At 44.1% G+C, this 144,179-nt stretch overlaps 1 long non-coding RNA gene across 1 annotated transcript; it reads right to left on the reverse strand.

The window, feature by feature from the left end:
* Positions 1–62,365: 62,365 nt before the first annotated feature.
* On the reverse strand, positions 62,366–63,714 carry LOC308168751. The gene is made up of 3 exons (XR_013937741.1): positions 63,310–63,714; positions 62,685–62,745; positions 62,366–62,560 (listed from the first exon to the last, which is right to left on the reverse strand). It is a non-coding gene; the product is annotated as an uncharacterized lncRNA (long non-coding RNA).
* Positions 63,715–144,179: the final 80,465 nt, after the last annotated feature.

The raw sequence follows: 144,179 nt of genomic DNA on the forward strand, positions 1-144,179 counted from the left end.
GAAAAATGTAAATACATTTCAATGTTGTTGAAAAATCAATGACACACTCACTAGTCAAGGCAAAATATTGCAATGCAATGGATTCGGTGAGTAATCCCCACTACTTTCTAGTTAGTGTGGAGTAGTGGGGATTACTCACAGAATCCAATGCATTGCAATATGTTGGCTTCACTAGAGAGTGTGGCATTGATTGTCTTACACACGCACACAGTTGTCTGACATCTCCACCTAGGTTAGAGACACGTAGGACATAGTCTAGGTTATAGACACCTAGGACAGAGTCTAGGTTATAGACACCTAGGACAGAGTCTAGGTTATAGACACCTAGGACAGAGTCTAGGTTATAGACACCTAGGACAGAGTCTAGGTTATAGACACCTAGGACAGAGTCTAGGTTATAGACACCTAGGACAGAGTCTAGGTTATAGACACCTAGGACAGAGTCTAGGTTAGAGACACCTAGGACAGAGTCTAGGTTATAGACACCTAGGACAGAGTCTAGGTTATAGACACCTAGGACAGAGTCTAGGTTATAGACACCTAGGACAGAGTCTAGGTTATAGACACCTAGGACAGAGTCTAGGTTATAGACACCTAGGACAGAGTCTAGGTTAGAGACACCTAGGACAGAGTCTAGGTTATAGACACCTAGGACAGAGTCTAGGTTATAGACACCTAGGACAGAGTCTAGGTTATAGACACCTAGGACAGAGTCTAGGTTATAGACACCTAGGACAGAGTCTAGGTTATAGACACCTAGGACAGAGTCTAGGTTATAGACACCTAGGACAGAGTCTAGGTTATAGACACATAGGACAGAGTCTAGGTTATAGACACCCAGGACAGAGTCTAGGTTATAGACACCTAGGACAGAGTCTAGGTTATAGACACCTAGGACAGAGTCTAGGTTATAGACACCTAGGACAGAGTCTAGGTTATAGACACCTAGGACAGAGTCTAGGTTAGAGACACGTAGGACAGAGTCTAGGTTAGAGACACCTAGGACAGAGTCTAGGTTATAGACACCTAGGACAGAGTCTAGGTTATAGACACCTAGGACAGAGTCTAGGTTATAGACACCTAGGACAGAGTCTAGGTTATAGACACCTAGGACAGAGTCTAGGTTATAGACACCTAGGACAGAGTCTAGGTTATAGACACCTAGGACAGAGTCTAGGTTATAGACACCTGGGATCTCAACAATTCAAAAACACTACAGAGTTCGCTTTGGGAGGGAGGAGAAGCAGTTTAAAAATATAAAAATAAAATGTAATTATTACAATTATTCCTGAAATGTCCTAGTCCTGCACCGTCCCGTGCCCGATTACGGGAGCGAGTCAACGTTATACCTGGGCTCCGCCGGTCAATGTTGCCCCGCTGTTCCACGGTCCCCCCCGGCAATATATTCCACTGCAAACCAAGTCACACTACACAAAACAGTTTGAGAGCAAAGTCCAGCCTGTGACACATGCATACATGAGTGTGTGCATACAAGAGAGTGTGTGTGTGTGTGTGTGTGTGTGTGTGTGTGTGTGTGTGTGTGTGTGCCTGTTTTATTGTGCACCTGTGATCAGAGAAGTGTAAAGGACACTGGTAGATGACACCTCTGGGGTAGAGATGCCCGAGGCTAAGTTCTCTTTTTGATAAGATGCAACATCCTCTTTCCTCTTCCATAGTAACTCCTCTCTACCTCATGTTCCAGAGAGCCCCTCCAGTCGTCCTTTAGAGCTCTGTCTCCTCCCCTCTAGTCCCCAGCAGAGTACACCTGCAGCAGGTAAACAACAACACTTTGAGGGTATCATGATGATAGTTTGCAGTGAATCCCACTTGTTATTTCTCCTTGGATCCTGTAGTGGAGTAGATATACTTTTCTTTTGCCGGTATAAAGATTTCTTAAGAGTGTTGGGAATAAAGGAATGCTGAAATAAAGCCTTAAATCAGATTGGTCACAGAGCCTTGTTGCCAATCACTGTATAGTCGGTATGCAGGCTCACAACCAAGGTGAAACTGTCATTACATGTCTAGGCAGTCAGCATGTCATGCCGGAGGGGAAAGAAAAAATAGTTAATGTTAACACCAAAGCCTGGTTCACACCCAGAGCATTGAGTCAGGGATTTGTGGTGCTGAGGTACAACCAGTGGCGGCTGGCCGATAGAGGGCGCTGGGGCGCCGCCCCCACCTTCACTTCCTTGTTGCGATTTGTAAAAGTTATTTTTTTAAATAAACATTGTTTATTCACAAAATGTGGCTGATATTCTGTCGGCGCCTATCAGCATTCATTAAAAATCCTCCAATACAATAAACATTTTTATCTGTGTGTGTGTGTGTGTGTGTGTGTGTGTAAAACTCACTGTTAAAATACATAGGGGGGAGAACGCGGGGCGCCGGTCAATGAAAGTCTATGCCAGGACGAATACTTTTGGCTTACACGTGAGCTGTAGCAGCGCTCCAATTGGCTGTCTCTATTTCTTGGCCAGGGCGCACAAATGTGCGTCCCTGAATCTCCGGTTGTATTGCAGACAATGCATTATGCTGAGGACTTTCGACTTCCGGTTTTCCGGACTTCGGGCTTCCGGAGTATTTTAAATGAACATTCGTAATGTCTGTCTCTGATGTTCATGGTCAATTAAATCAGCCTATTTTGTGCAACTAATAATGTTCCCGCTAATGGGTTAACCAAGCAGCCTTGCACCTAACGTGCAAGCACCTATCTTCGAACTATTCATAGCAATATGCGCGGGGCAAGGCGGAGGTACGGGTAAACACGGCTCATGTTCTGTCATCAAAGGTAAGAGTTGATTTTCTTTAACTCAGCTGATGCATTGTTGTGTTTCTGACATGGTCTGGTTGTGTTTCTGACATGGTCTGGTTGTGTTTCTGACATGGTCTGGTTGTGTTTCTGACATGGTCTGGTTGTGATACATCATTGAATGTGTTGACCTGCTGTGATGTGTTGACCACCATCACTCTCCATCATCATCCATCATGTGTCTATGAAATAGATAGTTACTGTACTACTGACTGCAGCATTCATCTCTGCTCATTGATGTAGCCATGTCACACAGACACATAGTACACATATTCATCTGCTACCTTTATTAACCTGAGTGTAGCTGTGAGGCCTGTACTAGCCTTGTTGACTAGACTTCCTCCTTGTCTGACACTGGGTATTGGACCGTACCGACGTCCATAGACCGGTCACTCTTCCACCTCAGTGTCTGTAGTTGACAGGGTAACTTCTCCATGGCCCACACGGTCATTTTAAGGGTGAAAGTTGAAATTATACAGTGGTTGTAATGCCAGTGCGTGTTCTATGCGCGTGCACGCGGAAAAAAATCGCGCGCGAAAGAGGACCCCCCCGCCACACTGCTGTGCCCCACCCAAAATTTGGGGCACCAGCCGCCACTGGGTACAACTACAGTATACTTAACAAACACAATAGAGAGACTTTGCCACTCTTCAGACTGGGATTTGCTAAAAGAAAATGCCTTGCTAAGTTTACCCAAATGTGTCTCCTGATGGAAAGAAGACAATGGGGACACAATCCTCCCTGGGGCACAGATACTCAAAAGCCCACTGTTCTGCTTTAGTTCTTATTCTAAGAACATCCTCTCTCTCTCTCTCTCTCTCTCTCTCTCTCTCTCTCTCTCTCTCTCTCTCTCTCTCTCTCTGTCTCTCACCCTCTCTCTCTCTCTGTCTCTCACCCTCTCTCTCTCTCTCTCTCTGTCTCTCACCCTCTCTCTCTCTCTCTGTCTCTCACCCTCTCTCTGTGTCTCTCTCTCTCTCTCTCTCTCTCTCTGTCTCTCACCCTCTCTCTCTGTGTGTCTCTCTCTGTCTCTCTCTCTCTCTCTCTCTCTCTCTCTCTCTCTCTGTGTGTCTCTCTCTCTCTCTCCCTCTGTGGATTGAGATACTGCATAGGCCGGTGGTCCATAGGAGGGTTGGTACAAGAGTTGGCCAGATGGTTGCTTAGAGATTCCTTATACAAACTTATGCCTCATGAAGAAACTTTAAAGGTTCATATGAGACCTTAGGCCAAGAGAGTACATTTGGTTTGTAAGCATTTCTTCAGTGTGTTTGAACTTCTCTGTACATCTGATGGCAACGTGACTCACAGCCATTTAACTTAATCTTTGTCTACCAAATTAGTCAATATACTGCAAAGGTTTTGGTGCTTGGCTCTAGTTTATACCAAATCAGAAGGAGGATATGAAGCATGAATGAAGAATGGAAGATAAATAAATAATCTAAGTGTTGCTTAATATGAAACCTCCAAATATTCTCCACATTCTCTACTCAGTCCTAGAAGGAAGATGCTGTATTGTGTTGTGGAAATCCACTTGATTACCTCTGGTAAAGGTAAGACTAAGCATCAAAGGCCTTATCATCTCTTATAATTACAGTATCATAACAGAATACTTAGTACATTTCCATACTATTATATTGGCAATGCAGCAGTATCATAAGTTTCATAATGTCAAAAGCATTTCTAGCACTATGTAATATGTGACAGGGTCTGATGAAAAAGCACGGAAGCGCATTGCGTTCACCCCAAAAAATAAGAAAATGACGGGATACGTATCCTCCATGCACTTCGGCTCAGTGCGGTCAGTACACAGCCGCGGAAAGGTAAAGATGTCGTAAACGATCAGCTTGTTTAGCTACCAAAGTTATAAGTTAATGGCTTATGCTATAAATTAATGGACATTTCGTTTTGTACTGATCGTACAGAGCCGAAGTGCATGGAGGATACGTATCTCGTAATTAGGAGATACACCCTCAAAGTATTCACAGCCACTTTTCACAGGTAGGTAATGGGTGGGAACAATAGCTGGTTAACTCTACCCCAACCACTCCCTCAACACAACAACTCCCCCATTACACTACCTGTCATCTGTCAGTGGGATTGTCAGTTAACCCTCAGGAAGCAAACTTGCAGGGCTGACATGTTTAACATTAGAACAGCCATGGGGTCATTTGACCATGTGAGTGAATTTTCTTTTAATATCTTTGCACTCGATCAAATTCCAGGACCCTCCTTTCATGACTTTTCCTAGATATGTGTGTTCTACTGCCCAGTATCAAAATCACATCAGGATGAGCTAGTATAAAGCTATTTTGCAGTTTTTCTGTGTAGGAGGCAGGCTAATTTACAAGACGCGCCAATTAGTGGTGTTAGTGTGTCAGTAGCAGAATCCCGTTGTAAAGACTATGGTCATTTGACCCCCGAGGAGGCTCTAATAGTAGGGAAAATAGACGTGAGTGATTTGGTAAAGATAGTAGAGAGGGTACAGAGCTGGGTAAAGATAGTAGAGAGGGTACAGAGCTTGGTAAAGATAGTAGAGAGGTACAGAGCTTGGTAAAGATAGCAGAGAGGTACAGAGCTTGGTAAAGATAGTAGAGAGGGTACAGAGCTTGGTAAAGATAGCAGAGAGGGTACAGAGCTTGGTAAAGATAGTAGAGAGGGTACAGAGCTTGGTAAAGATAGTAGAGAGGGTACAGAGCTTGGTAAAGATAGTAGAGAGGGTACAGAGCTTGGTAAAGATAGCAGAGAGGTACAGAGCTTGGTAAAGATAGTAGAGAGGGTACAGAGCTTGGTAAAGATAGCAGAGAGGTACAGAGCTTGGTAAAGATAGTAGAGAGGGTACAGAGCTTGGTAAAGATAGTAGAGAGGGTACAGAGCTTGGTAAAGATAGCAGAGAGGGTACAGAGCTTGGTAAAGATAGCAGAGAGGTACAGAGCTTGGTAAAGATAGTAGAGAGGGTACAGAGCTTGGTAAAGATAGCAGAGAGGTACAGAGCTTGGTAAAGATAGCAGAGAGGGTACAGAGCTTGGTAAAGATAGCAGAGAGGGTACAGAGCTTGGTAAAGATAGTAGAGAGGGTACAGAGCTTGGTAAAGATAGCAGAGAGGGTACAGAGCTTGGTAAAGATAGCAGAGAGGGTACAGAGCTTGGTAAAGATAGCAGAGAGGGTACAGAGCTTGGTAAAGATAGTAGAGAGGGTACAGAGCTTGGTAAAGATAGTAGAGAGGGTACAGAGCTTGGTAAAGATAGCAGAGAGGGTACAGAGCTTGGTAAAGATAGTAGAGAGGGTACAGAGCTTGGTAAAGATAGCAGAGAGGTACAGAGCTTGGTAAAGATAGTAGAGAGGGTACAGAGCTTGGTAAAGATAGTAGAGAGGTACAGAGCTTGGTAAAGATAGTAGAGAGGGTACAGAGCTTGGTAAAGATAGTAGAGAGGGTACAGAGCTTGGTAAAGATAGCAGAGAGGTACAGAGCTTGGTAAAGATAGCAGAGAGGTACAGAGCTTGGTAAAGATAGCAGAGAGGGTACAGAGCTTGGTAAAGATAGTAGAGAGGTACAGAGCTTGGTAAAGATAGTAGAGAGGTACAGAGCTTGGTAAAGATAGCAGAGAGGGTACAGAGCTTGGTAAAGATAGCAGAGAGGTACAGAGCTTGGTAAAGATAGCAGAGAGGGTACAGAGCTTGGTAAAGATAGCAGAGAGGTACAGAGCTTGGTAAAGATAGCAGAGAGGTACAGAGCTTGGTAAAGATAGTAGAGAGGTACAGAGCTTGGTAAAGATAGTAGAGAGGTACAGAGCTTGGTAAAGATAGTAGAGAGGTACAGAGCTTGGTAAAGATAGTAGAGAGGTACAGAGCTTGGTAAAGATAGCAGAGAGGTACAGAGCTTGGTAAAGATAGTAGAGAGGGTACAGAGCTTGGTAAAGATAGTAGAGAGGGTACAGAGCTTGGTAAAGATAGCAGAGAGGGTACAGAGCTTGGTAAAGATAGTAGAGAGGGTACAGAGCTTGGTAAAGATAGTAGAGAGGTACAGAGCTTGGTAAAGATAGTAGAGAGGTACAGAGCTTGGTAAAGATAGTAGAGAGGGTACAGAGCTTGGTAAAGATAGCAGAGAGGTACAGAGCTTGGTAAAGATAGTAGAGAGGTACAGAGCTTGGTAAAGATAGTAGAGAGGGTACAGAGCTTGGTAAAGATAGTAGAGAGGTACAGACCTTGGTAAAGATAGCAGAGAGGTACAGAGCTTGGTAAAGATAGTAGAGAGGTACAGAGCTTGGTAAAGATAGCAGAGAGGGTACAGAGCTTGGTAAAGATAGTAGAGAGGTACAGAGCTTGGTAAAGATAGCAGAGAGGTACAGAGCTTGGTAAAGATAGCAGAGAGGGTACAGAGCTTGGTAAAGATAGCAGAGAGGTACAGAGCTTGGTAAAGATAGTAGAGAGGGTACAGAGCTTGGTAAAGATAGTAGAGAGGTACAGAGCTTGGTAAAGATAGCAGAGAGGTACAGAGCTTGGTAAAGATAGCAGAGAGGGTACAGAGCTTGGTAAAGATAGCAGAGAGGTACAGACCTTGGTAAAGATAGTAGAGAGGTACAGAGCTTGGTAAAGATAGTAGAGAGGGTACAGAGCTTGGTAAAGATAGCAGAGAGGGTACAGAGCTTGGTAAAGATAGCAGAGAGGGTACAGAGCTTGGTAAAGATAGTAGAGAGGGTACAGAGCTTGGTAAAGATAGTAGAGAGGGTACAGAGCTTGGTAAAGATAGCAGAGAGGGTACAGAGCTTGGTAAAGATAGCAGAGAGGTACAGAGCTTGGTAAAGATAGTAGAGAGGTACAGAGCTTGGTAAAGATAGTAGAGAGGGTACAGAGCTTGGTAAAGATAGTAGAGAGGTACAGAGCTTGGTAAAGATAGTAGAGAGGTACAGACCTTGGTAAAGATAGCAGAGAGGTACAGAGCTTGGTAAAGATAGCAGAGAGGGTACAGAGCTTGGTAAAGATAGCAGAGAGGTACAGAGCTTGGTAAAGATAGCAGAGAGGGTACAGAGCTTGGTAAAGATAGCAGAGAGGTACAGAGCTTGGTAAAGATAGTAGAGAGGGTACAGAGCTTGGTAAAGATAGCAGAGAGGGTACAGAGCTTGGTAAAGATAGCAGAGAGGTACAGAGCTTGGTAAAGATAGTAGAGAGGGTACAGAGCTTGGTAAAGATAGCAGAGAGGTACAGAGCTTGGTAAAGATAGCAGAGAGGGTACAGAGCTTGGTAAAGATAGTAGAGAGGTACAGAGCTTGGTAAAGATAGTAGAGAGGTACAGAGCTTGGTAAAGATAGCAGAGAGGTACAGAGCTTGGTAAAGATAGCAGAGAGGTACAGAGCTTGGTAAAGATAGTAGAGAGGGTACATAGCTTGGTAAAGATAGCAGAGAGGTACAGAGCTTGGTAAAGATAGTAGAGAGGGTACAGAGCTTGGTAAAGATAGTAGAGAGGGTACAGAGCTTGGTAAAGATAGCAGAGAGGGTACAGAGCTTGGTAAAGATAGCAGAGAGGGTACAGAGCTTGGTAAAGATAGTAGAGAGGTACAGAGCTTGGTAAAGATAGTAGAGAGGGTACAGAGCTTGGTAAAGATAGTAGAGAGGTACAGAGCTTGGTAAAGATAGTAGAGAGGGTACAGAGCTTGGTAAAGATAGTAGAGAGGGTACAGAGCTTGGTAAAGATAGCAGAGAGGTACAGAGCTTGGTAAAGATAGCAGAGAGGGTACAGAGCTTGGTAAAGATAGCAGAGAGGTACAGAGCTTGGTAAAGATAGCAGAGAGGTACAGAGCTTGGTAAAGATAGCAGAGAGGTACAGAGCTTGGTAAAGATAGCAGAGAGGTACAGAGCTTGGTAAAGATAGTAGAGAGGTACAGAGCTTGGTAAAGATAGTAGAGAGGGTACAGAGCTTGGTAAAGATAGCAGAGAGGGTACAGAGCTTGGTAAAGATAGCAGAGAGGTACAGAGCTTGGTAAAGATAGTAGAGAGGTACAGAGCTTGGTAAAGATAGTAGAGAGGTACAGAGCTTGGTAAAGATAGCAGAGAGGGTACAGAGCTTGGTAAAGACAGTAGAGAGGTACAGAGCTTGGTAAAGATAGCAGAGAGGTACAGAGCTTGGTAAAGATAGTAGAGAGGGTACAGAGCTTGGTAAAGATAGCAGAGAGGTACAGAGCTTGGTAAAGATAGTAGAGAGGTACAGAGCTTGGTAAAGATAGCAGAGAGGGTACAGAGCTTGGTAAAGATAGCAGAGAGGTACAGAGCTTGGTAAAGATAGTAGAGAGGGTACAGAGCTTGGTAAAGATAGTAGAGAGGGTACAGAGCTTGGTAAAGATAGCAGAGAGGTACAGAGCTTGGTAAAGATAGCAGAGAGGGTACAGAGCTTGGTAAAGATAGTAGAGAGGGTACAGAGCTTGGTAAAGATAGCAGAGAGGTACAGAGCTTGGTAAAGATAGTAGAGAGGTACAGAGCTTGGTAAAGATAGTAGAGAGGGTACAGAGCTTGGTAAAGATAGCAGAGAGGTACAGAGCTTGGTAAAGACAGTAGAGAGGGTACAGAGCTTGGTAAAGATAGTAGAGAGGGTACAGAGCTTGGCAAAGACAGTAGAGAGGGTACAGAGCTTGGTAAAGATAGCAGAGAGGGTACAGAGCTTGGTAAAGATAGCAGAGAGGGTACAGAGCTTGGTAAAGATAGCAGAGAGGGTACAGAGCTTGGTAAAGATAGCAGAGAGGGTACAGAGCTTGGTAAAGATAGTAGAGAGGGTACAGAGCTTGGTAAAGATAGTAGAGAGGTACAGAGCTTGGTAAAGATAGCAGAGAGGTACAGAGCTTGGTAAAGATAGCAGAGAGGTACAGAGCTTGGTAAAGATAGTAGAGAGGTACAGAGCTTGGTAAAGATAGCAGAGAGGTACAGAGCTTGGTAAAGATAGCAGAGAGGGTACAGAGCTTGGTAAAGATAGCAGAGAGGGTACAGAGCTTGGTAAAGATAGTAGAGAGGGTACAGACCTTGGTAAAGATAGTAGAGAGGGTACAGACCTTGGTAAAGATAGCAGAGAGGGTACAGAGCTTGGTAAAGATAGTAGAGAGGGTACAGAGCTTGGTAAAGATAGTAGAGAGGGTACAGAGCTTTTCTGAGGATTTATTTAGGAGAGAGGAAGTGGATGCAGAGAACTTGAGGTGTTAGGAACAGTTAGGATGAAGATAGAAAAGTAAGATAAGGAAATGTGTGATAGGGAAATAGGGATGGGAGAGATAGAGGAAGCAATAAAGGGATTTAAAATGAAGTCCGTGGTTAGATGGGTTGTTGGGTGAGTTTTATGAGGAGTTTAAGAGAGTTGCTGTGGCCAATATTATTGAAAATATACACATGGTTGGAGGAATGAGGAGAAATGCCAGCTACTATGGCAACGGGAGTGAAGAGCATGGTGTATAAGAATTAAGGGAGTAAGGGAAAGTTATAGAATTACAGACCTCTCACAATGCTGAACACAGATTATAAAATTTATATATATTTAGCAAGGGTGTTAGCTAATAGGATAAAGAGGGTAGGGAAAGTTGTAGGGTAGTTGTAGTAAGACACAGGCTTATAGTATATCACGCAGAGATATAGTGGACACAGTATGCAGTATTAGGGATGTGATAGAGCATATGAAAGTTAGTGGAGGGGGTGGATAGCGGTTAGTCTAGATTTGAATAAAGCATTTGACAGGGTGGATCACAGGTATTTATATAGAGCGCTAGAGAAGGTGAATGGTATTGTGGGGAACATGGCGCGTTCTGGCCTGCAGAGGGAGCTAGACTGCCATTGGAGGGGAATGATGGGCTGATTACGGACAGGTGTCAGTGATCAGACTCATTGTTCCACTGGTCTATTTAACCTGTGTGTGTTTGTTCCCTCGGGAGATGAGTAGGGCAGGAAGTACCTGCCACACGGAGACACGGGGAGACCGAGAGAGAGAGAGCCGCGGCGAGGACGCACGAGACCCCGAAAGGGGGTGAGGTGCAGGGAGCCGGGCGGACGGAGCGGGTCCCGAAAGGGAGGACTAGCGGGGCGAGAGCGAGGGCTCTGCCAAGAGCGGAATAGCGGGGCGAGAGCGAGGGCTCTGCCAGCAGCGGACGGAGCGGGTCCCGAAAGGGAGGACTAGCGGGGCGAGAGCAAGGGCTCTGCCAGGAGCGGAATAGCGGGGCGAGAGCGAGGGCTCTGCCAGCAGCGGACGGAGTGGGTCCCGAAAGGGAGGACTAGCGGGGCGGGAGCGAGGGCTCTGCCAGGAGCGGAATAGCGGGGCGAGAGCTAGGGCTCTGCCAGCAGCGGACGTAGCGGGTCCCGAAAGGGAGAACAGCGGGGGGGGAAAGACTCGCTCAGCACGTCAGTGACGGTGCTGAGCTGTGCAACTGTTAAATAAAAGCCTATTCTACAACTGTTCCTCTGTGTCGACCTCCCTCTGTGCCTAGAGACTGCTACAGGTATACTTACAGATAGTTTTAGGTCAGGGAGGTCTGTGAGGCAGGGGTGTCAGCAGAGCCGTTAGCATCATATATAGCACAGAACACAGGGATCAGAGGGATCAGTTTGCTGGGAGGTAGGGTGAGTGTGGTAAGCCAGTATGCAGATAACACAACAGTGACAGTGAGGGACAGAGAAAGTGTGAGGGAGGTGATGGAGAGTGTGAGAGTATATGGTAGGGCATCTTGGGTAAAGGTGAATGTAGAGAAGTCAGAGATAATTTATATAGGTTTGGAGAGGGCAGAGGGAGATGAGTTAGGTTTGAGGGAAAGGAAGGTTTACTTCAGAGTGTTGATATCTAGGTATAGATTCCACAGAAGGTAGGCACATGGAGTGGGAAGGGATATTAGGGAAGGTTAGGAAGACGTTAGGGTTATGGAGGTTGAGAGGACTGAAGCTTCGAGGGAAGGTGGTGGTAGTTAATGCACTCTTGATATCTAATTTGGTGTATGTAATGGGTGTGTTGGATATGCCGGAGATAGTGATTAGAGAGGTTGAGAGGATGGTGAATGAGTTTGTATGGGAGGGGAAAGGAGTAAGGATTGCACAGTAGTTATTAGAATGAATGTAAGGATGGAGGATTGGGGTTGATGAATCTGGAGGTGAAAAAGAAGGCAAAGAGAGAAAAAGGATGGTGAAGTATGTGTATGGGGGTGGAGATTATGCATGAGAAATATTCCTGGCTGAGGCTATCCGTAAGTGTGGAGGGTGTGGGGAGAGTGGGGTGTATATCAAGATGTAGAAGGAGATGTTGGAGGGAGTAGCACCTTTCTACAGTGACGTTTTGAAGGCGTGGGGAGAGTTTCTAGCATGGATGTCTTATGAATGTGAAAATGTGAGACAGGTGTGGGAGCAGCCAGTGTTTTTAAACCCAAGGACAAGGTATGAGGGGAAGGAGTTGTATGACAGGGTAATGATGAGGGCTGGGTTGGGAAAGGTGAGAGATTTGGTGTTTGATTTTGTACCGGGATTTATGCCTGCACTGGTGGTGGTGGATGCAGTAAGGGAAATGGGAGATGAGATGTGGGAGGGGGCAGCGAGGAATATGTTAAAAAGGATTAAAGAGGGGATGCCAGTGGAGTGGAGGACAATGGAGGATAGGGAGGGGATGTCAAAATTAAAATGTGAGGTGTGAAGACGAGGATGGCTTCAGAGATAGTATGGGGGATATTATTTTGAAAATGTGAAGGTGGAGTGGAACTCGTTGAATGTGAGGAGATGGATTTTTTACTGAGGCATAATAGGATATTTAACAATGTATTCAGTTAAATAAGTTTGATGCAAATGTTGATAGGATGTGTGATGTATGTGGGGAAGCAGCGGATATATTTATGCACCAATATGTGGAGTGTGGAAGACTGGGGTTATACACTGAACAAAAATATAAACACAACACTTTTATTTTTACTCCAATTTGTCATGAGTTGAAATCAAAGACCTAAGACTTTTTCTATGTACACAAAAGGCCTATTTCTATCAAATTGTGTTCACAAATGTGTGTTCTCCTTTGCTGAGATAATCCATCCACCTGACAAGTGTGGCATATCCAGATGCTGATTAGACAGCATAATTATTTCACAGATATGCCTTAGGCTGGTAACAATAAAAGGCCACTCTTAAATGTGCAGTTTTATCACACAGCACATTCAATGCCCCAGTTGTCGGAGGTTTTGAGGGAGTGTGTAATTGTGCTGTGTGATACAACTGCACATTTAAGAGTGAACTTGTATTGTAACCAGCCTGAGGCACATCTGTGCAATAATCAGCATCTGCATCAAAATAAAGATAGTAAAAACCCTATTTCAATCTAACTCCTAATAAGATCAGTGATATCTTAAATCAGCTGTCTTCATTCACTAAGAACTTTAAGAGAGCTGTCCATGGTTCTGAAGTCCACTGGCAACTATAATGACTAGCGTTAACTCACCTATTTCTGTATGTTAGGCCACTCTCTTTGATGGAAAGTCAGGGTCCATGATCACCATTTACATATTGGACAGGGTTGTGCAAAGACAGCCATGTGTGGACAGGCCCCCGGACAGCATGACACATGGCAGCCTTGAAATAGCTGAGGCCTCGTTTCCGCAGCCTAGTCTACCCCTTCCTCCTTCTCCCTACCTCCCCCATGGCCCCACTTCTGAATGGCCCAGTGATCTGGCTGGGACCATGGGACTGAGCATGATTAAGAGGCCTACTGACTCCTTACCTTATTAAAGCTTTATTATTAAAGGGAGAGAGAGGCATAGCTCATTGATACAGGGCCGCTACCCTTGGGAGTCTGTGTGCTTAGTTGAGAATAGGGGGTGAGGTAGAAGGAGGATTTATAGGCATACCATGACTGTATCTGTCCTGAGATTCAATATATAGAGAAGGAGAGAAAGTAACGTGGTGTATGTCTCTGACTGAATCAGACTACCATTGTCAAACCATATCCCTTTAATCTCCCTCTTTCTCTCCCACCCCCTTTCCTCTCTGAATCTAGGACATGTTCTTCCGTCACCAGAACGCTCTACAGTCTCAGTTGGCAGAATGACAGACAGGTGTGTACAGACAGACAGACAGACAGACAGACAGGTGTGTACAGACAGACAGACAGACAGACAGACAGGTGTGTACAGACAGACAGACAGACAGACAGACAGGTGTGTGTAGACAGACAGACAGACAGGTGTGTGTAGACAGACAGAATGCTCTACAGTCTCAGTCTAACCCTACACTGATATCTAATGCCAAACAGGCTCCATGATAGAAGTGGGGGAAGCACCGGCTGAATGCTCCTTTCCTTTGTCACACAATGCATCCATTGACTATAATCAGATATCAGTGGAGGAAGGATATATGAGGAGCCACAGTCACAAGACAACTCTGTCATTAAGAGAATAGTCAAGCTTGAGAGGAATAGGATTATAATAATATGTTGGAGCATCAACATATATACTACACACAAAGGAATATGTGTGCCAAGAAGATGGACAATCAGTTCCTCCTCAGCTTCTGCACTGATGATAGATCAACATATGTCTTCCACCTCAAGGCCCAGGCTCAGGTCCGACGCCCAACTCAGCCTGAGGGTCCCCCGCACCAACCTCAAGAGGAAGGGTGACCGTGCCTTCGCGGTGATAGCACCGACCCTGTGGTACGCGCTCCCTTCCGCCATCAAGTCTGCCCCCACTCTGGACTCCTTTAGAGCCAAGTTAAAAACCCACCTCTTCGTCAATGATGAAGTCTACTCCCAATGAAAAAAGTCTACTCCCTATTTGTTGTAAATTGTATCCCTTGAGATGTTCATTTAAGTAGTCTGTGTCTGTTTGCTTTCTGTGTTCCTTGTCCTTGTCCTTGTCTTTATCTGTTCCTTTACCCGGGCTGCGCCCCGGGCCGATGTAAAAGTTGGATGGGGGGCGCATTATAAATAAAATTAACATTAACATTAACATTAACATATGTGAATTGTTGTATTAGTTGTCTTTGTTCCCTTTGCAATAACATAAAACATTCTTGAAAGCAAGCATTATGAAATAAAAAACATGAACCATTCAGATCTGATTAAATTCCCTGGGGAAAGGTCATACAAATGAATGATTGAATGAATGAATGAATGAATGAATGGACTTTATTGTCATTGCTACAGTACAGGTACCAAACAACGAAATTTAGGAGGGGTGGCTCCCCTGGTGTTAGGAAAGGAAAAAAAAAAAAAAAAGTAAAAAAAAAAAAATCACAAGAAGGGAAGGAGCTGGTTTACATAAATAAAGGCTATGTACACTATCCACTGTACTATACTGTACAGATAGACGACTAGGGTTGTCATATTGCACAATAGTATTGTTTCACGTTATTTAAAGTGTCACAGTTTGCAGGCTTGAAATCCCTCAGCACTACACCTGATTTTTTCAGTCCAGCAGCTGCCATACAATCCGTCCAGACTGTCCAGGGCCCAGAACTTAGGTCTTTGCTGTGTTCAGGGCCTGGAAATGAAAAATACATTAATGTAGTAATACCTTCAATGCCATCTTACACATTCCTTGTAGTAATGACAATACTTACCAGCTTTAGAAGCAATACAATGTATTCTTAATGTGTCTGAAAGAGCCCAATAGTATGGAGGCACACATGTGTATTGCCGGTTCTATCAAGATTGCCTGTCGGATTTTCATCACAAAGAAAAACAAAACCTTGTGACCCTTGAAATGGTGTCACCACATCACACGTATACAAAGCTGACCTCTGAGTGAAGTGGATCTGCCAGGGGATTTGCAACAAGCTGTTTGTTTAGTGTCCATTGTGAGGAAATCTGTTTGGCAGAATTCTATTTACCAACACTAATCCTGTTTGACTATGAATCAAACACTAGGTGGTGCTCAAGTCCTGTCCCGCGTGTATTTGAATGGCTGGCTGGCTGGCTGGCTTAACAGGCTGTAGCAGGGAATAGAGGAGAGAGCCGTGGTCTCAAGTTTAATTTTGGTTCAAAGAAAATATACCTACTGTATTATACATATTGTAGGAAATTCAATAACGCTGTAATATACTCCAAGCTCAGAGTGTTAGAGCACAATCTCTTTTGTCTTTTGAACCAATAGAAATTGTAACATGGCCTTTAACCTCCAATTATTTCATTGCAACATGGATGCATACATCAACAACAATAAACCAGCCGTTGATAAAAGGTTCCAGTCAACAGGATGTACTGCGCTGTACATGTTGTGAACATTTCACAGTGAAATCACCTATAGAGGGTGAGTCAGAACCTGCAGACAAATCCCACCATCCAAAGGAAACTGATATTGGTAACCCTACATCCAAGCACCATCCACATTCAGTTCCAGGAGGTAAAGGACATGGAGATGGCACCATAGGAGATTACCTGGATTTTTCTCTCTGACCTGCCACTCTGGCATATGACTGCCTGAGGAAAATTAATTAGTGAATGGGACAAGGTTACAGACACATAATGAAAGTTATTGGCCATGTCACTTCATCACATCCCAGCCCCTCTATTACTTTCAATCAGGTTACTCGGCTGTGAAATGAAGTTTCATGTGATGCTAGGAATATGGCCGATATATTCCCTTTTCCCAAGTGGATTTGCACCTGGACGATCAAGGCATTTACTCTAATGTTTACCGGTTTATAGGTTGATCATTTAAAGTCCAACAGCAGCCAGGATTCTATCCCCAGGAACTGTCCTTAATGTGTTCACCCCTCATCACAGACAGGTAGGGCGGGATTGGGCTGACACGTTTAGCAATCATTACATTTACATTTTCGTCATTTAGCAGACACTCTTATCCAGAGTGACTTACAATAAGTGCATTCACCTAAGTAGTGGTTCTCAACCTTTTTTGGGCCAGCGCCCCCCTGTCCATTATCCAGGCCTCTTACCGCCCCCCCATCAAAAAAAGTAGGCTTATTTTCTTCCCTAAATATTAATGTTGACTAATATTCTGTGTTATATAATTTAAAAAGCATGTCACTGAATGCCAAATAATAGATTGGATTTAACTGGGCAGTAGGAATATCATTATCATTAGTTTACCAGAGAGCAGAAAAGCCATGTGAATGTGAATAAAAATGCTGTTTCTGAGTGTTAAACAAACTCAGACAACATCAGAGAATACAAACAGACTGCTACGGAACAGCAGCAATTTTACACATGTCCGATGCAGAACAAACAGTAGGCTGCAGAACTGTACATTACAACTAACATTGTTAGTTGTTTTAAGTGTGCTGGTGTTGCATTTCTCCAAATTGCTGTTTTATGATGCTAATATTTATTCATTTTTGATTGGACTTTGGGGGGGGGGGGGGTGTCACAATATGGCGGCAAACGCTAGGGGGCTATTATTTAAATATTTTATTTAGTATTCTATGGTATTATTTTCATAAACTGACAACTTCGAATTTCTCATATCAAAACATATAAAAACATAACAAAGTTCCAAAGTTCAGAGCTCTGCGCTCTGAAAACACGGTTTTGTCCGAGCGAACTGACCGTTCGTGCATTTACGAACGTACCCGTAATAACACTGATGACAGCTGATCAATACAAAAGACGCTGCAGCTGATGCGTTCGTTTCCAGGACATCACAAGAGCAGCAACATATCACAAAAAAGCGATCGTATAGTTTAGTTTGCAAACACATCGCAATGCTAACCTCAGAATGGCACTAGGGATAACATCCACAACAACACTTAACAGTAATACATTTATGTAATATACTGTGATAAACCTGCGAGGGGAGGGGACATTCGTAGCTGATTTCTCTAGGTTCGATTATTGGTAAGCGACAGAGAACTTTCAGGACTGGTTTATTACGATCGCTTTTTTGAGATAGGTTGTTCCTGCTGTGATGTTCTGGTATGGTGGTATGGTATTAGCACTCATTTTAACTAAATTAAATAAGCTGTATTGAAAGGAAGCGAACGACGCGAACGCAACAATTACAATGAGCCCACAAACTGAAACATATGTCACTCAAGCATAGCCTACAAGGAAAACACTCATAGAAGTTGGGCATTGGTCAACATGATTTTACAGATGGGATGAACCGGGGTTCTTTCTATCGTCGCATAGTATTGCAATTTCTGCACTGTACATGAACTGTCAAGATTCTTCTACAATGCAGCTTACCCAGACACATTGGAAACTATCAAAAGCTCTGCCTTTGCTAGCTGAGTTTTTAGCTTCTCCATCTTCTTGATGACACTCACTTTTATTTTTTTGGGCGCTGCGCTACGTGTGTCTGCGTCACAGAGCCCGGCCACGTTCAGAGCGCTCAGAGATGGGCGATCTGACTGAAAAGACGGTTTGTCCGAGCGAACTGACCGTTCGTGCATTTACGAATGTGCCCGTAATAACACAGCTGTTTTTCAGGAGAAAAATACTTTATGCGTGAACGCCCCCCAAGAACACCTCAACGCCCCCCCTTTAAAAAATATTTGCTCCAGCGCCCCCCGATGTTGTCTGAACGCCCCCTAGTCTCAATCAAAGACAGACAGTGACTCTCGGCCGTACTGATAGTGTTGGGAAGCTACATTTCACGGTGATCACTGGGGCTACAAGACAGATGTGACCAAGGTAAGAGACCACTAGGTCCTTGTAGAGATGGTGGTGTCATGCAACCAACAGAGGTGGAAGAATAAAGTATTTGTGCTGGGGTTTAGGGACTGACCATTGCTTGCAAATAGGGAGGGGCTGTTCCCTTTACTGCTCTTTAGGCTAGCATCAGGGTCTTGAATCGGATGCAAGCTGCTACTGGGAGCCGGTGAACGATGCAAAAGACAGAGGTGGCTGAGATAATTTGGGAGATTTTATACCATTCTGGTTGAGTTGCAGAGGTATGATGGCGGAGGCGGGAAGCCCAGACAGAAGTGAGTTGCAGTAGTCCAGGCTGGAGATGTCAAGTGATGTGGTCAACAATGCTGAGCCTAAGTACAGAGCTTGAGATGCCCAGCTCTGACAGGGTGGAGAGAAGGATCCGGTGGTTCACTGAGTCTTATACAGCAAACAGGTGCAGATGAATGAGAACCAAGGAGAGGGAGGAAGCAGTTTGGACAGCAAGGAGACAAGTTACTCACCAAACATGCCCACGGGATAATAACATTGATGATGTGTGGCTGGGGTTTCTCAGATGCATGCAATTGCTGGTCCTGTGAAATTACTTAAACAAATCTTCATCTTTCTCGTTAACACATGTGGCAAATATGGGCTTCAGCCAATCCACTGCTAATAATATTGATCTTTGATAATGACACCACAATAATAGACAATGAACATAACTCCTGTTCATCAATCTAGGGACTAAATGAAGGCCATGTGTAGAGATCTCTCAATGATGGAGAAACAGTATACAGAAAACTAGCAGACCTGGCACTATTTTTTCATGTGTGAAGACGAGCTAGCTCAGATCTAAGAGGCCAGTCAGTACTACCCACCCAACAAACACAACACATATAATAGTGCCGCAGATAGCAGATACCAACCAGATTATTTGATCATTCTTCAAAAGACATTGCAGCCCCAAAATAAACAAAAGGCCAAAAATAACGAGTTGGAGTGCTTCCGCTTAACCAGTGTTCGACTAACAAGCCAAAGCTTTGAGCTACTCTAGGGCCCTCCACCAATTGGCTTAATTGTGATTTCAGTCTTTGTTCAATTCCAATTCTGAGCTTGCACTCAAAAAAATTGATCCTTAACAACACATAGATATATATAGTGCCTATAGAAAGTCATCATACCCCTTCACTGTTTCCACATTTTGTTGGGTTATAGAATCATTTTAAAATTGATTAATTAAAATAAAATTGTCATCAATCCACACACAATACCCCATAATGATGAAGTGAAAACAGGTTTTTAGAAATGTCTGCAAATGTATTACAATTATAACACAGAAATACGTCATGTGCATAAGTATTCAGACCCTTTGCTATATCACTGCTTTTAAGCTAAAAAGCAAAAATGTCATCAACAAATCACTCAATAAGTTGAACTGAATGCATCGTAATGAAAGAATAATAGTTTGTAATAATAGTATGTCATTTTGGAATGAATATATTTGTTTTTATAGGGTCACTGATTTGCATAGGAATCAATTACATACTGTGTAGATTAGGATGTCACTACCAACTCAGCACATTTTATAATTTTCTCTTGATCCTGACAAACTCCTCAGTCCTGCCAGTGACAAATACAGCCATAACGTGATGCAGCACCACTGTTCTTCACACCAGAGATGGTGCAGAAACTGCATTGCATGTGCTCAATTTGCACTAAACTTAATACTTCTATTAAAACCAAATAAACACATTTCCAGCCACTTTCTTTGCTGTATCACTTGAATTCATTGTTGAAAACACAATTATGGATCTGAGATGGATTCTTTTTCCATTAAGGGATCATTTCTGGCCAATTTCTGTATTTTTGTGAATTTTAAGAGTGTCATTGTAAGGGTAAGAATACTTATACAAATGGGATATTTCTGTGTGTCAATGTTAATACATTTGCTGAAATTTCAAAAAAAAACTTGTTCTCACTTTGTCATTATGGGGTATTGTGTGTGAATTGATGATCTTTTTTCTTTTTATGTAATCAATTTTAAATGGAGTCTATAACACAACAAAATGTGGAAAAAGTGAAGGGGTATGATGACTTTTTATAGGCAGCTGTACATGTCTTGGTAACAGCCTCATGTTGTCAGCCAGAGACATAATTTGGAAACCAATTTCATTCCAGTTTTACTCTCAGTTTTATTTTGATATTCACTCCACATATCAGTCCAGGTAAATCCTATAAAGTGGTGGCCATTAAATAAGTGAAAATTAATTCATTTGTTTATTGGTGGCATTTCAATACATAGATGATAATGAAAGAGCATTATGACAGATCACTAGGTGGTTTGAGTTTGCTGTAAAGGCCAATGCACACAGCCCCGATTTTGTCGCACCGCCGAATTCGATTCCATTGTTTTGAATGAGACAATGCACACGGTGTGCGATGCGATTTTGTCGCACGACAACATTCGATTCTCCATTCACACCCACACACTTCGGTGGTGTGAATTGAGAATCGAATGTTGTCGGACGACAACATCGCACGCCGTGTGCATTGGCCTTAAGAGTCAGTGCAGTGGTGCATTCAATATACAATGAATGCCTTTGATGATCATTATTTACATCATACCTGTGAAACACATTTCTTACTATTCATATTTGCTTGTCATAAAAACGTTATCAATACTTTTTTGTGATGGAGAAAGATGAAAACCATCAAAGAAAAACAGGAAATATTAATACTTATGAAGTAACATCTCCATATCGTGGATTATGCAGAAGTAATAACGTTTCTGATCATGTGCCACTATTTGTATTCTTTAATTTGTTGTTCATTCTGCTCTTTTTTTAAATGAGACCCATCCATCACTTAGGCATCTCTGACCAAGGCACAGCTTTTTAAATCAATGGCTCATTGACTGGCCCTGCCTCAGACATGGACATATGTCTCTCCCCCTGACAGTTACAAAAACAGGAACACAAATTGGGCTTCACTGACTTAGGGGCCAGAGAACAGATCATTGACAATCATGACATAAATCCATCTCTGATTCTGAAGACCCCTGTATTGTTGCTCCTGGTCCCTCAAGTATTATTGCTTAGTGTAAGTCAATACAGACATGCCAAGAATAGTCATTTTATTAGACTGCCCTCTAGGAACTTGGGCTTTGAGCTTGGAGGACATTTTGACAATAGGACGTGGACGGAGGTAAAATCCAGCCAGTAGCTTTGCTGTTTATTGATTGCAAATGTGGTGAGAGCTTAACTGATTCACACTCTCAGATCCACACCATAATCTCTTGGCCTTGGGAGTACAGTGCACTTTACAGGTAAACTGCCAAAAAGATGTGGTAGACACAACACAACAAAAAACACAGCAGAACATTGCAATAAATGCTGTCAAAGAATGTACGCATACACACAGACACGTACGCATACACACAGACACGTACGCATACACACAGACACGTACGCATACACACAGACACGCACGCACACACACACACACACACACACACACACACACACACACACACACACACACACACACACACACACACACACTGTGATGGCATGTACATCCTAGTCTTTGGTTGTTGTGTTTTTTAATGTAATCTCAATCACAGTGGGGTTTGGTTTTTCTCAACTCCTCTACCCTGGAGGTTCTGCACCTATTCATGCACGCATCTATCATTCAATATGTCTGGTCCTTCCTTTTTCTACATTTCTCTGATGAGAAGGTGTCATGTGAGGACTGGCCAGCATCTCCCTGGGTCCCTACTGTTCTCATTAGAAACCCACCAATAGTCTGGCCCTCCTGTCATCAAACCCCCTGATCCTCCCCCACTCCCTCTATAGGACTGCCATGGGGGAAACTTTGAACCAGACTGGAGACAGAAGTCATGGCTGCCAGACCTGAGGCAGGCAAGCAGGCAGGCAGGCATACATGTAGGCATGCAAGCAAACAGGCAGGCAGGCATGAGGCAAGAGGATGGACAGCTAAAACAGGCACACAGAATGGAGCAGTTGTCTCAGTGGCATGCCAGACTTAGACTGGCCGCAGTCCCATGGTGGCCAGCCTCATCTTCCCGTTTACCTTTAAGTCTGGCAGCCACTGAGGCGACTGGTCCACATCCTCCAGCTAAAGGAGGGCCTGATCAAGAGAAAGGCAGGGGAAAAAGGCAGACACAGAGGCCATAGTCTTTCATGTGTGGGCACATATGTTACAGGGAGAAGCAATTATTTGTGAGGGTTTTCTGTCAGAAAGTATGCATAGCAGGGGGCCTCAGACCATCCTTGGGCATACTTTTCATGCCGCCCAATCTCAAGTGAATATAACAAGCCATGTGCTTCATAAATTACAGTGCAAGCCATCAAAAGTGGTTTCTACAGAAAACTTTTTGGGGATGTGGGCCTTGTAATGTGGACCTTGCTCAGACAAACACTGATCAATTTACTCCTAATAATTTACTAATAAAAGAATAAATGTTAGATCCACATTTGTAATGGCAGTAGCTTTATAACCTTGTAGAAAGGTATTGGGTATTGGTGTTATGCCTACCATTGGAAATGCCAATTGTCTTGGTCTTGTTTCTAAGCCGTTTGACCAGCAATTGTAATGCTAGTTCATGTCTACTCACCATGCCAAAGTCTCCTGGATACTGTAACAATTTGTTTTAGTTTACTAGCTAATAACAATTAAGTCACAGGTAATACAGGTGTTACTTAAGCAATATCACACGAGAGGGAGTGTGTTATACTGAATATGAGCACGGCTGGGATGTGGTCGTCGGTACGAGGCCGCAGGCTGAGTCAGTCTGTCTGTGACTATGAGTGTGCGTCTGTGTGTGTCTGTGGGACCACACCCCCAGCAACAAGGTGACTCATTGGTTGTGACTCATTGGTTGTGAATCATTGGTTGTGACTCATTGGTTGCCCCTCTGTCCCCTCTCCCTCCATGTCTGTTATTAAGGTTTTACCAGGGTGTGGTTGTTGCTGCTGCTGCTGTGGAGGGCCCTGGGAGGGAGTGGGGGGAGTGTATGCACACACTATGGGAGGGGGTGGGGGGAGTGTATGCACACACTATGAGAGGGGGTGGGGGGAGTGTACGCACACACTATGGGAGGGGGTGGGGGGAGTGTACGCACACACTATGAGAGGGGGTGGGGGGAGTGTACGCACACACTATGGGAGGAGGTGGGGGGAGTGTACGCACACACTATGGGAGGGGATGGGGGGAGTGTGGCCCAGGGAGGTGCCCCAAGGGCACAGCCACCCCCATAGTGTGTGCGTACACTCCCCCCACCCCCTCTCAATGGCCTTCCCTAGAGGCACCCCTATGTCATACTCCATTGTTAGCCCACAGTGGAGTATGGCATAGGGGTGCCTCTAGGGAAGAGTCAACATGTTGAGGGGTAAGGAGTGTTTCTTGTTTGGAACCGGGTCATGTTTATGACCTACTGAAATTAAAGTGTAAGTCCCCATATGTGGTTCGTTCCTTGATCTAACACGAGAACACCAGGAAACATGTCCTCTGCTCGGTGGTGGTGTAGAAGTCAGAAGTCATCCCACCTCTAGCACCAATTCCGGATACTCAGGTCCAAGGCCTGCAGGGTTCGAGAGAGAAGCATTCTCCCCTGCTCTCTGAACAGTGTGTGTGTGTGAGTGGTGTGTGCATGTGTGTGTGTGTGGTGTGGGCTGTGTGTGGTGTGGGCTGTGTGTGTGTGTGTGGTGTGGGCTGTGTGTGTGTGTGTGTGTGGGTGTAGAGAATGTGGGTCTGTATGTGTGGCGTGTATGTGTGGAGGCTGTCGGTGTGTGTGTGTGTGTGTGTGTGTGTGTGTGTGTGTGTGTGGCATGTGTGTGTATGTGTGGTGTGAGTGTGGAGGCTGTGTGTGTGTTTGTATAATTTTGTTTAGTTTCAGTCTTACAATAATTCTTAATCAATCATTATGTTATGCTCAGATATATTTGTGTGGCCTTTCAGAAAGGAGGCTGTAGATTTGTATCAAAAGGTCTTGCAACATGTTAGAAATCAGTCACTCCACTGTCTGGAACATTTCCTAATTTCCTCCAACCAACACGACAGCTGACATACCTTATCTGGCACGGTCAAAGGTCACAGCCATAGCCACAGGTTCAGATTTTTTTTTAAGACAGAGCAGTACACAGCGCACATAGCAAAGGTATGTTTTTAACAGATAATTGCAGAAAGGCATATTTGATATATTGTTTGAGATATTTTATCAACAGCTTCCAAAACACCAATTCGCCACAACAAGACCACTCAGGCTAAGACAAAGAATGGGATGGCTCTCAGCCCACTATGGTAGCGGCCCCATATACACATATACATATACACATACACATACACACATACACATATACACATATACACATATACACATATACACATACACATACACATATACACATACACATACACATACACACATACACATACACACATACACATACACATACACATATACACATATACACATACACATATACACATATACACATGTACACATATACACATACACACATACACATATACACATACACACATACACATATACACATACACATACACACATACACATATACACATACACACATACACATATACACATACACACATACACATATACACATACACATACACATACACATACACATACACATACACATACACATACACATATACACATATACACATACACATACACATACACATATACACATATACACATACACACACGTTCCGCGACAATTTTCATAATAATCATAATAATTTACACATTTTCAGAAAAATAATTTGTAAGAAATGTATAAATATAACAAAAATGATAGAGTAAACTACAAGCATTAATAGCCAATAATACGCTACTTTTGACAAAAAACTATTTACAAAATAAATTATTCCCATGATGCACAGTCTAACATGTTGTCCGAAAAAAACACACCTGTCTAGCAAGCTAGGTGTTGGGTAAAACTCTGCAGTTTGGTCTTCGTTGCAAATTAACATTAATCAATAACTACCATAATGTTACTAATTTAGTTAATAGTTTGGACATAAACTGGGCAAAGTGTGTCGTGGCCATGACTGGTCAAAAGAGTGGACTGATGGCGCTTGTCAAAAAAATTTACATGGTAGGACAACTGGAATTGGAAAGTAAGTCCATTACTTTAAAGCTGTAGGTGGTTGTCAACATGGAAGAAGAGGAAAGTCAGGTAACTTGTGGGATAATAGGGGTTGTAGGTGGAGCAGTAAATACCACTAGCTCAGTGATTGGCTAAGAATAAGATTGAGATACACATGCAAAGCATTCCTACATCTATGAAGCCTAAGGCATATGCTGTCAAACCTGACTCATTAGACTCTCCCCTCTTTCTGAATATACTGTAGGCGACTATATCTATATCAACATCTTCAAGAACATAACTGGAGGCACAACATAATTGACATACCAGATGGAAAACTATAACTTAGATATGAAATGTCATTGAATGAATGAATGAATGAATGAATGAATGGTCTTTATTGTCATTGCTATAGTACAGGTACCAAACAACGACATTTGGGATGGGGTGGCTCCCCTGGTGCTAGGAAAGAAAAAAAACAACTAAAAAAACAAGAAGGGAAAGGAGCTGGTTTACATAAATAAAGGCTATGTACACTATCCACTATACTATACTGTACAGATAAGACGACTAGGGTTGTCATATTGCACATAGTGTTATTGCACATTCATTTAAAGTGTCGCAGTTTGCAGGCTTGAAATGTACACATTTGTGCCTCAGCACTACACCTGATTTTTTCAATCCAGCAGCTGCCATCAATCCGTCCAGACTGTCCAGGGCCCAGAACCTAGGTCTTTGCTGTGTTCAGAGCCTGGATGGCCCTGGGGTAGAAGCTGAGCTTCAGTCTGTTTGTCCTTGCGGCCATGGTCCTGTACCGCCTTTTCGAGGGCAGCCGGGCAAAGTGTTCGTACCCAGGGTGGGTTGGGTCTCTAGAGATCTTGGAGGCCTTCCTGTGACAGCGTGTGTTGTACAGCTCTTCCAGAGAGGGGAGGGGGGCGCCGGTGATCTTCTGGGCTGTTCTCACGACTCTCTGTAGCGCATGTCTCTCCGCGGTTGTGCAGCTGGAGAACCAGTTGCAGATGCCGTAGGTGAGGATGCTCTCCACTGCGCCGCGGTAGAAGGCCACCAGTATCTCCTGCTTGTTGTGTTCCTTCCTGAGGACTCTCAGGAAGTAGAGCCGCTGTTGTGCCTTCTTGATGGTGGCTGCTGTGTTGTTCTTCCAGGACAGGTCATCCTGTATGTGCACCCCCAGGAATCGGAGGGTTGAGACTCTCTCCACGCTCTCTCCGTCGATGAGCAGGGGCTGGACCTCAGATTTTTTCCTCCTGAAGTCCACGATGATTTTCTGGGTCTTTGACTTGTTCAGCAGCAGGTTGTTAACCTTGCACAGCTTGCTCAGCTGCTCTACCTCATCCCTGTACGCCGCCTCGTCCCCCCCCCGAGATGCAGCCCACCACGGTGGTGTCGTCTGCAAACTTTACGATGGAGTTGCTGGGGTGGACGGGGGTGAAGTCGTAGGTGTAGAGGTTGTAGAGGATGGGGCTTAGCACGCAGCCCTGGGGGGACCCAGTGCTGAGTCTGAGGGCTGTGGAGGTGTGGGAGCCCACCCGCACCCTCTGGGGGCGGTCGGACAGGAAGTCCTTGATCCATGCACATATAGAGTGTGATAGTCCCAGGTCTAGTAGTTTGGTCACTAGCCTGTCTGGAAGGATGGTGTTGAAGGCAGAGCTGAAGTCCACAAAGAGCAGTCTCGCGTAGCTGTTTCCCATCTCCAGGTGGGATAGAGTGGCGTGGAGAGTCGTCGCGATGGCGTCCTCTGTGGACCTGTGGGCTCTGTAGGCGAACTGGTATGGATCCAGGTTGGGCGGGAGGCGTGTGAGTATGTGGGCCCGGACTAGTTTCTCGAAGCACTTCATGATGATTGGTGTGAGTGCCACCGGGCGGTAGTCGTTTAGGCGCTCGAATGAATTAATGAATTAATGAATTAATGATTTAACGAATTAATGAATTAATGATCTTTATTGTCATGGTAACAGGTACAGCGAAATTTAAATGCAAACCCTAGGGGCTAACAAACAAACACAGTCCTAAGATAATAAAAAAACAAGAATGAGACATAAATAGACATAAATAGACATACACAGACATAAATAGACATAAATAGGGGGGGATATGAATAAAAATAGGGGGATAAGTGATCGGTAGACATCTGAGAATGTATTTATTATGTGAACTTTTATACATATGGCCTATTCACAGGGGGGTATATAGACAGGGGGGAGTTAGCATATAACTGTGTACTTTTATAAACATATAAACATGTGGACTAGTAGACTTATATACAGTATAATATGACCCCTAAGACAAGAATTTAAACATATTGCACGGTTATAGAACATTGCACTATTCCCATGGTTATTGCACAGTAGTGTCTTGTATTGCACAGGATGGTTACAGGGAGGTTACAGAGGGGATGTTTTGTTCATCACCTCGCTATAGAAAGCACAGCCATTGTGCAGTAAGTTAAATAGAAAGTGAAACCTGTCAGTCTTCATTGGAGGGTCTCCTCCTTTTCACCAGGATGTTGATTATTCCTTTTCCTCTCTTCCTTTGGAAATAACATCCCTAAATACTTGAATTAGGCCTAGGTCTATACCCTTGTATATGTCTCATCCATCTGGCGCTATGCTGTCTGGTTTAGTACACACAGGGCAGGGGGGCTACTCTGTTCAGAGAAAACTAAATCACAAGGCCGACAAAATACACATTTCACAATATTAATAATTGAGCAATTATGGAACTGTGCTGAGAGGGTCCATTGGATTCTATGAAAAATCTATATTCACACAAACAATTCCACATAAAACTTCATCAACAAGTGCACAGAAAAGTTTCCAAAAAGTATTCATTAACAGAGCATTCATGGTGGCTTCCCACTCTCCTTTGTAGAACTGGATAAAGCAGGGGACTTAATTAAAAAACTCATTATACTCCAGTTTTCAAATGGAAGCATTCTCTCTCTCTCTCTCTCTCTCTCTCTCTCTCTCTCTCTCTCTCTCTCTCTCTCTCTCTCTCTCTCTCTCTCTCTCACACACGCACACACACACACACACACACACACACACACACACACACACTCACACACACACACACACACACACACACACAATAATGATGTATTTTCACAGCCAATGTTTTGTGTATGAAGAGAACAGGAGCTTGAGCTTTTGCGCTCATTGTCACAATTACATTTTATATTCACCCCTCTCTCTCTCTCTCCCTCTCTCTGTCTTGTTTTCCGAGGCTGAGAAATTAATTTCCGTTCTCCTCCAGTGCTGTCCTAGTGAGGCCGTGGTGATGGCGTGCCAATGACATACAGACACGGTCCTCATATTTCATGGAATATACTACAACAGCACAGGCAAATGAAAGACCCATTTATTAAACCTGTCCATTATTTCAGATCCTCACAGAGACTGTGTCCTCCATTTGAATATCAAGAGAGAGGCAGCACAAAGGCATAAGTACTACAGGTACAAAGGTGTCCAATGTGTACAATGTCTCCTCATTCTGTACAGCCACAGCAGATGAGACCTTATGGTCCTCCTCTACACAAAGGAGATATTGCCTCTACTAAACAGCGTAGCAATAAGATGAATAGAGAGAGGGGTGTTGGAGACCCCTGAAGGAGATTATGGAGGGGATTGGAGTGAACAAACAAACTCTATCAACCATAACAATGGGACAATGGGATGCGGGATTGAGGGCAGCTTGTACCCCGCCCCAACCTAAGCTCTTATGACTCCTCTCTGCTACCGGCTCTGCTACATTAAGAGAGCAGTGGAATTTCCCCCCCACATAGGACCTCATTCAGAGTCCAAAGCTCAGGTCAACTCTGCAGGACACATGATAATTGAGCACTGACAGCACCATCAAGACGTATTGCTAACCCCATCAATACTGTCAGTTAAGCCCTATACCCACAGAAATAACTGATCAAATGCCTGAAAACCTGGTATTGTTTGTTTGCCCCCATTTACACAGACTCTGATTTACTGTGATTGACCTGTTTCACCCCATTTACACACATTATTGTGTCCCGGGAAAGTGTGTGGTGGTAACCCTGGAGATGTCAGCATGACGCATGATTGGTTGCAAGCTAATTGAATGGTATCGAATGCATAAAGAAACAGTTTTGTTCATACCAAAAAGCAAGGTGTATTTAGTTTAGTGTTTAGACACGCATGGCCACGCACCAGCATGTAATAACATGATCGTTAAAATGATCACACCTAAGTTACACATACCCAAACAGACCAGGGGGCTATTCCACGAAGCTCGATAAAGTTCTAAGCCTCGATAATGTTAGCTTGCATTCAGTTCCATCAATGTGGCTCAAATAATTCGCTGCTTGGTTGAGCTCCTTCTGAGTCAGATATAATTAGCCTGCTCGCGACCAGGCTAAAACACAGGCTATAGTAAGACGCGCGTCAAAAAAGGCTCACAGGCGGAAACTAAACCCCGAACGACAGTTCCTCATGTGTCTTTTAGGAAATATTAGTTCCCACTTCACACGAGATAGATAGATTAGATAGTTTGACTGTGTGATAGATAGATAATTTGATAATTTGAAAGTGTGATCGATCGATAGATAGTTTGATTGTGTGATAGATAACTAGATATTTTGAAAGTGTGATAGATAGATAGATAGATGGATACATAAATTAAAAAGTGTAAAAAATAAAATAAAATGAATAGGTATGTCTATCAACTTGCATTGCTGTTATCACAGCTGTCTGGTTGGCGCAGTGGTTAAGGCAGCCGGCTGGAGTACCAAAGGTTGCGCGTTTGAGACTTGACTAAGTATTTTTTGTATTATTTTTTTTACATTTAACCGAAGCCTTCATGCAAAGGCTTCAAACACCATTGTAATCGTGTCAGTTCTTGTAAATTAGCCTGCACCATAATTTTATAGCCTACATACTTTTTTAGATGAGATTTTAGATTAGATTCAGACAACGAAATGCAGTAAAAAGTGTGTCCGAAGAGGGATTAGAACCACCGTCTAAAAATGATGAATAAATCCTGTGGCAGCGGTCGATACCACTAGGCCATTGTGGCGATATGATGGTTTGTAGCCTGCTGCTGATATCACCACAGTAGTAATATTCATTTATTAAAATATGAACATATAACAATAACTGGGGCTAGTATGACCTACGCATTTAATCGGTCAGCAATTTCTTGCCAAACCATTTCCCTCGCCTTGTTAATTGCGGCAGTATTGCACTATTTTACATCTTATTTTTCTGTCTTCATAAAGATCAATAATTCGGGAATGCTGCGCAAATGTAGTACCCCTGCAGAGTGGAGTATCTTCATTTCGACAGATCGACTCTTCTGGGCTCTTTATGTCTGCGTGCACGCGCCCATATCGAAGATTTGTAAGCCTGTCTTCTGTGAACACTGATGACACAAGCCTGATCCTCGTTCGAGGAATCACCTGAGGCTTGAATTCCAATCTCGAGTTGCCTGATCGCCGCATTTATTTCAATCGCCGCTATACTGATCCACCTTTAGTGGAATGGCCCCCAGATAGCTTGCTTCAGTGGACAAAATACATGATACACTGTTAAGGCCCTGTCCACACCTATACGTTTTTTTGATAAACGTGGATTTTTATATTCGTTTTGGGGGGTTCGTCCAGACGCAAACGAGTTTTTGCCCCCTGAAAACGAAGATGTTTAAAAACGCCTGCCAGAGTGAAGATGTTTAAAAACGCTGTATATTCGCCGTATATTTTTGACGTGTGGACGAGATAGACGGAGCTTTTTGTATTCGTCACGTCATCATGCGTGTAGATTTCTATGATCATGCGCACTGCAGCTGTTTGCTGTTCCCTCCTACGTCATATCCTAGCACCAGTAACTACTATGTTTACAACAGGCAACGGTGTTCGAGGCTACACAAGCGAGGAAAATGGATGTGAACAAAGTGCTTCTAGTTCTTTCACTGTTAACTGGACTTTTAACCTGTTCACAGATAAATGCACAGTTAATGATCGAGAACATTGAGAGACAGAGGCGTCTGATTGGCCAGCGGGGCTATGGGGATAATATTATATCGCCGACTACTGGTGTGGAATGCTCAATGACAGCGTTTATATTGCGTTCATGCGTATGCATGTGGATACAGACATTGTTTATAAACATGCTGGTGTGGACGGTAATATTTTTATATACGAAAAACGTTTATCAAAAAAACATATAGGTGTGGACAGGGCCTCAGACTCCTGAGTCATTTATTGTCACTTATGGCAAGAGTAGGCATGTTAATGCAAGTGTCCTGGATAAATTCCCAATCTTGACCCCAACTATCATGGCCATCTAATTATCCTCTGCTTTCAATTGGTTCATTTATCCCCTCTCCTTTCCCCTGCCACTCATCACCAGGGGCCTCATGTATAAACGTTGTGTACGCAAAACGCAACTTTGACACACATGTTGGGACCTATTGTTGTGGATCCCTCTTCGGCTCCACTCGTTCCCACCTCGGCACCGCTCGTTGAGCCTAATCAGGCCCAATCTGGGACAGCTGCGCCGGCTCCAGCAGGTGCTTACAATCTCAGGAGGAGAAACCAGCAGCATAAAAAGCCCCACAACCTGCCGTCTGATGCTTGATCATTCTGATCCCATGTGGTTAGTCGTCTCGCTCCCTCGTGTTATCGCTAGTGAATTCTATATCCGTATTTATACTTGTTGCTGTTCTCAGCCGTTTTATTATTTTTACCGTTGTTTGTTTTCTCTCTCTCACCATTCAAGGAACCTTCCTCCCCTGCATCCCAGTGTCACTCCCCGCTCCTCCACCATTCCATCCCATCATCCCTGGACAGCCTTCCCAACCTCCCTCCATTCTCACCCAACGTAACACCCCCTGGATTCTCCCCCTATCATCACGGACGGACTTCACCCGTTTGCTAATCCTCCCGGACCCCTCTCCCTGGATTACCCCCTCACAGTTCTGGACTGGTCAGTACACGCACATTGAACAACAGCCTCCACATTTACATATCTACACCACATTAGTTTTTGCACGCTAGACACTCGCGCCCAGACACATACAGTAGCAGTCTGTTACGCCCCCTGGTGACTCGGGGTAGAAGGGCGCAACATAGAGCAACAAGATGGATAAATGAGGGTGCAGTCACACAAAAACCAGGAAACTAAGGGTTGCAATTAACTTGATATTTATTAACACAGCAACACAGGGAACAGAGAGGACTAACAGTGGCACCAAATAAAAGTAATCAAAATAATAACCCCACCCCCCTTTTACAGGTGCTAGGCACCTCAAAAGTACAGTGGGTGGTGCTCACTCTAAACTGGGGTGCTAGACAGCAGGTATGTCCTACGTGTATGCAGCTGTAAACCCAGGGTATCTCAACTAGTCATCTGTCCCTGTGTGCACAAATAAACATAAATGATTAACAAACAAAATACATAAACAAGGGAATATAATAAATGGAAACTACTTGCATAAATCATCTAAATGAACAAAACAAATAACACAAACAAAGCCAAACAAGGCTCAACCCACCAGGGGGCCGTTCCACTAAAGGTGGCTTAGTATATCGGCGATTGAAATAAATGCGGCGATCAGGCAAGCCTCAGGTGATTCCTCGAACGAGGATCAGCCTTGTGTCATCAATGTTCACAGAAGACAGGCTTACAAATCCTTGATGGGCGCATGGCCGAAGATATAAAGAGCCCAGAAGAGCCGATAGTCGAAATGAAGATACAATGGCAAAAAAAAAAGGAAAAAAACCTCATGCCGACTCTTTCAGTAGGGCAGAGCAACTTTTAATGGTTGAGCTATATGAAGAGGAAAGGCCCGTCATCTCTCGCAAAGGCAGCACTGCCGTAGTGAATAAAGCCAGGGAGATGGCGTGGCAACGAATTGCGGACGGGTTAAATGCGTAAGTGATATAGCCTACCTATTGTTTTATTGTCATCTTGTAATAAATGAACATTCACTACTGTGATCTTATCAGTCTCAATAATATATAATATAATAATAATATCAGATGTCTGTTTAAAATGATGGTGTAGACGCACTTACCACAACTGACATAACTACAATGCATTTACTCTCAATTACTCTAAATGGGTGAGGTGTTTGAAGCCTTTCTCACCTAGTTATGATGTTCTTCTAGCATTGTAACTGCCAATGACCATAGACTGTCTTGGCATAGATTACTTCTTCTCATGATTACTGATGGATAGATGATTCACTTATGTATGTGTCACTTTGGATGAAGGCTTCTGCTAATGGCAAACATGTCATGTAAATGTGAAATGTAGTAACCCTTACTGCCCTCTACTGGCTTATATTAATTATTCTGTTACATCTCAACAGGAGCCATCCCAGTGGTGAGGTTCGCACCTGGCAGCAGGTCAAAATCAAATATAAAAATATTTTCCAGAGTGGTAAGTAGCCTATAATGAAATGTGAAATGTCCTTGGTCAAGTAGTTGTTGATCTGGAAATATGTCCCTTTTTAGCGACCAAAAAACTGGCTGACGCCGCTGCCACTGGTGGGGGACCTCCACCGCAGGACCTCACCTCTGCGGAGGAGCGAGTCCTCGGGCAGAACCGGGGCCGACCTACGGTTGAGGGAATAGAGGGGGGGACCTCATCAGACGTCCCTCCCCAAGGCAACATTTCTCAATATGTGCAAGGTATTATCTACTACTCTTCCTCAACAGATCAGTCTCTCAATGGCAAAAACTAATGAGTCTTTATCTTTCAGTGAAGAGAAACATCATGACACGTATTGATCCTCCTCAAGACCTAGACCCTGACCTATGTGTGAGTCGTCCTTGCTTAGCAAAAATACCATGCATCTTATGCAATTCTTTCTTTTGCTTTAACTGCAGTGTTTTGTATTTGCAGGGAGATGGCCCCAGCACATCTAGGGAGCTGGAGGAGGACACCATTTCCGCTTTCACTGAAGTGGCAGAGGTAAAACCATTTAATGTGGAAAGTTTTGGATGTGTCTGCATTCTTTAAATTATGTAAAACCAACAACTTTTTTGCAGGACCAACCAAGCACAAGCCGAACACCAAGTACTGAAGTAAGTAACTACTCATATTGCTATGCTATTACATCTAGAGGGTCTGCTACTCTGACACAATTTCCCTTTCAGTCCGTCCGTTCCCTGTATTCGAAATATCTTGATGGAGAGGTCAAAATACAGGGAATGCGCAGGAAGCAATTCAGACTGCGCAGGAAGCAATTCAGACTGCGCAGGAAGCAATTCAGACTGCGCAAACTGGAAATTGAGTTACTGGAAGGCCAGGTGGAGAAGCAAGTAAGTATACATTTAAACAGCAGAAGCAGAAGGTCATGGTCTGGACTGAAATTTAATGTTTCTTTTTTTTGTCTTCACAGAGAACAGAAGTTGTAAAAAAATAAAATAATTTCAAAAACAACTTTGACATGCTTTTTTGTCTTAAATGCTAAGCTTTTAAATACAAGGGTGAACTCAAACAAAGGTGACCATTAATACAATACATTAACTGAAATAGCTGTCTTTATAATGGTCCCGCATAGTTCTTCCATCCATGGGTTCCAAGCCTAGTACATCTTCCCATTGCTCCTCCGGCAACATTGGGGGAAGTCTCTCACGGCGTATGACTGCAATGTTGTGCAAGACTGCACAGGCTACAGTGATGTCACAGGCCCTGTCGGGGGTGACCCTGAGGCTTTTCAGGCACTGAAATCTAGACTTCAGTTGCCCAAAGCACATCTCAATTCGTGCCCTTGTTTTGTTGTGGGCATGGTTGAAGGCCATCTCTGCTTGGGTTGCTGGTTCTGGGTAGGGAGTCAGCAAGTGTGGCATGCAGGGATAGCCTCTGTCTCCAAGCAGAACTCCATTAAACTGCCCTATAGAATAGAAGTATTGGTTACATATGCATGACATTCTTCAGCTTCAAATACATTAAATGAAACTTGGAAAGTAATTCTCTTGCCTTGTGTAAACCTGTGTGCTAGTGATGCTCGAAAGATTCTGGAATCATGGACAGAGCCAGGCCATTTGGCTTCAATGCTAGAAATCACGCAATTTGCCTCGCAGGTCATCTGATGGCATAGGGGGAGACCTTCAATGATGTGGCACACTTTGCTTGGCAGATACATTGTTATGCATAACTGAGTGTTCACATCAAAACTAATTTCATCTATTAGCACAGATGTGCACATTTGATCCAAAAGCAGTTATTGCTATTCTGCCTGACAGTGTATGGACATACCTGTATATTTAGACTATGGAAAGATTTCCGATTGACAGTCTGCCTCCACAGATCCAGATGGGGCCTTGATGCGCACATGGGTGCAGTCTATTGCGCCTAGAACATTGGGGAAGCCTGGAGGAGAGGATCAAGTTAATACAGACGCTTGTCCTGTAGGTTACTTTACATCTATTTTAACACGCATCACATACCTGCAATAGAATAAAACTCCTGCTGGATTCTTCGTGTTTCCAGGTGACCAGGGAAAAGGATGAAGTCCGCGAGGCAATGCTTTAGGGCAAGGTACACCCTTCGTACTTCCCGGCATACCGTTGCCTTAGCGAGACCTTCTGCGTCTCCAACTGTGTACAAAAATGCCCCACATGCGAAACAACTCAAGCCTATGCAGACAGACTGAACTGTGGTCAATGCATGGCTGCGGTGTGTGTGCCGCCTCATTTGTGGCTCCAGCAAACTACATAAATAAACTATGGTTGGCCTGCTGAACCTCTACCTCTCCCACAGGTACTCATCAGGAAAGGCCAGTGGATTGGTTCTGTCCCTGAAGACTCTTGGAGCTCGTGGAAAGAATTCTCTTCTGATGATCTGCGCCTCTAAATGCACAGGGTTGATGAGAAATGGACATGCCATCGTTGTCTAGCCTATAGGTATATGAGCAGGCTCTGCTTATATAGCATAGGCCCATGTCAATTGATTAATGAACTAATTATGCTATTAACCTACATGCAGTGGTGTAGTCTAGTTTTTTCTAGTGGGTATACTGTGATTTTTCCCTCCCAGCCTCATATAATCGTTCATTTCGGAACGCCATAAAAATAAATCTGCGCTCCCTGTCTAGCGTGCCTATCTAACATGTTATACGGCTGATCTGTGCATGATAGCGCTACATTCTGACATGTTTCATGTCGCATTTCCCCCCCTTTGATGGTATATGACGCTAAAGTCAGTCCCAATGGTCCAAAAATCAAGTGCTTCATAACACAGACGGGGTGAATTTTATGAATGAAAGTGAAAGTTCTGTCACAAAACGCTGTTACGTATCCTCACACATTTTTAAGTGGGTATATGGAAATCCTTGGCCTTTCCTAGCGGGTATACGGCGTAGTCCTGCGTATCACCTAGACTACACCACTGCCTACATGACACTGGCAGAGCAAAGTCATTCCTTTAGCCAGAGATTAGTGGTTATGCTGCATATATGTTTCATGTCTTTTGTGTTTTGTGTCTTTTTTTCCTTATATTGTGACCTTCTTTTGTTGTTATCTATATCTATCTATCTGTCGCACAATCAAACTATCTATATCTATCTCGTGTGAAGTGGGAACTAATATTTCCTAAAAGCAACGATTAAATAAAATACAATTACAAACGTTCAATTAAATCAAGTCTCGAACACGCAACCTTTGGAACTCTAGCTGGCTGCCTTAACCACTGCGCCAGCCAGACCGCTGTGATGACAGCAATGCAAGTTGAAACAATGATTTTTTTTTTTTTTACACTCTTTTATTTATTGATCTATCGATCTATCTATCACACTTTCAAAATATCAAGTTATCTATCACACAATCAAACTATCTATCGATCGATCACACTTTCAAAATATCAAATTATCTATCTATCACACAGTCAACCTATCCATCTATCTATCTCGTGTGAAGTGGGAACTAATATTTCCTAAAAGAGGAACTGTCTTTCGGGATGTAGTTTCCGCCTGTGAGCCTTTTTTGACGCACGTCTTACTTTAGCCAGTGTTTTAGCCTGGTCGCGACCAGGCTAATTATATCTGACTCAGAAGGAGCTCAACCAAGCAGCGAATTATTTGAGCCACATTGATGGAACCGAACGCAAGCTAACATTATCGAGGCTTAGAACTTTATCGAGGCTTAGAAGATAATCTCGCTTAGTGGAATGGGGCCCAGAGCCCTGCCACAGCTCAAAACAGGAGAGAGAGAGAGAGAACACTGAGGACACAGAACATTTATAGTGGAAAGACCAGGTTGATTGATGAATCAGGAATAGGTGTGTGTGGAATGATGGGACTGGAACCAAGCAATTATCTGTGAACCTAGGAAAAATGACAACAGCAGGGGGAGACCAAAACACAACACAATACAAACAGCAGGCCTGCTACAACACAAACACAAACACAGAACACCAACACGGTACGTAACACAGTCCAATACACACCGCACTTACATTTAGTCTCAGGCACCCACACACTCCCCCCACGTAGGCCCTGTTAGTGTAGGTTTATTATTTTGTCTGTCTTTATTAATAAATCATTTATTATTGTACCCTTGTCTCTGTGTCCGTCTGTTCTGGGTTTCTGCCACATTTGACCGCTTGGTTCAGGCCTAACACCTATAAACCCATGCATACACACATAAACTGGAGAAATTAGCCACTGCTACTCCACTGGCAGAAGGATGAAACTCAATAATGGTTTTGAAGTGGATGAATGAATGAATGAATGAATGAATGAATGGACTTTACTGTCATTGCTACATTACAGGTACCAAACAACGAAATTTAGGAGGGGTGGCTCCCCTGGTGTTAGGAAAGGGAAAAAAAAACACTTTTAGAAAAAGAATAAAATCACAAGAAGGTAAGGAGCTGGTTTACATAAATAAAGGCTATGTACACAATCCACTGTACTATACTGCACAGATAGTCAACTAGGGTTGTCATATTGCACAAAAGTATTTTTTCACGTTATTTAAAGTGTCACAGTTTGCAGGCTTGAAATGTACATGTTTGTGCCTCAGCACTAGCTGCCATACAATCCGTCCAGACTGTCCTGGGCCCAGAACTTAGGCCTTTGCTGTGTTCAGGGCCTTGACGGCCCTGTGGTAGAAGCAGTTCTTCAGTCTGTTTGTCTTAGCGGCCGGGGTCCTGTACCTCCTTTTCGAGGGCAGCCTGATAAAGTGTACGTGCCCAGGGTGGGTCGGGTCCCTGGAGATCTTGGAGGCCTTCCTGAGACAGCGTGTGTTGTACAGCTCTTCCAGAGAGGGGCCTGGGACAGGGACTGGTTAAAGATGTTGGTGAAAACCCCGGCCAGCTGGTTGGCGCAGTCTCTCAGCACCCGTCCCAGGACGCCATCCGGCCCCGAGGCTTTCCTGGGGTCCACCGCCTTCAGTACGCGTCTCACCTCATGCTCTGTGAGGGTGAGGCTGCTGAGAGCTGGAGAGAGTGGTGTTTGTGTTGCGGTTACCTCCGTTCGCCCCTCGTCGAACCGGGCGTAGAAGGTGTTCAGCTTTCCCGCCAGCAGGGGGTCGTCCTCTGCGGCTGTGAGCCTGTTGGCTCTGAAGTTTGTCATCTGCTGAACCCCCTGCCACATCCGCCTGGAGTCGTTGCTCAGGAGGCATTCCTCAATCTTCTCTCTGTGCTCTGCCTTGGCCGCTTTGATGCCGCGCTTTAGGTTGGCCCTGGTGGAGCTGTACAGCGGTGTGCTCTTCCCTGCGAAGAAGGCGTTGTCCCTCTCGTTGATCAGTTTTTGGACCTTCCCAGTCATCCATGGCTTCGTGTTGGGGTAGACCCGGACCCGTTTGTCCACGGTGACTGAGTTGGTGCAGTTCACTATGTGGTTCAGAACCGACGACGTGTACTGTTCCAGGTCCTCATGCTCATATTCCTGCCATAGGGTGTCATTTAGGCAGATCTGCAGTGGAGCGGACCCTTCTGGCCAGGTTCTGACAGTCTTAGTGGTGATGGGAGCACTTTTCCCCATTGTAGTGTATGCAGGAATCAGGAGGATTGACACATGGTCAGACATGCCTAGATGAGCTAGCGGACTAGCCTTGTAAGCACGTTTGATGTTGGTGTATACCTTATCCAGTGTTTTTTCTCCTCTCGTTGCACATTTCACATGCTGATAGAACTTGGGTAGTACTGCCTTCAGGTCAACATGATTAAAGTCCCCCGCTATGATGTGAATAGCCTGTGGATCAGTGCTTTGTTGGCTACTGATGACTTCATATAGTCGCGCCAATGCTACTCTGCTGTCTGCGCTAGGCGCTATATACACACATGTAATTAGCACCGCGTTAAACTCCCTAGGGAGGTATGTGGGTCGGCATTTAACAGTCAAGTATTCCAGGTCTGGGGAGCAGTGGCTACTTACAGTTTTCGTGTTTAAGCACCAGCTGTCCTTCGTAGATATAATGAGGCCGCCTCCGCGGGTCTTCTCACTAAGCAGCGTTCGGTCAGCGCGGTGCAGCGTTCGCCCCTCCAAGCTAACAGTAGCGTCCACAATGTTGTCATTTAGCCAGGTTTCGGTCAGAATAATCACACAGCTATCCCCTACGATGTTGTTTTTGGCCACCTGTAGTCTCAGTTCATCCATCTTGTTCGTCAGGGATCTGACGTTAGAGAGGAAAATGCTTGGCAAAGCTGGTTTGTTTGGGCTTCTCCTCAGCCTTGCTAGCAGGCCTCCCCTTGCTCCTCGGCGTTGTTTACGGTCTCGCCTCCGTCGCTTACGCCTTAGTGTTGGGATAGCGTAGTACTGTTCACCCGGCGACCTCGCGATGTCGAAAGGGATCCTTTGTTGTTCTAAGAATTCCGCCGTTACAGTCCCCTCGTTTTTCGCACCAACTTCTAGTAAGTCTAGTCTGCTGTAGGTATTATTTACACAACCGTTCCCTATAAGTACTAAAATAAAAATGTACATACAAATATTCTTAAAAACACTAAAAAACACCAGCGTGGAAGCCACTCCGAGCCTCGCGTCTAAGCGCGCCGCCATCTTGGGAGACATGTCTTGGGAGACCATTGTGTACAATCAATCTACATATTACCTCTCACGTACACTCATCTGGGAGGAGAGGGCTGTTCCTGGTCACTACAGCCACCGGTAGTGAAGCCCTAATCCATGCATTCTGTCTCACTTAGCCCATTTTTAAACTAATGCCTTGTTCTGATCATTTGACACCATACATGCTACTGAAAACAGCTAGTTGATGTTGTAGGCATGTGATACGGGGATGATGCTGTCAAAACGTGTGTTCTGTTTGATCCTAATAACATGCTACACATGCACCCTCAGTCTGGCTATGGCCTGTGTCTCCCTGACCTGGTCATTCCATTCAAAGAGCGTCGGTACAGCACCTTTAACATGCCTTCTTCCACCATCAAGGGTTTTTGGCTCTGAGCTGATTAGTGGCGAAGTGTGGGCTGCAGACCTTAGTGAGAGAGGTGATAGTGAAATCATCCTGGCCTATTTTTACTAGCCATTTTCTTCTCAGGTCGGGATCGGTCGCACTCGAAAAGCCATGGAAACGTAGTATTACGTTAAACCTAGCTGACGTAGGACAAACTGGTACACGGCAATGCTCAGAGTATTTCTTCTTCGGCTTTTGAAAATGTCTTTAACTTTTAACTCACACTCATGATGAGCCTTGCTAAGTGGCTGACGAAGGTACCTGAAATGAACAACCCTTATTAATTTGATTTGGAAGTACGTCACAAAGCCAAGTGCTGACTGCATAGCTTGAGACATTTTTACTTTTACAAATTAAGAGATTCTAATCTTATTCAGAAATCATCAAAACTAAGACATAACATTTCTTTATTCCAACACCACACATGTTTTTGTTTTATCTCTCCCCCAAAATACAAGTACTAGTTGTGATTAATCATCATTAATCTGATTAATTTCAGAATATTATTGTGATTGTGTGATTGATAATAATCAATAATCAATCACAATATTATTGATTCCTATGCAAATCAGAGACCCTATAAAAAAAAGATATTGATTCCAAAATTACATTTTCCTTGCATTAAGATGGACTCTAAGAAGATATGACATGCACACATCTTCATGCCAAGTCTTTTTTTTTATGAATCCCAAAATGTTGCGTGAAAGTTGTGTATGCATGCTTTTATAATGTTTATAAATTAGGCCCCAGATGAGCCCAACCAAAGGCTGTCTCTGGAACAGGCTAGGAACAGGAGGGTCATTTTCTGCACTCACTGAGGCAGGGATTCCTCGGGAACTTGAAACATACATACTGTTGATCACAATGCAGAGCAATAGTGAAGGGTGTGAATGCTCTCCTCTCCCTCTGTCTCTCTCTCTCTCTCTCATTCCCTAAATCCAGCCCCGCCCCTCTAGCCCACGGCCGCCTGCTCTTCCATATTCGTCTCCATTCCCAAATTGCTTGTCAAAAGGACAAAATTAGAGAATAAAACACTGGGGTTGACAAACAAGATTACATGCTGTTTGCACCTGGCTGTGACAATTAATGCCCTGATGACAGGGGAGGATGGCCTCCTAATGTGGAGTCTCAAGGCATATCAGCGTTTTCACAGAGATTAGGCTCGGCATGCCTCTGTGAGAGCAGAGCCAGGCTCAGAGCCTGTCATTCTGAGGCCTCATATAATACAGTACTACAGTGTAGGTCTGAGAGGGATCCATTCACAACACTAAACACATACTCAAACAATATATAGCTACAAAACAATTCCAAAACTATAATGTGGATGAATTTCATGGACTGTCAGTCATTGCAGTTAGAGCACTGTCTATGAATGGAAGTGTGTTACATTTCAATTTTTTGCCCCAACCCAAGCCAGCTGTATACTGTACCCAAGCAAGTGACAGCCCGCTGTTTTCTTATCGATGCCATTTTTCAGGTTTTCTGCTCGAAATCACATATCCACAGTGAATATATAATATCTCCACAATCACAAGGGCCTTCATAATGATCTTGGTATCAAATGAAAGCTAACACCTGTGGGGTGACTGTAGAAGTGTCAGAATCAACATATATCTTACTGTGTCAGAGTAAATAGAGATAGAACATTGTGAAAAAGCTCAAATTCACTCTCCTTCTAAAAAAAACTGCTTTTAGAGTAAATATCAGTGGCGGCTGGTGCTAAACATTTTGGGTGGGGCACAGGTTATGGGGGCATGCTCCACGGGGAAGAATATCAACTTTAAAATCTGGATTTACAGTCGATTTTAGCATGAGAATATACTGTATATAGTACTATCCAGACAGTTGTCTTGTTTAGCCATTCAACTAGGCATTATTTATTCAATGGAGAAAGACATGGAACACAATGCAATTGTGAATTGCAAATTTAGAATTGCAATTGCAATTTAGAATTGTATAAATGTGTTCTTTGTTACTTCTTTAATTAAATTAAAGTGTACCTTTCTATTATCATACAATATTTCCTTGAACATGTAAACTCTATGACCCGAGGCACTGTTGAGCTGAGTGTTGATTAAACTGGTTGAGTTAAACGTGCGCAAGTTGTCCGAGTCCAATAATTATATTATAACTTCACAATTTGGAGACATTTTGGCACCATCAGTGTATCAGACTTTCTCATGTATCAAGACTGTAAAATGTATTATATTTCATTGACATATCACTATAGGTATAAATTGCATCCAAATCCAACTGTTTAGACTCTGTTTCCATCCAGCAGGGCTCTCCTGCGCTGTTTTCTGTGCGCTCCTATTGCGCAATGGCCTCGTTTTCACACCAGCTTTGTGACGAGTCGTTTACACCAGGGGTCTTCAACCTTTTTCAACCCAAGGACCCCTTGGACGAGAGACAAACAGAACAGGGACCCCAACATGTAATATATATTTTTAAATGTCTCACATTTTAAAGCCTATAATAACTTTTATATTTACTTCATTCACCTTTTCTTTCACCGTATTAACCTATTTATATACTGGGTTACTAGCCTATATGTGTTTATGATTGATAAAACGTTCATGCATAATTATGATTGGTTATTATTATTGTTGTTGTTGTTGTTGCTGTTGTTGATGAGGCTTATATTTTCTATTATTATTATTTTTCAACAATGAAACTTTTAGCTTCAGGAAGCCAGGTATGCCTACCTCAGTGAGATGACTGGCCCTGGTTGGTGGTACACAGCTTGTCTATTCTGGGGGAGATGGAGGTTGTCAGGCAGAGCATCATGTCATCCTCAGACTGCTGTCTGGAACGGTATTTGCTCTTCAGGTTGGTGAGGGAGGAGAATCCACTTTCACAAAGATAAGTTGTTGCAAAAGGCAAGAGGCTCATCGAGAACTGGGTGAGAGGCTGTGACTCGTACACATTCTTGTGTGTACTGTCTGTGGTTAGGTCGATCAGCTGATCTTCCTCAGCGGGTGTCAGGTTTGAGCCGTCGGATGCATTGTCTTTGAATGATAACCGTATCCATGTCTTGTGCTTTCTCCAAGACTCAGTCTCAGAAAAGTACTTCTCAAATTGACTTTCGAGTGCCTCGAAGTGATCAACAATTGCGCATTTCACGTCAGGCGAGGGCACCGCGGAATCCGCGGAAATGCATTGATATGCGCAGCCAGCTCCACACGGTAGCAGAATCTCGTGGATAGTTGTGCGTAATTCAAAGACGCGCGCCAATGCGGTGGTGTAGCGGTCTAAGCACTGGCCACTAGTGCAAGTTGCCCACCGGGGACTGGGATCGTATCCCAGCTCGCCAGATCCGGATATGGCTGGGGCACACACGGGGAGCGACATATTGGGCGGCCGCTCCCGAGGGCGGTATAGGAGTAGTTCCGGACAAGGATCCGTCGCGCAACACCGCCCCCGTCTGGTGCTGGAGTAACGGTACTGGGCTCGAGGAGCCAGTCAGCTAGTCTGCCTGGCGCCCTCCTCTGGGACTGCCGGCCACGGGGTCGTGCGGCGGATCCTACGCAATAGGCAGGGGATAATTGGATGCTAGGTTGGGTTCAATTGGCTACCAAATGTAACATGTCATGATTGACCACTCAGAGCGTCAGAGCCAATAGAATCGAGCAGAGGCGGAAAAAATTACTTTCGAGGACCAATGATATGGAAATTCGGGCGTTGAAACCAAGCATGGTCGTTTTTTTATGTGACGTGGCTGTAAACAAGGGCTTGGGACTCGCACTGTATTTACCGGGCACTGGAAAAACCGATGCGGTCGTTTAGAATGGAATCTAACGAATCGTTTGCGTTCATTATTGATAAAGGTAAGCTCTTTATATCTGTTATATTAAACATAGACCCGACTTTTCCCCCAAATATGGTGGCGTGGATAAGATGTGGTGGGTTCAGCTATTTCAGCTACAACCATTGCTAACAGGTGCATACAAGCAAGCATACGGCCATTCAATCTCCATAGACAAACATCGGCAGTAGAATGGGTCATACCGAATAGCTCAGCGACTTTCAATGTGGCACTGTCATAGGATGCTCAACAAGAGCTCAGTCACAAAGTGGTCAGTCACTTAAGCTCTCAGACCAGGAGGTGGACACAAAATTGCACAAGAATGCATTTGCCATGTTACAATGGCTACATGAGCAACTGATCTGACTCCCTTTACTTCAGACCATTATCATGAGGCAATCCACCAGTGTGTGGAGTTCCACCAAGCCACTGTGGAATTATCAGAGGAGAAGAGGTTGTCTATGTTGATCCCTCTCATAGCATTTTGCTATGTGTGGACCACATCACACTCGGTCTAATGACTGCCTTTCACTTCAAGTTCCTCGAGTTTGTACTGAGTCTGGAAGATCTGCCTTTTGTTGTTGTATCTTTATTATTGTAAAAGTCTCTAGGCACAGAGGGAGGTCGACACAGAGGAATAGTGTAAGCAACACGTTTATAACACGTTTATAACACGTTTATAACATCACAGCTTTAGCAACGCCACCGGCGTGCCTGAGAGAGTCTCTTAAAATAATAAATTCAGGCAACCAATAAGAATAGCCCGCTGCTTCCCCCTTTCGGGACTCGTTTTGCTGTCCGACTCTCCGCACCACACCCCCTTTCGGGATCTGTTCACTCCTCGGCTCGGCTCGGCACAGCTCTCTCTTTTTCGCTCTCTCGCTCTCGGTGTGACAGGTTCTCCCCGTCTCGTTTACTCTCCCGGGGGAACAAACACACCCAGGGTTAGGGTTAGGTTAAATAGACCAGTTGGATAACGAGTCTGATTACTGACACCTGTCTATAATCAGCCCGTCATCCACCCTCCACCACAGTCTGGCTCCCCCTGCAGGCCAGAACGTGCCATGCTCCCCACGATTAGCAACATACTTTTTAAATTGATTCGTTTTATACATGTATCTTCTATCTTTTATTAAGCTTGACAACCATACCTCCTCCACCCTGAACACTGTTGTCCCACAGGGCTGTGTGCTGTGCTCTCTCCTCTACTCCCTCTTCACCCATGATTGCGTGCCTACAGTATGCATGGCTCCAATACTTTGTTTAATTTAACCTTTATTTAACCAGATCCAATTCTCATTTGCAATGACGACCTGGCCAAGAGGCAAAACAGAGGCAAGTCTGTACAACACAAGTCAGTTTAAAAACATTGTAACAAATACAACATCACAAATATACAGTATATACATTAGCAGGGACCAGGGGGAGGTTATTTTAAAAGCAGGTGCTGTTATCAGAGACTATATTTAGTAATTAGTTTTTAAAAGAGGGTAACAAATTGAAGGTGTTGAGTTTTAGTGTCTTTTGCAACTCATACCAGTGGATCTGTCTGGTGTGGAGGGATGGCCAGTGAATCTGCCTGGTGTGGAGGGATGGCCAGTTGACTTGGGAATACAGGTGGCAGTGATGAGTGTTGAAAGGGGCACCGGTGATAAAGCGGATAGCAGTGTGATAGATGACCTCCAGTTTATTGAGAAGTGATGGGTCACTGTCACTCTTAATGACTTTATTTAAGTCATTTTCTAGTGGCTCCACTTTCCCTACTTGCACTTTTAAGAAACAACGGGGGAGGAAAACAGGGAGAGACACAATCACCCTGTTGCTCATTGGTTCCCTGTTTCCACTCTGGTCCAGAAGGACTTCTGCCACTTTTTGCCTAAAAAGACAACTGTTCCCACAGCTTCCTCTCCTGGGCCTCCAACACTTTGATGATTCCTTTTCCTGCAGAATCTGCTCTGTTCCTTTCCCCAGCACACTGCTGCCTTCTACACTTTGATAGCATATCTCTCATTGGAGTCTTCTGCCTAATTGCATAATTTGAATAGCCTTTTTATGATCACACTCTACAGTAAGTTGTGTGGCTTATTAATTAGAATGAGTGAGAACAAAAGGTTTGAGGGTAAAAATGCAGAGAGAAACTGCTGATCACAAGTCTGGATGAGACAATTGAGATTGGCTTGGTTCAGAGTATTGGAAGCTGTGTGAGATCAGAGATCTGTAGAAAGTGGTTCCCCAATCGTTAAGCTCCCTCTTAGAGACCACCTTTGCACTACAAATATCCATAAGCCCAAGAAAAAAACAAGTGTACAGTAAACATGTTGTCCTCCACGAATGATGTAGCACCCCTCCTTGTGTGAATTTGTGAGAATTCTTCAAACATATGAAAAGTTACCAGAACCTGCAGGGTTTATTTCATTAATTATCAGTCTTGCTTCTTACAGTGTTGCATTTATTGCAGTTCACGGATTTGAGGTAGGTTGAAAAGTTACTGGTGCTTAGTTGATACATTTTCAAGGATTTGACAGTATTATTTGAAAATAGCAAATGGGTCAAAGGCTGGTACTCTCCTATGTGCACTCTATTATGAGGTTTTTAATGATAGTGACCTATCACTTTAGCAGCACCGTCACAAAATGAATCGGCATCACCTCAAACCTCCTAACCGCACATCGCTAGGTTAAGATGTATCATTCACCCAAGTTTCACTAAAATGTAGCCACTCAGTGTAATTTTGTAAATGCCGCATCTGTCTGGCAAGACGCATCATTCACCCGAATCTCGTAAAATTGGCCCATTAGTATCGGAGGTCATGTGTGTGACATACGAAAGAACATAGTCGTGAGACATACAAACAGACAGAGACAGAGACTGATTTCATCATGGAGGACAACTATATCAGATGTAGTTTATCACAAAGGGGAGAGTAAGTCACACATGAGCAAGTCTCAAGTCTTAACCTTCAAGTCTCAAGCAAGTCCCAAGTTACTGTGGTGAGAATCGAACAAGTCATGTCAACTCCTTGATCAGGTCAAGCAAGTCACAAGTCAAGTCATACACAATTCTGATGATCTACCCCAGTTTCCACATTTAAATCAGTTAAGAGACAGCAGTCTTTGTATCAAGTTCAGTTTTATTTTGAACATTAACAAAAACATTAATGAAAAAATACATTGGCAATCAATAACAAGCCTCCTAAATGAACAACAAGAATAGATAAACTAAACTAAAAACAAGTATATATATATATATATATATATATATATTAAAAAAAGATATATATACATTTATATAGCCACGGAACTTTTAATAGTGCCAGAGGCTAGGACAAAGAGATTTGGAGGATCAGCTTTTAGCATATGCTCCTAGATTGTGGAACACCCTACCTGAGGGCCTGAGGTTGTCTAAAACTCAGGACATTTTTAAGCGTGACCTCAAAACCTACTTATTCAATGTCGCCTTTTGATACTAAGGGAGACATTGGACATTATAGAACTAGGATCACTAGGCCATTACACCATACTCGTGTTTTGAGATTTGTGTTGACAGGAAAATGGACCCGGGTGCTGATGAGGCACTGTCAGCTCCCAGTAGCACCAAGAGCAGTATTGGAACCGGTACAAGGGTGTACAAGGACCACCATCAGGTTGTATTGCTGTCATCTTTATTGTCTTTATTGTGTTGTTGCATCATAACTGTGCTTAAGATTCTCTGTTGGCAGGACCTGTGACCATGCTGGATGCAGAACGATGCAGATATAACACTAAATTTATGGACAGTGTGTACGCCGATAATATGCAAGGAACTTTTCCTGGATACATGGTGTACAGGTTTTTTGCCCTTGCTTGCTTGCTTTGTGCCGGTGGTCCTTGGCCTCCCCTTGGGGACCCCCGGCTGCCCCGTGTGCCTGGTCTGTTCCGCCGCCGGGGCACCTGCTTGGCCGTCCTTGTGCAGGGCCTCTTTGGTCTGTGCTTGCTTGGCTGGGCCGGGTGTGCTGGTGGTGGGGCAGGCTGGGTGCGTGGGGCGGCGGGGGCTCCCCGGGGGGGGGGGGTGTGGGGGCCCACGCTGGGTACTGGTAGGCAAACTGGCTAGTAGTCGCTCTATGTGTAGAGGGCTGCAAGGGAATTTTCTTGGCTACATAGTGTACAGGTTTTTACTTTTGCCTGCTCGCGGCTCTGTCAGTATTCATAGCTTTCATGTGACGTCACAGCATAGTGGAAACGCCCACCTGACGGGCAAAAGGCACTTTTTGCGGGCAAAACCCACGGGCAAAACCCACTTTTTAACTTTGATTTCCCGTGGGTTAGGAAAATAATTCCAACGTGTCCGGATAGAGGAGAAGACATGGAATCCAAAACTTTTTGAATGGAGTCGATCCTCCACTCCTATCACCGTGGACACAGCAAGGAGCGAATTCCCGGATAGAAATATTCCCTCGCCCCGCTGACAGCGGGAGTAGCGGTAGTTTCGTCCAGCAGCGGGTGAACGCCCGGTTGATCGAGTTTAAGGTTAAAAGTATATCGTCTCGGGGTGTCAGCGCGGTGGTTAAGGGCTCAAAATGACCGTATACCGATGGTGAATTTAGCAATAATAGTATTGTGTTTGTACCACCTCCATAACCGGTGTTATTCACGGGCAAAGGCGGTCAAGGAGGCACCCTTTGTGGGTCAATAACTTTGATTCTCCGGGGGTTAGGATAATAATTCCAACGTGTCCGGATAGAGGAGCCAGGGAATCCAAAACGTTTTGAATGGTGTCAATCCTACTCTCCTATCACCGTTGTGTATCTTGATAGTTCTTCATGGGTGAGGTGGTCTAAATAGTAGGCAGCCGGTAAATTGCGTCCACTCGCCATGTTGAGTGATGTTGCTATGATACTTTTTGCCCGTCAGGTTGGTGGTTGCTAGGGAAGAAATCACGTGACTGAAAGCTATGAATTGATTGATTGATTGACTGATTGACTGAAAATGTTCATTGTGTGAAGCGCATTGAGTTGCATCTTGTAAGAAATGCGCTATACAAATACATTTGGATTTGATTTGATTTGATTTGATTTGATAGCCTAAAATGTAAATATTACTGACATTACTAAACATTCAAATTATTCAAGAATAATGGTTTTAGTATTCCACTCAATACTGACATTAGGCCGATACATCAAACCATGGAAATGCATGTCATGTTAAACTATTCAAGTATAATGATTTGTCAATACATTTGATAGTACTTTGTCACTAAATTGTAAGTGATTGGTAATTGTTAACAATATGAGATTATAGATTATTAATTATGATATTATAATGCTGTCATAATGTACAAGCAAGTCTTACAATACGCTATGATCGCATCATGACGGTTTGCTTTAAGTAAAGTATTAACAATATGTCTTATCAATACAATTAATTATCGATTTGAAGTCAAGTCTAGCATAGCTCAAATATAACATTAGCTTTCTAGCTAACGTTTGACCAGCTAATAAGTGCACCAGCCGCATCCAGTAGGTTGCCAGGTAACAGGTTACGCACTTTGCACTAGAAATCACCCAATTGTGTTACCAAGACAAAATATAACTTCTCAATATGTAGAACAATACAAATATTTAATAAAACAATAATAAAAAGTCCTTTCAAGTCATCTGTTTCAGATTCAGATTTATGAAACACAGGATAAGATGTAAATTCCTTTGTGCAGGCACGTACGTAAGAGTGTGTGTGAGTGTGTGTGTCTCAAATCATGAATACCAAGTAAAAGTCGAGTATTCCATCAATGTTAGTCAAGCAAGTTTCAAGTCCTCAGATTTGCGACTTGAGTCCAACTCAAGTCAAGTCATGTGACTCGAGTCCCCCATCTCTGGTTTAGCATCAGTGTTTTAATGTCTATTGAGATTTTATCTGATATGGCTGTCACAATTATCTTGAGTAACCACACAGTAATCAAGGTTGGCCTGGTTTGGAGAGAGTAGGTGTCTCCATCTTCTCTCCTGGCAGACACACATCAGTGCAGTCTCCTCCTCCAGCTGGAGGGCTCAGTGCATCTCTCTCAGTCACTCCTAGATGCCACGTCAGTGCAATTTAAGAGCTCTTTGATCCATGTCCTGAAAGTGAATTGCAACAAATTAAGCAAATTATCTGCACCACCCACGGGCCAAGGGGGACCGTAATTGTGGAAACGAGTGTAGAGTGCTGGCTGCTGCAGAAAAATAAATAGATAAACACAGTGACCCGCATCAGGGAGTGTATTGCCTGCACACTTTCTAACTGTTCCCAAAAGCAAATTGGCCCAGTTGTCACCAGAGAGCCAGCTAAACCTCTTGCCTTGCTCTTGTAGCTAATGTTGTGTCTCTGTAAACAACAATATGTTAAAAGCACAACACCACCACAGTTCTTATCTACGGTTTGGAATCAGTTGAGTGAAATAGGATTTCTTCTCTTTCTCTTCAAACAATACTTAGTTTCCCTACCATTTTAGACAAACAAAGCATGACATATTTTGCAAAGATCTGTAAAAATAGCCAGATTGTATTGTATATTTTCAAGCAAGGCAACTGTTGTAGGTGGCCTGATGCTATGTAATTAACATTATATTATGTAATATGAAGCAATAATACAGTAGATAGACTATGATTGTACTAGGAACCTTTCAGCATATCGTGAAATAATGAAGCCAAGGTGAATTCCACTTCATCCCTTTAAGAAGAGTCTTGTCTTGCTGTAGCAGTCAGAATTCACTCTGCACCATGTCAGTGACGGGCTGCCATCATCACCTGCCCCATGTTCCTGTTGTCCACACCTGAAATCCCACTCAACAATTTCCATTATTCTGGAAAGAGGGAACCCTTTGACCATGTCTCACACACGTCTCACATCTTGAGGTAGTCATTAAGTTTAAAATATAATGTTATGTTAAATAAGTGGCTCTTGCCCTCCTTGTCCTTTACTCTGTTTCATTGCCGTACTCCACTGGCACTGAGGCCATCATAGCACAGTCTTTGCTTTATGCAATGTAATTTCACAGCTCATTAGGGTCCTAGACCCACTCTTCCCAGCTGATTATTGCCACTATGCGTATTACTCTATCCCTCTATTGCATTGGTCAGTCCAATATATCTTATTATAGTATTCACTAAGTCTGATGTGTAATACACTTGTACATTGAACTTGTACATTTACATCAATATACTGTATGTGTCAATACCAATGTACTGTGTGTGTAAGTATTTGTACTGTGTGTGTAAGTATTTGGATACTTATCTAATAGTTTCAAAGCACTTTGGTCTTCTTCCCCTTTGTTTCAAGGTATAGTAATGCACATGCTTGTCTAATAAACAAAGTATTAGATCATTATAATGAACATTAATTAGCCTAAGCCATTTCACAAACAGTTAAGATAAATATCATACTGAATTCAGCAATGCAGGTGTTTTATCCTCAAATGATTAGATCCTTAATACTAAATCTATAATAATATACCGGTACGTTCAGGCACTAATAATGCATAGATCAAAGCAAACAATTATTAGGATGGAAATGAGATAACATCATGTGTGTGTGTGTGTCTTTGTTTGTGCTTTTGAAAAATGCCATTTTAACACCTGCTGTTGCTTTATCGCAGATAATACACAGCAAGTTACAGGATAAATAACTACTTCAGGATACACTGAAGACATGTAACCTAGTCCCTGATGCTCTTGAGAGATTTGCTCTACCCCCACCCCCCATCTCACTTGGATATCTTGTAGACGTAGCCATAGCTGCTATTGGTCTCACCTCCATCAAGTCCAAAGATGCCTGTCCTCTGTAAGGTTCAATTGTTTGAATTCAAAATGGTCCCCACTTGATGACCCAGTGTCAACTCTCCTCTATCCTAGTGATGCCTCAGTGATTACCACCAAAGGTATCTCCATTATCTGCTCCTGAGATTTGTTCTGAGTGTTTATGTACAAGTGTCACGAGAGGGGGTGAGAGAGTAACCCGACCACACTCTGACTAGGTGCCGAACACCAGCTTCGTCTACGTCTCTCTCTCTCGCCCCTCAGATCTCCACGTTCACAAACAAGGCACAAGGCATAAGAAAAACACAACTTTCTTAAATATTCTAACTTGGTAAAAAACAGTTCATATATGGGCACACTGATAAGAACACAGGAGTGGAATAGAGCTTCTTCACCAACTAAGGCCCTGTCCACACCTATACGTTTTTTTGATAAACGTGGATTTTTATATTCGTTTTGGGGGGTTCGTCCAGATGCAAATGAGTTTTTGCCCTCTGAAAACGAAGATGTTTAAAAACGCCTGCCAGAGTGAAGATTTTTAAAAAACGCTGTATATTCGCTGTATATTTTTGACGTGTGGACGAGATAGACGGAGCTTTTTGTATTCGTCACGTCATCATGCGCGTAGATTTCTATGATCATGCGCACTGCAGCTGTTTGCTGTTCCCTCCAACGTCATATCCTGGCACCAGTAACTACTTTGTTTACAACAGGCAACGGTGGTTGAGGCTACACAAGCGAGGAAAATGGATGTGAACAAAGTGCTTCTAGTTCTTTCACTGTTAACTTGACTTTTAACCTGTTTACAGATAAATGCACAGTTAATGATCGAGAACATTGAGAGACAGAGGCGTCTGATTGGCCAGCGGGGCTATGGGGATAAAATTATATCGCCGACTACTGGTGTGGAATGCCCAATGACAGCGTTTACATTGCGTTTAAACATGCTGGTGTGGACGGTAATATTTTTATATACGAAAAACGTTTATCAAAAAAACGTATTGGTGTGGACGTAGCCTAAAAGGCATTCCCCCAGACTAACCACCCGCCACTGTCTGCCAACCCAGACCCCAATCCCTACAATTGTATAGATGCCACACTAAGGGTGTGTTCTCACTAGAACATTTTCTTCACTTGAAACGAAGTTTCGGATAAAATTCGCTTTGCTCTACGTCGTTTGGAGCTGTGAGAATGCGCATTCTAAGTAACTCCCGTAGCAAAGAACCAACGGATGATCCGCTTGAAAAGGGTGGTTTCGCTCCGGTTAGAAACGACGCATCGAGGCTGTCCATAGGAAAACAACAGCGCACGGTGTTGATCTGGATCAGAGCGGGACGAACGGGCAATTTTCACATTTTCTGACCAATCAACTACCACGTCTGTTGCTTCGATTGCGTATGTTACTTCGTTTACATGAAGAGTAAACATAGTAGTAGAGAGTAATCAGATAAATAATTTATGCAACAATGTTGCGAACTCATCCACTTGCTCCGGGTCCTGATTCGGACTTTCATGTGAGAACATGACCTAAGAAGCACTGCAGACATGACTAGGAAATCTAACTAAGAGCACACTCAACCTAGACCTCTAGACAGCAAAAGCACCCCTTTTACACTCAAGTTATTGCTGCTTAGTTGTGCCTCAAGGACCCCAATTGAAATAAGCCAGTGGCTTTCTTGGGTTTTTATCCTGTTAGTTGACCTTGTATGTAATATGTACTTTCATGTACCTACTTCTGCAAATCTTCTAATAAAGTTTTCAATCAATCAATCAATCAATCAAAAATTTCAATCAATCAATCCTCTATGTCTTTTACTGTAACCCTTTTTTGCTCCCTTTCTCTTGTTACGTTTTTGTTACTTTTGTTGTTGCTCTCGTAACACTCGGGTTAACTAAATGGAGGGGGGAGGGGGGGGGGGTCTGGGTACCTTTCAGAGAATATTCCAAAAATGATTTTGTTATTAAGAATTCAGCTTCATCCACTCAATTTGGTGAAATTGTGAAGCATTGTGGGAGTTGAGTATCAGTGGGATTTGGTGAGATTTTCTTCGCTAAGGATGGAGGTATGGAACTGATAAATGAAATGTGAAAACTAATGTAGTTGCATGATATGTTTTGTAGATTAACAGTACAGGACAAATTAAATGAATGGCATTTTGAAATGTAGAGTAAAGATTCACCAGATTAGACATTTTAACCATCCATTACAATGGTTAACATACCTAATCTACTCTCAATTCATACCAACGGACAAAACTATTGAGGCAGATTCATATATGTATGTAGACTCATGTAATACTTTTAATTATTCCACACATACTTATATGACGTGGATATTGAAGGCAAAGGGAATGGAAGTTGATGTTTGAACATGGAAATGTGACACTATACTATGAAAAAGGTGGCATTTGGAAGAGCCACAACCTGAATATAAAATCACTTAATTACATATCATTACATATCATTAGTGGAGATCTACTGAAGTCCTGTCCAGACTTCACATCCTGCCATGGTTTGAGTGACGTAAAATATGTTTTAGAGTGACAAAGTAGTGCCAGCAAAAGGAGTAAAATTCAAATCAGTGTTGTCTTAGTAACAGACATAATTGATGATACTGAAATCTAAAAGCAGTCATGTTCATCTCTATATCATTTAAATACTTGCATTAAAAGGTATTTTAAGACAATCTAACCTGACAAAAATAATCTACTGTAGCACACAATTAGAAACCGTAATATCATGACTAAGTACATCTCACCCACTCATGCTCATGCGTCCCTTGGTAAATGAACTTGATTAAATAGTATATATTTATCTTTTTTTTTTTTAAATGCCAAAAGGATTCCCTGACGTCAGCACTTTAGTTCTTCCAGCCCTCCAGCAGCATCATAACCACATCAGTGAGAGGGGAAAAGGCCTGCTGCAATTCCCATGACGAACGGGGAAGAAGTTTGGGAAACGATAAGCTCCACAAATTGATGACGAGCAAGATCACTGCCACAGAACTTCAAAGCAGGCTGGATTCAGGTCACCTGCATTAGCATTAATATGGCTTGATTAGGAAATCCACCCCTGATAGGCATCACTCTCAGTGAGTCTGGCATTCTAGCATCATCCATGACTGCAACTTCAAACATCTAAACATTACATTATTCATTGGGTGTTAATTGACAACTCATCAATTCAATACTGATGGAACTGATGTTTATGATTGTATTTCAGTCTTTGTTTCTATTGTATGGTGTTGTATATGCCATTAGGCTATTGTATGGTGTTGTATTGTGTGGTGTGATCATTCTAAACTGAGCCGATATATTGACAATCGATCTCCTCCTTAGTAATGTCTACCATCGTGGAACTCGTCAACGGTGCTGCTCAACACCTCAATCAAGCCTATTTATAGTCAAAGGTGCTCACCACCTCAATCAAGCCTATTTATAGCACTTAATTAGCTATAATTGAGCCGCTATCACACAGCGTAAATACAAAGCTCATTCACCTGCGTTCAATTTCAAGTATATTTGTTATTTATAGACAGAAGTACGTACGACAGACGTACGCAATTTCAAACAAGCACAGCCCGTTTGATAAATAATGCTTACGTCCATTTAGAAAAAATGTGCTTACGTGCAAGCTAAAGATGACGTTCAAGTACATTTTTTATAAATGAGGCCCCTGGAGGAGGTTTATGTTAGGTTTATTTCTGTTTTAATGACAATATGGCTGCATATCTTCGCTGGATGGGAATAAAGGAAAGAGTTTCTCGCAGGAAAATTCAAGACAGATTAAACCTAATTTAATTTTATAACATTTCCATTTTAAGAATAATTTTATTGTGATATAAAAAGTGAATAATTCAATAGTGAGTTTTCCCAACGGTATAGCTTTACAAAATACTGTTTACTGTCATATACCTCAATGGGAAGGTTGCACCAGCTGTCAAGCATGGAAGTAAGAGGAACTCTCAAACGCCCTCCCCGTTCTGGGGGGTTGCATGTCTACTATTTACATGGATTGTACAGTATTTACAACCATCTTCAAACCAATATGAATAATGAATATGAATACACCAACCAAAGAAGGGTACAGTTATATTTTGTGTACCCTTGTAAATGGAAAATTGTCAGTTGTGTGGAATAGCGCTAATGGTACAGAGGAGAGTGGTAACAACTCTACTCCCTGTTTTATTTTACACTCAATGCATGACATTGAGCCATGGTGACAGAATCAATCAAGTTTATTGTTACATCCCATTATACAAGTATATTTTTGGAGTTCACAAGTCCACAGTGTATAGAATTGTCAGCAGAGTGTATATACCATGCCATCTACCGCATTGTGCTGGCACCCGGCAATCACTCTTAAAAAGCTCCGGTAGCACCGTCGGTGTTGTGGATCCCTCTTCGGCTCCACTCGTTCCCACCTCGGTACCGCTCGTTGAGCCTAATCAGGCCCAATCTGGGACAGCTGCGCCGGCTCCAGCAGGTGCTTACAATCTCAGGATTGAACCAGCAACATAAAAAGCCCCACAACCTGCCGTCTGATGCTTGATCAATCTGATCCCATGTGTCCATTCCATCATCCCTGGACAGCCTGCCCTACCTGCCCTCCTGCCTGCCTGCCCTGCCTACCCTCCTGCCTGCCTAACGACTACTTCTCCTGCCTAAGCTCCTGCCTGCCTAACGACTACTCCTCCTGCCTAAGCCCCTGCCTGCCTGCCGACTACCCCTCCTGCCTAAGCCCCTGCCTGCCTGCCGACTACCCCTCCTGCCTAACCCCCTGCCTGCCTGCCGACTACTCCCCCTGCCTGACCCCCCGCTTGCCCTACGACCATTCTCTGCCTAACCCCTTTAATAAATATCCTTTGTTATTACCCTAGTCTCTGTGTCCGTCGGTTCTGGGGTGCTGCCACATTTGGCCGCTTGATTCAGGCCTAACAGATTGATCAAGCCAAAATGAGTCAAGGCGGTACCCCAGGACAGGCGGACGGGCAGACCCCCGCTATAGAGCCCAAGCCTATTCACCCCCCCTTAGTTAAATTAGTTTTAGACCACTCGTCCCAGCTCACCTCCCTTTAGGGCGAGTTAGCCAAAGCCTTCCCCTCGGTCCTAGGTAACATCACCGAGCTCCAGGGCTCATCCACCGCCACCACCACTGTTCTCACGTCCCTCGCTGCCCAGATGAACACCCTGGTGGCAGCAGTGGCCTCCATCCAACTGAGGCTGGACGCACTCCCCGGTGGGGCTGCAGCTTCCGTTCCCTCTGGTGCTCAACCCGAAGTTCCAGCTCCCCCTGAACTAGCTCCCTCCCTCCCCGAGCCCAGCCTCGTTACCCCTAGGGCCTTTGGAGGGGATTTTAACCTAGGGAGGGGGTCCTTGTCCCTCCTTTTAGATAAGGCACTCAGTTGGGCCATAGCTGTCGTTGGCCGAGACCCCCAACTAGCTCAGGACTATGAGGCTTTCCGCCGGTCTCGCCTGTCTCAGGAGGAGAGAGAGCAGAGGATGCGGGACCGCCTATGCTTGTACTGTGGGAAGCCCGGACATGTTCTCTGGACGTGCCCGGCTCGCCCAAAAGACCCGGCTCACTAATTGGGGGATTGTTAGTGAGCCGTGCCTCGTTCCGTCAACTCAACCGTCTGTTCCCAGCCACCCTTTCCTGGGGTAAGGAGTCCCTGTCCGTCAGCGCTCTTATAGATTCTGGGGCTGACGAGTGCTTGATGGACATCACTCTCGCTCGTCAGGCCGGAATTCCACTCGTTCCCCTTTACAGAGCCTTGTCTCCCCAGGCTATAGACGGTCGTTCCCTAGGTCAAATTACTCACAGTACTGAATCCCTCACCCTCACTCTGTCTGGTAATCACGTGGAGACAGCACGCTTCCTAGTTTTACACGCACCCACTGCCATGGGCGTCACCACCATATATTTGGGGGGGGACGTGTCCCCCCCACCTTTGAAACAAGGTCGTTTGGACCCCCCCACATTTGCCATCAAAAATATGTTGCATGACTGGTCAGCGTTATTTTCATTGCTTCACAATCAAATCCGTTCCACTTTATGAGTAGGGGATTGCCCATATCCAGAAATCCACTCCGCGTTTTACTTCTGTTTTTAACACGGCAGCAGCAGCAGCATCGGACACGCACGCAGATTCAAAACATTCAGACTGAGGCAAGACGATATTTAGATCATCCACCAAGATGGATATAAGGATTTTTTTTTTCTAAGAAGAGAAAAGTAAGTCAAAGTCATCCAAGTTTTCCCGTGAGTGGCCAAACAGCAACATTGCGTTCTCCCAAGGTCAAACACAGCCAGCTTTTCTGATAAGAATGTTAGCACCTTATGAGACATTCTCTGTATTAGCAATAGAATTAGAATAGCCTACTAGCAACCAAATACGAGCTAGATCAGCTATATGGCACTAGCAGTTTTGTTAGGCATTACTAGTGCGGTTAGACATGTTTAAATGCAGAACAGACACAGGCGAAATGTCATCAAAAGCACAGAATGGCGACAAACACCTCACAGTGCTTACCTGTCCTGTCATTATTGCATCTCCTGCCCGTGTTCATTGCCCTGAGCATTTGCACTATTTAATTTGGCCATTGCACCCACCCAAAGAATCAATTTTGCATCTGATTGCTTGAGCTAGGGTTAAAAAAGAAGAAGAAAACACCTGTTCCATTTATTTTTCTATTTCTAAAATGCTTGTGATTGTATTTTTTGTATTGATGATTGTATTTCTATGTCAAATGTTCTATTAGAGAAAAACAATATGAACAAGTGCTCAATGCTCAAAGGCGCTTGAACATGTGGCTGTTTGCCACATCCACCAAGAGCATCTTGACAAACTTGACTTAAAGGAGATTTGCCAGTCATTTGTGTCTGCAAATGACAAAAGAGGTCACACTTTTGGAGCCTTTGTATGATGTCTTATGTTCTAATTGTAGAAATCCTGCTGTATGCATAGTACAGATAATAGAGGAGAAATATGATTATAGGAGGAGATATGGAACATTTAATGAAAGGACAAAAAAGGGGAATCTTTGAAATTTTGGGGAAAGAATGGAGTAAAAGCAAGTCTTTAACAGGTTGTATTGAGTTACCTCATTCTTTTCTAATTCACTCTTTGATTCTTTTTGAATCTTCATATTTAATAAAGTACCTAAAAAGTGCCAAGTGTCAGTGTCAGGCCTCTGTGAGTTAAACCAAAACATAATAGTAGTCAGTAATTGCAGACCATGCCATGCTCCAAGGAAAAACAAAGAAAGAGGGAGATTATTTTGGGTGTAAAACGCACCAGAATGCAGGAAATTGAATCTACTATTTAAAAAATTTCGGGGGGAGGACCCCCAGACCCCCCGAAAAATAAGTGTCCCCCCCACATTCAAAAAGCTGCTGACGCCCATGCCCACTGCACCCCTAGTGTTAGGTAGGCCGTGGTTGGAGAGACACGATCCTCACATCTCCTGGACCACTGGGCGGCTTTTGGGTTGGAGCATTGCTTGTCATGCCAATTGTCTGCGCTCCGCCCACTCTCCGTCCAGCGGTCCCAGGCCCGTAGTCTCTCCCCCGGATCTCACCGGTGTCCCCTCCGTTTATCACGACGTTGCCCCGGTGTTTAGTAAGGACCGAGCCCTTTCACTTCCCCCTCACCGGCCATATGATTGTCCCATCGACCTCCTTCCCGGGGCAGCCCTCCCCACGGGTCGTCTCTACAACCTCTCGAGGGGCGGATGCGTGCGGACCCGGCCAAGATCAAGGCAGTGGTAGAGTGGCCGCGGCCCACCGACCGAACCCAACTCCGACGCTTCCTCGGGTTCGCCGGCAGTTCATCAAGGGGTTTAGCCAGGTGGCGGCCCCCCTCACCGCATGCACCTCCACGGCTCGCCCGTTCTCCTGGAGCCCTACGTCGGTGTTGGCCCACCCCGATCCAGCAAGGCAGTTCATTGTGGAGGTGGATGCATCCGACACAGGTGTCGGGGCCGTCCTCTCCCAGCGGTCAGAGGTGGACCAGAAGATCCACCCTTGCGCCTACTTCTCCCGGCGTTACGACCCAGCCGAGAGAAACTATGATGTGGGCAATAAAGAGCTTCTGGCGATCCACGCCGCCCTTGGAGAGTGGAGACACTGGCTGGAGGGAGCGAAGCTGCCGTTCCTCGTGTGGTCAGACCACAAAAATCTGACCTATATGAAGACGGCGAAGAGAATGAACTCCAGGCAGGCACGCTGGGCCCTCTTCTTTAGCCGGTTCGACTACACCCTCACCTACCGCCCGGGGTCCAAGAACGTCAGGGCTGACGCCCTCTCCCGGCTGTTCCTGGGGGAGCCCCCTGAGGTTCCAGGGACCCTGGACACCATCCTTCCCCCAGCCCGGGTGGTGGGTGTCGTCACCTGGGCCATCGAATCGGTGGTAAGGCAGGCCCAGCGTGCCCAGCCCGACCCTGGCAACGGACCTCGGCACCGGCTGTTCGTGCCCCCCGCTGTCCGGTCACAAGTGCTAGAGTGGGGTCACTCTAGCCATTTCGCCTGTCACCCCGGCGTCCACCGGAGTTCATCAGCCGGCGGTTCTGGTGGCCCACTCTCCTGGGGGACGTCAAGGAGTTTGTGGGTGCTTGCACTGTCTGCTCCCGGAGCAAGGCCTCCCATCGCCCGCCTGCGGGTCTCCTGTGCCCCCTTCCTATCCCCGGTCGGCCTTAGTCTCACATAGTCCTGGACTTTGTGACGGGCCTCCCCATGTCCAAGGGTAAGGACACCATCCTGACCATAGTCGACCGGTTCTCCAAGGCGGTCCACTTCGTTGATCTCCCCAAGCTCCCCTCCACGGCCGAAACGGCCGAGCTCCTCACGCTCCATTTGGTGCGACTCCATGGGATCCCTCATAACAACGTGTCCGACCGGGGGCCCCAGTTCATCTCCAAGGTGTGGCAGGCTAGGGGATTGGGGCCACGGTCAGCCTCACCTCCGGTTACCACCCCCAATCCAACGGGCAGGCTGAGCGAGCCAACCAGGCCATGGAGACGGCTCTGCGGTGCATCACCACCAGCAACCCCGTCTCCTGGGCCAAGTATCTTGGATTTCCAAGGTGGCCGCCATGTAAAATCTATAAGTGCAAATATCTCGGCTTCCAAGCCACATAGAAGGTCAATCGTGGTGTCAAAATATACATTTTCTGGGTCAAGGAATGCATTAAAGCTATTGAGAATATCACTAGATGATTATTTGTGCCGAGATCAAATAAATATGTTCATTCTGGCAATGTATCCATAATTTTCAACTCGGTTCCTAAGCAGCTGCTGGACATATATTAATATGTATGTTTGCAATGGCATGTATATTGAAAAATGGACAACATGCATTAATTGAATTGAACTTTATGTGCTTCACTTTTTAACATAACAAAGCATTTGTGACAGGGCATGGTTAAAAAGTCCTCAACTAGGGCAAAATATTTTTTCTGTTTTTTCCAGATTATGAAAGGGTAGATTGTAAGCTTTAAAATGATGTGTCATACATTGAAATCTGAAACAAGTTGAAGAAGTCATGGATAGTTTAATGGTGATACCCCCTGAACCACCGTACTGAGATATCTAGCCTCAAACTTCTTCAGAGACGTTTTTCACAGAGGTAATGAGTGGGAACAATAGCTGGTTAACTCCACCCTAATCACTCCCTCAAGACAACCACACCCTCAAGACAACCACTCCCTCATTACACTACCTGTCATTACCTACCTGTCATCTGTCAGTGGGGTTGTCAGCTAACCCTCAGGAAGCAAAATTGCAGGGCTGACATAGCTAAATAATAATAATAATAATAATAATAATAATAATAATTCAAAATTCATGATTCATCATCATTTTATTGCCATGTGTGCCAAAAGTTTATTACGTCCCATTACAAGTACAACAGTAAAATTCATGGCAATGGAAAATGTTTGGCAAGATACAATTGAGCAATACAATAATAGAATGGTAAAAAATTATAATGTTGTGTCTGTGTGTATGCATTTATCATTATAGTCCATAAAGCATCTAGTGGGACTTCGGTGTAGTTCCTTCCCATCCCATCTGGGCATCAACGCTGTAATAAAAAAAGAAGACAGTACATTTAAAATGATTGCCCACTGTGACCAACACCACTTTTACAAAATAGCCTACTACTATCTTCATAAAATAGAATTGCATACAATGACAATGACAAATACCTGAAGTGCTGGTGACTCTCATCAAGGTGTCATCTCTCAGAACCTCTCACCTCCTCATTCTCTGTAACACACATTTCAGGTCAGAGGTGTGGACTCTTCTCTAGTATAGGTTTTCCTTAGACTCAGTGTACTATTGTTGTACTGTAAGGAGTAGGCTAGTGAAATCATTTCAATTCACAGTATTATTCTACAGCAAATCTACATATCAATGAATGAATCATTATTTTTGATTCCACATAACATTAGCGTTCATTACAAAAGCATTTACTTTTTCTATAATCTATTACATCTCTAACAAAGCTAGCTAGCTAGCTAACAAGCTAACACTTGTTTGGCTAGCTGGTACACACACACAAACACACTAAAATGGTGCATGACACATATTACACTATGTTGCATGTTTAGTAGGTCTGCAACAGTTGTATTTATTCATTATGTTTTATCTTTGACAACGTATTTCTTCCTCCCACCATCTCATTAGTGATGGTGGGAGGTGGTCTGATAACTGATGCTAACAACGGGGCTGATGCTACCTTACTCACAAAACAACAAATAACTGTTTGGCTATCCTAAGTAAACAACACAAAATCCTAGTAAACAACACATGTAACTCACTAAAACTTACCCAAGAACACAGCAGAAGGTCTGTGCAGACAACTGTCCCAAGAATAGTGAACTGATGTGGAGATCAATGTCTGACATTCCGTTGTCATCTGTCATTGTCAGATTCGGAGTTCGGAGTTCCCATTATGTATAGTCCAATATGAGTTCATTAATTGCCCACTGTCGATATTTCTGCCTGCTTTTGAAATTCAGTTGATAGCGTTAGCGAGAGGTTCAGCATCCATCTTGTAAACTTGTAAACAAACGCAGGTGGATCCTTACATACAGCTGGGGTGGGCGTGGCTACACACACTGTCACACTGAAACGAATAATACACCCGACTTTGCTAACTAAATGTAGGTATTTAGTGAATGTAAAACTGTTGGATATGATATCGAGTGGGTTCTTCATCGCTTCGTTTGTCGTCCTATGCCAAAAACCGGAAAACACATGATGTTAATTATTGTTGGTTATGAATCAAAGAACAGTTATTGAGTTTAAGACGATTTAATCAAAGTTACAAACAGATACATACATACATGTGTGCTCTCCGCTGGTTGGGCTGGTCAAAGAGGCCGATCTCCCCCTAGCCTGCTCGTTTTGTTCCCCTTGTAAGAGGGGAGGGGCCAGAGTGTATGTGTGTGTGTGTGTGTGTGTGTGTGTGTGTGTGTGCTTTACAAGGGTCCCAACCCCCAGAGGTCTCTGTTGGTCATCTGGTTGCCATAGAACCCTCATTGTTAGAGGGCATCATGCCCTTGCATGCCCTGGTATGTGTGTGTGTTTAAAATATACTACATATTCATACATAGATCATACATACTACATAGATCTTTGGGTCTCACCCTGGTTCATCACAATATGTAAATACAGTCACAGGCCATAGCCTATCACCTTATCTAGATGGTCATGAGGGCCGTCCCCTGTGATGTCACTATGGCCTTAAGTCAGGGGGCTCTTGCACAACATTGCACAACACTCAGGGGGCTATTTGCACAACATTGCACAACATTCCCCTACAGCATATATAAAGGCCCCTATCATACTATCTATGCATGTGTGTGTGTTTAAGTAGAAATATACGACACACATTTTTTCACAACAAGACTTGTTTGGCTCGATTGCGAGGTTTCAAAATGGCCGAGATGGGGACCTATTAATCAGACGCTGTCACATTTTATATCATCAAATTATCGGTCACATTTACAACTGCAAAGCTCTGTGCATTTCCAGTGTGCTTTCTTGCATGAGCACCTTGCACCACAGCCACTTGTGCTTTTACAGCCACATTTGACCAGTTCTGGACTGGGTGTCGGCTGCTGAGCCAGTTCAGATGTTGCCCAGATACCAGACTGGTAGGCAACTCGCTTCAAGTGCTGCAGAAGGGAATCTTGTGTTGGTGGAATGTGTTCCATCGTTCTGTTCTTCTGGCAGAACAACTCTCTCCGTGCTTCATTAATAGATTCCACATCACTCGTCTTGTCGTAAAGGACGATTGTGTAGCGCTCCAGAAGTTGAAATTGCTGGGCATCTATGGTCAGATGTCTGCAGCTGGATACTCGGTGAGCAGGGCATGGAACTTGCCGATGAGGATAACGACAACATCCGTATCCACAGTGCGTACCAAGCAGGTAGAAGAGCGATGCTCCAGGGCATCAAGCAGATGAATCAGTATCCTGGTGTCGGCCTCTTCATGGTTACATGGCAGCATGAAGTGGCTGGTGTCTGTGCCGACCACTCTGGTGCCAGATGTAATGAAGACCTGCTTACAATCTGGCCAGGCAATGGATGCAATCTTCCTGGAGAGGAAGGTGAAGAGTTCCTGCTTGTTCATAGGGTCACGCAGGAAATCTGGCCAATTCCCTGGCAGCTTGTTCTGACTAGCCAACTTCCGTCATATCCCTTTGCCTCGCTTCTCCCTTGTTGACTCTTTTATGCTGCTGGTGATGTAAGTATCCCAGACCACGTCAACTCTTGCAGAGGTCTCCAAGTGCTTCATGATGTGGGGAACAAAGACACAACTGGCATATTCGTCGAATGTGGTAATGTTGGTGGTGGACAGGAAGTACACAACAGCAGCACCGTCGAGTACTTTGACATAAAAAATCTGTTCAATTTCAATAAATCACCAACTGCCACCAACTGCCAAATAGTACCGGAACATTCACCACTTAGAGTTCATACCATGTGGTATTTTACCTAGCAACAACACTCTGGCTACAAAAATAAAGTATAATCATTTAATTGGGTCCTAATTGAGGTGTCAATTGTGTAGATATGAAAAAGATAAATAAAAAATAAAGTGTAGATAAAAAAAAGAAAAGAAAAAAAGAAAAGAAAATCTTATAATGATATTCTCAATAGCTTTAATGCATTCCCTGGCCCAGAAAATGTATATTTTGACACCAAGATTGACCTTCTAAGTGGCTTGGAAGCCGAGATATTTGCACTTATAGATTTTACATGGCGGCCACCTTGGAATGATGAAGTGGCTCCCACCAAAAATTGAAAGCTATGGTGATGTAGAGCACATGGAAACAATTTGGAGCTTTTGTCCGGCGCGTACCCATCATTTTGCTAAGCTGCCTCACTAGTGACATGGTCTGGTCATTTGGGCGGGAAGTCGGCAACCAATCAAAATGTTGAGACATCAAAAATGTATTTTGAAATACTTTTCAACATTGTTGAAAATCACAACACAAACTCGCTAGTCAAGCCAAAATACTGCAACGTAATGGATTGGGTGAGTAATCCCCACTGCTACCTAGTTAACTATAACACTACTTTACATTGTGAGCAGGCTCACAAAACAAGCTGTGTTCGGTCATGTTCTCACATGAAAGTCCAAATCGAGACCCGGAGCAAGTGGATGAGTTCGCAACATTGTTGCATACGTTATTTCTCTGATTTGCGTTCTCACAGCCCTTCATGTAAACGAAGTAACATACGCAATCGAAGCAACAGACGTGGTAGTTGATTGGTCAGAAAAATGTAGAATTGCCCGTTGTCCCGCCCTTATACAGATCAACACACGTGCGCTGTTGTTTTCCTATGGACTGCCTCGAGCAGCGTTCTCATCAAAAGCGAAGCGAAGCAAAGTGATGGATGCGTCGTTTCTAACCGAAGCGAAACCACCCTTTTCAAGTGGAGCATCTGAGGGGTGTTTTCTGCGGGAGCGGCTTCAAATGTGCGTTCTCACAGCTCCAAACGACGCAGAGCAAAGTGAACGTTATCCTAAACTCAGTTTCAAGTGAAGCAAATGTTCTAGTGAGAACACACCCTTAGTTGACTAACGAGTGTGTCATTGATTCTTAACAACGCTGAAATGTATTTTAATTTTTTCGAAAGAAATGTGCGAACATTAAATCGACTGCCGACTTGCGGACCAATTGACCAGACCATGTCACATATGACAACTCCCTGTTTCGATCCAGATTATTATGCAAAAAATTCAGCATTGCTCTATAATGGGCTCTCATGCAGTTACAGAACCTAAAGAATCAAAATGTGTCTTGTGAGGAATCATGTCAAAAAACATAATAACATATTCAAATCAAATAATCAAACAATTGGACCCCTATTATAGCCACAATGATCAATTACATAGCCGTGTTGTTAGAAATAATGTCGGAACAGTTCCAGATTAAGTGTACAATTAAAGTGTGAAGTTGCAATAGGTTTCAAGGAAATGTATGTCTATTTCATAATACCTGTTTCCGCCCTTGATAAGGAAAACAACACAAGCAGTATTGCAAGCAAGCAGTAGAGTATTTATGCAATCTCATATGAAAATGTAATTGTGCCATAATCTTGTTTATGGGGGGGGGGGGGCAGTGGTACTTCCTTCTATGAAGCTCAGTTTTTATATGGGTGAAAATCAATTTGCTAAATATATTTCTCCCTGCAGCCTGAACCAAAACTCCTTCCATACACAGGCATCACTGTGGGACATGCACACACAGACACACACACACACACACACACACACACACACACACACGATTCAATTGAGCTGGGGAGAGGGACATTCAGAACAAAAGGCAGCTTCACATGGGACTTCACATTGTGGAAGGAGAGGCTAGTGTTTTGTTTCCCTCATTACCCAGAGGTCTTAATTAGTTTAGGTTAATCATGCACTGCAGTAATTGACTACTGTTCTCCTTTTCATCTATCATGTCACTGCCTGTAACCAACCTGCAGTGGGGGACCTCATTTCACATAATGGCGTTACAGCCCAATTCCCTGATTGTTTAACTTGCCTTTCTTTTCGCATTTCTTCCTCCTTCTCTTTTCCTCTGTATTCACTCTCTCACTATTGCTGCACGTTATTTCCAACACACATTTCATTCATTCATTTTCCTCAATTACAATCAAATCTCATTATTACATGTGTTTAGGAACGTGGAAGTTAACTGACACATTAAGGCATATTATGAATGATTAACTTACCCCGTACCGATACGATAAAAGGTTAAGGGGGAAACCTTAATCCCCCTAATCTTTGTTTGTTTATATAGTTCTATGTTCTATGTGTGGATGTGCTATGCTTAGTATTATTCTTTCTCATCCAAAACAACAGTAAACACCATGCTCAAGCTGGGAAATTCTAACCTAGTGATAAGACCCCATTTCATAACTATGGCCCTATAAATGTTTTTTAAACTTACAATTATACTTGGAATCATTAAAAGATGAGAATACTCTTTTATTTCAATTCTAGTCACCGCTGGACTGGCCATACAATCTTTCTGCCCGCTGGCAGATGGGCCGCGCTAGTTTTGGGCCGGTCGGGCCGCCTGACCCCCCCCCCCCCCCCCCCCCAGTCCAGCCCTGATTCTAGTCATTCTAGAAGAATGTCTGCAGCAAATGAATCATATACACATTTAGGCTACTGCAAATAAGTTGATAAAAAACAGTCCATGCTGTTGAACTAGGACACTGAAGTATTTTTCATGGCCTTGTTCTACCTGATGTAATCTTTGGGGGAATGGCACATGTGGCATGTTTACTGCATCTGCACACTCTGAATCTAGTGGCCTATTCAGTTGACACAATAAATAAAGGTAGGATTATGTCATGTGTTTTGAAGTTACTGTTCCAAAGTGTAAAAACACATTGTTTTACCTACATGAGACTAGCCTCTGCATTTGCCAACAGCTACACACATACAGCCGGCTCTGCAGTTGTTACACAATGCACACTCAGTACACACAAACATACAGGGGACATTTCTGTAAATGATTGAGGTGTTTCAGGCTAGAATAGCTTTGAAAATGTGTACATGACAAGAATCGTCCTCTGTGGCTCTGTTGGTAGAGCATGGTGCCATCAATGCTGAAAATGGGGGTTTGATTTGTTTTATTAGCATTTAAACCTTGTATGGTCCTTAGGGTTAGGGAAAATAGTCCCATTTTCAATGTTTACAAAAATAAAAATTATACAATTAATATGTTTTTCTTTGAGTACCCACTGTGCCCCCTCTACACATCTACATTACTGTGCACCCCCCCTACACATCTACATTACTGTGCACCCCCCCTACACATCTACATTACTGTGCACCCCCCCTACACATCTACATTACTGTGCACCCCCCCCTACACATCTACATTACTGTGCACCCCCCCTACACATCTACATTACTGTGCACCCCCCCTACACATCTACATTACTGTGCACCCCCCCTACACATGTACATTACTGTGCACCCCCCTACACATGTACATTACTGTGCACCCCCCCTACACATCTACATTACTGTGCACCCCCCCTACACATCTACATTACTGTGCACCCCCCCTACACATCTACATTACTGTGCACCCCCCCTACACATCTACATTACTGACAGGGTCCTCTGGCCCCCTGGAGCTGTGGGCATTGTGGTGAGACTCCGGTTCCTCGGGTCAGAGCCGGTCGGGGGCAGGTCAGTGACCTCCCGTCCACCCCCATAAGTATTTTTACATACAGTATATTGTTATGGCTGTATTGCTTTAAAAACCGAATACTAATATGGGTCCACCAGACCCACAAAGACTAGGAGAGTCACAAAAATATACTACATAGAGTGCAAGGATTAAATACAATGTTTCATATTGTATTATTGCCATGATTCTGTCAGCGTTTTCCACACGATGGTAATTATATAATTATAGGGCCCTACATAACTTTGCATGAGAAGAAACACATTCAACATGACATGTATTATGCCATACAACTTATTTATTACAACTTATTGTTGACTCATGTGTCATCTCAGCTGTGCAGCTATCAGTCAACGACTCAACCGATTGGCAAGTTTTTAGGACAGTTTGTACAATGGCGTTGGATCGGTAAAGAGCATTCCCCGATTCCTGACATTTTAGGCCAATATGGGCCAGATACTGATCCTCAATATTCGATACATCTCTAATTGTCAGCTAAATATGAAAGACAAAATGGTGTTCAGCAAAGATGTGGGTCTTAAAACACATTATATTATTACAAACTGGACTCACTAAACTTGTACAACTAATCAAAACTGCTCTGTGCAGAGGTTATTTCCATTTCATTTTGATGTTGTAGTGGAGCATCTGTATGAGATTGCATTTAAAGGGAAGAATTGATCACTAGCAAGACCCTTAGAGATTACTACCTTCAGTCAGTGTTGGTGAGAACTCACCTGGTGTTGACACAATAAAGGCATTTCACACCAACTGTGCAAAGCAAATTACCTTGTTTTTCTGTCACATTTTAATGGAGTCTGTCTCTCAGGGGGAATCTTGCTGGAGGTGCTTAATGTTTCTGATTAAAGTATATCCCCAGGCATGATCTTCAAAGTCTAGAACACACTGAATGTTTGCCAATTGAATCGTGCACAAACTTTGTGTCTAATTTCAATGTGCCACTTTTTAAATATTTTGTGCCATTGACTCTCTCTCCGTCCAATACTAAAGACAGCCATGGCCTAGGCAAGCTGCAGGCCGGGGGGAAATGGCCGACGCCGGGAGGTCTCAGTGATGCCAGGCCATCTGTTCCTCTGGAGATCCAGGAGAGAGATCCCATGGTGTGTTAGAACAGGAACTCCGTAGATATTTTGGGGACTTCTGCCTCTGTGCCAATAATGGAGTCAGTAAGATGTGACGGGACAGCCACTTGAAGAAATGTAAGGATAATGTCACAAATCCTTATTGTAATATTAGCCACATTTACTAGTGTTATTGGTTCATGTTTACATGAGTTGTCCTCATAGGCCAGTAGTAAGCGATTATCTGGTTCTTCATGTTCCACTACCGCAGCACAGTTAGCGGCACCCTCTCCAACAGACAGGATTCAAATTCTATTGAAAATCAACCAATGCCATTCTCTATAATCAATTTGCTTAGAACTGGATCAATTTACTATGTGTAGACTCACACACGTCCTCTTCATTTGTCACGAGAGCAGCTTTGTTTTGCAGTTTAAAAGTGAAATGACATGTTAACACACATACAACGGAAAGACGGAATGACAGAAGATGGATTGCAGTCAGGCATCACAGTGCAAACAAACAGATTTCTTTCCCATTGCAGCAGGTCTGAAAACAACACCTCATTAATTGGTAACACCTACTCTCCCCCTAATGTTGCAAAGAAACAAAGGTGCCTGTCTACATTGCAGGTAGACAAAAACACAGTGTGTTATGGCGGTGTGCTGTGCCATTCTTGTTGCTGATTAGTGGATGGAGCAAAGACACTTTCTTTTCCTCAATGTTCAGAAGTTCCCGGCTTGCAAAGTAGGGTATCAATTATCTCCATTGCACTCCTGCTGCTCACTCCTCTTCTCTTGGAGGGAACAACAGTGACTTTCACCTGACTAAAGTTCCAGTTCAATGACAACCAGGATGACAGGCAATAACATTTATAAAACAAATGTGCAAAAGCAAAACAATGTCATACTACTAACAGAGTGAGACTATGATTAGCAGCTTGCATTGAGGAACTTTTTCTATTGTTAAATATAATCATTGTCTGTTCAGCATGCTCACACTGGAATAATCCTGTTGGGAGTTAATTTACATGAAAATTGCTTGGCAAATTTAGGAACATCTATTTTCTTTACTGCCTTTCTCCTTATTCTTCCTTTTTAAATTTTATTCTAATTTAAACACCTCACCAAAAAAGTTCGGAAACATCATTTCAGTCGATTATTCCTCCCCTTTAATAATACCAATTGGTATTGTATTTTATATCGTTGGAAAGCCTGATTAGTCACCTTTACAACAAGGTACAACTTGTAAGGATAATGCATTTGTTGAATGAGCAACACAGCTATATTACTTACAGTTTATATCCCATCTCTTCACCAAAGCCTTTGGCCCCTAGTCACTGTTTCTGTTTTGTCTGTCTGACCATTCCCCTTTAGAATTGTAAAGCGCCCTTGGGTTTTTGAAAGGCGCTATAGAAATTGAAGTTATTATTATTATTATTATTATTATTATTATTATTATTATTATTATTATTATTATTATTATTATTATTATTATTATTATTATTATTATATAAAGGTGAAGCGATTTAAATAGACAAGACTGTACACCATTGCTGGCACCATGCTACCATTCACAACCTAATTTCCTGCAAAGAATGCATCTGAATCCAACGTGATTCTATCTTATCTGGCTTGACACAAAGGAGTTTATTCCTCCCTACTTCAACTGAGGAGAATGGAAATCAAAATGACAGAAACAGTGATCTTGGTATTCAGCTGGGAAAGAACTGATTTATGTTATTGCTGTCTTGCAATGTCAGATTGCTGTGGGCCATCCACATCTACACTTGTTACTTTGACTTCTTCATAAACATTAGGGAGGATGAGACACAGCCCACCAGAAAGCAGAGGGGATTGTGGGGACTCGGGACTGACAGAGGTCCCCTTTAATCCCCTTTCACTTTGTTTGTTATTGTGAATAAAACCAGACGTTCTAGAGTTCCTCGCTGGTGTAAGAGTGGAACGCTTGTTTGCCAAGAGGTGAAATGTCTAAATACAGAGCAGATTTTCCTGCTTATGTGAAAAACAGCAGAAAATCCCTGTTTGGAAACTGGGGGTTCTCATCTCCCTCTGATCATGCACAGTGGGGCCAATTCCTTCCTCTGTGTGCATGTGTCGGCTTGTTTTTGATTAGATACAGGGCATGCTACACCACACACACAAAAGGGAGGGGAAGGAAATCTTTCAATCTGTCGCAAAGGAATGATAATAAAACGGCATCCATCAGAAGCAATATTGGCAGGAACAAATTGGGTAGGTGAAACAAAAGCAGCCGGGGGTGTGTTGCTTTCCCATTTTTGAACAGAGTGAAAGAGGAAAAGCGGAAAACATTCCCTGTCAACACAGGAACTGCTGCATGGCACTCAGCTGAGGAGAGAGAATGAAAACGCCATGGTGGCTTAGGGTAGGCCCGAAGCATAAAGAGGAGGATGGACATATTTGTCTGCCATGTCTGTGGAAACTCAAATAAGGAGAGGCAAATGCAAGGCATAAACCCATCAAACACATCTCAAATCTGAAGTATTGTAAGAGCTGAGACAACTCACCTAGGTCCTGAATAATGGCATGAGGATGGTGACATATCAAAAGAAAGATATAACTGAAGCAGTTTTACAATATATAGACATGGGCTGGAGAAAAACAAGAATCTATCATCCCCCAGACATTACACCTTCGACTTGTGATTTTTCTTTAGGTTGTACACTCAAGGTGCATCTAATTTAATGATCAATGATCACACATCATTACAACACACAAAATCCCATCTATAGAGAAACACATTGTTTGAATAGATTCAAATCATTCAAAACTTGCTTGTGGAATCTATTGTCCACAGAATAGCAATGAAATGAGCAGCAGCACTTATGAAAAGTAGTATGCCCAAGCAATCTTTAGACAGACACTGAGGAAAGGGATTCACTTCCTAATCCTTTTTTCAAATGTTCATAAATGGTCTGGCTTTGCCCACAGTGGCCATGTATGTCTAATCTAAACGGTATTCATGAGTCTGGCCTAACCTCCATGGTCCATACAGCATTTTTATTCAGTCGGAATCCTACCAAATCTCACTCCTTGACCGAATGATCATTTTGCAGCCAAAGCCCTGCTACGGTTATCAGCCCCAGACACATTGCATTGGACCGCTGCCACCTAGCCGTGCCAACAACACCCCCTCCAACACAATAGACACCCTTGTTATTTACCAGTCCAGATAGCTATCTTCTAGATTGGCTTGGATCTCGGTTGTCCCAGCTTGGGGAGGAGACGCTATTCAGGAATATAGCTTTTTAAATTTCAGTCACTGTGTCAACTCAATGGAGAACAGAGGCCTCTCATTACCACAGCAATATGGGCTAATGCATCACTGTCTAGAAGAACATGGGGGGGGGGGAAAAGAACAGCGTAAGTTTAAAGAAATATGAGGGGGCTAATGCAATTATGGGAAGTTTAACCTGGATGGTATAGCAAAATTGTCATATTTGATGGGTTTCAATATGCCTGTAAATGGCAAGCGGGAGGGAAGCAAGGGGGCTATTCTTTGATAACGGGAGAGGGGCCATCAATGATTTCCATTTCACGGCCGGGTGAGCACATTCAGTGAGGTTCTGATAAGGACGGAGCGAGAAGGGTTCAGTGGTACCCTGGTTAACTGAGAGTGCTAGGGACGAGAAGGGGGATAGGGTCCGTCTGATCCTCCTCTTCAGCCTAACCAGCAGTATCGGCATCCACTTGCACCACTATGTTCTTCTATATCTTCTATATCTCATAAGTTATGAAGTCAACACCAGGGTAGATGTTACCCAAGTGTCATATCGTATGCACAGTGATGTGGGTGGTATTGACATTCATAGAGATGTTGTATCAAGGTAACACAATATTATGAATGTCTCCCCTTGAAAAACAAATGTATACATTCATAGTGTCATCATTTCCACATACACATCACATTCTATTCTAAATATGTTTAAATTAATGGGCCTATGGTAAATGTGCAGTAAGAATGCATGATAAGAAATATGTGTGCTATGCATGCATCCCTCCAATTATCTTTCTCCCCATTGAACACTAGCTGTCGTGGCTGATGTAGGGTCACTGTCTTGTTGCTCCAATCAGATGTGCCATCTCTGTGGCATGCATTATATTCTTCAACAAAGCAAGCTCCCACACCATTCCAAGTATGGAAGTTGTCATGGACAGCAGTAGACTTATGATGAGTCTCTATGGAATCCTTAACCTCTATAACAGAGATCTGTGAATTAAATTCCAATGATAATGTCAAAAGGAATAGATTGGCATATTCCTGAGACAGAATGTCGGAATCCCCATCAGCAATCCCCCTAGGAATGCAGCGACTTTTCCGCTGTTTACTCTGCTTAATTAGCCAAATTCCCCTGTCTGTGATTCGATGAGAGCCACCTGTACGACACACCTAAGAACAGACGTGGAGTATGGCATTATGTCCCGGGAGTCCCTCAAATCAACATAATCATCATCAGCTGGGACTGAGTGACATTTACTCATAGAAATGGCAAAAACAACAGCAAACAGGCATCATGACAAAGTATGCACATGCACGTACGCATGCACACACACACACACACACACACACACACACACACACACACACACAACCATCTATTGTCATCAACAATAAACAGTAACACTGTACATCACTGATTTTCATCATGATATGAAATGACCATGATCAGTTACAGTGGTTAAAACTGTAATAATGTTATTATAGTGTTTTTGCCTCAGACTATGCCTTTTAAGGGATTACAAAACCATATTACATGAAAGAACAGCTTGACTTTTAGGAAAAAAAGTGAGTAGAGTAAAGCATGTGATATAATTTGATACTTAATACTTGGAGGAGTTGCCCTAATTTTGTCAGATTACTATCTGTTTATTTGATTTTCCTTGCCCTATAAACCACAAGCGGCTGAAACAGATTAAAGCATGGCTAAGCGGCGTGGCTAACTTGCATGTCAAGGAGTCCATTACTGGGCAGGAACAGGGTTGGAGAGTTCTATGTGTTGCTCAGAATGGATCTATAACCAACAGACATGTTTACAACCCTATTCAACTGAGGTATGTTTCATATGTATGACAAATGAACAGTGCGACGTTTACTGTTTCTTCATACTAGGCCAAGACAACATTAAAGTGCATAGACAGATTCAAATGCCACATAACTTGCCAGTTTTCCAAGAAAACGAAAAGTGCGCCTAACACCCGTTCTCCTTTTTATATTCAAAGTATTTTCTTGTCTTCCTGGTGGCACTAGTATGTGTTATCACTTGACTTATGCCTTCAAGAATATTTATTATACATTTTAACCCAATCTCGGCTCATTCCCTCAAACAGAGATTTCTGTTTCACCATGGTGATTTCATGGTGATTTTCTGTCTGGTTTCATTGTGTGTAATGTGTCTGCTTTCTCATTGGGCCAAATGTGCTGTCCAATATGTACCTACCCCAAAACCTAACCTGCTACATCAGCACTAGTTCCATTGTTATTTGGCTGCAGTTACGAATCAATATGTCTCTTTGCATTGTCGTACAGTATGAAGAAATACACCAATGCTTGAATTTTCCATGTCTGATTTCAGCATGAAATGTAAAATATCTTTCATGACCAAGAGTTAGGATTGTACACTATGTGATCTGATTTCCTAACTTGAATGCATGCATTTGTGTGTGTGTGTGTGTGTGTGTGTGTGTGTTTCAAGTTACAGGCTTTGTTCCCTGACATTGCAGCACAAGAATAAGGCAATAGGCATAATTCAAGATCATTAAAAAAATGACAATACTACAGGACATAAGTGACAATTACGATTATTTACAATTAGCAGCATCTTCCAATCAATTTGTAGACAATAAGGCACTAGGCATAATTCAATAAAAACTGTCAGTAGCACAGGACATATGTAAGTGACAGTACTAAAGTGACTGTGAGCTTAAGCTTATGTAGTCTGTATGTATGGGATGTGCTTGTGTTGATAGTCAATTGTCTACAGTAGGCTTGTTCATGAGCCTGATGGCCTGGGGGAAGTAGCAGTAGAGTAGAGTAGTAGTAGTAGAGGCTGGTTAGCCTCTGAGTTTTGGCCTTGAGGCTCTGGAAGAGGCTACGCCTTTTGGACGGCATCAGTTCAAACAGACTGTGGTTGGGGGGGCTGGGGTCTAACAGACTGTGGTTAGGGGGGCTGGGGTCTGACAGGGTGTGGTTGGGGGGGCTGGGGTCTGACAGGGTGTGGTTGGGGGGGCTGGGGTCTGACAGGGTGTGGTTGGGGGGGCTGGGGTCTGACAGGGTGTGGTTGGGGTGGCTGGGGTCTGACAGGTTGTGGTTAGGGGGGCTGGGGTCTTACAGGCTGTGGTTGGGGTGGCTGGGGTCTGACAGGCTGTGGTTGGGGTGGCTGGGGTCTGACAGGGTGTGGTTGGGGGGGCTGGGGTCTGACAGGTTGTGGTTGGGGTGGCTGGGGTCTGACAGGCTGTGGTTGGGGTGGCTGGGGTCTGACAGGCTGTGGTTGGGGTGGCTGGGGTCTGACAGGGTGTGGTTGGGGTGGCTGGGGTCTGACAGGCTGTGGTTGGGGTGGCTGGGGTCTGACAGGTTGTGGTTGGGGTGGCTGGGGTCTGACAGGCTGTGGTTGGGGGGGCTGGGGTCTGACAGGCTGTGGTTGGGGTGGCTGGGGTCTAACAGACTGTGGTTGGGGGGGCTGGGGTCTAACAGGGTGTGGTTGGGGTGGCTGGGGTCTGACAGGCTGTGGTTGGGGGGGCTGGGGTCTGACAGTCTGTGGTTGGGGGGGCTGGGGTCTAACAGGGTGTGGTTGGGGTGGCTGGGGTCTGACAGGCTGTGGTTGGGGGGGCTGGGGTCTGACAGGGTGTGGTTGGGGTGGCTGGGGTCTGACAGGCTGTGGTTGGAGGGGCTGGGGTCTGACAGGGTGTGGTGGGGGGGCTGGGGTCTGACAGGGTGTGGTGGGGGGGCTGGGGTCTGACAGGGTGTGGTTGGGGTGGCTGGGGTCTGACAGGGTGTGGTTGGGGGGGCTGGGGTCTGACAGGGTGTGGTGGGGGGGCTGGGGTCTGACAGGTTGTGGTTGGGGGGGCTGGGGTCTGACAGGGTGTGGTTGGGGGGGCTGGGGTCTGACAGGGTGTGGTTGGGGTGGCTGGGGTCTGACAGGGTGTGGTTGGGGTGGCTGGGGTCTATTAGACTGTGGTTAGGGGGGCTGGGGTCTGACAGGGTGTGGTTAGGGGGGCTGGGGTCTGACAGGTTGTGGTTGGGGTGGCTGGGGTCTAACAGACTGTGGTTAGGGGGGCTGGGGTCTGACAGGTTGTGGTTGGGGTGGCTGGGGTCTGACAGGTTGTGGTTGGGGTGGCTGGGGTCTGACAGGCTGTGGTTGGGGGGGCTGGGGTCTGACAGGGTGTGGTTGGGGTGGCTGGGGTCTGACAGGCTGTGGTTGGGGGGTCTGGGGTCTGACAGGGTGTGGTTGGGGTGGCTGGGGTCTAACAGACTGTGGTTAGGGGGGCTGGGGTCTGACAGGCTGTGGTTGGGGTGGCTGGGGTCTGACAGGTTGTGGTTGGGGTGGCTGGGGTCTGACAGGTTGTGGTTGGGGGGGCTGGGGTCTGACAGGGTGTGGTTGGGGGGGCTGGGGTCTGACAGGCTGTGGTTGGGGGGGCTGGGGTCTGACAGGGTGTGGTTGGGGTGGCTGGGGTCTGACAGGGTGTGGTTGGGGTGGCTGGGGTCTGACAGGCTGTGGTTAGGGGGGCTGGGGTCTGACAGTCTGTGGTTGGGGGGGCTGGGGTCTAACAGGGTGTGGTTGGGGTGGCTGGGGTCTGACAGACTGTGGTTGGGGGGTCTGGGGTCTGACAGGGTGTGGTTGGGGGGGCTGGGGTCTGACAGGGTGTGGTTGGGGTGGCTGGGGTCTGACAGGCTGTGGTTGGAGGGGCTGGGGTCTGACAGGGTGTGGTTGGGGGGGCTGGGGTCTGACAGGCTGTGGTTGGGGTGGCTGGGGTCTGACAGGCTGTGGTTGGGGGGGCTGGGGTCTGACAGGGTGTGGTTGGGGGGGCTGGGGTCTGACAGGCTGTGGTTGGGGGGGCTGGGGTCTGACAGGGTGTGGTTGGGGGGGCTGGGGTCTAACAGACTGTGGTTAGGGGGGCTGGGGTCTGACAGGGTGTGGTTGGGGTGGCTGGGGTCTAACAGACTGTGGTTAGGGGGGCTGGGGTCTGACAGGGTGTGGTTGGGGGGGCTGGGGTCTGACAGGGTGTGGTTGGGGGGGCTGGGGTCTGACAGGCTGTGGTTGGGGGGGCTGGGGTCTGACAGGGTGTGGTTGGGGGGGCTGGGGTCTGACAGGCTGTGGTTGGGGTGGCTGGGATCTGTGATGATCCTCCAGGCTTTGAGCCACACCGTTTGTTGTATACATCCTGGATGGAGGGAAGCTCACATCCACTGATGCGCTCGGCTCTCCACCACCCTCTGTAGCACTCTGCAGTTGAGGGCAATGCAGTTGCCATGCCAGCCAGTGGTTTGTGTCTGTGTGTGTGTGTGTGTTTGAAGAAGATCTTTGTAGAAGAAAGAAAAGAAAGAAGAAAAAAGCCATGTCAAGTTGCTGTGGGAACCATTTTGACCATAGTGCTGTATCTGAATGTACGACTATGAAAACCGCTCGATCTGATCTTGTCTCATCTGGCCTTGTCTCATCTGGCCTTGTCTCATCAGGCTTATCTCATCTGGCCTCGTCTCATCTGGCCTCGTCTCATCTGGCCTCGTCTCATCTGACCTCGTCTCATCTGGCCTTGTCTCATCAGGCTTGTCTCATCTGGCCTCGTCTCATCTGGCCTTGTCTCATCAGGCTTGTCTCATCTGGCCTCGTCTCATCTGGCCTCGTCTCATCAGGCTTGTCTCATCTGGCCTCGCCTCATCTGGCCTTGTCTCATCAGGCTTGTCTCATCTGGCCTCGTCTCATCTGGCCTCGTCTCATCAGGCTCGTCTCATCTGGCCTCGTCTCATCTGGCCTTGTCTCATCAGGCTTTTCTCATCTGGCCTCGTCTCATCTGGCCTCGTCTCATCTGGCCAGACGAGAGAGGGTGACACGCGTACCATGAGTATAGTCAGAGGACTCAGTAAGACGGACAGGAAAGGGGGGGGAAGCGCCGAGAACAAATGGAATTGTATGAAACCGGACACTTACATGTCTCTTTCTCTCTCTCTTGAATTACAGCGAATAGGAGCGGACTACCCTGAGACCCAGGCCGAGAACGGCTCCCCCCACCCCGAACGACAGACGAGCGCCTGAGTCCCTCTGCTCCCCTTGCCCTGGCTCGGAGCGATAGCCAGCCTCGAATACCCGAAAAGGACCGTATCCTAAGTTACCCTCCAAAGAGGAAATATTTCAGTTAACCCCTTGTTGGATTATACCTGTTTTTTCCCTTTTGGATTTTGACCTTTGGAATAACCTTTTTTCACCCCCTCCAGGTGAGGGAAGGGTTCGAGGGAACCAACAGTAAAATCAAATAAAGAACATTTGAAGAACATTTTATGAATCAAACTGTGTTTGCTGAGATGTATACAGTATTTCAGAATAACAAAACATTCTATTATTGTATGTGTGTGTTTTATATTTGAGTATGAATACATAACAGTTTATAACAGGCTACAGTATGTATTTAGTGTAACACTGAAAATGAAAAAAGCCTACTGATAATCTCATCATGTTTCCCACACATCATAGTGTTCAATTGGTTCTTAGAAGTGTCTATTCATTTGATGGTGTGTGTGTGTGTCATTCGGGGACAATTTCATTTTGAGAAGACAACATTATTTGGAATGCAGTGTTTGCTTTTGAAAGAGATTTGTGAAGTTTAGGGTTTTGTGTGTGAGTTTTTGCATTTGTGTTTTGAGTTTTGAGAAAATTATTCATGCTTTCAGAAAATGTGTGGACACACTTGAGAAAATCTGCAATAAATGCCATTTGAATCTAGTGAGATAAGTATTCATCTCATACTTTCCTTGTGAGTATTTGATCCTTAAAGCTTTAAGTAATACCATAAAAGTTAAACTGAAAAAATTAAGGATGAAGGTGATCTCCAAAAACTCTCAGACAACACTGAGCTTTTCTGGCCATTTTCTGATGGTATAGGCTGGTATACAATGGATTTAAGTGTCAGGAGCTAATTTTCTTGTGACACACTGTAATAGATTATTTGCGCTCTGTGATGTCAGTCGGCTTGTGATGGAGTGTTATCATTCCTTCATGACCCATGATCAATCACCACATTCAATTTGAGGCTGATAGTCAAGGAATGGAGTGCAAGCTAACAATGAAACAAGCGATTTTATTACACCTCCTCATGCTCAGTGAATACAGATGACCTCTGGAAAGCAATGTTTAGATTAAATTGGAGATTACTTCAGCCACCATGGAGTAATGGCTAACTGAAATTCATATTGACTTAAAGGTATCATTTGATCATGACCTTCAAACAACAATACTATTTGAATCTCCAACTAATACTTTTTTGTCTGTGATTTTTCTTATGATCTCCACACAGTGTTTCCATCAAGTGTACAGTAGCATACTGTATGTCCACAATGTCCTGTGAAAATGCAGGACATTGTTTCCACAGCATTGATGCTCCACAAGTACCATTAGAGCAGAGTAAATGGTGATCAGACACAGCCCTCACAGTGCAATTAGGCCATAAGGTAATGAGTGGCGGGGTGTGGGACAGGAAGATGGAGCAGAAATCGAGGTCCCACAGGGGCCAGTCTGCAACATGAGGCCTGGCCCCACCCCACCTCTCTCTCTCTCTCTTGTTCCATCCTCTGTGGGCCTAGGGAGTAAATCAGCACAGCTGGATCAGGCATCAATCTCAGCCAACCCTCAGGATGGACCACTTGTAAGCCCCCAGGGAGTTATTTCCTCTTTCCTTCAAATGTGAGACAAATATAGGAGGAGGAGGAGGGAGGAGGCAGAGGTGGGAGTGGTAGAGGGAGGGAAAGAGAGACAGAGAGGGAAAGAGAGAGAGAGAGAGGGAAAGAGAGAGAGAGAGAGAAAGCGAGAGGGGTGTTACGTCTGTAGTTTTACGACAGTTTGGACTTTACTACAGTGCCGTATTACGTTATGTGTTACACACGTTGTTGAATAAATGGAGTTACCAGCTCCGACTAGAAGCTCTGAGTTCGGCTCCGTTATTGAACATAACATTGGCGACGAGGATGGCTGATTGTTCTCTACCTCCACCCTCTCCTTTCCTAGCAGTCCCGGCAGAACCACCGATTCCGTGGAACCGCTGGATTTCCCAGTTCGAGACATATATCCTAGCCGCCGGCTTAGAGGACGTATCTGACAAGAGGAAATGTGCGCTGTTGCGGCACTGCCTAGGAGCAGAGGGTCAGCGCGTGTATGGAACTCTCGGCACTGCGGCGAGATACACAGACGCTGTGGAACTACTGAAGCAACACTTCGCCCCTCCACAAAGGGCTCTTCTCCGCCGCGTCATATTCAGACGAAGACACCAACGTACAGGTGAGACAGTGACACAGTATGTGGCTGATCTGCGGGGTTTGGCGAGCTTATGCAAGTTCGGGACATTACAGAACGAAATGATAAGAGACCAACTCATCTTACACACGAACTGTGACAAGATTAGGGAAAAACTGTTACTGGAAAATGATGAACTTACATTATCAGCAGCTCTGAACATGGCGGTCCAGGTTGAAACAGCATTGGAATGTGCAGTTAGTTTTTCAGCCTCTCCCAGCTCACTGGCAGAGGGCGCGCACAGCCTACAGGTGCCCCTCCTCCACGTGAGTGCAGCCAGCGGCGGGGAGAGCGTTTTACTGGCCTCTCGGTCACGCGACCAGCCACACCAGCCGTGTGGGAATTGCGGCTCTTCTGCACACAATTCAAGAGCTCAGACATGCCCAGCCCGTGGTAAAACCTGCTCCAACTGCGGGAGACTAAACCACTTTCACAAGGTCTGCAGGTCTGCCCCAGCTAGAGCTTCCCAGTCACCTACCACAGTCATCCATAATGTCAGCTCAGGACGAGCGCCATTCAAAACATGCTCGTTGATGGTTGGTGATGTCACTCTGCCGCTCCTCCTAGACACTGGAGCCACAGTGTCCCTTGTGAACTTGACGACCTATACACAGTTCTTCTCCCATGTGCCCCTGGGGTTGCCCTCCACCACCCTGCGTGGCTATGCCAACTCTGAGATTGACATTGTGGGCTCTTTTCAGCTGCCTGTGAAGTATGGGGAGAGGACACTGCCGGCTTTCAGGTTCAACGTTGCACGCCACAGGACCAACCTGTTAGGCCTCGACCTGTTCAACGCCCTCGGTTTCACCCTGCTAGACACAGCTGGCTCAGAGATTCACACCGTTTCCATCCCCTGGCAGCAACAGTGGCCTGCGCTGTTCAGCGGTGTAGGCTGCCTCGACACTTTTGCCCACCAGCCTCTGTTAGATCCTACAGTGATGCCTGTTATACAGCCCCTCCGCCGCTCCCCCCTGGCTCTCCGCGATGACATCTCCTCTCAACTACAGAGCATGCTCGATTGCGACATCATTGAGCAGGTGAATGCATCGCCTTGGATCTCCAACCTGGTGCTGGCGAAGAAGAAGTCTGGGGGGCTGCGCATCTGCGTGGATCTGAGAGCGGTAAACAAGGCCATCATCCCTGACAAATACCCCCTGCCAACGATAGAGGAGCTCACCGCCCAGTTCTACGGTTCCAGCGTGTTCTCTAAACTGGACCTCCGTCAGGGTTACCTCCAAGTGCCACTACACCCCGAGAGCCGCAACCTCACAGCGTTCATCACTCACAGAGGGGTTTTCCGCTACAAACGCATGGCTTTCGGTTTAAGCTCCGCCCCCAGCTGCTTCCAAAAGATCATGGCCTCAATCTTCGCTGGGATCCCAGGTGTGGCCATCTATCTTGATGACATCGTGGTTCACGGGGCCACCGTCGAGAGCCACGACGAGCGTCTCCACAGTGTGTTCAGTGCATTGGCCAAGCATCACCTCACACTCAATGGTGAGAAGTGTGTATTCGCCGCCCCAGCCATTGACTTTGTGGGGTTCCGCCTCTCAGCTGATGGCACGTACCCGCTGCACTCGAACACCGAGGCCATCCATCATGTCCCGGAGCCCACCACAGCCGCTCAGGTGGCCTCCTTTCTAGGCATGACGGCGTACTACCTCCGTTTCCTGCCACAGTACTCGGCCACAACCACACCACTGCGGAAGCTGTTGAAGCATGACGAGCCCTGGCTCTGGACGTCTGCCTGCTCAGACGCCGTACGCCTCCTGAAGGCCCAACTCACCTCGCCACCGGTCCTGGCGCATTTCGACCTGGCCAGCCCCACTCTTGTCACGTGCGACGCCTCTGCCACAGCCATTGGTGCGGTGATGTCCCAGCTGCAAGGGGGGGTGGAGAGACCGATCGCCTTCGCCTCCCGTGTTCTCAGCCCCACGGAACAGAAGTACTCGGTGGGGGAGCGGGAGGCCCTAGCATGCCTCTGGGCATGTGAGCGCTGGCACATGTACCTCTATGGACGTCTATTCACACTGAGGACAGACCACCAGGCCCTCATCACCCTCCTGGCCACGTCTGGCACCGGTCACAAGCCACTCCGCCTCCACCGCTGGGCCGACCGCCTGCAGCAGTACAACTATCGGCTACAGTTCACGCCAGGACGAGACAACGTGGTAGCCGACTTGCTATCACGCTCAATCCCCAGCCCACCCACAGCCCCAACCTTGACCCCCGGACTGGACCAGGCTGAGCATGACCTCGTCCAGCTCCTCCACACACCCCTTCAGGAGACGGTGTCGCTGAAAGAGCTCTGGGATGCCTCAGCCGATGACCCCACCCTCTCTACACTCTCAACCTACATCACGCAGGGGTGGCCGGCAAGAGTACCTGACGAGCTACTCACTTACTCCAGGATCAGGGAGGAGTTGTCGGTTTGGAATGACACCTGTGTCGCTCGCGGGTTCTGCACTGTGGTCCCAGGTGTCCTTCGGGCGCGTATCCTTGCTATGGCGCACGAGGGTCACCTGGGCATAGTCAGGCTCAAACAGCGCTGTCGTGATGTTGTGTGGTGGCCAGGCATCGACAGGGAACTCGAAACCCTGGTCAAGGATTGCACTGCCTGTTTCCTTAGTGGTAAGACCAGGGCTCCAGCTCCACCCCCGCCCATGCAGCCGTTGGACTGGCCATCTCAACCCTGGGAGCACCTGCAACTGGATATCTGCGGCGAGCTGCATGGGGTACCACATCACCAGCGTTTTCTCGTCGTGACCTACGACCTCCACTCTAAGTGGCCAGAGGTGACACCTGTGGGCTCGGTCACAGCAAAGGTGTTGATCGACATTCTCGACGCTCTGTTTGCACGTTGGGGCCTGCCCAAGAGGATCACGACTGACAACGGTCCTCAAATGATTTCCCATGAACTGTCCTCCTATCTAGTGGGTAAAGGGATCCACCACATCCGCACAGCGTTCTACCACCCTGCTGCGAACGGGGGGGTGGAACGGCTGAACCAAACACTGAAAAATGGCATCAGGGCCCACCTGGCACAAGGGTGCACGCTCACCACCAGCCTCCTCCAGACGCTGTTGCATTATCGGGCCACGCGACACGCCACTACAGGAGTCTCCCCAGCCTCCCTCATGCTGGGGCGGGAGCTCCAGCTGCCTCTCGATAGGCTCCGCCCTACACTAGCTCAGCCCCCGGTCCATCCAGTTCAAGCCACAGTCACCAAACACCAGCGCTTGATGAAGGATCGTTTCGACAGGGCCAGACGTGCTAGGCCACCTGTCATTGCTGTGTCGGACTGGGTCAGGATTCGACGACCTCATCGGGACAACAAACTCCAGTCGTTTTGGTCTGACCCTGTCCAGGTCAGCAAACAGCTTGGCCCGGCCTCGTTTAGGCTCGCCGACGGCACTCGCTGGCATGCTACCCGCCTGCGTAAGGTGCAGCCTCCCCCTGGCCCAGCGCTGGGTGTGGCCTCTTCCACAGTCTTGCCAGCCGCACGGTTGGATGAAGCAGCAACCCCGGCCTACCAGGCTCAGCCCCAAGGCGTGGAGCCGCCACCAGTGGCTGTGGCTGCACCAGAGCCACGTCTGGTTCGAGCACGCAACAGGCCCGATTACTTGCGTGACTACATGACTGAATATCACACCTAGGTTGTGTGAGGGGGGGGGAAATGTTACGTCTGTAGTTTTACGACAGTTTGGACTTTACTACAGTGCCGTATTACGTTATGTGTTACACACGTTGTTGAATAAATGGAGTTACCAGCTCCGACTAGAAGCTCTGAGTTCGGCTCCGTTATTGAACATAACAAGGGGACTGAGCCTCTCTATTGTCTTAAAGGGCTAACTTTACTTCATTTGCACTGATTTGAAGTTAAAGTAGTATGTACAAAGCCCAAATGGAGATTTGCTTTTACTGTCCAGTTACTTAAAATCTTCACAATAATAAGGACAGGGAATCATTACAGAGATGCAATAGTGTGGGTAATAGATAAAACGCGGGAGTGAGAGGTTCACATGGTTTCATCTAAGGCTGGCAAGAAGTTTTAATGTGATTTGTTTTCCAATTAATGTATCCGTGAGTAATATAGTAGTGGGCCAAACATTTGGGTGTATCCTTATTATTACATTATGGTAGCTGCAGATTTATTTCCCAATTGACCATGCAAAACTAGTACATTTCCTTATTTCCTGTATGCCATATAGTGCATAATATGTGACAGGGTCTGGTTAAAAAGTCCTCAAGGTAATTTTTCTGTTTTTTTCTCCAGATTATGAAGGTGCAGATTGTAAACTTTCAAATGATGTCAAACATTGAAATCTGAAAATAGTTGAAGAAGAGATCCTTATTTGAATATTGGTACACCTCAAACCAAATAGCGGATAAACACGCTCCGAATCAAAACACAGGCAAAACAGCTGCTAATAGCTAGCGCTAAAAAGTAACTTTACTACGAACATCTACCTGCATGTTTAGCACATCACAACATGCTGATAGAACATCAACATGCTAAAAACACATAACTGCACATTAGATGATTACAAGGACAAAGTCCTTGCTTTTGAACACGTCGTAAAACATATGTTTATTTACAAGCCATGTATCACTTACTAGTAGCCTACGGCAGATGATGAAACAGTGAATCCAATTCACAAATGATTAGTAGTATTCAGTGATCCTAAAACTGTTGTTTGTTGTATTCAGTGGCGGACTGGCCACCGGGCATGCCTGGCAAATGCCAGGAGGGCCGCGAGACTCTGGGCCGCTCAGAATGTATTATCTTTTTTTTTTAAATACTGTATATATATATATTATTTGTAATTTTGTCTCTGGTGATTTTCATTGAAAATAACTTATTTCAGCAGACCGCGGCCCAAAACATATTATATCGGCCCGGGCCGCCCACGCTGTTCTGCGGGTGCCCGGGCCGCGGATTTGCGGAACCTAGGATGGTAGGGGATGGTAGAGCAATACCGCTACCTGATTGGTTGGCGAAGCACTCGTGAAGAGCCCCCTTATTGGCTGGCGAGTCTACCATCTAATTAGCCAGACTCCTTGCTATAAGCTAGCAATATTGGGCTAACGTAAACGTTATCCAATAATGCGTTGTCCATGTGTTGAATAGAAGTGATGATAGTTGAGTATGGTTGAAGTCTGCAGACTAGTTACTGCTCCTAAATAGTGTTATTTTATTAGATGACTCAGTGTTGCTTCTGAAGAGTCCGGAGGGAGCATGACTATGGGAAAGTGAAAGAGGGGAGCGGTGCACAGCAGAAAATGAACACACTCCCCTGAAGTTGCGTCAACACAGTAATATGGTTTGTGGGTATACAATGTGACAAATTGAATGTTAACAAGCTGGTTAATATCAGAATAAAACGTGCAGACTGCAGAATGAGTGTTTCTGGTTTATTTTATGAAGCTGGTTCACATGACCAAGGTCAGGCTAGTACTGTATTTACACTGTGTTGCCCAGTCAATAAACATGTTTCCTTATGACTTCTAACCTTTCTTGGTGTAGGTAGGGGCCCGAACAATGACTCAAGCCCAGGGGCCCCCACTAGGTAGGGGCTATGCTTGGGAAATGGAGTTCAATATAAGATCTAAAGAATTGGCCTACTTGTTGTGAGTTTGATTTCAGAATTTAGCAGTTGGCATTGTTTCTCATGTTTTGGTCTGGCCTATTTGTCCTGAATGTGCCTTATAGCATACTACTGGTTATACTATGCTCTCAATAACGTTGTGTGGATTGTTGTCGGCACTCTGAATTCATCAGCGATTGTAGTGTGTCAGTTGTGTGTGTGTTAGATTTGTGTTCCAAATGTCTACATTCGATTCTAGTCAGTCTGGTTATCTCAAGCTTTTTATGTTAACAATCCGTGTTGATGTTGCGTTTGGAAATAGGGCTGTTGTGTCACAAATGCCAGGGCTGTTTTTTGATCCCAGTCCGCCCCTGGTTGTATTGAGTGAGCTCTTCAACCCTTCAACTTTCGTAATACGCAAAAAACAGAAAGCATTTTTATTTAAGAAAACTAACTTTCATGACTCGAGAATTGCCGACAAGCGGCCCTTTTTACCAGACTGTGTCACATAATATCTTAAGTCCAAAGGTAATCAATCTGGTAGATATAGTTGTAGCAGATTCAGGCACAGAGGGAGGTCGACACAGAGGTTTGGGTCTGGGCACTGCCCGTTTATTCAATAATCGCCGACACGGGACAATAATAATAATAATAATAATAATAATAATAATAGTCAGTATGTGCAGTGATCCGGGACCACACGTCTTGGCGTTGCGGTGTCTCTGCTATAGCTTTTCAGCCGACCGTCTGTCCACGTCTCCCTTGCCAGTCACTGCCTCGAGGGAACAAACACACACAGGTTAAAAAGACCATCTGGGATGATGAGTCTGATTGAGGACACCTGCGTCAATCAGCTCCAGAATCCCCACTCCACCACAGTGTGGCTCCACCTGCAGGCCAGAACGCGCCATGCTCCCCACAATGGTTAGATACAAATTGTATATCAATGTCTTGTTCTGTATCTGGATCAAGTGTTTTTTGGTCTGAGCCTGCAGAAATATTTTTCCTAACTGCAGAAATAAAAATAAATAGGCTAAATTGGACCATACTCTTTTTTTCAATGAGCCTCGGCATTTTGCCTGTTGTTTTCATTGGGAAGTGTACGTCCTAGTCAGGGCCTGCTCTGGCTGCCATTCTTAAGCGTTATCTTGCCCTGAAAAGGCCAGACCTTGCCCGGCATGTGAATGTAGCCCAGTTCTCACTCTTCATGATATATGATGACTGTAACTGGCCCATCATTCCAAGCTGTAACTGGGCCATATCCACATGTTGATTAAGATTTGGCATTTTCATGGCGAGGATTGGTCTTAGGTATGGCGACCTCAGTCAGTTTACTTCTGTCCCAGGGAATAACCCTTCTGGACCAGGCCTGGCCTGTTTGTGGCAATGGCTTAGTTATGGAAATCAGATCTGACCCTGTTCTATTCAAATAGTGGTCAAGATCTGGCAACTGGTACTTGAGTAAATCCAGCCGTGTGTAGAGTAAACAGATCATTATTGCATTGCAATCTATTTCAGATTTATTTGGTAACTATAGTTCTGTTCCATTATTCCAAGTGGGGTGCATCACTATTTCAATTGGGTTCACTATGTGTTCATATTTAACAAAACACCCAATTAAAATACTTTTTTTTCCAGATGATTCCTTACCACTGTTAACACTAGAACAGCCGTGAGGTGTTAAACAGCACCAGTGAGTACAAAAACAATTCTACCTTTGCACTCGATCACATTTCAGGACCCTCCTTTCATGACTTTTCCTAGATATGTGCGTTCTACCACCCAGCATTTTTACATTTTCAAAATCGAGTTAGTATAAAGCGTTTTAGCAGTATTTCTGTGTGTGTCTGTGTATTTGTGGCTGCTATCTTTTTCTCCAAGCCTGCAATTCTCTTTTATATCAGCAGAGATAGCAAGGGGGCACACACTGTGCTCAAATTCAGGCTTCAGTGCTGAATGAGACACAGTGCATAAGACTGATATTTGTGTTTATATATAGGCTACAATAACAATCAAAATAAGATATGTATATGTGCAGACAGTTATGAAAATGATAAACTGTACAGTATGTCTCCCAATCAATGTTCGTTCAGACAATACAACCAAAGGCGTAAAAATACTGATGTTCTCATAATGTAATTATAGATATAGCTAAATTAGACTGTAGACTGCTATGGAGGTATATTGAAACCAATATATAGATTATATATATAGATTATATATACAACCTGATTGGATTAAATAAGATTCTGTTGTGATTGTGTTGACATTGTTGTGATTGCAAAATAAATCTTGGTTATGTAATGTGTAAAGAACATGATGACACAAATGCCTATTATGATGATATGCAAAAGGGACAATCTGTGTCTATGAATCTTGAACAATCACCGGTTGAATATGCTAATATAGGAACAGTGCCTAAAACCCCACTTCAAAAGGTTGTTATTCAAAGGCAGCATCCAAAGCCTACTAACACATTGCACAGTAAAAGAGAACATGATCAAATGTCAACAATGAATAATCAGTCAACAATGGATAATCTTATCAATCAAGACACCACGTCCAATGTAGAGCAAAAACATGACATCGCTGATATCCTTCTTACTCAGCAGAAACTTGCTTTACTTCCTGTGAGGGAAATGAATACATTTGATGGAGACCCAATGAATTTCCTACCCTTTATGCGTGCTTTTGAACATTGTATTGAGGACAAGACAAGTAGCAATCCAGACAGGCTTTATTTCCTGGAACAGTACACCACTGGACAGTCACGAGACTTGGTGCGTAGCTGCATGCATATGCAACCAGACAGAGGCTATGCTGAAGCTAAGAAGCTACTTGAAAAGAACTTTGGAAATGAAATCAAGATAACCAGTGCCTACATGGAAAAAGCCTTGAACTGGCCAAGCATAAAGGCTGAAGATGGAAAGTCACTACAGGCCTATGCACTGTATTTGAGAGGATGCAACAATGCTTGGAAGAGCTTGATAGCCCATCAAACCTCAGGCTTATTGTTTCTAAGTTGCCCTACAAGTATAGGGATAAATGGAGGTCTATTGCCTGCAATATACTTGAGATTAGTCATGGCAGGGCTAAATTCAAAGACCTTGTTGGCTTCATTGAAAAACAAGCCACAATTGTTTTAGATCCTTTGAATTTAGCCCTGCCTGTAATGTCAGCCTGTCAGCCCCTAAAACTGCTGTAAGCTTGAGAGCCGTGTTTGAAACCCGCTTGGCTCCCCTTGGGAGGTGTGGGGGATGGAAATCCTTTGTTTGGCTGATCTGCGACAATCAAGAAGAATAAGATTACCATCCCCCATGCTTCAACCATTACATCAAGTGAATGGAACTGACTTTAGAAACGAGTTATTCTGGTCCGAGGACCACAGGAAAGGCCAAGGATTTCCACTTACACATGTGTGAGGAAACGTAACAGCGTTTTGTTACAGAACTGTTCGCAAATGTTCCATTTGTTCATTTGCTTTATTGAGGTGACTCTGCGAAATGACAATAACTAAACAAGTCCTGACAACAAAAATATATGTATAATATTGTATATAATGTTTTTTCTGTATATCACTGTAGACCACAGTCTCACTCACATATACACAACACAACACTGTTGTGTATAATACAGTTTTCTCAGTCGCTTTGGTGCATTTCTCACATCACTATTAACATTTGCACAACAGTTGTCAGTGTCATCAAAATGAAAAGTCCTGACACCATTGTTTATGAACAAGATAGTCAAATGGCTTTGTCATATTTTCTTTATGACAGTTCACTCTGTAAGTGTTTTCCAATGCAAAAAAGTCAGATCTTGGTGACACTACCTGAAAATGCTCAAGACAGTACTATACACTATTTGCACGGCCATATGAAATCTACAGTGGGTTACACATTACTGTATTTAGTGAGGTAAATAAGTACAAGACGCTGAATAGTTATGTTTCACATTTTTACTGCATATGCTCTTTGCAATTCAAATGTGTTCACAGCATTGTGCAAAAGAAAAATACAAACTTATTTACAACAAACATAAGAAACACCCTTTGGGTATAGCTGTGCACAACTGTAAACAATATTGCAGTACTTATTGGACATACAACATACACAGTACTGTAAATTATTCATTCGCATCCAGACGTTCCTGTCTGTCTGGCCACATATTTTCATCAACATCACAGCGAATATCATCCCTGGCAATGCAGCGAGGAAAGTACCTCCTTGAGTGGCGAATCCACCCTCTGCAGGACTGTGCTGTGATGTCATCACATGCAGCATCCATGGCCGCTAGCAAGGCCATTTAGACCCCTCTCATTCTCAGGGATTATGTCCCTGTAAAGAGTGTCTAAAAAAGTCAGCAGATGTTGTGTGTTGTATGGACCAAGACAGGGTATATGGGTGAGGACGCCGTTTTCTGAGACGGCTGCACACATTGTAATATTCCCTCCTCGTTGGCCTGGGACATCAGTGGCTCTCTGTCCAATGCGATTTCTGCCACGCCTTCTACCTTTTGCCAGATTGAAACTCACCTCATCAAGATATATGAATGTGTGCAGCGGTTCCCTGGCGTCCAGCTCCAGTACATGCTTTATCCCAGAATAGAGAGAGAGAGAGAGAGAGAAACTATAACAACTTTTCCTGTGTAACATAATATATTTTGGACAACATATTGTACAGTATGAACTGTCATGTAACCAGTTTACAGCACTGAACATTAGAGTATGCATAGAACACATAAATGTTTTACCTGTACATACTGGTGACGGATCTCCTTCACTCTGTCACTGTTCCGTTCAAATGGCACATTATACAGTTGTTTCATGCGCATTTCATTTCTCCTAAGCACTCTGTCAATTGTAGAGATTGAAACAGATTCAATATTGCCAAAGATATTGTCATCCTCTATAACAGCGCTCTGGATCTCTCTCAACCTTATGGCATTGTTTGCAATCACCATTGCACAAATGGCTTCCTCTTGTTGCGGAGTAAAAATGGGCCCTCTTCCACCTCTGTGAGGTTGTCTTGCAATCCTATGTGGTGCAGAGTAAAATTAGAGTAATGTACAGTAAACATGAGATATACTGCTTTAACCCATATTACTGTAGTGTACAATAACAGTGCTTCCCACTTGTAAAATGCTGCAGTACAGTACCATACTGTAAATATGGCAAATATTTACTGTAACACTACTTTACACTACAATACAGTAAATATGTGCTGCAGTAAATCTGTAAATCTAAATGTAAAATGTAAAAAGTGACGACAAGTTCTTGTCCCACTGTAAGCTTCATGTATGACACAATGACAAACTGCAGATAGTTTAGTGCTGAATTACTGTCCAATATACACACCTGTTCTCCCGACAAATGTTATGAATGAAAGTGAAACCGCAGGGTGCGTTCGTAAATTCGCTATGAGAGCGCCGGAGCGCACACCGGGTTCAACGTCATAAAGGGACCAGGTAATTTGATTGGACAAGAGGCATTCCATGGGTGCTGACCAGATTTCCAGGGCGAATTTACGAACGCATGCTAGCGAATTCGACGACGAAAATCGTCAGAGGAGATATACGGGTTATTTTGATAAACTGGACACATTTTGGGAATATATATTGGTACTTTCTCACCTGAAAACATATTAAAACTTCATAAAATGACATGGTAACACTTGTAAAGGCAAAATTACAGCTTTTTTTTTTAAATGGAGGATTCAAATCGCCTTCTGCTTGCCGGTGCGAAATGCATTCTGGGAAAAAGGCGTCGGAGCCTGGCAGACGGCCTTGTGTGACATCGCCCTCCAGCGATCTTTGTGCGTCAGTACACTCTTCTCTATGTTAAACTATCATAGTGCTGAAGCACACCTCATCGCGATTGAATAAGGTCGCGATCCGCGGCTCTCCTAGTGTTAACTACGGTGTCCATTTGAGGACATCCTCACTCAGCCGAGAGTCAGATCAAAAGGATGTCAAACAGCTACGTATACTCCCTCAATTGTGAGACCCAAATGCCATACCCGCTTAACACTAGGAGCGCGAAGGCTGTTTTGCCTACTTTTAGCGCATTACATTTTACAAAAATGGAAACGTGAATGTAATTTTGCCTGTGATAGATGATAACAATATTATATTGACAATTGGACGAGACCCCCCAGCTCCAGCTGTGCTACAGATCCAAGAGTGACCAAATAAATAATTTGTATTTACTTTATTATTTTGATCAAGATCACTCTTATTTGAAACACAGTTCATCACATCTCTCTTAGTAGGAACACAGTCTATCACAACATCCTATTACAAATCACAAAGTCTCAACATGTTTGCACTAGTCTTTGGTACTTTCGACTCATCCTTCTGGCTGGGCACGGCGTTCCTCAGATGACACAATATACAGCACACAAACAGGCTTCCCTATTTTCTATTAAAGTTTCACATCGTCACACATCGTCATAACAGCATTTAACTTTTCTAAATGACTGATTATCACACAGTTATCATATAGACTGGATGTTGTTTACTAATCTCAGTGGTAGGCATTTAAGCATTAACACATTCAATCACTTTAGCATTAAATAGTTTATGCGTTCAATCACTTGCCTTTCTACTTCAGTCTGACTCGTCATGGTCTGATGCATATATTGAAATGGAATTCTCTCAAGAGGCAAACGAAAGGGTAAAGGCAAATGGGGTGGTACTTCTTTGTTAGAGGATCTCAGCCTTCTGCTCTCCCATTGCCTTCAGGGGATCATTATTTTAACTCATATTGCATGAAATGTGTTTCTAATAGGCCAAATTGTGTCCTGTTTAATTCATGGATTATAATAATAAATAATATAATTGTGTCGCAAAGTCAAATGTCTATGAACATCATGATGTATAGAAACTGCAAATAATAGGCTTTCATATTTCTGTTTATTTCATTCAAGATCAGTGTTTCCTTTCCTTATAGCCTAACTACTGTATCTCTCATAGATCCACTTCACTGTTTCAAAAGGAGAAGTCATTCTATTACTAGATTTGGCATATTGTGGCTTGTTCGTTCTTTTAGCCTTCCATGTAGGCTATGGAGTATTCTGGGGCGGGGGTTGTGGTTGAAAATGTCCATCCATGATAGTAGCATTCCTCGTTGCCATACTAGTGTTGTGTTGGTGGCTCATACAGTATGTATTTGATACATCCACTGGAGCCGATATGGGTAGGCCTACTGTATGACTAAAAGCTTTAATTGCTTAAATACCTGTATATGTAAAACTGGCATGGCATTCAGATGAATATGGCTTAACATAGATCCAATCAAACAATCAACAAGGCGACAGTTGTGGTTCAGCATTCAGCATTTTAGGTTTAAATATGGTTATACATTTATCTTTTCATGAGGTAAGAGTTAGACCTATTAGATGAATAGAGCTACTGTACATGTAGACTTTTGCGTGCTTTGTAACACCCACTCCACACCAAGGAGAGAGGTTTTGTAACACCCACTCCACACCAAGGAGAGAGGTTTTGTAACACCCACTCCACACCAAGGAGAGAGCTTCTACATATTCCCTCAAAACATCTTTAGAAGCCTGCTTTTAATCTTTAACTATTTTAATTGTTGTTTTTACTGACTGTGCTTTTGTTTTATTTGTTTATCTATCTATCCATTATTGTTCTCTCCATGGAATGTAGAGTCTTTGAGTACTGATAAAAGCACAATATAAAATAAATAATAATAATAATAACAATAACAATATTAAAAATAATAATGCTATGTATATGTACATGTACATTAAAAAGTAGCTTTATTAGTTTATTTCATTATATTGAATATTAGTTAGAAAACAATATTGATCCATAATGTCAAATGCTTCATGAATCAAGGTCTGTGTGTTCTCCAGACTCTACACCAAGGACGTGCACAGGTAGGGCTATTGTTGCCCGGGCAACAGCCTGTTTACCCTGATTGGCTGAGTTGCCCCTCTGGAGATATATATTTTTTTTATTAGTAATTATTGAACATAAACAATTAGCAAGCAGAAACACACTCACTTTTACCACTACAGTTGAAAACGTCGCGCTTAAGTGCCCTCTTGAGTGACAAAATCGCCCATAATTAGTACAGTTGTTAGTTGTTAGACCAATTTAAATCGTGTAATTTAAGTCATGTCTTCCTAAAGCGACTGAAAGCCCTTCCAGCGTCAGGTGAGTTTTTGGAGTTATGGAGATAATAACAAATGCCCTGTTAATAAAATAATCAAAAACAAATCCACTGGTAGGGATGCATGCAGAGTCTTAATTTTGGTGTTTGTCCCATTTGTAAAATCCTGCTTGGCAAGTGGACCCCAGACCTCGCAACCATAGAGGGAAATGGGTTCTATAACGGAGTCCAATAATTTCAGCCCGATTTGTATAGGAATGTCTAACTTGATGTTCCTTTTAATGGCGTAAAAAGCCCTTCTTGCTTGTCTCTTTGATCGTTCACATCCATCTATCTATCTCTTTACCCTTTGCACTACTGCTGTTTACTATACTACCTTTGCACATACCATAGTATTGCACATTGCACATACCTTTTTGATATATCCTCTTTTATACACATCTTATACATATCTATCTATCTATCTATCTATGTTAGAATTGGGCTTTATGGTATATTTACAGTACATGGACAGTGGACTGAAGCATTGGAACAAACCCTCACTCATTGGAAATGTCTGTTTTTTCCCCCCAAAAAATTGTCAACACACCAACTCTTGTGAGGCAGCTTCAAAACAGAATAAAGTCCTCCAAAAAATAAAATATACTTTGTGCACCCTAAGCCTCTGACAAATGTCAGACATACTTGCACAAGTATCATTTGGGTGATTTACAACCATAACTCAAGGCTAACAATTAATTTAAAATAAATGTATTCTATAGATATATATAGATATTGTATATCAAAAGAGAGCTGCATGTTCTGTCTGCGGACTACGTTGAGCACAGAAGCTTCTCTTATTATGGGATTTGTGAAAGGAAACACACAAAAAATACACACACATATTTTAATGTAAAAATAACCCTAGCATGAATATCAATGGTTGCCTTTTGTGAGCCAAATTAATTTTTCTATTTAATGAGCTAGTTAATTTGAATGCATGTGTTACTTATTGTTACTGGGATTATGTGGCAATGAGATATTGGGCGTTTGAACCACAAATGCTGACCCGTTTAAAAAGGAAATAAACAAGGATGTCAGTGCCTGCATAGGGAATTTTAATGATCATCACTGAAATTGAATTCAGCATTTAGATGATCACAGTGATTTCTTTGCCTTGTTTGATTACCGAATCATTCCAGTTTGCATTCATTCAAGGATACATTTCAGCTGTCACTTGTCATAGCTTGAAAGGAAAAGTCTGTCCAGAGTCAGAGTTGTCAGTTGTCCTCAGAAAGTTGAAAAAACTGTAGTGTGACAATAATAAGTAATGCAATCTAAAAAGGCATAGTTCTCTATGAATGCAGTTTACAGGCTGTGTCCAATGCTTTTCCAATCTATTGCATTCGGTAATTTACTCAATGATTCTTCAAAATGAACCCTTGTGAGACAAGCCTCATCAAAATGCAACAGCTAAAGTCCTGGAATTTGCCATTGCCAAGGTGCATGTACAAGTTATGATGTATATGTGTTTACTAAATACTGCCTCAGATAGTCCATCAGTCCCTGACGTTTAGCCTCTATGAATATTTCAGTCAGGATATTGTGTTGCATTGTGCAATGCTTTGAGGTCCCTCTGAAAAGATATAGCAGACATGCTTCTGGTATTGAGCTGAATTAATCTGCTCATACAATCTGTGAATGAATATTGATTAGCAGGAGGGAGTCTTTTGTGAAACTCCTTTTCTAACTTATTTGTCAGTACTTTAGCCACCCACAAAATAGTCTTTCATGGATCAAACACAGTATTGTGTGATATTTGCAAGTCACCTCAATTATGATTAGCATGCTAGCGGAGCGTAAACCCAGAAATAGGAAGACAGGGTGGTGGAGGTGGTTTGGTAACCTTAACACTTAATCAGCCGTGAGGTGTCATTTGATCCCTGTGAGTACAAAACAAATTCTACCTTTGTACTCGATCAAATTTCAGGACCCTCCTTTCATGACTTTCATATATATATATATGAATTTACAGAAACATATCATCATGAATGGAAACACGCAAGAGCGTGTATTTGACAAATAAAGTGTGCGTGTGTTGTGGTGACCACCACGTAAATACACACCACCCAGGCAGGAGAGAGAGAGAGTTGGGGGCAGAGGAGAGCCAAGCGGGTTTCAAAAACGGCTCTCCTGCTTACTAAGCTTACAAGCTTACAGCAGTCGCCGGGGCTGACAGGCTGATGTTACGGCCAGTGTGAAGTTCACGACAAATAAACACGACAGGCTTGTGCATCTCCTCTCCACTTTACACATTACATAACCAAGATTTCTTTTGACATCACAACAATGTCAACACAATCACAACAGAATCTTATTTAATCCAATCAGGTTTTATATTTTGATTATGACATCATGTCTTTCAACATTGTCACACTTTTCATTACACATTTACATACAGTGGCGGCATCAAAAATTATGGGCTGGGCGTGCGAGGGAGCGTGCTTATTCTGGCAGATTGTGAAATATTAAAACCAATAACATTCTGAATGATTTATCATTCAGTCCTCTTTCTCTCCTTTCTTTCATGTATTTTCTTTCAGCTCTTTTCACTAATATAGGTGAAACTAACAGGTTGCGGCACATGAACGCTCCGTGCAGGTACGCGCTCCTGTGAGATCATTCAAGTTTCACGTTTATTTGTCAATATACCTAATGTAATCAAAATAAAAAGAATGAACATATTCAGCTATTCCATATAATCACATATAACAACCCCTGTGAGCAGTTGCAGGGGCTGACAGGCTGACGTTACGACGTTACGAAGTTCACGACAAATAAACTTTGTTTACTTTATCACTGTGAAGCTCATAATTATGATAACACAATATTGCAATATTTATTACTATTCTTTTTTAATAATGATAATCAACTTTCATTTGTTAGGAAAGCTCCCGCAGTCTCAATCAATCTCCTCTCCATATATATCATTTATATTTACATTTGTTCCATAGTTCGCTTTCAGCTGATTCAAGCTTCATATCAGATTGCGCTAATAATTTCCCCGCTTCTCTGCTTCTCTGCGCATAGGAACTTTATGCATTTTTAGAGGTAGTGATCTTGTCATTTTCTCTTCTTGTGTGACATCGCCATCCAGCGATCTTTGTGCGTCAGTACACACTCCCCCATTGTGAAGAGTGGTCGTGTGATTCGACACCTCGTCGCGCTAAAAGTAGGTGAAAAATCGTTGCGCTCACAGTGTTAACTCAAACCCTTTTTATAGGAAACTTTGCTGTGGAAGCACAGCTGTCAAAGTCCCTTCATTAGCAGTCCTATTTCAGAAACCTTGTATGAAATGCCAAGAGTTGGGCTGGAAAATGTTCTAATCTTAAAGGAGAAACGATGGGGAGGGAGAAAAAAATAGAAGATTTGGAAAGGATTTAGGCAGGGGAAAGATTAGAAACCCATATCTGTCTTATTGCAGTGCCTCCACACAGGCGAGTTGAATGAAGCAGCTGTCAAATTTGAAACATAAAAAGCAGTAATCCTACAGTAAACAGAATGCATGGTATTAAAACAGAAAAAGCAGAGGGGGAGGGGGGAGGGGGAGAAAAACACAGCAAAGAATCTCTCAGCGGCAGCACAGCCTGCTCATTGAGAGAACTCACTAGGAGGGACTGAGGTCTGGGCCTGACTGCCAATGTTGGCAGGAACACAGGGGCCGCATTGGGAGTGGGCGAAAGTGAGAGGGAGTGAATACACTGACAAAGCCTCTTAGATACATGGCATTTGGAGAGTTCTGGTGTGTCATCTTGAGAGGCAGAAGGGGCTGTGGTCAGTGAAGGAGATTGTTTACAAGCATCACTGGCTGGAGATTAGAACAGCGGGACCCTCCTACTGGGACCTTTTTTCTTCGCTGGAAGTGGACAAATAGGCATAAGGCTTTTTTATTTTTATTTAACCTTTATTTAGCCAGGTTAAGTCTCATTGAGATAAAAATATATATTTGACAAGAGAGACCTGGCCAAGAAAGCAGCATAACAAATTACCGTACAGACACACGTTACAACATAATACATTACAATTAAATATAAAAAAAATAAAACACAGATCAAGTTTCAAATTAAAGGCAGGCAATATTATTTCAGCAATGTTACCAGTCAGAAACATTTACAGACCTGGATTTCATTTTCCTCCATAACTTTTATCCTAGCTTTAGACAAGACAGGAGTGATCTGCCATTAACACGGGGTACATCTTGGACAGGGTTAGCATGTGGGCTCCTCTGTTGTCCCTCCAGGAAGGGACTATTGTTTGAATTGATTGTCAACAAGGTCTAGAGAAGAGGTCTGAAATGAGGAGGAAGGAGTGTGGGCCAAACGTGGCTGCTCTCCTGTTCTGGCTGTGGCACAAACTGTTTTTATAGACTTACATGAGAACACTGAGGCATAGCCTAATGCCCCAACAGGAATATATACTCTCACGTTGTTTACTTTTAATTACCTGGGGAGTGTTGCTGTGTTGAGGATTAACCCATTAAGGCCTAAAACGAGAATTAGAATAACCCCCTAAAACCTGACGTTTTTCTGGAAATTCAACAAATGTGTCAACGCCTACTAAAAAATGTATTTCTCAGCCTCTGTAGCAGATAGAAAACGAAATTCAAAAAGTATTTAAAAGCTTACACAAGTGGCTTTCATGGGAATTGGAGTTTATTATTTATTAAGGAGTCCAAACCTTCATTAGAAATAATTTAAGCACTATTTTCAATAAAAATAAATACAAATAAAGTGTGGCAGTGCAGTCACAGAGGGCAGGACAGAGGACAGTCCCCTCACATAATCCATGTCAGCTGCCTGGTTGTCCTGGAGGTGTAGATACCTGAACATCCAGATATAGATTCATGTGAGTTACCTTGGATGAAAGCAATATAACAAATACACCATTGGAAGAAATATAAATAGTTCTCATTAGCCTACTATAATAACAATAATAATAATAATAATAATAATAATAATAATAATAATAATAAATGTTATTTATATTGCACTTTTCAGGGTACTCAGATAGGGCTGTCACACCGGCAAAGAACCGTGCCGGTTCGCGTTCGCAAACCTCCGTTGGCGCTGTCTGGCAAACGAGCCCGCGTTCATACCAGTGTATCGTTCATACCAGTGTATCTGTTCATACCAGTGTATCTGTTCATACCAGTGAATCTGTTCATACCAGTGTATCGTTCATACCAGTGTATCTGTTCATACCAGTGTATCTGTTCATACCAGTGTATCTGTTCATACCAGTGTATCTGTTCATACCAGTGTATCTGTTCATACCAGTGTATCGTTCATACCAGTGTATCTGTTCATACCAGTGTATCTGTTCATACCAGTGTATCGTTCATACCAGTGTATCGTTCATACCAGTGTATCGTTCGCCAGACAGCGCCAACGTTCGGAGGTTTCCGAACGCGAACGCGAACCGGCACGGTTCTTTGCCGGTGTGAAAGCCCTAAAAGACACCTAAAGTAATAGGAGACATAAACATAGTCATTTCTTATTATACTATCATCACAATCAATTAGTATTATTATTGTTATTACCTCCAGAGACAAATCTGTCCCGGGACATGTGCTTTGGGAAATTGGTCTTGAAGAAATCGTTCTTCTGTTGCCAGTAGTCTCTCCGAACTGACAGTATAAGAAGCCCCATACTGATGCACAGCCCAATAAAAGTCATCATCTCCGTCAGACTAACGTCAGCCCACTTTGCTCTGGATGGAGTGGTTCTGGTCTGGGCACTATAAAGGTTTGTCTCGGTGACGAGACGCGCCAGAGTTCCTCTGTCAAATTATTTTCAAATACCTGCATCGGTGTTGCGTCTGCAGGTATATTGATTCCCCCCCCCGGGGTGCAGTTGAAGGATTACGGTGCTAGTTGTCCGTCTTCTATTCCGTTTCAAAGCCTTCTAAATCATCCAAATCAGTTATAACATTGTCATAATAATAATAATAATAATAGTAATAACTTTTATTTGTATAGAGCTTTTCCTGCAAACGTTGCAGCTCATCATCAATATCACTCCCTTCAGAACTAACTTCAGAAACTTCTCCGCTGGTGCCAAGATATCGTGAAAAAATAAATAAAATAAATCAGCACGTGTGTAGATACTCCCACGTGTATATGTTGATGCATTTCATTGGCCAAGAGACCAGAAGAATGTGGAAAAAATACAAATACTACAAAATGACATATCCGCTTTTCCGGCTTGAAAGGTAGAACAGCGCAACAGCGCCCCCGGTTTAAATGGGTTAATAAATTAACTGATATAAAGCAGGGGATGATGAACACAATTCTATCATCATGAGGGGACCTTTAACAGTACAGTGCCTGCATCACTTCTCTGAGGCATTAGGATCTTCCTGCCCAACCCATGTTAGCTTCAGTTGTGACTGAGCACAACGTGCAGAGTAACATAGCTGCTGATATGGCATAACACATAACAACTACCAAACAACATTATTGACATGATTATCCTCTCATTAGGATAAAACTATTATCTGTCATCCATGGACATATTTGATCATATGTTATCCCATTTACATTGCTCATCATGATAATGATTCCCACCAATGATTCATCAACCATATACGAATGTCACCAATGACATTCAAACAACCAACATATAACGGTGGGGGTCACGGTGACCCCTGTGAGTAAAATCTTGCACTTGATCAAATTTCAGGACCCCTGAATTTTCCTAGATATGTGCGTTCTACTACCCAGTATCCTTACATTTTCAAACTCACTTCAGGATAAGCTAGTATAAAGCTGTTTTGCAGTTTTTCTGTGTAGGAGGCAGGCTAAAAAAAGAAGCGCCCTCTAGTGATCTGTGTGTGTAAATTGCAGATTTACATTCTAAAAAGGGGGTCTATTTGACCAAGGCGGCTCTACTAGTAGGTAAAATAGGCAGAATATTAAGATCTTGTCAGAGTTAGTAACCCTTTATAGGAGGATATTACTATGTGCCTATGCAGGTCTACACAGTGGCATTTCACTCACTGGATATAGTCGAAGTTTATTCTGAGGCATTGAATCCCCAAAAGCAAGGATTGTGTTGAAAAATGTGGAATCAGGACTGAGGAGCAAAATTGGAAACACCCTCCATGACCAATCAGCTCATGTAGTTGTTCAGGTCATTTAGATTTGCATATTCAGCACTGTTTTTGTTCCCCCCACCTCCCTCTTTGGCTCTCTGTTTTAAATAGGGCCTGTGCTACTTGGTATGCAGCCCACACATGCCCTCCTTCAGGGCATCTTCAGTGGAGGCTGATGTTTGATGAGGAAAAAGAGTGGGGGAGAGGGGGGGAAATGGAGAGGTCCTAGCACCATATACTCACCAAAGCAGCAGAACATCCAGATTAAGTCTACAATATTTTGGTTTGACAAAATGTTTTGGGGGGCATAACATTAGTAAAGCGCTTGTACAGTATGACCTAGTCTCAGGCAGCCATACTTCTAAATCCCATTGTTCTCACACCTTTTTTTTGATTAGCCGATCTGATTTGGATGGAACTGGACAGAGCGATGGAAGAATGTGCTCGCAATTTCATTGGATGTTACATTCCAAGAACCCTTCCCTAAATCCCTATAGAATGGTTCTTTGTTGTAATGTGCGTCCTCTTTTTTTCGACCATGTAGGACTATTTTGCAGATAGTGCTTGCCTATACTAGCTTGTGTGACAGTTAAGGCAGTAACTCACCACCTGTTGAACACTTTGTGATTACCTGTGATTCTCTAACCTGTGTGCATCTGTTGCTCTAGCTCTTTGGTCACCTGACTACCTGTTTGCCCAAGCGCTCATTTAAGTCCGTTCCTGTTTGGGCCACAGGTATGTTGTAGTATTCTTACTGCTCATGCTTTAGGTGTGTTAGTTGCCGCAACAACGCTGAATTTCATCACTAACAGGTATGTGTAAGCTGGTGCATGTGCTGGTTCCCACCGCCGAGGTAATAGATTTCCTGATGCGCTGTAGACTGTCGCTGAGTGAAGTAATTGATACCTGCAACTAATAGTAGGGTCCAAAACCAAAGTTCCGTGACCACTATCTGGCTAACATGTTTTGATTATTTATTTGACTTCTAGGGACCTTTTATGAAACATTTAGCCTCCAGGTCCCAAAAATCCCGTTTTTTTTTGCCAGAGGGACAAATCCAAAATACCTGTAACCTTTAATCAAGCCTTTGACTCTAATATGTCAACAAGAAGAAACAAGAATGTTTAACCTGGCTTTATCCAATGTTCAGATTCAAGTTCTTGAATGTTATGCAAATTACCGCATATTTAATTAGGTAACACCTCATTTACATATTTAAACATACAATTTCAGAAAACTTGTAATACAAAAAATCATTGTCTTAATGTAAGTGATTAACTGGGGAAGTTTCATAGTGATAGCTATTAGTAAAATATTTTACCCTATTTACCTGCCTTACAGGTATTTTGGATTTGGCCCTCTGGCAAAAAAAAAAGGGATTTTTGGGAGGGACCTGGAGGCAACATCTTTCATAAAAGGTCCCTAGAAGTCAAATAAATCATCAAAACATGTTAGCCAGAGAGAGGTCACGGAACTTTGGTTTTGGACCCTACTATAACAAAGGTAAGATATGTTTATGGTATTGTATTATTGCCATTACAGCATCCGAGGTAAGCTTAATGTTTGCAGTTCTGTAATTCTAATGTTTTATTTACGGATGTGTATGTTTTACATTTTTAACATTTAGCAGACGCTTGTATCCAAAGCGACTGACAATAAGAGATTACAGGGACAGCCTCCCTGGAGGGACTTAGGCCTAAGTGCCTCACACTAGCGGAGGTGTACCCAGGTGGGATTTTATCCACTAGACCACCACTATCCCATATTAATTTCATCTGTTGCAGTGCTATCTGGCCGTGTGGCACAACAGCTCTTATCCGTCCTCTAAATAATAAAGTGTAGTACAGTTCATGTTATGAATTGTGATTCGTGAATTCCAACTGGTCTGTTTTTACTTGATCTTTTGCTATTTACTAGGCTTTGGTTATTTATCTGTGTAAAGCACCATTCTGCTGGGGGCGGTTAGTCTACCTGTCCTGTCCATCATTGTTTGCATGTGTGAGCTAGATAACATACACTGTGATCACCCCTTTCTGCACAATTTTTTGCTGTGTTTCAGAGTGTTTGAACACATGGTGTGGTGAGTAAATTGCGGATAGTGGAAAGTGGATAGCCCCTTTAGCCATGAGTATACCTCCTCCCAGTTGGCCCTTAGCTCAAATATAAGATACATTTGTACCTAATGGGTATGTTGGAAGTCTATGTTTGTATATATTTGTCTACCTAGAACCAGTGGCGGATACAGAAAGTGGCTGATGGGTGGGCCTGGAAAAATCTGGGTAGGCCTGAGTGAAACTCATCACCGCACGTTTTAGACCTATGTATGAGCAGCCAGATGGATGGAACACAACCGGGCTCGCGATCATAGGCGCCGATTTATGTCACGACCCGTCCCACAGGATGGATAAAAAAGGGATACATCTGTGCCCCAGTGAAAAAGTTGTGTATATGATTCACTATGTCAAAAAAGGTGCTAACATGCCCAGACACTTTTGCCGCAGTGCAAAGCACTAGATTAAGCCGATGAGAATTGCAGTGTACATAAACGGCTTTCGGAAATGTCTCTTTCAGTAGCACCTGTACCCCTCCCTTGTGCCCTGACATGACCGATGCGCCATCGAAACAGAATCCGACGCACAGAGAAGGATCCAATCCGAGTGGTTCAAGGACCTCTAGGATCCTCTGTGATATTCCTTGAGCAGACAATTCCGCAGTTTCCACAAAGCCTACTGCTCGTTCTTTAATTACCCCTCCATGAATGAATCGAATACAGACAGCAACTAGCTCGCGCTTGGATAGATCTTTATACTCATCCGCAAGTATGGCATAATATGTGGATTGCTCATGCAGTTCAGACTTTATCTTTCGAATTAGCAGTGAGGCTGCAGCCTCAAGCAGCTCATCCTGAATGTGATGGCTTAGGAGCGTGGCATTTCGAGGCAGTTCCTTCAGTCTATTTTCAATTTCTGGATCATATTTTGACATGAACTTGAATAGCTCCAAGAAATTACCTTTATTGAGCGCCTCTTCCGTTTCTCTGTGACCTCTAAGTGGAATTTCCAACTTGGCACACAACATAGCAATGTCTAACACAACTTTGTTGCCGGTTTCGCTCTATGAATGAAACGGCATCACCGTGCATTTGATTTAACACTGTCCCACGGCATTGGGGTCCATCATGGCTTTGCCTGTACCCATCCAACTTGGTGAGGGCAACAGCATGCGGCTTGCTAGACTCGTGTTTGTCACAGGCCTGCCGGAGACGTTTCCAATTTTTGTATCCATCTCTTATAAAAGTGAACTCCGTGTGCGCCTCTGGGAAATGTCGACACACTTTACAAAAAATTGCGTCTCTTTCTTTACTATATTCCATCCACTTGAACTTCTCGTACCAATTTCTACTGAAGGAGCGCATGGCTGACAGATCCGACGGTGTAGTCCTACCAGTTAGATCTTCACAAGCCGGTGGCAATGTCGGTCGCTTCGGTGGAGCTTTAGCGTGTATGCTCAAGTTAGCATTAGATGTTGAAGCTGTGGCCGTTTCTCCTTCTTCATCCCCAGGGCCAGCACACATCTCATCACAATCCTCCTCTCTGTCTTTGGACAAGGCCTGGTCCAAACTTTCATTATTTTCACTGACTTCCAGACGTGGCTTTTTAAGAAAGCGAGACAATGTTAGCTGTTTAGCCATCGTAGCGCGCACACTGAACACTTGACAGACACTTGACACTGACACTTGACACTTGACACTGGTCACTGAAGAAATACGCTCCTCAATGTGAATCAAGTATTTTTAATGACAAAGATTAACTACTGCCACCTGGTGGACGGCGGTATACCCTTCAGTCACGGTCAACTGAACAATCAGAGTACGGTAAACGTAAAGAGGAAGCCATGTAAACGTAAGAGAGGAAGTTGAATATAATTAGTATTAATACATACTTTTAATCATTTCCAAGACAAAACTATTCACATTACAGTTAGTTAGTGAAAATTAAACTTTAAAAATATTTTATTATAAAAAAAATATGTATTTTTATGAATCTGACTGGGTGGGCCAGCTGTCAATCTGGGTGGGCCTAGGCCCACCCAGGCCCACCCATAGATCCGCGCCTGCCTAGAACAGGGGTCAGCAACCCGCGGCTCCGGAGTCGCATGCGGCTCTTTTGCCCATCTCCTGTGGCTTTGACCACAAATGGAAATTAACAACGATTATTTATTTTTTACGTTGCCGCGGTGTCTCTCCTTGAACTACAACTCCCTGCTTACGCTGTAATGCTGTACGAGGGCCAATAGGATTCGGATATGTTGGCACATGACTAGTATTTTGACTGGACCCAACATGAGACTGGATGTGACAGGTTTTTTTCAAGAGTAGACTTATATCCACAGGGATTGACGAAGTACTGCGGCAGGCAAAGCAAGAAACTATCCACATTGTCTACAACTTTGTGGCTAGATTTATAGACGGACATCGGCGACGCACATCGATGAACGGGAGCTTCCCGGTGAGCGCTATTTGCCTACTTTTAAATGCAAAAAGCGGCTTGTCTTTAGCTCAAACCGTTTCTGAATTATGAACTTCTAAAGAAGGTATGATATTTGGGAGCGCCGAGACACTCTTTCTCAATCTGTGCGTAGTTCTTTTCTGTGGGGGTAAGAGCTCTCGAAGCGAACGCGATGGGCTGTCCTTCCTGCATGAGGCAGCATCCGAGACCATTCTGGCTGGCGTCGCTCTGGACTGTGATTGGCTTGGTCACATCATAGTAGCGCAGGACAGGCATGGTTGTAGCTAGAGACTTGAGTTCTTGAACTGCCGCCTCGTGTTTGGGTAGCCAATGCCAGGGGGTTTCCTTGTCCAGCAAGCGTCGCAACGGCTCACAGACACTTGATAAGTGTGGCATGAATTTGGCCAAGTAGTTGGCAAAGCCAATCAGACGCTGCACCCCTTTTGCGTCAGTTGGATTGGGCATTTCGATGATGGCCCTCACCTTCTCTGGGTCAGGCTTCAGCCCTGTGGATGAGAGGATGTGGCCGTGAAACTGGACCTCAGCTACTTTGAACTGCAGCTTCTTCAACCCTAGCCGCAGCTTGACCTCACGGCAGCGTTCCATCAGTGCCAAAAGCTTGACATCATGGTCACTCTCAGCCTCTTTGTCTGTGTCCCCACAACCCACAACCAGGATGTCGTCCGCAATGGGCTCGATGCCCTTGAGTCCAGCCAGGAGCTCGTGTTGTTTTCGCTGATACACCTCGGGTGCCACAGACACTCCGAATGGTAGCTTAAGCCAGCGTTTCCTCCCCCAGGGGGTCCAGAATGTGGTCATGAGGCTGCTCTCGTAGTCAAGTCTGCATTGTAGAAATGCATCTCGGGCATCCACTAAGGTGAATACTCTTGCCTTCGGTAGTTTGTACAGGACATCATCCAGAGTAGGCATGATGTAATGAGAGCGCTTTAGGGCCTTGTTCAGGAACTTAGGATCTATACATAGTCTGAGCTTGTCTGGTTTTTTTACAATAACCATGTTGCTGATCCAATCAGTTGGGTCTGTGACCGGCGCCATGTGGCCGTCAGCCTCGTACTTGTCCAGCTGGGCTTTGACTGCTGCTTTCATTGCAATGGGAACATTGCGAGGGGCACATTGAACTGTAGGAACCCTGGGATCTAGGTCAAAGTGGACCTCCCCGGGTAGAGATTCCACAGGTGAGTTGAATACATCACTGTATTTGTTAGTCAGCTGCTCCTTGGTTAGGGCTCCAGGCTGTGCATGTTCCACTTTGAGCACATCTTCAGGGATTGTGAACTGCATGAGACCTAGGCGTTCACAGGTAGAGCCTGACAGGAGAGGATTTTGCCTAGACTTAACTATTTCAAATGAGAGCTTGTATGTTTGACCTCTTACTCTACATTCTGTCTCAAAGATGCCTATGGAGCTCAGTGTTTCCCCGGAGTACAGCTTTAGTCTAGCCTCACTTGGGCAGAGTGGTGCGTTGGGTGCCAGCCTTTTCTTGTCATGAAGGCTCATGACATTGCATGTCGCTCCAGAGTCCAACTGACATTGCTGTGGCTTGTTGTGAAACCGTAATGTTACAAACCATTTCTTCCCTTTGGCTTGCACTGCACCAATTGACTCATGCATGTATATGTCTTCCTCACTGTTTTGTTCTGAGCTCTCAGCTGTATTTTCCATGCAGTGTATCTTTCCCTCGGTGGGTCTTTTGCTTTTTTGACACACTTTAGCAAAGTGATTATTTACTCCACATGATTTGCATTGTTTTCCGAATGCTGGGCAGTGATCTCTGCCCCTTGCATGCGAGTTGCCACAGTATTTACATGCATAGCCTGCGTCTACAGCTCTGGGTGAATTGCTCTGCCTCCATTGGTTTTGCCTGGATTGTTGTTGCCTAGATTGTTGCCTAGCAACGGCGAGCACCGCTTCTACGTGCGGAGGACTCGCTATCTCCATCGCTCTCATACAAATGTCTGTCTGCTCCGTTGCACGGCACATGTCAATTGCTGTGATCAACGTCAGTTGCTTTTCTCTAAGCAATCTGCGCCTTATGCTCTCGTTACCAACACCCAGTACAATTTTGTCACGAATCATCTCATCTCTTAACTGTCCGTACTCACAGGTTGCTGCCCTTTCTCTCAGCCTGGTCACAAAACCGTCTATAGATTCTCCTTCCTCCTGTTTGCAGCTCCCGAAGACGTACCTTTCATATATTGTGTTCTTGGTAGGTTTGAAATACTTCTCCAACGCGGCCAGTATGATCGCAGCATCCCCCTGATCCTCTTCGGAAAGATTTAAGTTGTGACGGTATATATGTCTGCATTCACTTCCCATCACGGTCCTCAGAGTTGCAGCCTGGATTTTCTTGTCCTTTTCAGTTATGCCAGTAACGATGACATAGTCCTCATATTCGGCCCGGAATATGTCCCAATTGACGCTCCAATCGCCCGTGAAGCTCATGGGTGAAGGGGGTGGAAAAGTAATGGCTGCCATGCTAGCTATCGTTGCTCGCTGACTTGTCTCGTCTTCTAAAGTATCCGAATCACTTGATTCCGATCCAGACATAGGCTACTCTACCTGTACTCACTTCATATTATCTAATATTCCGCTAACGTGAGTTCAGCAGCTTCTGACACCATGTTTGTGTATGGTATGATGCAGCAATGATGACAGAGACGTGTATCAAGTTCAGCCATGTAATATCAAGATGGAGGGAACAGGAACCTACACACGGGTCATGCAGAAACAAGCAAACAAGTCGATAGCCGATGGCATCGATCTAAGTAGACCCGTAACACACTCCTGTGGGTCTGAGAGGGTTTAACTTAAAATAGTGAAAAGAGGACGAGGGAGGCTAGTTTTCATTTGGTAGCCTACTGTAGTCTACAGTCTGTCGATTTGTCTATTTTGTGGCTGACGATCTCTTGGTTTGCTCACTTCCTCTGGATGAAATTACAAACGTATCCATATTTTTTCTCAGGCTAGTATAGCCAGATAAAAGTATCAACCCACCTGTTAAAAGGCACCAGAATACACGAAATTGCATCTACTCTGTTAAAAAAATGTTTGGGGGGAACCCCCCAGACCCCCTTTACGCTATCCTAGTGTTTCACTTTTGTAAAGCACAATACGTTTGCATTCGGTTGTATGCATATGTGCTAAGGCTTATGTATTTGTAGCCTACTATTTTGATAGTAGGCTAATATATAGACACTTACAGCATGTGTTGCCTTCATTGTAAGGCTTATATAAGGCTTTACATTTTGTGCGGCTCCAGACTGATTAGTTTTTTAGTTTTTTGGTCCAATATGGCTCTTTCAACATTTAAGGTTGCCGACCCCTGACCTAGAACAATCATTAATTGTTATAATTTCTCTACATTATGCTTCCAGCCATACCCTTTGAACAATTTTAAATAAATGTAACCTTTTGATTTTGAATCACATCTCTGACTTCCTTACATTTAAAGAACCTAGGGGATCCCATATGCTGTAAATTGCAAGGCGTTTGAATTATCCCCTCCTCAAACAAATTCCTTGTGTGTAATTCCCAAGGTGGTGGTGTCTAGCTAGGTGTTGGTTGCTCAACCACATGCACCCTCCCGTTACACTTGCAATGTTATAGAAGAGCATCTACAGGAAACCTTTTGGAGCTCAGCTTGTTGGTTACAACAAGGCTAGGTATGACACTGACACTGAGAAAAAAACACGTACCTCTCCCCCATTGCTTACTGTTCCAGAATCCAGTCTAATATACAGTTTGAGAGTATCACATTACACTCTCCAACAATGTTCAATGTGGACTTGTTAAAAGCACCTACCTAAAATGAGAGCCCTGAATGCTTTTACACCTAATAACTCCCTATGGTCTGACTCGTGGAGTTAGATTGCCAGCACTGCGCTGGCTCTTAATTATGTTCTGAGTCATGCCTGGCACACAGCTCTAATCCCCGTCTGGTGTACTTGGCTGGCACCCCACTCTTTGCGTGCAGATTGGGGATTAGAAGAGGGTGGTACGAGTTGGCCCTTTTGGTTCCTCAGCCCCATCTGCCCAGATGTGAGGGCACTCTCCCAGTTCATTAATACTCATAAGGCCCTCTACTGCACAATATTCCAATGCAAAATGTTTAATAGGCCGAGCTTCAGAGCTTGTAAATTAATTGTTCCATGCTGAACTAATAAAGGGACTCAATAGGTTTCGTGAATCCCGCTTCTGCTATTTTGAAATGAAAGGAGAATGCAGAGAGAGTGAAAACATAAGGAATAAAGAGATAGCTTCTGGCGAGGGAGGCCATTTTATTAGATATGTCTCTGTGTTAATGCTGGGAGTCTTTTCAAGGCCCAAATCTCAGCAAAACCCTGTAATAATCTGTCAGATGAGGGAGATGCCCTCACAGACAACAGGTTCCTAATCCGCCCAGATCAATAGTACACTCAAACTGGGTCCTCAGCCCCATGTGTGCCACTGTCCGCCCTATGACAGCAGCATGCTTTGTGCCTGGTGTCTCCCTTGGCATGGATCACATTCCCACAGTCCCTCTGGGCCTCTGGGTGGTTAATGGCTGGGTTAATGGAAGAATATTAAGGTCAATATCAGACCTCTGGATGAGGCATCAATGAGAGCAATGGAAGAGCCTACCACACCGGGGCCAACACAGAGCGTGGATCCTAAAAGGCTCTTTATGGATACGAACGATCCAATTATCCTGCCTTCTTGATTCCAGTGCTATGTACAGTTAGCTCTGCATGTCAAAACCAACGATATTCTACATCCTAGGGAGCCTTGGAATATGCATTTTACATTCATCTGCAGAAGGGCCTATATACCAGATACCATATGGACTCACCAAATGGACAACATTGCATCAGGAAGCAAGACGCAAAGCAGGTGGAAGTGACTGAGAAAGGCCTGTCTTTATTTCCCTCAGCTCTAAATGGCCTAGTCCACGAGGAGCACATTAACTCTGTGTAAGGAAGGGAGACAGATGGAGCAGTGGGGGTGGTTTGTGAGTAAGGCTGAGACGGCTCACCGTGTTGGATCATAGGCATCATCTTTAACTAGATGGGTCCATCCGTGCTTGGGTTCCTAGTGTGCGTTCCTCTAGGGATCTCTCACACAACCATGCTTCTAGCAAGGGACAGTGGGCGCAGATATGTGGGGAGTGATACTGCATGACCCAGATATCCCCTTAATGTTGTAGTTATGTAGTTGTTACATTCTGTGTAGAGTAGCATTAACGGCGCAATATGTAATTCAAACAACAATAAAAAATGGGCACCCCGTCACCTTTTTGGGGAAATAGGGAAAATGGGCTGGATGAATATAACCACTCTCTGTTGATTGGGTCATGTGACCCATAGAGTAAAAAATATATATCTTTACACTCGATCTGATTTCAGGACCCTCCTTCCCTCCTTTCATAACTTTCCCTAGATATGTGCGTTTTACCACCCAGTATCCTTACATTTTCAAAATCATCAAGCTAGTATAAAGCTATTGTGCATTATTTGTCTTTACTTGTGTTCGCCTCAGGCGCCATCTTTTCTTTCCAAGAATGCAATGTTCTTTCATACCAGCAGATGTCGCAGGGGGACACTAAGAAGTGAATAGTGAGACTTATGAGAATACTCTGCTTGTCCTGATGACAGGTATTTATTTAGGCTACATGACAAGAAACATAGGATTGATATTAGTAGCATAATGTGTTTAGTTTATGTATATGTATATGTTACGGTACATGTGGGAATACGGTACATGTGGGAAAACTAGGGTTAGGGTTTGGTGCTACGTCGACTTGGTACATGCTGGCATGTCTAATCCTAACCCTAACCCTAACCGTAGCACCCTAGCACCTAACCCTAACCCTAGTTTTCCCAGTCTTTATAATGGGAAGCTGCTACTTACACACAAAGACCACTAATTGGCGCGTCTTGTAAATTTGCCTGTGAAGCACTTTGGTTCAGCTGCTGCTGTATGTAAACGTGCTGTACAAATAAAGCTGACTTGACTTGACTTGACTGCCTCCTACACAGAAAAACAAGCAAAATAGCTTTATATTAGCTTATCCTGATGTGATTTCAAAAATGTAGGATGCAGTAATCTGCTCTGCGTTGTCAATTCATTTTCATTCATTCATTCATTCATTCATTCAAGTATGGTATTTATTGAAGTATGGTCTTTTCAACTTGCAAGTTGGTCCCAATCTCAAAACTTCAAAAACCAGAAGAAGCTCCCAAGATCGAAGTGCCCAACTCACAAACAACAGCTCTTGTACAGTATAAACATAGAAAAAACAGTGATAAAACCATCTGCATTCTGTAAATGCTTATGCTTAACTAGGGACTGAGGAGAACTACAACAAACCTCCCAGGGACACAGTACAGCCAATACAGTGATAAAGCGTCTGTATTCCATGCGACAGCAAGCGATACATAATCAGATAGGCATTCACAGAATTCATATTTTGTATGTTAAAAATCCTCCACAATCCCTTCCCTTCAAGTAAATAAACTTGAAACTTGAATTATCTGAATTCTCTGCTCGTCCTGATTACATTCATGTATTCTATTTACTGTTTATATAGGGCTACAATAATGTATAAACTACACCGACTGAGATTCACAGATTTGAATAAATTTGGCTCTGAAGACGAATTGCCGGCCCTAAGCATCACTTGGTGATGCTCCTAGTGTTCCTAGTGTTAAGCCATATCCACCAACATCATATTTATAACATTGAAATTGAGAAGTGCATACTGCAGACAAAGAATGTAGTAGGACTGTGTAAGAGTTGAAAGCTGACGAAAAGCTGTTGAATTGGACCTGGGCCAATGCTTGTTAGTAGCTCACTCTCCTGTTAGTCCTGGGTAGACCGTATCAGGACAGGACTGATACTATAACAGCTACAAGACTGCGTTTGTTATATTCTAAGTCTTAGTTTATTTGCTTTTCCGATTCTTGTTCCTTAACTTAAGCAACTTGTTGTAAATAGATCACGAGTAAACTTCTGAATTCTAAGACTATTTATTAAACAGGAAAAATGGTGACAGAAACACAGTGAAGGTGATGCTGATTCTGGAGGCTGAGAGGACAAGAGACTGTCCCTGTAGGTGGGACAAACCTTTATACCCTTTGGTATGCAAATATAGCTTCAAACAATGGTCCTATCACTTTTACTGTAGAGATGACCAAGGTGTGAAAAATAGGAAGACCCACATATGATGTCATTCAGGTTATAGGTCAGGGGGGGAGTGACAGATCACAAGAAGCCATTTTGAGATGACCACATGGCTTTAAACAAAGGATCGTAAACCCTAATCCTTACCCCCCACAGTCAGGAGAATATACAGGCAAATCATACAGATCCATATGTTACACCCACCATATAGGTCCCTAGCATTCTATACAGTTTGTGTATGTCAAAATATACCACACGATCAATATTGATTAAAACTGTCTCAGCCTCAGGACAGTGATAGCCTATTATACTACCAAACATTACCTCACCTCATCAGATCCATCAGCCCCCAGACTACCTTATATCATCACAGTAATGATGTGTGAGTGGGAGTGGGTTGGTTTTGAGTGCAGTGTTTACGAGACAACCTGCCACCCTAAACAGTAGCATGTTGTATAGGTCAGCTCAGCTGTTCAGCACAATTAACTGTGATTTATTTTGGTTTCAGTGTGTGGAGGAAAAAACATACACTGAGTAAAACAAATGAAATGAACACTTTCAGTCCCTGCAGAGGATTGACAGTAGTTAACTTTTTGTTTTGCTGATAGTCCAAATCATTCTGGTAGGGGTTATGGTCAATAACACTTATAGATAATAGAGTTTTGTTGGTTTTGTTTTTTTAAAATGAATTTCCATTAGTGGACACAAACCCAATTGAAACCAACAAACAAACAAACCTCTTTACAGGACAAGTTGCTTATATGTTTTGATAAATCAACACATTTTGTAATATTTGAAAGGGGGTTCGAGAGGAAGAAATGTAATGTTCAGTAGATTCCTCACACCAGGCCGTGTATTGGTCCCTCATACAGGTACCTGATACGGCAATTAGACAATAATAAATTGTTTTACACAATTGCTTTACTATTTTATTCTGTCTTTCAGAGAGCTTCTTGGATCCTCCTGACATCGTAACAGCCCTTCAATGTGGTTAACACTAGAATAGCCGTGCCTATTTTACCTACTATAAGAGCCGCCTGGTGGTCAAATGACCATAGTCTTTATAATGGGAAGCTGCTACTTACACACAAAGACCACTAATTGGCGCGTCTTGTAAATTTGCCTGTGAAGCACTTTGGTTCAGCTGCTGCTGTATGTAAACGTGCTGTACAAATAAAGCTGACTTGACTTGACTTGACTGCCTCCTACACAGAAAAACAAGCAAAATAGCTTTATATTAGCTTATCCTGATGTGATTTAAAAAATGTAGGATGCAGTAATCTGCTCTGCGTTGTCAAATAAAGATGTCCCAGTCCTCAATGCCTTTGGCAGCAGCTATTTATTCATCTCCGGCAATCTGGCGATCAAAGCACAAATATTATGAGGACCCCGGCAGACTTGCAGTCACTCAAGCACCATTCGCCATGGGATCTCTCATGGTAGACTGAGGTAACAATCATTAGACACATACAATATGAACAATGAATAGAACAGGATATGAAATAGTAATGTACCTGGCGATCAAAGCGCAAATATTAGGACCCCCGCAGACTCGCGGTCACTCAAGCACCATTCGCTACAACGAAAGAAAATGTTAGCCTAGCTAGTTACTCTGCTAATCCTTATACATGACTAAAGAAAATATAGTTAAATGAATAAAAGGATTAACATAATCACATGACACTTTGTCAGCATATTAAATAAAACAAATAACACAAATAATTATTAATGAAAGAAAATAACTCAAATAAGATTTTTTAAATGTGAAATCAACTAAATGATGAGGTGCTTAAGACATTAGAACCTACCCATGGGACCTCTCGTGGTAGAGTGAGGGGAAGAAAGTGGTTCCCGCCCCAGACCTACAGGGCACAGGGTGCGGTCCCAGGGTAAAGACAAGACATGACAAGTGGAATAAAATATCAATCTGCTACGTAAGGATACTGGGTGGTAGAACGCACATAGGTAGGAAAGGTCATGAAAGGAGGGTCCTGAAATTTGATCAAGTGCAAATATATATATATATATATTATGGTTGATTATTCCTCCCCTTTAATAATACCAATTAGTATTGTAATGTATATCGTTGGAAAGCCTGACTAGTAACCTTTACAATGAGGTACAACTTCAAAGATCAAAAATTCGTGGATCATGCATTCGTGGAATGAGTAACACAGCTAAACGTGTGGGTAACAGCCCCAAAAAATGTGCCAAAATCCCCTGCAATATTCTTCTGTTGGTATTCACTCTCGTTTTGAGCTTCAAGTGCTGGCAGGTGTATGTCAGCCACAGGTGTATGACTGGCACCTGAATGGCACCTAATTGACAGGAATGATATTCTGGGGCCAGTGGCGATCCCATATCTCCAGAATCTGGGACCTAACTCAACGCTCGCCCACAGAGCCAGGATCATCACAGAGCACCTCCAGAATTTGGGAGTGGAGAGGGTGGAATGGCCTGCCGTGAGTCCAGACCTCAACCCAATTGAACACTTGTGGGATCAGCTTGGGCGTGCTGTACGTGCCAGAGTGACCAACGCAACCATGTTGGCTGACTTGCGGCAAATCCTAGTTGAGGAATGAGATGCCGTCCCACAGCAGTGTGTGACCAGGCTGGTGACCAGCATGAGGAGGAGGTGCCAAGCTGTTGTGACTGCGTATGGATCTTCCACACGCTGCTGAGGTCCCTGACAGTGTAAAATTAATAAGGTGTAAAAAGAGCCAATGTGTTGTTTTTTCCTTATGTAACAGGTACCACCTGTAGCCAATTAGTTCCACTCAAGGCGGGACTTTAGAGGGGAAGTTGGGGCGGATATGTGCATTTAAGGACCAGGAACACGCACTGTAGGCAGATCCGTCTGAGTTGGTTTATCCCCTCCGGAGCTCTGAAGTTCCCACAGGTAAAGCTGTTTGTAATACTAGCCGGGTTAGCCGTTTATATCTTTTGTTGTCCCCTCTCATCATATTGTTTGTGCAGGTGGTGTAGATCGGAGTGGTTGCCCAGTGGTGCTAGCGTACTAGGAAGGGAGACGTGAGGGCGCGTATTCAGTCTACCTATTACGTCTGGTGTATGTTTTGAGACGCGATGTTACGGTGCTAACGATCGTATTTTGCTACAGGTCTAGCCTGACCTACGTGGTATCAGTACAGCGGGCCAGCCGATAGCTGCCGTGGACTCAGGATTGCTAGCTGCTGTTTTGCTCACATTTAAAGTCTAGATTAATGAAGACAAACCCTATTGTTGTTGTGTAGTGGATAAGCCCACCTGACATGTTATTTATTCTTACAGTGTAACCAACTGGTCGTTTTTATATATTAGTCCTTTCTGTTCTTTGGTTTGAGTGGGGGGCGCCAGCGTGGAGAGGGTAGTCGGGGTTCCCGGGTTTAGTCTCCTTGCACTGCATGTTGTGTGTGCGTGTCGTGTTTGGTGTGATTAATCACTGGGGAACACTTAGCCCACAGTCTGCCGTGTCTTTGTGGTGTGTGTGTCCATGTCACAGATTCACTGGTGTACCTGTCCATCGGGGTAGTAGTATCCCTCCCTACTGCCAGTCGTCCTACCCTCGTGTTTTGTTTGTTTTGTATGGTGTTTTAAATAGAGTAAATAGTGTTTTAAATATACATGTTAATTAAAGTATTTTTCTATCTACACCTTAACAATGTTCTCTGTGTGAACCTGGTTTCATGTCTCCCTCCCTCATACACAAACCTAAGTGCTTTAATTTAGTCCCGAGGACCTCACCTCGTGTAACAAAAAGGTGGCGTTGTCTTGCAGTGAATTCATCTACTGATTAGCCGCAACCATTCGGGGCCTTGAGTGCCATTATGTCACATTTATTACTGTGGGAGAGTGCAATCATCCAATCCACAAAGCAACTCAAAACGAGAGTGAATACCAACAGAAGAATATTGCAGGGGATTTTGGCAAATATTTTTGCGCCGCTACCCACACGTTTAGCTGTGTTGCTCATTCCACGAATGCATGATCCTTACCAGTTGTACCTCGTTGTAAAGGTGACTAATCAGGCTTTCCAACGATATAAAATACAATACCAATTGGTATTATTAAAGGGGAGGAATAATCAAACAGAACTTTTTTTGAGGGGTTTATATATGGCTGTTCTAGTGTTAAGAAGAGTGGATGGTTGGTTCTTGAGCTATGGTGCACCAGCATTACCAGTACATCTGCACCTTCTGCCCACACCTGAAAATAGAACAAGATATGTGCAAAGCGTCTTGAAGAGTGCAAAAACAGTGAATCTAACAATTGTCAAGTTATTTAACAATGCCAATACTCTTCTTTTTAAAAGTAATCATAGTTAATGTAAGTAAACTACCTACAACATTTTACTGATCTCAACAGAGTAATGTGCAGCAGCAGCCAATGCCGCTCTCACAGTGGAAGTGTCAGCATCATTGTCACACGGCTCCACAGTGATCTGACATTTCCGCAATGTTGAAGAGAGCAGGTCGATGAGCTCACTCTTGTTATGAGTGTTGTCCATGAACTTTTGCCTTGGTGTCAAATGTATCATATCCGGTCGTATCTGTAGATCACAGCAGAAGTTATTGGTATGCCGGATGTGGTTGTGATTTTTTGGCGAGCTGCTATAGCCGTCGACCACCACAATTATCTTCTGAGAGCCACTGCCAAGACACTGCACGTAGCTCAGGTAACTGTTAGCAATCTCCTGCCAAGTTTGACCTTGTTCCCACTCCACCATGTAGAGAAGCCATCCGCCATCAACCACCAGGCTGGAATAGAGCTGGTTAGTGAGGTCAAGCAGATGGGTCAACTCCTTCAGGCTAAACTTGGAAAAGCCTGCCTTGTTCACCTTGTTCATTTTCTGGTCTTTGTTACTGAACAAGGACAAGGACAAGGGAGTCAGCTCATACTCTAAGCATGTCTCGACTGTCATATCCTGAAAATGATGAGTCCGTTGAACAACTTGAGTGAGTTTAGGTGAATCTTCTTCTCATTGACCTTGGGAATCTTTCTGAGTGCTGACAGGGCTTGTACCTTGAACTTCACCTCCATGGTCGATGTCACTGACGATGTCCATCCAGCTTTATCTGTATCTCCTTCCCAACTGCTTGTCTCGATCGTGGTCGAAAGGGTTGTTCTCCTCGAACCAAGAAAGGGTTTGCGATTGTTACGAGAGTTGACCTGCAGGTGGCACCACCTGCAGTGAGTGTTACTTACGAGTGAACTTGTTGAGCTTGTTGAGCTTGTTGATACATTCATTACTATGCTAGCACAGACATAAGATGTACGTTCTGTATTGTCCTTGAACTGCGAGTAAAGAGACTTTGATTATAACCGTATCCGCATGATCATTTTAACAGCGATGAGCGGGAAAGGTGGGCATGGACGTTTTTCCGCCAAGGAGTGGTTTTAATGCAAAAATAAATGCGTTCAATTGATTCAGAATCATGAAAAAACCCTACGTTGACCCCTCGTACTTAATGCAGAAATAAACATTTTAAATTGTTCACAGATAAGGTTCAGGGTACCCCAACTTTCAGCAGCTGTCACAGGTCTTCCTATGAGAGTTGAATGTATATATATATATATATATATATATATATATATGTGTTATATGACACCTTTACAAACACATTGGTGAAGAAATGTCTTAATAAATAATTTATTCCAACGATAAAAATTAGATAGTAAACGATAAAAAGTACAGAATAGTAAAAAAGCAACCACTCAGCGGGCGGATCGACTCAAGGAGAGAGATCTTCAGCGCAAGCACTGCTCCTCATCATCCAAGCATACAGCAATATTCATAAAGGAAGAGTTGAGCAATGCTGAGTCAAGGTCAGTGGCCTCTAGCACATCTAGGTCTTTTAAATCAACAGCCAGTAGGGCAGTTGTCAATGCACGTGTCAAAGTGGAAGTAGCACGCACACGCGCTGGCTATGCAAAAATGGAATCAGAGATTATGATCGAGAAAGCCCAGATGGAAGCAAAGAACTTGCTGCATGAGAAAGAAGTGGCAGAAGCCATCGCTGAAGCTAATGTTCTTGAAGCAGCAGCGGAGGAAGAAAATATTGAAGCTGTCATTCATGCCACTGTTGACCACACACGCCAGTACGTAGAACAACAGTCACAGCTACCAAGATGTTAAAACCACCTCTTATCCATTGTATTTTTCAGGTTTTCTGCCCGAAATGATATGCCCACAGTGAATATAGAATATCTCCACAATTACAAGGGCCTTCATAATGATCTGTAGAAGTGTCAGAATCACAATATATGTTACTGTGTCAGAGTAAATAGACCTAGAACATTGTGAAAAATCTCAAATTCACTCTCCGCCTAAAAAAAAACTGCTTTTAGAGTGAATATCAGCTTGGAAACCTGATGAATAAGCCCAAATCATCTAGGACTCAGTATTAGTATAATTAGATGGTAGTAATGTAAACCAGTGCAACTTTGTACTTGTTTTAGTACAGGTATGTTTAGGCGGAAAACCAAATTGTGCCATTTGGACACATCAGTGTCACCATCAGTGTATCAGACTTTCTCATGTATCAAGACTGTAAAATTGATTATATTTCATTGATATATCACTATAGGGATGAATTGAATCGAAATCCGGCTCTTTTGACTCCATTTCCCAGAAGCAGGGCCTTCCTCCATGCTTGGCTGCGCGCGCGTATGGCGCACCCGCCTCTTTTTCACACCAGGTCAGATTACGCAGTGATTTTCCTCCCTGAACCATAGTTCAGAATGTCATGATTGACACCTCATTTGAAGCGTTAGAGCCAATAGAGTCGAGCAGAGGCGAAAATAATGACTTCCGAGGACCAATGATATGGAAATTCGGCGGTTGAAACCAAGCATGCTCGGTTTTGCTATGTGACGTATCTGTAAACAAGAGCGTGTGACTCGCAGTGTATTTTCCGGCCGAGAAAAATGTCAATATGGACGCGTAGCAGAGGATTTAAAGAATAGTTTGCGACATTGATGAACATTATTGATAAAGGTAAGTTCTTTATATTGTTATAAACGGGGGTCTTGATCCACCAGTGAGCCCGTTCGAGAAGAACAGGTTGATGCCTATAGCCAATCTCGAACCGGATAGTCCATAGACTGAGATCCTCCTCACCACCCAGACAGCGTCTGACTGTTTCATACGAGAGACAGCACTCCACCACCGTGAAGCATGAGGACAGCTCTCCATCACTGCGACCAAGTAGAACAAAGACATTAGCGCAGCCCACACCCAGCAGGCCCAAGGATTCACCATACAAACCAACAGGAAGCGGTGACACAACCGACGTCAGTGATGTGGCTCGGTACCTAGCACGCAGAGACCTCGTAACCTCCGGTCTCACCAAGTTTGATGATCACCCAGAAAATTACTGGGCTTGGAAGTCGTCCTTCAAGAACGCCATTGACTGACTACTACTCAGTGCTAATGAAGAGATGTACCTCATGATTAAGTGGTTAGGGGGTGAATCTGCAAAGCACGTGAAACGAATAAGAGCAGTACATGTAGGTCATTCATCTCAAGGTCTATGCAAAGCTTGGGAATGCTTAGAAGAGTGCTTCGGGTCTCCAGAGGTAATTGAAAAGGTTGGAGAACTTCCCAAAGATCAGCAATAAAGATCCTGTGAAGCTGAGAGAGCTAAGTGACCTACTCCAAGAGTTGGAAACAGCCATGTTCGAGGGTTACCTGCCTGGTTTGAGCTATCTGGACACTTCACGCGGCATGTTGCCCATTGTGGACAAGTTGCCCTACAACATCCAAGAGAAATGGATCTCACAGGGTTCCAGATACAAAGCTGAGCGACAGGTAGTTTCGTTTTAGTCATAGTTTAGTTTTTCATGGCCTTCCTCAAAGACAACGGTGTCTGCTTTTTGATTGATTGATTGAAAACTTTATTAGAAGATTTGCAGACGTAGGTACATGAAAGTACATATTACATACAAGGTCAACTAACAGGATAAAAACCCAAGAAAGCCACTGGCTTATTTCAATTGGGGTCCTTGATTCTCAATTCATCGTTACATGTAAGACAGACAAAAAAACTAGTACTATCTACAAGATAAACATACATCCATCATGGGAAGAACAATACAACAAAACATAAGGTATGTACAGCGGGTAGGACAGGTGGGGACATACACCACAGGTGGGGGCGGGGGACAAAACACAAAGTATGTACAGTGGGTAGTTCGGGTCTTTTAATCAGATTTTTGATTTAGAGGGTCCAGTTACGGATTGCAGCCTCCTGTAAATGTTTTTTGTGCTTCAGATGTTGTTCCACAACTGCTCATCTAGCCAAGAACTGCACCACGGCCATCAAGTGCATGGAGTGTGAGAGTAACGGCCACACCACGGCACTTCATCCAGGACCTCCGCCTTCAGCCCCATCTGAGGATGGCGGGGAGGGAGAAGGAGGATCAGACCAATCTGCAGTCACCTCAAAATGCACGGAAGTCTGTGGAGAGGGTCAAAGTGGCAGATCCTGCTCGAAGATTTGCCTGGTGAATATATTCCCATGAGCACACCCAGAGAGAGCAACCAGAGCATACGTTGTGCTGGATGACCAAAGCAACAGGTCGCTTGCACGGTCTGAATTCTTTGATATGTTACACATCAAGGGGTCAGATTCAGCATTCACACTTCGTACATGTGCAGGTACAACTCAGATGACAGGAAGAAGAGCCACAGGCTTTGTGGTGGAAACTGTGGATGGAGCTACAACAATGACACTACCTACACTAATAGAGTGTAACAACATTCCCACCGAAAGAGCTGAGATACCTACACCAGAAGCAGTGTTGCATCATTCCCACCTCAAGCCCATAGCATACGGTATACCAAGTTTGGATTCTAAAGCACAGATCCTTCTCTTGCTAGGCCGAGACATCCTTAGAGTTCATAAAGTGCGGGAGCAACGGAACGGTCCACATGATGCCCCCTACGCAGAACGACTCGACCTGGGATGGGTCATCATAGCAGAAGTCTGCCTAGAGGCAGCCCACAAGCCTTCAGACATCCAAAGCTACCGCACCAATGTGCTTGAGAACCAACGCCCTTCATTCTTCAGCCCATGTCCGAACAAGATCCAGGTGAAGGAGCAATATGTTCCGAAGCCAGCACATCAGATTGCCCCAGCGCAAGGCACCCACAGTATCCAGGCATGCAACTAAGGGAGCACCATCTTCAACACGTCCGGGGATGACAACAAGATTGGACTCTCTATTGAAGACAGACTGTTCTTAGAGGTCATGGACAAAGAAATGTATATGGAGGATGCAACAGCTGGGCGGCACCATGGCCATTCAGAACACCAGGTCAGCAACTCCCTCACAGCCGAGGCCCTCACACATCTTACCTCTCTTCAAAACACACTGGAGAAAAGGCCAGAGATGAAGAGGCACTTCATCGCGTTCATGCAGAACATCTTCGACCGTGATCATGCTGAGCTGGCTCCTACATTAGAGAACGGACAAGAATGTTGGTACTTACCTATCTTCAGGGTTTAGACGAGAACTGATCGCTGTCACTGTGGACATAAAACAAATGTTTCACAGCTTCGTCGTGAAAGAAGACCACATGAACTTTCTCCGCTTTCTGTGGTACGAGGACAACGATCCTAGGAAAGACATATGTGAGTACCGCATGAAGGTTCACGTATTCAAGAACAGTCCCTCTCCTGTGGTGGCTATCTGTGGTCTCCGACGTGCTGCAGCACATGGTGAAGAAGAATTTGGGTCTGACGCCAAACAGTTCATCGAAAGAGAGTTCTACGTTGACGACGGACTCCTGTCAAGGCCCACAGCACGTGAAGCCATCGACCTACTGAAGCGGACACAGGAGATGCTTGCTGTGTCGAACCTGCGACTTCACAAAGTTGCTTCCAACAGCCAGGAGGTTATGGAAGCATTCTCTGCTGAGGACCGAGCAAAGGGACTCAAAGATCTAAACTTGGATGTCGATCCCACTCCTATTCAACAGAGCCTTGGAGTGAGTTGGGATCTGAAAGATGTCTTCACGTTTCAAGTAGCAGAATCCACAAAGCCCTTCACAAGTAGGGGTGTTCTAGCTACTGTCAACGGCCTCTTCGATCCACTTGGATTCGTTCCACCAGTTACCATACAGGGAAAGATCCTGTAACGAGAGCTCACAAACGAAGCCTCCGACTGGGACTCTCCTCTTCCTCCAGAAAGTGGAACGCTTGGAGAAGCTCTCTTCAAGACCTCAGATTCAGATTCAGATTCAGATAACGTTTATTGCCATTATGCTTGACACATATAGGAATTTGTTTTGGCATTTACAGAAGGTGCATTTATGCTTTTTTCACATATATATGAACAAAACAAGTACAAATACAAATGCAAAAACAGGCAAAAACAGGACAACACAGGACAGACAGTGCATGTAAGTGCAGTGCTGTATATAAAGTGCAGTGCAGAGTTATTTTTATTTAAGGTCCAGTGCATGTTCAGTCCTGGGCAGACTTGGAGGCGGGGGGGAGGGGGAAGCCAGAGTCATTTAGCAGCCTGGCGGCTGAGGGGAAGAAACTGAGCCTGTGGCGGGCCTTCAATGTCTTAGGCAGCCGCAACCTTCTTCCAGAGGGAAGCAGGGTGAGGAGGCCGTGGCCGGGGTGGAAGGGGTCGGCCATGATCTTCCTTGCCCTCCTGAGAGCCCTGGTGTCATGCAGGGAGTTGAGGGAGGGCAAGGGACAGCCGATCACCTTCTCTGCTGAACGTATCACCCGCTGCAACTTGGCCTTGTCCTTGGTCGTTGCAGCAGGGAACCAGGTGATGATGGAGTGGGTGAGGATGGACTCTATGATGGCCGTGTAAAACTGGACCATCTTCTTTCGTGTAACGTCAGAGGTCCAACTCGGTGTCGCGTAGCCATGCCCGCATCTCTGGTTCTAGGTCGAAGAGGCTGGCTTCTGAGGGTGGTCTATATAAGGGGTAGATGGTGATTATGTGGTCGGCGGTCTGCTCTGGGTCACCGCACTCGCATGCCGCACTGTCCGCCAGGCCCTACACCTTCATTGATCTTTTAAAGCGGCCGACACCAGTTCGTAGACCGTTCAGTGTGGTCCATTGCCGGCGTGGTAGGTCGTCTCCTCCAATGGCGCCATCTCCTGGGTCCCAGATGTAGCGGTGGATTCGGGGGGCCCGGCTGACTCCCACTCCTGCTTCCAAGCTGCTGCCAACCATGCATCTCTGGAGATGTCCTCAGAGGTGGAGTTGAGCATGGCTTGTGCTGCCTTGTTGTAAGGGTGGCGGGTCTTGAGTCGGCTTGGAGGTGCTGGTGTTATGGTGGTGTTGTGCAGAATGTGCCAGTCATGCTTTTGTGCCTTCCTGGCCAGGGCGAGGGTGGCAGCCTCCCGTCGGAGGCCGGCCGGTGCTATTCCCGCGAGGACTGGCAAGAGGGACACAGGGGTAGGCTTCAAGCATCCAGTAATTATTCTGAGGGAGATATTGATAGCCACGTCGACCTTTCTCGCATGAGGGCTTCTGCTCCAGACTGGGGCGCAGTATTCCGCTGCAGAGAAGACCAGGGCTTGGGTGGATATTCTTAGCGTCTTAGCGGAGGCTCCCCAGGTTGTACCAGCAAGGCGGTGGATCAGCGCGGCCCTGGATGTCACTTTGGCCTTGACTTCTTCAAGGTGTTGTTTGAAGGATAATGTCCGATCCAGGCGCACTCCAAGGTACTTCGGGGCTTGCTGGACCTCCAGACATTTGTTGTCAACGCGCACCTCAAGTTCCCTCCTGGCTTCTCTGGTGCTAAGGTGGTATGCCGCTGCGACTGTCTTTCCGACACTGAGTTGTAGACGCCACCTTTGAAGGTATGCTACCAGTGTGCCTATGTCTACGTTAAGACCCTCTTCCATCGCCTTCCACGTTGGTCGGCTCAGCATGATGGCAAGATCGTCTGCGTAGCCATACTTTCTAGATGCTGTATCAGGTAGGTCGTGGATGTAAACGTTGAACAGCATCGGCGAGAGAACAGACCCCTGCGGTACCACTGGACCATCATGGACCTCGGCAGCCTGAATTTCCTCAGCTGCCGGAGGAAGAACATCCTCTTCTGGGCCATCTTCGTGAGGGCCTCGGTGTTCCGCTCCCACTTAAGGTCCCGGGAGATGGTCATGCCTAGAAAGCGGCATGACTCCACGGAGGCCACCGGGGTACCTCCCAGCGTGATGGGAGGGGGCAGGGCTGCTTTCCTACGGAAGTCCACCACCATCTACACTGTTTTTAGAGCATTTAGCTCCAGATTGTTAAAACTGCACCAGCTCTGCAGCCCCTCGATCTCACCCCTGTAGGCAGATTCGTCCCCCCTGGAGATGAGGCCCACCAGGGTGGTGTCGTCTGCAAACTTCAGGAGCTTGACCAAGGGGTGGCGGGAGACACAGCTGTTGGTGTATAGGGAGAACAGTGCTGGAGACAGGACGCAGCCCTGCGGGGAGCCCGTGCTGGTGGACCTGGAGCTGGAAATGCTCTTCCCCAGCTTCACCCGCTGAGACCTGTCAGTCAGGAAGTCCGTGATCCACCTGCAGGTGGAGTCCGGCACCTGCAGCAGGGATAGCTGGTGCTCCATGATGTGTGGGAGGATCGTGTTGAAGGCCGAGCTGAAGTCCACGAACAGGATCCTGGCGTAGTTGCCTGCAGTGTCTAGGTGTTCTAGTGCGTAGTGCAGAGCCATGTTCACGGCGTCCTCCGTGGATCTATTGGCTCTGTACGCGAACTGCAGATGGTCCAGCACAGGATCCGTGATGAGCTTCAGGTAGGCCAGGACAAGGCGCTCCAGGACCTTCATGACGACAGAGGTCAGAGCGACGGGTCTGTAGTCGTTGAGGCCTGTGACCTTGGCCTTCTTGGGGACGGGGATGATGGTTGAAGCCTTGAAGCACGCTGGGACGTGACACAGCTCCAGCGAGGCGTTGAAGATGTGGGTAAACACCGGGGCCAGCTGGTCGGCGCAGTGCTTCAGGACAGAGGGAGAGACGGAATCCGGACCAGCTGCCTTCCGGGGATTCTGCCTCTTAAACAGTCTGTTTACCTCTCGCACTGTGACAGAGAGAGGGGGTGGGGAAAAGGGGATGGGGGGGGGCGGGGCGGGTGAGGAGGGGGGAGGGAGGGGAGGGGGAGGGGGGAGGGTGGGGGTAGCAGGAGGGACATTGGCCCCCCTGGGGGACGGGGGTGGTGGTTGTAGCCGGGGGGGGTGGAGGGAGAGGGCGGGGGTGGGCAGGAACCTCTCTTTCTCAAACCTACAGTAGAACTTGTTCAGCTCGTTAGCGAGAGGGAGGTTGTCGGACATCAGCGGGGACTTGGGTTTGTAGTTGGTGATGGTCTTGAGGCCTTTCCAGACGGAGGCGGAATCCCCCTCAGAGAGCTGTTGCTGCAGCTTCTCCGAAAAGCGATGCTTCGCCTCCTTCACCGCTTTGGCGAACCTGTACTTGGCCTGCTTGACCCGGTCCACGTCCCCACTGCGCCTAGCCACCTCCTTCTCTGACCTCAGACGCCTGAGTTGGGATGAAAACCAGGGCTTGTCGTTGTTAAAAGACTTCCTGGAGCGGAGGGGGACACACACCTCCTCGCCAAAGCTGATAAATGATGTAACAGTGTCTGTGTATACATCCAGATTGTTACCAGCCTCTGGCCCCGCCCACTCCACTAAGTCCTGGTCACAGCCTGCACTCTCCAACCAGGCGCAGAGTCGCTCGCATGCCTCACTGGACCACACCCTGAAGCGCCGTACAACAGGCTTAGAGAGTTTTACCCTCTGCCTGTAGCGAGGGATCAGGTGTATGAGGATATGGTCACTGTAGCCCAGTGCGGCACGGGGGACAGAATGGTAGGCTTGACGAGCTGTACAGGAGCAATTGGACAGTTGGAGATCCCAAGAACCTATTCTGCTAGTACATCGTTTCTCAACGGGGGCGTTCAGACAACATCGGGGGGCGCTGGAGCAGATATTTTTTAAAGGGGGGCGTTGAGGTGTTCTTGGGGGGCGTTCACGCATTAAGTATTTTTCTCATGAAAAACAGCTGTCAGCAGTGTTATTACGGGTACGTTCGTAAATGCACGAACGGTCATTTCGCTCGGACAAACCTTCTTTTCAGTCAGAGCGCCCATCTCTGAGCGCTCCCAGAGCGCAGTGTTCTGAACTTGGTCGGGCTCTGTGAAGTAGACACACGTAGTGTAGCACCCAAAACAATTAAAGTGAGAGTGTCATCAAGAAGATGGAGAAGCTAAAAACTCGGCTAGCAAAGGCAGAGCTTTTGATAATTTCCAATGTGTCTGGGTAAGCTGCATTGTAGAAGAATCTTGACAGTTCATGTACAGTGCAGAAATTGCAATACTATGCTAGTCTACAATAGAAAGAAACCCGGTTCATCCCATCTGTAACGTATTGTTGACCATGGATGCACCATAGCTAATGCTAGCACAAGCCAACTTTCAATGCCCAACTTCTATGAGTGTTTTCCTTGTAGGCTATGCTTGAGTGACATATGTTTCAGTTTGTGGGCTCATTGTAATTGTTGGCTATAAGCCAGAGAGAACATTTCTTATTTTAGTTTTGATACTCAGTCCATGTCCCCGCCGGTGACGTAAGCCTGTCGTGCCAAATACTCACTCCCCGCATATACACACTACCCTCTGCGCTTACGCATTCACTTTGTTCGCTTCCTTTCAATACAGCTTATTTAATTTAGTTACAATTAGTGCTAATACCATACCACCATACCAGAACATCACAGCAGGAACAACCTATCTCAAAAAAGCGATCGTAGTCCGGAAAGGGCTCTCTCGCTTACCAATAATCGAACCTAGAGAAATCAGCTATGAATGTCCCCTCCCCTCGCAGGTTCATCACAGTATATTACATAAATGTATTACTGTTAAGTGTTGTTGTGGATGTTATCCCTAGTGCCATTCTGAGGTTAGCATTGCGATGTGTTCGTCTTAACGTTTACAAACTAAAATATACATTCGCTTTTTGTGATATGTTGATCCTCTTGTGATGTCCTGGAAACGAACACATAAGCACTCCGAACAGCTGTCAGCGTCTTTTGTTGCTATAGGAAACCACTACTCTGCTTGCGATTGATCAGCTGTCAGCAGTGTTATTACGGGTACGTTCGTAAATGCACGAACGGTCAGTTCGCTCGGGCAAAACCGTGTTTTCAGTCAGAGCGCCCATCTCTGAGCGCTCCCAGAGCGCAGAGCTCTGAACTTTGGAACTTTGTTAAGTTTTGATATGTTTTGATATGAGAAATTCGAACTAAGTGATCAGTTTATGAAAATAATACCTTAGAATACTAAATAAAATAATAAAATAAATAGCCCCCTAGCATTTGCCGCCATATTGTGACACCACCCCCCCCCCCCAAAGTCCAATCAAAAATGAATAAATATTAGCATCATAAAACAGCAATTTGGCGAAATGCAACACCAGCACACTTAAAAAACTAACAATGTTAGTTGTAATGTACAGTTTTCTAGCCTACTGTTTGTTCTGCATCGGACGTGTGAAATTGCTGCTGTTCCTAGCGGTCTGTTTGTATTCTCTGATCTTGTCTAAGTTTGTTCAACACTCAGAAACAGCATTTTTATTCACATTCACATTCGCTTTTCTGCTCTCTGGTAAACTAATGATAATGATATTCCAACTGCCCAGTTAAATCAAATCTATTATTTGGCATTTATTGACATGCTTTTTAAATGATATCAGACAAAATATTAGTCAACGTTAATATTCAGGGAAGAAAATAAGCCTACTTTTTTTTGATGGGGGGCGGTAAGAGACCTGGATAATGGACAGGGGGGCGCTGGCCCAAAATAGGTTGAGAACCTAGTACAATCTCAACAGCCATAAGAAAGGAGCTACACATGTTCTCAGACGCTTCAGTGAAGGCTATTGCAGCAGTCGCCTATCTCCAAGTAATTGATGTTGAGCAAAAATGTCAAGTAGGATTTGTCCTTGGAAAAGCTAAGTTAACTCCACAGTCGGGTCACACTATTCCAAGATTGGAGTTGGGAGCTGCCGTGTTGGGTGTGGAAGTCGCTGAGCTAGTCACAAGCGAGCTAGATATAGCTCTGGATGCTGTCAAGTTCTATACAGATAGCCGAGTTGTCCTAGGATACATCAGCAACCAGACAAGAAGGTTCTATGTATATGTGAGCAACAGTGTGCAGCGTATGCGGCGGTCTTCTGAACCAACCCAGTGGCACTACATCTCCACAAGCCATAACCCAGCCGACCTTGGCAAACGTTCTGTGCCTGCAGCTAAGCTAAGTTAGACAACCTGGCTTAGAGGACCAACGTTTCTTCTACAAGTAGAGGAACCATCATCACCTGAAGTCTTTGACCTCATCGACCCCGACTCAGACATAGAGGTACGGTCACACATCACCAACCTGCCCAACGACAGAACACACCTTGGATCTCACAGATTCGAGCGTTTTTCCTCATAGAAGTGACTTGTGAGAGCAACAAGTTCACTCATCCACATCGTGGAATCCTGTAAGGCTACAAGCAAAGATCAGGATCAAACTTGCAGTTCATGGCATCACTGCAAGCAGCCTCGCACAGCTGAAGAACTGACAAAAGCTGAACTCGTCATCATCAAATGCATGCAAGGAGAGGCTTACAAGGACAAACTTGGGTGCATAGCAAGTGGAAAGGACATCTCAAGAAGTAGTCCTCTGAAGAAACTCAATCCCTATTGCGACGAAGAAGGCCTCCTGAGAATAGGGGGACGGCTCAGACATTCAGATCTTGCCTACAAGGAGAACAACCTCTTGTTATTCCGGGACGGAAACACATCGCAAAGCTACTTGTGGAACACCATCATCAAAGGGTGATGCACCAAGGCCGAGTCTTTACCGAAGGCGCTGTCTGCACTGCAGGGTATGGATCACGGGAGCAAGACGACTGATCAAAGGCATCCTTCACGACTGTGTTACCTGCAAGAAGCTCAGAGGCAGAGTGACGGAACAGATGATGGCCGACCTACCTGTTGATCGCCTGAGTACTGAACCCCCATTCACCTAAGTGGGACTGGACGTCTTCGGCCCCTGGCATGTAATCACAAGACGCACAAGAGGAGGACAGGCAAACAGTAAAAGATGGGCTGTTCTTTTCACATGTCTAAGTGCGCGCGCTGTCCACATCGAATTGATTGAGTCAATGGACACATCATGCTTTATCAATGTGCTGCGCAGGTTCTTTAGTCTAAGAGGACCTGCCAAACAGATTCGATCAGATTGTGGAACAAATTTCACAGGCGCATGCCGAGAACTGAACATTCTGCTGACCGACCCCAACATGCCTAGCATTCGAAAGTACCTGGGAGAAGAGGGCTGCTCATGAAGAGGGCTGCTCATCTTCAACCCACCTCATTCATCCCACATGGGAGGCTCCTGGGAAAGGATGATAGGGATATCAAGGCGCATACTTGACTCCATGCTGCTCAAGGCCTTCTCGCCTGACTCATGAAGTGCTCTCCACCCTGATGGCAGAGGTTACAGCCATAATCAACGCCAGACCTCTCACCCCCATCTCAATGGATCCAGACTCTCCTTTTCTCCTAACACCAGCTATGCTTCTTACGCAGAAGATGTGCACTCCTCCCCCGGGAAATTTCAGTGATGCGGACCTCCACAGACAGCAGTGGAAACAGGTTCAGCACCTTGCGAATACCTTCTGGAGCCGATGGAGACACGAATACCTCACGACACTACAGAGTCGCAGTAAGTGGCAAGAGGAACGGCCGAACCTCAAAGTAGGGGATTTGGTCCTTCTCAAAGATGCTCAGGCTAAGCGCAACGACTGGCCCTTAGGACTAGTCAGCCAGACATTCCCTGAAGTGTGTGGGTGTGAATGGAGAATCGAATGTTGTCGACATGTGTGCATTGGCCTTTAGTTAGCTCATAGTGGTATTTAAAGGACTGAGTATCCCTGAGTTAACCCTAACCCTTAGTTAGCTCATAGTGGTGTTTCCTAACATAAACTACAATGTATAATGTATATGTTTATAAATACATAGTTTTTATTATTTAAGTATAAATATTTCGGAGCTGTATTTGTATTGCTATATCGATATTATATGTTGGCTACATACTGTTGATGTTGAAAGTGTAACAGTATAGATTTGAGCATTACAGTAATTGTACTCTTGTTTATTCACAGTTTTATAAAAATAACAAAAACGAAAGCTTTTGCACAACGAAAGTTTGGAGAAAAAAGGATCTGCCCAAGATTGACCTCATCACAGCCAGACTGGGTCTGTTCTCCAGGGACAGAGTGGAACTGCATCATGGCTTATGTGCACTTCTCTGCATCGGCCTGAAGGGTGTATACTGGGCTGATGGTGAGCAGATAATGTATGTCTATGTGTTGATTTGTCTTCATTACCATACATGGGTGTTTCAATGTAATACTCAATTTCAAGACAGGATTGTAAGCAATGCAAAATATGAGGTCAGAAAGCTTTGGCATAATATCATACCCATCTTCCAATAACGCTCCCTTTTTTGTGGAGTCTATATTACATTTCTGAGTTAGTGTAGACATACATTTGTAAAAATGCAGAGATGTGATTTTTTTATTTGTTGCCCAGGGCAATGGATTTCATATGCAGGCGGAGTTGCTGATTATTTTTGAATAATCACTCCATTACAAGAAGATGTCTCCAAGGCATACTGCGTTTCCTCAAAATAAACATGTTTTCTCAAGGCAATCTTTTTCCAAATAAAATATTAAAAAGTAAATGTCTTATAACAATGGAAAGATCTACACCGCTAGAAACGTCACAGCAAAAAAAATGTGTGTTGAAATAATTTGGTCCATATAAACAAAATGATGTTCCTTTTACAATACACTATGGAAGTCCATACATCACAAACTGCAGAATGGAAACAAAACTGGAGACACTTCATGTCATTTTTGGAGACAGGATTCAGCAGTTATGAAGCTAACAAAATAGAGTCAGCATGGTAGTTAACTAATGGTAAATTCCAGCTACTGACTCAATTTCACTTAGCTGTAAATGTAGTAAACGTTGGGCCACTGTAGCCAGTTGATCTGTGGACTGTGCAGCCGCTGGTAAAGAAAGATATGGGAAAAAAACAAAGAGTAAATAAGCGACGCTGCCCAGGGCTCCATCTCCCTCAGCAAGTTATACTATTGAACAGTGGAACAATTATCATGTGAATTAAGATGCAGGGTGGATTACACACTGGTTACTTTTACTCCTACCTAAGAGGTATCTATATACATAGTAACCCAAGCAGAGACATTGCACTAATGTTTTTTTTTATTGTTATTCCCTTGAGATGAGTGGAAATTTACAGTGGATATTGGATCAAACAATATATATTCTTCTCATGCACTAGAGAGCACCTATTTTGTGTTTTACACCCAGAGCATAAACAAGAACTGCATAAATGAACCCAATGACAAGGCTGTGCTCACAGGTGTCCTAAAGGAATGCTGATGCATGTAAACGTCTGAAAACGTGCTAACATATATGCAATGACAATAATATGTTTTGTAGCATAGTGCATGTAATGCTATTTGTTCTAGGCATTTCTTATATATTGCATTTCATAATGCATGAATGGTGTGAAACACCTCATAGCTTTTAGGCATATTTTGATTTGTTCCTTGTTTCATTCTTTTACATTTCAATTTTGTTTAATACATTTGATTTATAGACGTATTGTCTCTAATATGGCAATGTTTCCCTGACATATTGTGCAGTGGTGACTGATTAGTGACATTAGTGACCCTGGGGGTGCACATACAGGATGACCTGTCCTGGAAGATCAACACAGCAGCCATCATCAAGAAGGCACAACAGCGGCTCTACTTCCTGAGAGTCCTCAGGAAAGACCACATCGGACAGGAGATGCTGGTGACCTTCTACCGCTGCGCAGTGGAGAGCATCCTCACCTACTGCATCTGCATCTGGTTCTCCAGCTGCACAGCCGCAGAGAGGAATGCGCTACAGAGAGTCGTGAGATCGGCCCAGAAGATCACCGGCGCCCCCCTCCCCTCTCTGGAAGAGCTGTACAACACACGCTGCCTCAGGAAGGCCTCCAAGATCTCCAGAGACCCATCCCACCCTGGGTACGAACACTTTGCTCGGCTGCCCTCGAACAGGCGGTTCAGGACCATGTTCGCAAGGACAAACAGACTGAAGCTCAGCTTCTACCCCAGGGCCATTCAGGCCCTGAACACAACAAAGACCTAGGTTCTAGGCCCTGGACAATCTATACAAATTGATGGCAGCTACTAGATTGAAATCAAGTGTAATACTGAAACACAACTGTGTACATTTCAAACCTGCAAACTGCGACACTTTAAATGAATGTGCAATAACACTATGTGCAATATGACAACCCTAGGGTACATAAGGTTCAGAGAATAGGAAATGTTAGAATAGGTATAGCATAGCATAGAGTACAGCACAGTGTTTTATTTGTATAGTATAGTATAGTGGATAGTGTACATAGCCTTTATTTATGTAAACCAGCTCTTTTCCCTTCTTGTTTTTAGTTGTTTTTTTTCCTAGCACCAGGAGAGCCCCCCCTCCCAAATTTCGTTGTTTGGTACCTGTACTATAGCAATGACAATAAAGACCATTCATTCATTCATTCATTCATTCATTCATTCATTCATTCATTCATTCATTACTATACGATAAGTGGTTTGATTTATTAGGATGTGACTCAGATCAGAATCTGAATCGTGTTCATTACATCTTACTGTAAAAATACACAAGAGTAAACTTGTTTGGCTTTGGTTCCTCAACATTGACATCATTCAGATACAAAACACAATAATAATACAATAATAATAAGTAGGTACAAAAAAAATAATCCTACATTGATAAAGTAATAAAGTGATGGATTTTACAGTGGCTACAATAGTGCAAACATGTTGTGCAGAGTATTATGATATGAAATGCTACTACAGTAAGGTAGTAAATTAGTCCAATGATATACAAGTAATCCAGTAATGTGCAATATGTATTATACTGCAATATGTTAATTATTGCAGTGAGTGTGGGGTTGGCTGAGGGGTGGCAGACCTTTGCACCCTTCCAGTGCATTTCCCCAGGAGCCTGATTGCTTGGGGGCCTCTAGGTTTTAGCCCGAAGGCTTTTCTACCATTTCCCCGACGGCAGTAGCTAGAACAGTTTCTGATTGGTGTGTCTGGGATCCCTAATGATCCTGAGGGCCTTTCTGACAGATCCGCCCTTCTAGGTGTTGTCGATAGATGGAAGTTCACAACCGCTGATCTTTCTCGGCTGTTTGCATTACCCTTTGCAGCACTTGGCGGCTTTGGGCAGTGCAGTTCCAGTACCAGGCAGTGATGCAACCCATCAGGATGCTCTCTGTTGTGCCTCTGAAGAAGGCCCCTAGGATATTAGACCCTAAGTCAAACTTCTTCAGCCGCCTGACATGGAAGAGGCGACGTAGTGCTTTCTTCACCACCTGGTTGATGTGTTGATCCCAGGTGAGGTTGTTGGTGATGTGAAGCCCCAGGAACGTGATGCTGTTGACTCTCTCCACAGCAGACCCATTGATGGTGACGGGGTCTTGTTCCTGCCTTTTCTTCCTGAAATCTACTACCTCCTTGTTCTTGTCGGCTTTGAGAGTGAGGTTATTGACATGGCTGTCCTGAGACTCACTTCTGTAGGCCATCTCGCGCCATCGGTGATCAGGCCAAACACTGTTGTGTCGTCGGCGAACTTGATTACCGTGTTGGAGCTGAGAGTGCCCACGCAGTCGTGGGTGTACAGGGAGTAGAGGAGGGGGCTTAGGACACAACCTTGGGGGGCTCCTGTGCTGATGGTCAGAGGGGTGGAGGTCTTAGAATTAATCTTCACCACTTGTTTACAGTCTGACAGGGAGTTCAGGATCCAGTTGTATAGGCTAGGGTCGATGCCTAGGTCCCTGAGCTTGCTGTCGAGTCTGGAGTGGACTATGGTGTTGAATGCTGAACTGTAGTCTACAAACAGCCGCCTCACAGAGGACATTATAGCTTTGAGTGTTGAACTCAAAGTTCACGTTCCAAAAATATGAAAAAATGTTCAGTTCGACTATGCGACGTCCTTGCTGTAAGGAAACGTTCCCCTTTTTTAAGATCAACCACAAGACATCAAATTAGAACTACACAATATTGCAGATATCTCTCTCTCAACCCGCGTGATATGATAAATCGACTATGTCCGTGCTCTCGACAAGAACTGCATTGTTCATGGACAATCAACCCCCACAGAACTGTGCAGGCAAAGTCTGGGGCAATGGTGTGTTAGCACATCCTCCTCAGATGAGTCACCCTGATGCCTTCTGACAGGCTTCCTTCCACTGGTGAGAGAGGCTAAGCAGCAGTGCTGCTTCAGGGCAGCCTCCATCTGGCTCAAATGAGACCAACAGGTTAAAAATAACAAGCTGGGAAGGAATGGTAGATGGGGCTGGACTAATACAAAACATGTGGGTGCCATAGCTTGCTATTGAGGTTTGAACTGTAGAAGACCTTGATGCTTAATGATTTGTTTTGTTGTCTAATCCAGTCAGCGGTTCCCAAAGTTTTTCAATCAGGCCCCCCTTGGGTAATTGGAAATATTTTCGAGCCCCCCCTAACCCGGTCCCCACCTAGATTGATATAATTAATTGTATAAAGTTGTACAAACATTACATTTTCTCTTCTAATAATAACAAGACACATATATCCAACTATAGTTTTATATTTTATTATGGGTTGAAAAGGAACATAAGTGCTTGGCAAATGATCCTGTGCCACTGAAATATTCAACATATCAACATTAACTAATTTCTACTGCATCACTATTCTTACTCTACACATTCCTATCACAATTACGATCAATGACTTGTGTGTGTGCTTGCTTTGCCTTGCAAATCTTCTCAAAGCGGGGTTGTTGTTTTGAGACTGCCACTCTCAGTTCATTCTCAATGTTCAACTTCGACCTGTATTTGCTTTTGATAGCAGCAACAGCAGAAAAGCCTATCTCACACAGGTACGATGTTGCAAAAGGCAGCAGTATTCCCACAGTTTTTTTTATTTTTCTTATTTTTTATTTATTTCTGCGCCCCCCCTGCAGTACCCCCAGGCCCCACTAGGGGGGCGCGCCCCACAGTTTGGGAAACGCTGGATTAATCTATGCACTGTTAAACAATATTGTTATTACTGTTCATTGTTAAATGGTAAATGGACTGCACGTATATAGCGCCTTATTCCAAAGTGCTTTACAATGGCCTCTCATTCACCCATACATTCACACACCAATGGTGGCAAGCTACCATACAAGGCGCCGGCCCACTCATTGGGAGCAATTTGGGGTTTGGTGTCTTGCCCAAGGACACCTCGACAGGAGGAGCCGGGGATCGCCAACCTTGCGACTATTAGACGCCGGCTCTATCTGCTGAGCCACAGCCGCCCCCATTGTTATTTTAAAAGCAATGCCAGGGGGATATCGGGTGGGTCATATACAATTGATTGATACATAATTCACAGGATTAATATGTAATCTGGTATTTTGAATTTTAAGTAGGAACGTAGACAATCTCCACATCATATAAGTCTGTGGTAGTATTCCAATAAAATATTTTAAATGTTGAGTTGATCACTGTCATGTTGATAAAACAAACTACTTACTACTACTTTAACTACTTTTCAGGTTAAGGGGTAAATGTTAGACACCAAACATAAATGCATCATGTTTATTCAGACAAGTACCATACACAATTACAATCATTTTTCCAAAACGATTTAAGAGCTTGGATATTGACATCATTGGGTCAATCCAACAGCTTTTTTGGCATTATTTAAAATCTGTAAAAGCTGCATTCAGATACTGTAAAACTGCACAGATTTAACAGACATTGAAAGATAAAAAAAGAGAGTCCCTAAACTGGCCCAGTGTCTAAAGTCAGTGATGCCTAAAGGATGAATGTCTGATTTGTTTAACCCAAAAAAAAGAACATCTGTAAAAGGCATGCTATAGATCGGTGTTTGCATGGTTTTGGGAAACTTACCGGCATCAGTGATACCCCTTATCGGACTACAATTGAGATGTTTTGGCCAATTAAGCAGTTGTGAAAGAAAAGCCCAAATACCTTTTGAGAGCTGCAAAGGTCTCAGTATGGAGGTGTTTAGATATTGTACATACTCTATGAAGTTGTGGCTATCTAAACGATTACCTCAATGTTATATCCCATTATCTCCCTATCGCCTGTGTCCAACAAAATGCTATACAACATTGTGCAAAAAAGACATGTGGTAGGGCTGGTGCCGGTAAATTTCTCAAACCCAAGCAAAAAAAACCAGTGTCTTTACCATTCTACAGCATGCCATTTACATACTTTTTTTTTTAATTTAGTCCAAGAATTCTTAACTGATCCTTTAAGATTCTATGAACTGAGATGAAGATTCTATGAACTGAGATGAAGATTCCAAACTAACAACTGGACCCTTATTCAGAATGTGGATATATAACCAGTTATTTAACCAGTTAATCCCTGGTTAATCATTGTTCACACTGATTATGACTAATAGTGTGTATTATAATGCAATGGTTCAATTGACCAAATACTACATTCTAGATTTAGATTAATCAGTGATACCTACTAATACCTGCACCACCATGTTATTATTGTACACAATAACACCTTGTTCCATCCAGGTTTTCCTCCACTAGCAATTCAGTTCAGCGTTCTTATCAGCTCCACAGAGTTGCAGCATGAGACAGCTGGTTAGATTGAAGACCTGTTTTCGTCTTCATGATTCCTTGTGGAAAGAGATATGTCCATTCCCTGTAAAAGGTTCATGGTTCAGTTCAGCTCAGAAGCACCGCCCAAAGCCTAACATTACCCCTGTCCTGCTCTCTCTGTCCTGCTCTCTCTGTCCTGCTCTCTCTCTCTCTCTGTCCTGCTCTCTCTGTCCTGCTCTCTCTCTCTCTGTCTCTCTCTGTCCTGCTCTCTCTCTCTGTCCTGCTCTCTCTCTCTGTCCTGCTCTCTCTCTCTGTCCTGCTCTCTCTGTCCTGCTCTCTCTCTCTCTGTCCTGCTCTCTCTCTCTCTCTGTCCTGCTCTCTCTGTCCTGCTCTCTCTCTCTGTCCTGCTCTCTCTCTCTGTCCTGCTCTCTCTCTGTCCTGCTCTCTCTGTCCTGCTCTCTCTCTCTCTCTCTGTCCTGCTCTCTCTCTCTCTCTGTCCTGCTCTCTCTGTCCTGCTCTCTCTCTCTCTCTGTCCTGCTCTCTCTGTCCTGCTCTCTCTCTCTGTCCTGCTCTCTCTCTCTGTCCTGCTCTCTCTCTCTGTCCTGCTCTCTCTCTCTCTGTCCTGCTCTCTCTCTCTGTCCTGCTCTCTCTGTCCTGCTCTCTCTGTCTGCTCTCTCGGCCGACCTCCTCTGGCCATCTTGCTCAGATTGGGATCTCTGTGGATGGGGAGTGTGACTTGGATTGGAGAGGGAGGGTGGGGGCGCGGGGGGGTTAGAAGGTTGGCTGAGGCTGAACTGACAGGTTATTACTGGCTTTGTGGGAGATTAGTCCATGAAAGCCCCCTTAGCCCCACGGCCAGCAAGACTAGAACCAAGCAGAAAAATAAAATAATCTCTATAAAATTGGTCTGGAGAGAGAGGTGGGGGGGGGACCATCCCAAATAAACCGGTGTTTGAAAAAAAGCATTAAATCTTCACTCTGTCCTAATTTCTGTTGTTTCTGCGTTTTCTTTTTTTTCTGAAAAGCCCCTGCCTGGGGATATGTCAATTGGAATGAGATTAAACTCCCACAATACAGAGATGAAAAAACGGACTGGAACACATCTAAAATGCTTAGAGCAGAAAGCTATGTTCTTCCCTCTGGTTCAATAGATGAGGATCTGACTCATATGCATCGTTGCATAAGCAGGTACATGCATGGACGTGGTTTGATTTTAGATCCCTTGTGGATGTATAGGGAGAGTTAAATCTGGAGGTTCACCCATAATGTACTGGATACATTACAACACATGTTTAATGTTAATCATGTTCTCTTCAAAACCTCATAATATCTGTATGACCAAAGGATGTTTCAGCCTAGTACGTTCCACATCAGAGAACATATCCATCAGACTACGACATATTTAAATGTGGTTATTTGCTCTTTGGTTTGAGAAAAAAAGTCTGGTTAATGTTTGTTATACTATTGACCAATGATAATAAATGGAGTGACATACATATTTTTCATGTTCTAGAAGGAAGCGATGGGGTCATGAAAGTGGATATCAATAAAACAATAACAGAAACTTGTCGGTGGAGGCTGGTGGAGGTAGAAATAAGAGGACAGATTCATTGTAATGCATGGAATAGAATGAGGAATACACATGTTTGATACCATTCCTCATTTCATTCCATGCATTCCATACAATGAGCCTGTCCTCCACTGAAACTAGATCAATTAGAACTTATACTCCAAAGCAAAACATACAACACATATTAGAGACTGAAGTGTAGGGAAACAACAAAAAATGAAATAACCAAGAAAGAGTTAGGAAAGAGCACAGATGGCTCTCTCCAGACACTTGAATGTGTAGCAAAACAATAGTATTAAGCTAAAGTCAACAGCTTTAGACGAGGAAGTTCGAACTGCTTTGATGAAGGCAATCTACAGGATGATCTTAATTGCATTGGAACTGAACCCAATCCTCGAACATTTGTAGATAGCAATTTTTCGGTCTCATTGAGGAGAAACTATACTTTGAGACAAATGTTACTTGTAGAAGACATAGTAGGCATGCATTAATCTTTAAAAAAAAAAAAACATCTGATACCTCAGGATTCTGGGGAAGTGTAGTTTTTGATGTGTCTTAAAAACTGCCATTGAATTTTATACACTACATTGCACATATCACGTTTCAAGATAATTATTGGAATAAGAGTACATCATTCTAACATTTAAATGTTTACAATATAGCAGACACTTTTATCCAAAGTGATTTACAATTGGAGATTACAGGGACAGTCTCCCTTGAGTAACTTAGGGCTAAATGCCTTAATCAAGTGCACATTAGTGGTGGTGTTCCCAGATGGGACTTGAACTCAGATGTCCTTCTGATGTTTTTTTTTTTTAACCTGTTTATTGGGTTTTAGAATTCTTCAGCATAGTCATTCAATCATTCAAGTACTCAACATAACAAAACAATCATGAATATGCATCCCCTCCCCCTCCCTCCCCTATACCGCTGAGCACAGCAGAGAACAGCACAGACACAAATATAAAAAATATCACAATGAACACAAATTCACAATGAATAATGAAACATTTCAGTAATAATAGTAGTAACATCATTGTAATAATAACAATAACAATGAAATAAGAATATATATAATATATCATTTTTTTCTTTTTTTAAAGAAGTAAAAAAAAAAGTACATTGTGTGTGTGTGTGTGTGTGTGTGTGTGTGTGTGTGTGTGTGTGTGTGTGTGTGTGTGTGTGTGTACTTATGTACAGCCTATAGATGCGGAACATTCACAGCTTTAGTTATCTCCATCCTCTGGGACAACTGTCAAGGTCTTTACATAATTCAAAAAGGGTGTCCATATTCTTTCAATGTCTCTGTGAACCTTTCAGGGAAAATCTGATCTTCTATAGTTTGATGAAGTGTAATACGTCCTTGATCCATCTAGTGAGGGTGGGTGGTGAAACGTGTTTCCATTAAACCCTTGTGTGATGTCCACTTTTTGGTCCCTTGTACTGTTCGGGTCATATTGACCCGGGAAATCATTGGGTTTTTTTAAGCACTTGTCCTGACACGATGCTCCTAGTCCCGAGGGTGACCCATACAAGGTAGTATGCTCAAGGCGCGAGATAAAATAGCCAATAATAGTAAAGGGCACCTCCTGTGGGCACAAACATATACTGTACCCAATACTGTACCCAATAATGCACACACCTAATGCTGGTACTGTGTACACATTCAAAAGTGCATATATTTGTGTTCTATTGGATCTAGGGGGCTGCCCTTTGGAGAGGCTGGAACAGAAGATGTCTAGTAACAACCCTCAAAGTGTTTGAAAATGCAAAATCCACTATAATAAAGACGTGGGTGTCATAAATCATACTCATTTTGGAATTTAAATGAAACAATGTTTTCATTGACGTGTATTATTTTGAACTTATATTCTCAATTGATTTTAACATGTATCTAATTACAATCAAACCAAACAATAGAAAGAAAGTATAGTAAACAAAATACTGGTGATGAACAAGAATATAAATGCAAGAACCAAACAAAGATTGTTTGTCACTAGCTATGAAATACATACATTCTGCAAATGCTGAATCTCAAAACATGAACGGAATGTACACTGTTTTCACTGTCACTGTCGAAATACAGAAAGTCTGAAAAATCCAAAATAATTTATAATAACATTCTGAAATAACACCGGTTACAATTGTGTGTGCATGGGCATGCCTGTCTACACAAGACATGAAGCACAGAATTTGACAGTATGTGTACTTCAAATTTACTTTTTGCAGTTGCTGCATGCGGTCTGTACAGTGCAAGAAAATGTAAACATTTTTACTATGTTGCACTTAGGGTAAAGAGTGCGAGAGCAGACGGCTTCTCAGTGCGGGAAAGCCAGAGCAGACGTGTGTGAGTGAGTGAGCGAGCGAGTGTCAGTGTGAGTGTGTGTATGTTGTCTGTGTGTCTCTGTGTATGCGGGTCAAATCGACCCAAACATCTTATGAAGGACATATATTTCTTGGGGTATTGTAGCGTGTGTACTATTTTTTTGTCCTTTTACATAGGAAAAAAGCCAAGGCCATGGAGTTTCAGATTGAAAAAAAACATGTAAAAATGTAAAACGGGTCATTTTGACCCGAACATCACACAAGGGTTACGCATGACTGAGGGGGAAATTATCACATAATTTGATAGGGTGAACGGTAGAATGCCGTGCTGCAGAGGTTACATGAGATAGGATCAGGCCTAGCTATTCTAAGAACATGTATAACACAACAATACACATTACACATTCTAAGTTCATCATAATGTTCATCTTTGTATCAATAGAAAGAATAATTGGTGATATTAATATTGACCCTTAAGGGCTTTGCCTTTGCAAATGTACAGAACTTATTTGGTGGTAATGTTCAACAAACCCATTGAGCCCAGGCCCATCTTCCAACTGACAAACAGAAAATATTTGTCAATTAGTTTTCGGGTGATGAGTAATTAATCCTGCTGAGCTAAGGAAACAGTCATGTATCTCTATAATGAAACCCTGTTTGTGCCCTTTAACTGCATATTCATAATTGTGATCTAAGAAGTTGGCACTTAAAAATGCTCTGGAGCTGTTAGTTTTTTTACCTTGCTGAAATACTGCCAGATAATATATTTATATGAAAGTGCTACAAAAACATATTAAAGAAAGATTGAAATAATGTGATTTAAAGGGCTCTGCACACAGCGTGCGATTTCTGTTGCGCGTCAACGTTCCATTTTGAAGTTTGAATGGAAGTCTATGAGAACATACAACAGAAATTGCATCGCACGCTGTGTGCATTGGGATGCGATGTTTTATGATTTTCTCATAGACTTCCATTCAAACTTCAAAATGGAACGTTGACGCGCAACAGAAATCGCACGCTGTGTGCAGAGCCCTTTAGTTTTCAACTAATCAGACAGTACAAATGACTGCCAATGCTTCAAACGCATTGTATTTATCATAGTATTGTTTATTGTGAGAGGGAATGGTAATCAAATGGGTCATTTCCATTTACTTATATAAAATGAAATAATGAA

Source organism: Nansenia antarctica (assembly GCF_963989245.1).
Source record: "Nansenia antarctica genome assembly, chromosome: 12".
Classification (NCBI taxonomy): domain Eukaryota; kingdom Metazoa; phylum Chordata; class Actinopteri; order Argentiniformes; family Microstomatidae; genus Nansenia; species Nansenia antarctica.